The following is a 144,179-nucleotide window of genomic DNA, read 5'->3' on the forward strand; positions in this document are numbered from 1 at the left end:
CAAGATGACTACAGCTGCTGGGATTTTAAGGCACATACTATATAGGACTTGAGTGCTAGCTATCTGGGCAGATGTTCCTCAACTTCATCCTGTCACACAGTACGCGTGCATTACTGATAGCTGGATGGATATTTATGTGCATACCTACAACCACGCAACTGGAGCACTGCACTTGATTTTTCACAAAACACCAAATTTGTCAAGGAACCTAGGAGACACAGACAGTGCCAGTATCTTGCTATAAACAGCAGTTGAGGAGGGAAAAAGAAATTTCAGTCATGAATGAGAACTCCCAGTAGCAGCTTCATTTTCTATCTGATGACAGTAAGTTTCTTAAGAGTAGCCCTGTATGGGGAAGGCACAAGAGAAAGATCAGATGGGGCAGAAACCGTCAGACCTGAAAGCAGAGAAACAGATGTCATGGAAACTGGAGATGTCTGGAAAGCATGTGATTTATTAATGATGTTAACTAAAGCCAGGTCTGAAGGAAGGTTTAGGTGGACAATCCCTGGCATGTTATGGATTATGTTGTAGTTCACACCAATGTTAAAACTGTGACTTAGTAAGCCTTGCTTGGTGGTTACCTGGCTTTGGAGGCACCTGTCTGGTGGGCTCTGACAGTTTCAGGTCTGTCCACGCCCACTTCCTTCCTGCCTTCCACTCCAGCCATGATCCAGCATCCATCTCTCCCAGAGTGGTAGTTTGGGTGGATATCCCCTGAGCATCCTCACTACCATATCCCACCGGTGCAGTAGCAAGGAATCAGAACGGTACTGAACAAAACAGAGATGCAAATGAAATATTAAGAGCCTGCTCTTGACTTCAGTTACTATAAGCAGCAGAATGCTATAATGCTACCAGTGACAATGCATTTCTGCTGATGTGTTACCATAATTTTTTCCAATTAAACAAAACCAGCTAATTAAATAAGCAAAAAAGGCAATTAACTCATTTTTCATTATGAACTTCCATTGGCTCTACTGAGTAATATCTTTTGGACAAAAGCCACAAAAGAAAAGGGAAAAAACCCCACATTTGTCTGGGGGCAGCACTTCTATGTTCCATCCCTGTTTTTGCTTCCTTTTTCCTTCTCTGAACAGCAAAAATTAAGGATTTTCTTTTTCTTTAAATAACCTTTCTTGCTATTGGGACAACTCTCTTTTAAGGACTTTTTTTTTGCTCAGAGGGAATGTTGACCGCACTTACAAACACCCACTTCCTAGGGTTTATAACAGTAACAGCCACATAACCTGAACTCTAGTTTCAGCAACATGCAGCAAATGCTGGCCTACCAGCTCTTTCAAAAATGCTTTGGAGGTATGGGCAATGCCACTGTGGTTTTATTTTGTATTCTCACAAAGTCATATCTTTGAAAACCTCCTGTCTTTCTCCTTTCTTCTTTGAAAGTAGAACTCTGTGCTTCTCCAGCTCCAAAATTCATAGTGAGATAATTTGGATGGAGCAGTAAACATCAAAGCAGGAAAATGCCATCCTCTTTATAACTCGGGAATTTTAAGTGGGTGCAAACTGTGATCATGGAGAGAATTTCCAAGAACTACAGTGAAGACCAGATTTCACCATATGTGTTATTCTGCTCAAAACATCCACTTTAACTCCAGGGAAGATTGCAAAAAAGCCTAATGACTTTTCAGCTGTTAGACTGCCATTCCTAGTGTAACTTACTGTCATCTGGTTAATTAGCTCAGTATTTTGGAAGAAGATATGGTGTAACAAGGTAAAAATAATTTCCACTTCAAAAGTATGTACTGTAGTTAAAAAAAAAGTCCAAAAAGATCAGCCTCCAAAAGTAGCATTGACTTCCAAATATATCCTGTACTAACATGCCATCAGCACTGAGCCAGGGAATGACACTGGTGTTTGATCTTCACTGGCCTCACTAGTGACTGCAGATACGTCAGCATTTCCAGCCATGCAGGTTTGGGATTGATACTGTGTACTTAAGCTCTTGCATATTTTTTCGTGTCACCTTTCCTATTTTGCACCATGACCCCCCCCACACACACTTTGCCTGGAACAGGATGTATACATTCAGCATAGTACCAGCTGAGCAGATCCCAAGGGCCTGATGCTGAACTTGTTCATGTGGTCATAAATTAGGAGCAACTACATTGTTGGTCGTGACATCAAAACACACAAGCCTGAACTCGGGTTCTTCATACCTATTGCATGGTTTCTAAGTAGATGGCCAGGAGGGTAAACACAAAATGATCCACCCCCACCTTCTGAAGAAAAAAAAAAAAAAAAAAAGAGAGGCATCAACAAAACAAAACTCTAACACATGGAAACACATCAAAAATGTGTAGTGATGGGGGGAAGGGAGGGAATCCTTGCTGAACACAGAACAATCTTGTGCCAAATGAGTTGTCATGGCGTTACTATAACATTCCCACAAAGAGGAACAGAATTTTCTTTATTGTGAAATCTTCATTGTGAGCCTTGCTGCTCCTGGGAAAAGTCATATGTCAGAATAGAACAGTGTTTCCAAATATGACTAGTCTGAGCAGATAAACAATGAATGTCAACACATTATTCAATGAAGTCTCTATCTGTGGTTAAATCCCTTTCTGAAGGAGTTTATATTCTTGTTCTGGTAGTACTACACATCACCTGTATAGGTGCATGCCTTTGTACAGCAGACCTTATTAAACTCCGGCTAGAGTTAAATTCCTTGTACCTCCCAAGGGGTGGTGGTCATACTCCCAATTCAGTTAATTTACGGCAGGGAGCAGCAAAGTTCAGAGGACCCTGAAAGAGCAAAAGAAGATTCCAGTCCTGTGCCATCTCTCATTACAAACACTGTGACCAAGCTCATCTCATCCTTCAGTAGAGCTGGAAACAAAACGTACTGTTAGAAGAATGTCACAGTCACATAGAATGGTTTAGGTTGGAAGAGACCTTAAAGATCATCCAGTTCCAACCCCCTGCTACAGGCAGAGACACATCCCACTAGATCAGGTTGCTCAAAGCCTCATCCAGCCTGGTTTTGAACACCTCCAAGGATGGGGAATCCACAACTTCTCTGGGCAACCCGTTCCTGCGCCTCACCAACGCTACAGGAAAAAACATCTTACTAATATTAAATCTCTCTCAGCTTTAAACCACTAACCCTCATCTTCTCATTGTACTCCCTGATAAAGAGCCCCTCCCCAACTTTCCTGTAGCTGTCTTTACGTACTGAAAGGTTGCTATAGGATCTCCCCAGAGCATTCTCTTCTCTAGGCTGAACAACCTCAACTCTCTCAGCCTGTTCTTGTATGGGAGATGCTCCAGCCCTCAGATCATCTTCATGGCCCTGCTGTGGACTTACTCTAACAGATCCACGTCCTTCTTGTGCTGAGGACTCCAGAACAAAACACAGTACTCCAAGTGAGTTCTCACAAGAGTAGAGTAGAGTAGAGTAGAGTAGAGTAGAGTAGAGTAGAGTAGAGTAGAGTAGAGTAGAGTAGAGTAGAAGAATGACCTCCCGTGACCTGCTGGTCACACATCTTTTGATACACCCCAGGATCTGGTTTCCTTTCTGGGCTGCAAGCACACACTGTCAGCTCATGTTGAGCTTCTCTTCCACCAATACCCTTAAGTCCTCTTCAGGGCTACTCTCAATCCATTCTTTGTCCAGCCTGTATATGTGCTTGGGATTGCCCCAACCCAGGTGCAGGACCTTGCATCTACCCTTGTTGAAATTCACGAGGTTCACACAGGCCCACCTCTCAAGGCCACTCTGGATGGCACCCCTTACCTCAGGCCTGTCAACTGCACCACACAGCTTGGTGTCACCAACAAACTTGCTGAGGGTGTCCTCAATCCTACTGTCCATGTCTCTGATTAAGATGTTTAACAACGTCCTTGAGAAGTAAAACACCATTGCAACAACTCTGCTTAGGGTTGCTGCATCCAATAGCTCTTTAACGCAACATGCCTGGCAGTCTCAGGGAGCAGATTTTCTACTTCAAGCCACCCTCTCTTTCAGTTATGTATGCTTTGACCACAAAATCCTAGCTACGTTTCTACTCTTTGGATGGATGAACTTTCATTTCTTTGTGGCAGAGCAATGCTACTTTATAAAAAGAATGTATCCTGCCGCTGCCAAGCAGTCTAAAACCTAGGGATCAGAGTAATCTGCAGGTAATGAATTTGGGTCTCCCATTTCCTCGGGTTTTAGTCTCATTTATAAAGGTTGTGGTATTAAAGACAAGAACTCTCTCTTCAAATTAGCATCCAAAGCCTTTCAAAACTCAGATCCTCTCCTCTATTTTCTAATTCTCTTAAATATAGATAACATTTTCCTCTTAATTTCTCTGCAGGTTTTGTATAAGTGCCTCCTTACCATCAGGGCTGAGAAGCCACTCAAAAGATGCAGCATTTCAGAGAATTCCTTTAAAAACTGCAGAAGGGGGAAGAGAGGCAGATTGGCCCTTAATTTCACTATTCCTCAACTCCCCATCCACAAAACAGGGATGTTACAGGGCAGATGAAGACCCCACCACCACTTAGAACATGTATTCTGGACAGCAACTTTCTTTTCTGGTCCTGCAACACAACAGAAGCTTGGATCCAAGACAGCACATTAAATCAAACTGTCCCTTGTGTTAGAGGAGAACTAAAGGGAGTTTGGCCACTGAAAGGGTTTTGTTTTTCATAACACTATTAAATACAAAGAAACCCAGAAGCTTGGCAGCCTATTTGACCATGTAAATCCATGTCTTTCTAAAATACTAGGAAGTTCATTTAAGGTGAAAATTCTCTAAAAAAAACTGGCTTCTGAAATATTGTCTAACTACTACCCCAAATCTTTTTTTTTCATCATTATGCGCTGTAGATGAAGCTAAAAAATGAGGTACACTAGCCTTTGAGAGCAACATAAAATTTTCAGGAGACTGATAACAAGACCAGTGGGATACACAATGTGCTGTAAGCATCCTTTATTGCTCAGGAAGCTCCAGTGACTTCCATGTTGCTGTCACACACAGCAGCCATCCCGGGACTTTATTTACATTTCTCTAATGTATCAGGTAAGCCATAGGCAGTTAAGCAAGTGTGATTAAACGCCTGTGCTAGTTTGGTTTAATAACTTTAATGTGCTTTAGTCTAAAAGGTCCATTCAGCAAGCAAACATTGCATCATACATTTTGGGTGCTCTTTTGTGCAGTATGTTGGCAGAAGCTGTACTGATAGCTAAGAGCAGCTAAATAGCATCAGCAAAGTCACATTCCTTGGAAAGCAACCAGACCCAGGACTAACCATATGGCAGAACGCATCAAGAACCTTCTGCAAAGCAGGCAGATAGGCCATTCAACAACAGGTACAACTTACTTTCTCATCTTTATCTATCTAGCTAATCTATCTATCCATGAGTAAATAGAGGGAGATATTAGGAAGTGTTACCACATTTCCCATGAACCAGTTGTGTAGTAACCATGACAGACAATGCCACCACGCTCTGCAGCAGTTGCCTAGGCTTACAGAACCAGACAAAAGGCAGCGGCAGCCTTGCTTACTTTTATGCTCATTCATTTTTTTGTTTATTGGAAAGGATGCAGCTACAAAGTCGAGGTATTCTTGGCTGTGCTTCCGGGGTTGTAATGTCTCCTATGCGGCTGTTTCAGAAAGACTGCAGTTATCCAGAGCTCTCACTGCTCTGTTTAAGTTTACAACACAGACTCTTCTGTGTGCATACTGCCCAAGTGAACTTCACCAAACAGAGACAGTATACTCAAAAGTAACACAGCACCCTCTGGTCTCAGCATATATGGTACTCTGTTCAGCTGCTGATAGCCTTCACAAAACAGGAACAGCTCACCTGCCCAGGCTATACAAACAATAAGGGGAACAAGTACAGGTGAACAAAGGAAGAAAAATATCCAGTGTCTGGTACAGCACGTGTATCTACCAGAACAATATACTGAATTTCTAGAGGCAGGGGAAGGTATTCCTTCTACGAAATAAAACAGACTACAAGAAAGGGATTTCCTATAATCTTCATCAATCCTTCCCCCTCGTATCTTTCCAATGCTTGCCCTTCCCTAAAATCCTCAGCATCTATCCACTGAGGTATTGGTTGGCCAGCCTTTGGGCACAGAACTACCTACCTACATACTCAGCCCAGCTCCCTTCAAAACTCTACATTTTAAACAAAACTAAGCTTTAAAGATATATATTAGGACCACAATGAACAAATTGATACTGTATGTGTGCTCCCTAAGATTTACTTCTCTTCCTGGAATTAGCATGTAAGTGTTTCAGAAGATACTGTTTTCTTGCAGATAAAAAGAATGAGATTCACCATATTAATGATTCTGCAAGTGTCTTTTGAGAGGAGAATTAACACCTACAGCAGGCAATGTGATTGACTTGAATCGCAGCACCACTACTTTTCAGGAACTTGACAGACACTAATTTTGGAAAGGTGTTTTGCATTGAAGATGCATTCAGAGCACATGGAAGATGGAGTATGTGCTCATGTTACTTAGCAACCTACAGAACAAAACTTTTAAGAGTAGCTAGAAAAATTACCAGCTTAAAATAATGAAGTTTGTTAATGTGCAGGAGAAGCAACTGTTCTTCAAAGCCTTCAAACTAAAATCTACTGCTGTATGCACAGAGAGCAACTACCATATTAGCCAACCAATGGCATACCACTTCCTTAAAATTAAGGGTACTCCTCTCATCTCCTAAAACAATTCAGCATTTTCTTCAATCTACCAGTAGCAGCTGTAAGCTACACAGCAAGAGAAAAATGTCAATATTAAACTGGACCTCAAGATTTTTTATAATTTTGGTTAAGCAATTTTATGAGCAGCCAGCTAGCCATGGACAGGATAGATTCAGAAGTGGTGGGGCTCTCCTATGCCAAGAACCACTTAAGCTCAACATGTCTTTAGTGGAGTTTTGTTTTCTATACATCCACAACCAAGGTTTAGTTTTCCAGTTCACTGTGAAAATCAACCCAAAATGTCACAGTACAAACAGCCACATGGCATACGGGCTCATGAAATTCTGTAGCACTGTGTATAAGCACTCCTATGCTACAGGACTTCTGTTATGACCTTATGTGAAAGGCCCAAAGAGACACAATACAGAGGTCCTAGAGCAGTCCATCTTGCCTATAACACCATTTCGGAAGACAAATTTTCTCTGTTAACTCAGAGGGGTATTCATGCACTAGAAGTGCACAAGCACACCAACATCATTCAAGTCAGACACTAAAATATGCTGTCAAGAGGGTACTTCTGGTAAGGAGTCTCAGGTGCGTCTATGCCTCTGGAAAACTGCTTGCTCACGATGAGGGAAAGAAAAAGTGCCTGCTGGAAGGTTTCCAGGAAGACTGTTGTGAAGCCCTCAGCGCCTTCCTTCTGCTCTGACCTTAGGTAACAGCTTCTCAGGAAATTCCTTTGTGCCAGGTAGAGCTGGGAAGACAGCAACAAGTCCATCAGCTTTTATTGACCAAGCAGCCCCAGAAAGCAGCTGTGCACAAGAAAGAATCTGCTCAGTTATTCAGGACAACAAGGGAAGTCCAAATTAGAGAGGGTTTCCATAGTTTAATTACAAGCCACGTGCCCAAAGGATGGAGCTCTCGTATTAGGAATGCCTATTCACACTTTTGGGCAATTAAAGCAACCCATTCACTATCCTGTTCCACTTAAAGCAGGGCTTTGTTTTTTGGTCCTCTCCCTACCTTAGATTTTAAATTTGTTATTGCAGTTTTAGAAACTTAATGACTCCAGGGTTCTCTTTTTTTTTTTTTGTTTGGTTTAAGAAATTGACCGAATTGATTTGTCACAACTGTGTACTCAAATGGCAGCACATGACGTTAGGTACCATCAAGTTCAGGCTGCATGCATCCTTTCAGTTCTTTGAATCTTGATTTGCAGAGAAAGAACAAACGTAGCCAAGAAAACACAGCTTCAAGTTTGCAGCGGTATTCTTCACAGAACTGAGAAATAGCAGGCAGTGAGGTTTTCCTAGCAGTTATCTAGAGCCAAGATTAATCTGGTATTAAGATTAAATATTCAGGTAAATTCTAAAAGAGACTGGGAGAAATATCAGTGCGGGAAGACATTACATGAACTAAGACACAACAGAAAACAGAAATTATGGAAGTGCTGTGGTCTTCCCAATCTCAGTCCAAACAGATCCAACTGTTACTATTGTCTTAGCTGCCACTATTTGCTTAGTGAATTCCGCAGGGAAAAAAAAAAATCAAATCTGATTGCCAAACTCCAAGGCTCCACCTTTTGGAGAAGGGATATAGCCCAGCAATTCAGCAGTTGTGTTCTCATTATTTACTGCCTTGACCTGGCTTCAAAAATGCTGTGACGAGAAACATCTTTGCCCAGGCAAGGCTCTTGGTCTTGCTTTACCTTCTGAGCACCCTAGTCAGTCCTTGCACTTGTGAACATCACAATGCAGAAGCATAATAAAAATACGGTCAAAGTTACTATTGGAAGTGAAAGTTAAGGAAAATGGAAACTCTGAAAGCCTCACTAAGGTTGAGCACACGGAAAATTGTGTCACGGGTTCCAGTTTCTTCCACTGAAGCTGAAGGAGGACTTCAGGTTGCTGTCAGCAGCAGTTTAATCAGGAGTAGTAATGGTTCCCTCAGCAGGGGAGAGGAAGGGACAGGCACTTGTTTATACCAGTTTCAGTTAAAATCCTTATGGAAGGATCAAAGAACTAGAACATAAACATCACAGTAGGAAAACTATTTTCATATACTTCCATTAGCTACACTAGACACTGAAAACAAAGAAAGAACTTCAGAATAAGGTAAGAGAAGGGTGTGGGCTTTTTTTTAAAATAAGGTGCCTCTATACAAAAGCAAGTACCATGACAGAAAAATAAGAGGAACCAGAAGTACCTGCCCGCAAAGGGGATTTCGACATCCTAGGTTTAACTGAAACACAGTGGGGAAGTGAAACTGAATAGGAGAGGGGCTTGATGCTAAATATTAGGTTGATCTGCTTTTTAATTGCTTTATGGTGCTTACCATACAAACATTTGTAGTGGACATACCTTATTCTCACATGAATATTTAAAAGCTGCGTTGAACGACTATAAACACAGGAACAGAGCAATGTTATAAAAAAACTTCTGATATCTTAACACTGTTGAAGGTAAACGAACCACAGAAACATTGCAGAAAGTAATATATAATTTTTATGCCTACTGTGCATATGCTGGTCAAGACTTAGGAGGTTATATGGAATGAAAAATCAGTAATGGCACTAAGAAAGTGCCAGTTCATTTAAGAAAGACTCTGCTATATCTAAGTCTTTACCAGTTTTGCAAAGTCAGAGACCTAGATAACAACAGACTGGCATTGAGGAGAACAACATATAAAGCAAAGGACAAACACTTGGTTCAACCTTAACAAACAGCTTTCAAAGCTATACAGACAATCCACAGTTATTCCAATAAGGAGTGATTATTTCCACCAACTATTGGCTGTAAGCAACTGTCTGTATATTTTTATTTAGTGTAGAAATATGTAAGTGGACGCATATTTCTTCAGCACAGTCAGGCTGTTTAAGTATTGACAGGCTGTCTACGCTAGACATTGTAATGAACAGCTTTGTACTCCCCAAGCCCTACAAGACTTGGTGCAAACCTAGTTTGATACTGTAAACAGGAAAAGACACAGTTCTTTGCATGAGAAAAGTTTTATTTGTTTTAACAAAAGCACAGCTTTCAACAGCAGCACTCACTTAGGAACATTTCTGCCTCCTGAAGTATTGCCCTTCCAGAGGAAGGGTTCTGAGCATCTGCTGATCTAAAACCACTCATGTATACTCCAACAGACAAGCAAGCTTATCCAAATGACTCCCCTCCACCCTTGAGTGGCCATCACAACTGATATCCACGGTGAAAGTGCAAGAGGCATGGAGCTTACCAACGAAGGGTTAAAAGTAGACTGTATAAGCTTCCCCATTTACTACTGTGACTGAAGTCCAGGTCTGAAAGGACAGCAGTCTCCTACTACTCCAGACCTCATCTTCTCAAATTGAAACTGCCTGTTATGTCACTGCATGGCTGGATATGGTGCACAAGTGAAGCGCGCTACTTTCAGTGCCACTCATGAAACAAGAGATCCAGCTGGTACCAGCACTCAAGACATTATCTTATTCCTCCGCAATTATTTCTAGGCACTTTCTTTGTTATAATCTATGTTATGTGTGCCACACGTGTTTTTAAAAAAGTCAGACCTCTAAATAGCTCCCTGCTACTCCTTTCTCCAAAGACAATTCCCTAACTGTACAGATAGTTCTCCATTTGAAGTTAAAATAAGGAAAACAAACGAGAAACAAAGTACCCTTACCAAGGCAAACTAATGGTTACACTACACAGGCAGCAGACATTAGCTTCTGCCGAAGAGCTATCCATGTTGAGATGTCTGAACACTTCAATCCCTTGAAAAAACTTCAAATCTACCCTGGCTCCAAGCTCTTGTTAACACCAGCTAGATCCCTTGTGTGAGAACAGAGCGGGATGCAGCAATCAGACATCAACTGCATTGTCTTCCTCAGATATACAAGGGAGGTAACTTGAGGGGGGGCGGAAAAAAAGCGTAGATAACCCTCCACTTTGTATTTCCAGGCAGCTGGAAACCCAGCAGACAATGTAGCTGTTGCTTAACAAACACAGAAATCTACATTGTATGCCAGGTTCATGCCCCAAACCTGGACAGTCTTCCCATACAACCAATTCAAAAAAAACCCATCTGTGCACATCACAGTTCACAGTACGTTTCCTCCCCTAATATGTTGTAGTCATGCGATCAGCCAGGGTGCCAATTACAATACCTATCCTTTGCAGGAGAGGTTAAAGATTCTTCATTGAAAAGAGTGAAGTCCAACTTGTCTTCCTGGCTCAAGTTTGCAAATATTCTCATCAGTTTGGACTACTACAAGCCCCAGGACTAGGCTATAGAAAAGACTCCTTCCAATACACAATATCCAGGTATTGAATCCGATTCCCACTGTGAAGTAGATCCAACAGATATCCAACAGTTTTTTGGGGCCACACCTCAGACGTTAACTTGTTAGCACTGTGAACTTGCTCTGCACCCAGAAGAAGAGATAAAAATCCAATCAAAAGTCTAGATAGAAGATATGAGATGTCATCAGAGACCCAGTAGCCAGATGTAGCTGCTGATTTTAAAGACAGAATCTACACTGACTACTGAGCGATTGATGGGCAACTACAGGTTCCAGGTTCACAGATTCGCAGCATTAATCCGACACGACCTGCAGAAACAATTAGAAAAAAAGAAATTAGCATGTGAAGCAGTTCTGTATATAAGCCTTCTTAAGGAAACATTCTTCTATAGTTGGTATTACAGAGATTTCTTGTAAACAGAAAAGTGTGCTGGAAGAACAGAGTTGCCTTAGGTATGCAGTCATTAGCTTTTATAATTAGGAAGCACTCTGTGTTCCTGTATATTTGTTCTAAAATAACTTGTTTCATCCCCATGTATTAGTAAAAACCTGTTCCCAAAAGCAAATAACAGAAAACGCTCACAAATGTGAAGCAGAATAGCAGAATCAAAGTCACCTTAAGTTTCTCTTTAATCCTCAAACAACACTGTACAAGAAGCCGTGAATTATTAAAAAATAGGCTGGTTCTTATGCTGTCAGAAAGGGCATTCAAGTAAATAAAAATAAACTTAAAACACAGAGGTCATCCCAAAAATGGGGAATGTATCCCATGATGCAGTAAAAAAAACCCAAGTACAACTCCTACATAATTTAGCAGAGGAGGGGAGCTGTTTAGATTTAACTCCTATTAGAAATCAGTTCAGTGTTTTGAGTCTTCACATAAAACTCCCATTCATGGCAATTCTAAATCCCTTCATCTCCAGTGTCAATTGAGCGAATCCCAGTTCCTCACTACCAGCTCAGGAACTGCTATGGTGTAGTGAAGCACATCTGAAAAAAATCCCATTGGATACATGCTTAGCTTGGCCCTCCAAAGGTGACCAAAATATACTCTAGGTAACTCCTTGAAGCCTTTGAGCAAGCATTAACATTCTACATTGCAATAAATACATCAGTATCAGTAAAGGCAAAATATGGCCATAAGCTAGAACTGCTCTCTAAGCACTTCCAAGTATTTGTTTAAATAACATAAAGCCTTTATTTGCAAACTGGCAAGACTTCCAACTTTAGCGATAGAGTATTTTAACACTGGCACTGGCCTGACAAGTGTTTTTTTAAACACAGAACTGCAGCTGACTAAGAGCATTTTTATATATTGTTTTAACATTTAATTTTTTAGAGCAGTTTTACTACTAATGTTAAACTAGATTATAGCAATATTATCAGTGATTAAAGACTGGTCTATTGGAAAGGAAATAACCGGAACTGCTTGCTATCAAATACTCTGGAAAAGAATGGTTGCTGTTACACCCCCATTGTAACAGAAACGCAAGAAGTGCATGCATGCCTTGCTGAACTTCTCCACAATAAAGTTTCACAAACAGCATTTATTAAGCATGAATCAACATTATTTAATCCCTATACAGTACCTATGCTAACCTCTGGAGCTTGCACAACCGGCAGAAGTTTGCCAGGAACAAGTACATAATGCTGAAGCCCAAGAGCAGCAGCACAGAAGCTGGGAAACAAATACTGGTATTTCTCTGCTGCAGAACTCGCCTCAGTCAATTTGGACAATTCATTTACTGCAGCCTGTCTACTTCTCTCTCCTTTAGTCAGCAAAACTTTTACACTTCCCCGGCTTCAATCCTCCTAAAGACAACCAACATAACACCCTACTGTATTGCTACCATGCTCCAGCCTAAGACTAGCCATCCCCAACCCTCAGAGCAAGCAACACTCCCAGCTTCCCTCTCAGTCAGAGCCTAGGAGCATGCAAGAAGCGAGGGTCATCCTATCCATAAAATGACAACAGTCTGTGGGACAACTCTCCAAAGGGAGAGTTCAGGATTCCCTGCAGAGAGTCATCCAAAAGAGCATTGTAGAGTTGTCCTAGACCCCCATCCTACCTATCCCACACAGAGACAAAGCTCTTCCACTGCAAGCACTTCAGACTTGTGGCCACGCAGGAAAGCTAGAGGATATATCTCCCCTCTAATCCTCAGTCAAGCAGGCTCCAGAATAAGCTGCAGGAAACACAGTCACTGCATCTTCAACTGCTTGGTGTTATTTTTAAATTAGAAAAAAAATTCAATACAAACACTTTTAATTGATTACACTATCAACCATTCAGTCACTTCTGAATTTAGTCAGGCCCCTGGCAACTGTAACAGATGTGAAGGGAGGAGAGGAGCAGAGCCTTGAATACCGACACTACCCTCCCCCTCAGGCAGGCCATACTGAGGGGCAGCTGGCAAGTGGCATTTCTTAACTACCATGGACCACTGAAGCAGCAGGCGTGGATGTGCACCAAAGGCCAACCCCCAAGGACAAAGGGTTCACCATTTCAAGTTCAGGGCTCTTGCAGGAAAGGAAATGAAAATCGTTTGTGAACACCTCAGAGACGCAAGAGCTCTTTGCATGTACATAACACGAAGTCTCAAGTTGTACCATAAAAGTCTTGGCCGGATCCAGTCAAGCAGTGCGTAGGTTTGACAACTGGGCAGACAGGAGTTTTGCTGCTTCATGAAAGCAAGAAATAAGTTAGAGAATAACCTATTGCCTGTCATCTATAAGACAGGTAAAGCTTTTGACACTGATAAACTGTACTAAGAGGAACACTTATTGCCAAAAATGCATAAGGGACCCTGAGCCCATCACTAGGATCAAGTAAAAATCAGAAAGAAAACCCTACTGCATGAGCATTGCCCATCAAATAAAGGCAGGTGACTAGAATACTTCTGAATCACTTCCTAACAGACTCCCATCTTTGCTTGCTGAATCAAGATACATTTATTGACTGAATGACCTTTAAGTAGACCAATCAAAGCAAGAAAGGTAACTGATACATACACCACCATACTTTTTCCAGTTTGAAGATAGCAAATAACTCAATTTTTAAACTAAAGGCCTAGATGATCAATTGACAGGAAAGAACAAGCAGGTGCTCAACAGCCCGCTTTGCTGTGGGAAGGAGTCACATCATTGGCTAATATGTTACAAGGATAGGGATGGCACTGATAAGCATTAAAATCTGTAACAAAAAGGGAAAAGAACTATTCTGTATAGAGATCAAGGAAGGTGGGGAAGGGAGAAGGGAAATACCAATTACTTGGGTTTGAACAATATTTCTTCCCATGAAGTTACAGAGTTTGGTGAATTTCTTTGTTCTGAAGAGCACTGCCACAGGTGTCAAGTGAAACGAACACAAAGAAATACTGCCATTTTACTAGTTTGCTTAGAATTCACATTGTGATATTTGTAATTGGGACAGGGGGATACCTTCAATAGAGAAGTCACTACCTGGATGCTGGCTACAGTAACTTCCCAAACAGAAAGCAAGCCAGCCTCTCTGCAAGTTCAGAGCTGGCAGTCTCACTGAGATTTAATAAAGTCATCACCGGTGACAGCCAAAGCACTTATATTTCAATGCACTGGCACTGCAATTGAAGAAATATTTCTCCATGCTTAACGCACAACACAATGGAATTTCAGTATTTATCAAGCATGCCAAGAACTTCTAATTACCTAATATGAACTTAGGCAAAGAGCCATTAAGTCTTAAGTTCTGAATTCAGTAAAACAGATCAGTGCATTGTTTCAACCAAGTAGGCATATACTTTATAAAGGAAATGCGTAAACTGCGAGTTCAACTATGCACTGCAATACATACTACTAAATGAAATGGGAAAATTAATGAAAGCAGTGACAGTTTAGTTTTGTTGTTGGTGGTGGGTTTTTTTTTTTTCCTTTCCAGAAAGCCCACAGTAAGGATATAGAAGGTGAAACCAATATTAAATACAGGTGTCTAATTAAAACACATTCTTACCCACAGAAATTCCTCTGCAGTTACATAGTTATGCCAGAGCCAGGATATCTCTGCAGCAAAGCATGTTTTCAGTGATCTCCCACATACCTCAGACCCTGTGACTGTAGTGGTCAAACCCATTCAGACCAGCTGATGGTCACTTGACTCTCTGCACTATTTATACATTGCTCCATTAAGTGAAGCTTCTGACTGGGCTGAATAGACTTATGAGAATCCTGCCCAAGACATTTTTTAAATTGCTTTGCCAGACAGCACTAGTATGAGCAAGCCTAGAGAGGTATAGAGTTGGCACAGCCTTCTGAAACAACTTCCTAAAGGCAAACCCACTTGCATTCTCAGAGGCCAACTAACTAGTTTGTTTTTAAAACCTAATTGGTGATAAATGCAAACACACTTACCTTTAACCAGGATCCATTTTTGAGTTGACTTCACATAGTCTTTGAAGGATTTGATACAAATAGATAAGAAACTGGCTTAGTTGTGAAATCCCATAAAGGATGATGTAAATAACTATTTATTCTAGCACGCAAAAAAACCCTAGAGATCAACTCAGTAAGTTACACAGGTGTGCTGGTTTTGGCTAGGATACAGTTAATTTTCTTCATAGTAGCCAGTATGGGACTGTTTTGGTTTTGTGCTGAGAAAAAAAGCATTGGTAACACAGGAATGTTTTAGTTACTGCTGAGCAGTGCTTACACAGAGTCAAGGCCTTTGCTGCTTCTCACACTGCCCCACCAGTGAGCAGGCTGGGGGTGCACAAGAAGCTGGGAGAAGACACAGCCAGGGCAGCTGACCTCAACTGATCAAAGGGATATTCCATGCCATACAATATCATGCTTAGCATACAAACTAGGAAGAAAGCTGACCAGAGGGCCACTGCTTGGGGACAGGCTGGACATCAGTCAGTTGGTGGTGAGGAATTGGTTTTCATTTGCATCACTTGTCTGTCTTGGGTTTTATTTCTCTCTCTGTTATCTCCCCTTTCATTACAACTTATTACTTTTATTATAATTTTATTTCAATTATTAAAATATTATCTCAACCTACAAGTTCTCACTTTTATTTTTCCTGATTCTCTCCTCCATCCTACCAGGGAAAAGCAAGCAAGTGGCTGTGACTAAGGTTAAACTGCAACAATAGGCATAAATAAAATATGATACGGAGTTAAGCAAACTGTTCACTGAAATTTATGGAATAATGGATAGCCGACAGCTTTGAAGACTGGCACAAAACTTCCATGGAAGAGCATAAACGTGAGTTAAGATTCCTAAGCTAGAGGCTCCTGTGTGCCAAAGTAATGAACTGCCTTTCTATAACACCTGCATCAGGACCACACTAACAATAGCTGCCAACTGAATGCTACCTGCTTGCAAAACAGCATGTTGTTAACTGTCCACTAAATGGTAATGTAAGAAACTGAATTAACTTAACAAATCACAATTTTATGACCAGTAAGGTAATTTTATATAAAGATGGCAAACAGTGTCAGTGAATTTTCTGTTCAGGTCCACAGTTTTAAACACCTCGCCAAGGGATTCCAGCTCAATTCTTTACAGAACACATGGAAGGTAGCTTTCTGCACATTAATGGCATGACAGAAACACCTACAGCTAGGTCTGCTTGCATGGACACAAACACTGTGTTCTTAAGTGTAAGATAGGGTCACAGTGCAGGACATTGCCAAAGCAGAAAAGAGGTAGGAAGACAAAATGAAAAAACCCACACTCTCTCCTCTCTTTAATCCAGGCACAAAGTGTCAGTCAGTCAGCAGCCCCCGTGCCTGTGTGATAGGTTTTGCCAGACTTACTGTGCACAGGTATTCCAGGCGTACATCAGGGTTAGTGCACATATGGAAGAGGCCCACCCAGCCATTTAAGAGATAAACAGCTGGTGCTCATAGCATATCAACGTTGTTGTTGTGGAGATGCTAAGCAAGATTCAACAAGCAAAGAATTATTGCATCAGATCTTTGGCTAGCTTAATTTTCTTTCTCTAAACAACATGCATGCACCTTGCAACAGTACACTCTTAGTATTCTGAATACTAACCATCTGACTAGCTATCCTACTGAAACACAAGTAGAAGCTAAATGGGTTAAGCACAAAATACCCGTTTTTAGTGTATTTTTAGGGCAGATATGGCTCGGCTGAAATTAAGACTAAACACTACTAAATTCCATTGCTGGCTGAATTTACTCAAGTCTCTCTCAATACCCCAGACAGCACGTAATCTTGGATGTGCAGGCCCTGAAAGCCCCAATATGTCTCTACTATGCAACTGAATTCAAGCTACCATGTAGTTCAAGTTTGCACAGTATCCAGTCTGTGTGGAAAACCGGGGCCCTCATCTTTAGAAACAGTAATTTACTCACGCTGCATACCCATGCGCAAAGAATATCAGGGAAAGAAAATACCAGTGTGCAATGGCAATCTATCAAGTAACTGAAAGCATGCTAGGGACAGGAGAAGTTTGATCCAGAAGCTGGATAACAAGCCAAGTGGCAACAATTCCTAAGACAATTCCCAGCACTAGAGTGATCCTTCTGTACAGTCCTCAAGGACCTAGTTTAAAGATAATTACTGTTCCAAGTGCAGTTACTACTTACTTCAGAGGAGAAAAGTGTTCATGTGTTACTTGTGCAGTATAAGGCACTTGATTATTCAATTACAGAGATGATACTACAAAGCCACCTGGCCTTGTATTACACTCTAATATGCAATAGCAGGGTGGTGAATATAAATTTATTTACTGTCCTGTACCATATTGTCTCCTAAATGCCCTCCTGTGAAACAAATTCAGCTGGGGGACATACCCCCTCCCCTCTCCCCCCCCCCACCCCCCCCTTTTAATCAAATGCAATATGGTATTTACTACAGTTATGTGGTGAACTTAGTTTCTGACTGCCTTACTATTTCATAGGGAATTCTGCCCCCTGCAAGTGGACCTGGGTAAGCTAGGTATCCAGCTAGGTAAGAAGATACACTACCTACCTAGAAATGAGTTTTAGACTAATTAGCTGTAAGCCTACAAGACAGGGAATCTGGACTCCAGGCATGGTTTGGGAGTGGTTTTGCCTTATGACTTGGAAGGACTCACTTTCTCCCTGTGAGACATGCAGTAAGATGACAGCCACCTTCCTTTCCTAGTAAAGGCTAGGATCATTCCAACAAAAAGGAGAACAAGTCCACCCAAATGTCACACCTGCTACCTTATACAACAGAAAGTTCTACTCTGGAAACCAAGTCACACAATATTAGGGAAGTCCAAGAGTTACATTAACCACATGAAAATTAAGAGCCTACAGGATGTATGTTTTTGCTGAAGTAAAATACTGTTAAGGTGGACATCTGAAAAAAATTAGTAGGAAACATAAAAGCCCTCAGAAGCATGGAAATCCAAACATAACTCCCAGATTACAGTAGCGACACAGTTAAGATCTTCAGAAAATCTGAAATTAAACCAGAATTTGTACTCTAGATAATAATTTGGAGTATACTTAGAAGACTATGCACCTCAGGACAACAAAAAACAAGAACCACGATTCTTTAAGTGTTAAGAAGTCTTTACAAGAGACATCTGAAAGCCAGGGACACATTTTATCTAGCCTGAAGATTATCCCATGACAACAGCATGCTACTATGCCAGAGAGACCTAAATGTGTATGTTTATCCCACAGCTCACATGACTTTCCTTCCTTAAGGCCATAAATGCTGACTAGAACTACACGCAGCAGAAGAGCACAGGTATAACATACTAAGAAGCTTCCTAAAATAGATGTCTATTCTACAGAACCAGGGCTAATATTTACTACTATTACATCTGCATGAAGTAATACACACCAGCAAGTCACACACAGGTTACAACACCAATTCACATAGCTCTGGATAGGCAATATTCTATATTTAACTTGGGAAAGCAGAAATAGTGATGTGCAAGGGACAAACTGGCATCAAAGCTGATAAATGCTTTTAAAGATATTAAATTTCTTGCTCCGAATTGGTACTTCTAAGCATATTGTGGGAGTCACAGACCTAGCTTCATAAGTTAGCAAGCAGGAGAGTTTTAAAATACAGAGGGTCCATAGGAAAATTAGACTGTGTCTTACTGAAACAACTATTTAATTGAAGATCCCTTGCCCTCTCCCTCCACACACTTGCATTGGAGTGACAAGGTTAGGTAAGCATGGGCAAACAAGTGCATTGCCAGGGAGAAAGATGGCTGCTAGTACTACTTTACCTTCTTCAATAAGACTATTAACATTTGAGTGACATGTGCAAGCGAAAGCCAGACCACCCTCTCATGCTTGACATCATACAGATTATTAAAAAGTAGGCAAAACAAATGGCTGCATCCATCAGTGCAAAAGTTGTCTGTGCATACTGACGACTAACCAGGAAGCTTTCAGAAAAAATCACAATAAAGTAAAAAGGCATAGAAGTCTGGGGTAAGCCTCAGGGATGCAAGAGATGCTGACAATACTACTACTATTGCTGCTGCTAAATTAAAGGCTACTTGTAACATACAAAGATTACTTTGGCTTAGTTCAGCAACCCAGTACTAGAAGAGGGAGACAAATGGTATACTGAAGAAAAACCATAAAGCCACAAACTTAATAGGTCAAAAAGTATATGACCACATTCTACTATGAGGATTTAACTTTTACTTTATCCCTTTCTCAAAAAGGGAAATACGGAACCCAGAAGAGAAGTATGAACTTCTGGAAATATTTTGTGCAAGTGATAACTACCATGAAACAGAACAGAGGAGGCCCCAGATGGAGGAGCATCTTCTCCCACAGTAGATACAATCTCCAGGTTCTTTTACCTGCTCATACTCTTGCCAAGATTATCTTCTAGTTTTTCCATAACATGAAGTGGTTTTAGACCCTCTCCAAGACAGACCAAAATCAGCCAAGTACTACTATTGTGTAAAATGTAACTGAAAAGAACCAAGTAGCAGCTCACTTCGGTACCAATTCACTGGGATGAAAAACCCCCAGAATATTCTGAGATTCAAAAATATATCCATGACAGACAAACAAGAAGTAGTACTGTCCTTCACTCAGGTGAAGAAGGCAAAATTATTCAGGGCAGGCAGAGGCTATGGTGACAAGAATTCACAATACTTAGAAAAGAACAAGGGCTAGTATACCAGTGGTTTTGAAAAAGGACTCTTTAAGGGAAATTCTGAATAGTATGGAATAGTCCTATTTTATCTTGTACAGACTGCTAATAGGTTCAGGTTACTACAAACCAGTAGACTACACCAATCACAAGGTGGTCTCAATTTGTTTGCAAAATAAAGCAGTATCTGCTACAAAAACTTTGAGATTAACACTACTATTACTACAGTGTGGAGTGGTGGACTGTGATTAAACTCATTCTGCAATTTAAGCAGCTCTTCTTGGAGAATTATGAACACTGCATTGCAACAGCAGATCTTAATTGGAGCTTCTTGTGAGAACTCCTGACCTGGTCCAAATACGCACTACTTTAAGGGCGCGTACAGTGACCATGACATACACAGGAAGGATTTCTGTGTATGTAAGGTCTCCAACTGCAAAACTTACGCAGAAGTAATTATTCCTAGCTCCTAATATATACTTAAAACCAACTCAAAACAGACTGCGATTACAGGCTACATTATAGAAACACAGGCTATAACTCATCTATTTCATCCAGGCTGATTTACTGCAATGCATCCACTCATTAGTCATCATTACATCCAGCTGCTTAATAGAACATCTTATCTGAAATGTAAATATAGTCTATTACTATTTCCAAGAATACTATTGCACAGCATGAGCAAGTGCTAGGTATTTCTCTGGAAGTTTTACGAGTTCTGTGGGATTATTTCCTTTCTTATTCCAAGTATTAAGGTATTCAAGTAGTTGCGTTATCTACAGTACATTAGAGTAAACAAGAAAGACTTTCAAATCATTTTGAACCAAGCCTACTCCAACTCAATAATTTTCTATTCAAAAGGGTTTTTTACTAACAAAGATACAGCACGGAAAAGTGATAGCAGAGTTCACTCTAAAAGTAGAGCTTTAAAGACCAAGGAGACATCAAGGATGACCGACCAAACCAAAGCCCTATTGTACATCTAAACACTACAAATATTTCAAAAACACAAAACTGAAAACCAACTTAAGAACAAGTATGAAACAGCAAGCAGAGAATACAGACCAACCATTTCACATGCACATTTGTGTCAGTATTGTGAATGAAGATTGCACTTCAGAAAAAGATGGTTTAACAAGTGAGGTGGTCTCAGCCGCAAGACATACTGACAAGTCAGTACACATTATTTGCTTTAAAAAAAAAACAAAAAAACAGTAGCAATGTCTGCAAGAAGCACAGAAAACAAGTGGTAGGGAGTTCTATATTCATTCACAGTAGTTTATCTAAAAGCAGGGCTACCTGAAAAAGGAAAATTACATTCACTGCAAAAGAAACTGCACAACACTCAGGAATGTGTCAGATCTATTAGTGCAATTAAATTTAATCTTTGAAGCAAAACCTTTAAAACTAGATTTCTATTACAGGTCAAGATGACATTAAGAAAACTTAAACACAGACAAATTAAATTCAGATCTCTCCCTGTATACTCTCATTCCTATTATCAGATGAAGAAGAAAAGGGAAAGACACCTTTGTATTATAATAGCAGTTTAAAATTTTAACAATTATTAAAGGGTATTTTAATAACAGTAGGTAGATTTTTCTCAATAAACTATTCGGTAAAGTCTATATATGCCTGTTATTTTGTAATGCACAGCAGTAACACAGGAACTACTGTCAAATAGCTAGTCTCATTAATCCTTACTCTCTTCTAAAGGTGAGGGGGGGTGCCCAAAATGAACATCCACATGAACACTTCTGATATACAGCAAGGATGACATGCATTCTTGACTTTTCATTCCATGTCTGCTAATGGCATGATCAGCTCCAGACTAGGTCTTACTTCTTACGTCTTCCCTGGCAAGAGACTCAACTACTGCTGTGAATCTGTGAAATAAAGCACAAAATTCCTTTTTCCTGTCAAAAACTGTAAGAAAACCTGAACACATCACTAATAACGCAGAGTCACTGATTTACAACCTTTAGAGTCACAGACAACACAGCTTTTCTACTCTAATTGTTTTCTACCTGTACAGCACAGTTACCACTGTATATAACACACGTCGGCCTCCAGTAAAGAGACCTGGAAGTTATATTTTCCAACACAGGTTCAAAACATTCCACCCCCCACCCCCCCATCAGCTGTGCAGTAATATTTTCTTCTAAATGAAGCGTATGTTGCCACTTGGAGACTTACTTTACCACACCACTGTAGTAGCTTTCTAAAGGCTCTCAGGGGAAACATCTCCCTTTTGTTGGCAGAATGCCTCAAGCAGCATCACCGGTAACGGATGGGGAAATCCAGTGCACTATATGAATACAAACATCAGCACAAGATAACAATTAGATGGCAGGCTTGCACATATCAATAACTAGAGGAAGTGTATTAAAACGGTCATTTTGGAGATAACGCCATTCAGGGCCTAGATTCCAGCCAGTGAGTTTGCATAACATGTACATCACAAGCACTATATGTAAAAAAAATTCACTGCATAAGTCGGGAAGACTATGGCAATGTGGTTTAAAAATAAACCACTGTAAACAGGCAAAGCTTCAGAATAGAAGAAACATTTTCAGTGAACGTAATCCATCTGACATCTCGAAAAGAGCTCCCCTTTTAATAACTGATGCCTTCAAGAGGACTTACTCAGCCAAAGGTATTTATTAAATCCTAGGAAGTGCAGTACAGGTTGTGTTTTTTACCACATCTTGTCATAATACCTGGGAAATGACACTACAGGTTTTAGGTGGATTTAACCATTTTCAGTATTACCTAAGCATGCTAAACAATTAAGTGTGGCCTAAAGTTTGTCAGAAGCTGTTTCTAACTACTTGTCTAGCTGACATACCACCAGTGGAACTGCAAGTCAACCAAACACATATGCATCACTGGAAACTCTCCTGAAAAATAAATGAGTGCTTAATCTCAAGGGCAAGAAGTCTAAACTGTGAGGGAAGACAGACTGGAGCAAACAAGTATTCCTATCCAGTACAGCTTGAGTTCTGTTAGTGGCAGGACAGAGGAGTTCAAAGTTCACTTTCACAGTTGATGTGGGTTTCCTTTAAGATGCCTGGAAAATGACTATGTTGACCACATCCACATTCTGAAATACTTTTTTGAGAACTCCTAACGAAGCTTCAGTCAAAAGAACAGGAACTGACTCATTTGTGCAGCACCCATCCACTGCACAGTCACTCTCAGATGTGTGCCCAAAAAGCACATGGGCAGGGGTAGAGCAGTCAAGACACTCACTGCACTTGAAAGACTTCAGTGAGGGATTCTGCATTGACATGCCAGCCTTCTCACATGCCAGGTGCGCTCACAACACATCTTTACCACAATAGGCTGCCACTCACTGTCAGTGCCAGCTCTCCTATTTCTTTTTCTGAACATGAATTTATGCATCGAGTTGAGGACTGTAAGCAGAGCTCAAAACCATGAGCTCTCTGCATTTTACTATTTGTAACTCAAACTGGCCATGAACAAATATATAAAGACAAATGAGCTAGCATGCTATTACCACCTGTGTGTGTAGAGTGCAAAATAAAAATAAGTGTACCATTTTAAATGGACTTGACTGTACATACCGTGTGTGAATTAACCTCATTCCTAGCTATGTTTTACTGCAAGATAAAATAGTTCTGAAAGTAGAACGATTTGCTGGGTCCTTCAAGTTTCGATATTTCCAATTCACTTGGCAATCTTTAGTGCATGGGAAAACACTATGCAACGAAGGAGGCTCTGTACAGGACATGTATATTACCAAGTATCACCTTGCCGCTGTTAGCTATGTATAGACTTGTAGAAAACAGGCAACCCATTTAAAAGTCAGCTTTCTACAAAATAGGTGTGCCACTAAGCCATTGTTTAAACCCACCGAAACTGCACTGAATCACTTCCCTGAATAGCATCACAATGAAGTGGGTGTGTTGTTTTTAAATCAAGGTGTCTGCTAAGCAAGTTTTTAACAATTTGATTATTTGCACATCCCAAAAGCATAAGATGATTGTCCTGCATTCCATAAAAATTGCACTTAGGAGCACAAGATGCCAAAGAAGCAACTCTACACCAAACAAATTAGGGAAGGTAAGTAAGTGCTGGATTCCAGGAAGATGACACCTTTGGTCTGACTGAAGTACTTCACTGTTTATATCTAACCGGGCTTTTGAATGCAATCCATTAAAAACGTACATTAACCTGACATCCCAGGAATAGCTTTCTCAATGGTTTTGGCTCTCCAGGCTGTCATGAAGATGCAGCTTTATCTACAATGTAGAAGTGTGTCGTGTCCTCCTCCCACCCCCAAAGGAATATTTGACTAAGCTTCCCTGCCCATATCTAGGCACTTTTTAATTGCTGTATACTTATGTGGTATTGAATTGCATACTGCTCCTCCACCACAGAATTACACACTCTTAACCTCAGCCAAGAAGTTAGAAAGTTCCAGTAGGCCAATTTATCAGGTATCAAAAGTACACTGAAAGTACCCAAACCAAACCGGTCATAATCTCTGAAGTTACACTTTACCAAGAGGCATTCTGGCTAGAATACACATCTCTTCAGGCAGAAACTCGTGGGGAAAATACAGCACTTTGCTTGTCAATGCAGTTTTTTTTTAACTCCCTACCAGATCAGATAACCTAGCAGACATGTTCTGTGCCTTAACATCAGAGCAAGACATGCCATATCACAGTTAAGAGGCAATTAAAGGTTTCTTATTCAAATATAATGCCACCTTCAGTAGCCGTTTTCCACTACATTATTCACATATCATTCAGAGAATTTTTGCTGTATAACAGTGCTATAAAAATACATGATTTCCAAGAAAGAGGCATCTAGACAGGTAACAGTCATAAGAGGTTTCTTCTGTAGCTTAAGAAACAAGTGATACATTTCAGTTTTTATTACATAAAGGTATCACCCACAGTAGCCTTGCTGCTATTATCATGTACCTACTAGAAGATACCGCTTTTCACATTCAGAAGTGAACCATTCCTTCCTATCATCCTGCCTAGTGAAAATAGCCAAACAGAACCAGGAAGGGCAATTGCAACTTAGAGCATCATCCTGACATCAGTGTACTTTCCCTGACATTACTTATGGACTTCAAATAGAGTCCCAAAGGTTCATTCTTCCCACAGCCATAAACCAGTTGCAAGAAAGCACTTCAGTTTACTGACTGTGAAAGAAAATTTTTTGCTTTTCCAGCTGCTGTCCTACTTATTTATGATATACCTGTTTGATATGCCTCAATTAACAGTTTCTATGCAATTCCAGAGAGGCAAGTGGTAGCCCAGTTAAAGCAGTGCTACTATTAAGAGCTTCACTCACACTGCACCTGTTTGACCAAGGACAGCATTTTAATGTCCTATACATGAAGACTGAGAGCTTGGGTATCAAATAATTTCAACATCTCAAGACATCCAAGCATTACAGAGCAAAGCTAGATATCTGGTGCTGACAACAGTGGAGAAGACAGGACAACTAATGGCATTCAAGTGAGCAATTCCCTTAAAAGCAAAGGGAGAGAAAAAAAAAAAAAGACAGACAACTTCCACCAAAAGATTGCCTATACTAGCCAGCAGCCCAGCTGCAGAGTGGAAACAAACCAGTCACTCGACCCCCAGTTTCTCACCCCAGACACAGGACACATCCTCTTGTCTACTTGCACTAACAGTGACTCACAAGTGTTAGCGATGCTGCACTGCAGCATAGTTTAGCTGGCACCTACCAACCAAAGCTTAAAAACCTTGAAAGGATGCTCAGAAACCAGAAGAAAAATTCCCATAAGCAAGGATCAAGATACTTCCCTGATAAAGCAGTTTAATACTTTCAGAGACTATACTGCAGTTTTTCATCTCCGAGAGCATCGGCATTTCTAACACGTCTCTCTCCTTGCCCTCTACTCAAGCTCTCCGTATCACAACTGCAAATACTATTATGCAACTTACATGAACACTATGTTTCCTATAGTTTCCGGAAGAAAGAATAAACATTGGATTTCATTCTCATTCCACAGCTGCTTGTGGGGAGGGAGGCCTCCCATCCACCCCTTCCTCCCCTGAGGAATTTCAGTGGAGGGGTAGAGCTCTCCCAGCCACGGCTCCAGCTCAGCTGCAGCAGCCCATGCGGCAGCTTGCGTACTTCAGCTGCCACCCACCAAGCCCCACCAGGAACTCTGCCTGCATGTCATTTCACATAACAAAATACCTGCCCACTTGGGGAGCTGGCATCCTGAAGGCTGGTTTTGCTAACGTTAGAGATAAACTGGAAGTGCTAATTACTGATAATATCAATTTTTTTTCATTTATTAGGGACTACATAGCGTGCAGACTCCATTTTTGAGACTCAGTAGTAACCACAGTGCAAACTGATTATTACTAGCACCATAGGCAAAGCATAAACAGTATCCAGCTGAACTATTACTCTAATTTACTTTGAGAAGTCAGAGCTTTATCAAGCATCTAAAGAAATACCCTCACATTTTTGAACAGACATATTGAACTGATTTAGAAAGAATTATGCACTGACAAGTGATTAGTGGTACTACAAGCGTAGCTATTAATTATGCATATTTGCATGTTACACCCCTCACGAATTCATTAAGAAGCTTAGCTAACTGCATAGCTTTGAAGAGTGAAGTATTTGTTGATGCTGCATGAGGATGTCCCCTCATGCAGAGGCTGTCATGTTACCAGCCAGTGAACTTGGAGACAACTTCAACTTGCATGATTTACCTGAAAGTTTAATCTTTGCATGTGTTAACTAACATAAGGAAACAGTTACGCTTCTAATTTCTTTAGATGCCCCCTGAAATGATCAGGATGGCCAAGTACTCCACCTCATCCTACCCTTGATTTTTTCCACGCCTTTTTTCACCAATTTCCTAGCATACTAACTTCCTCTCTTTGTGCTTGCAGATGGATACTGACAAATCTCCCTTTTTATACAAAGCCAGAAATGTTATCATATGTTCATGAATTCACACATTTGTCTCCCTTTCAAAGCATTTGAATCCCATTCTGTAAAGCACACTTAAGAATGCTGAGCCCTCCTTATCACAATATCATAGCTTTTAACTAAGTCTGAAATTTACAGAAAGATTGTATCCAAACATTATGTAAGTCTGTTGTTATAAAATATTTTCAATAGCATTATTCAGGGTTTTGTTTAACTTGTGTGTGCCACCCCCCCAAATACAAATTAAAAAGACAAAGCAAACCAGGCCCCTCAAAACCACAACTACTCAAAGTATTTTCAGTGAAGATACAGGCAACATTTACTAATAAAAAACATTTCATGCTTATTGCCCAACCACATACTTGTTAAGCAAGGGCAGCAAAAGATTAATAAAATACAAATATTTAATTATTCACAAGTCATCCAGACCTGTAACATTTTCCTGAAGGTGTGAACAGCTGGCTTCAAAATTTAGACCAGATGCTGCTCTTAAAATGAGCACTGACTTAAACACGCAGTTCCACCATAACCAAGACAGCTACAAAATTGTACTGCACTATGCACCTATTTATACTAGATAATTCCAGTCATGAAAAGCGAAAGATGTGGTTCAAGACTGTTATGAAACAGGTCGGTCATCACATAAGAACTACAGAGCATAACTTTTCAGTAGCATACACCAATGGGTTAAGAGGGAACCCAAAATTCTACAGAAAGATACACATGCATTGGCATAGTTATTGCAAAGATGCAGTTTAGAATATCAGAAGGCCAATAAAAATATTTTCAAGCTGTTGACTTTAAGTTTACATTATGTGGAGGATAACTCTGATCCACAGATTCACTGACAGAGCTGCATCACTATCTAGTACTAAAAGCAAGCATGTACTGTTGTAACAAACAAACATTCATGCATTCAGAACTAAGGGGTCTTTTTTCCTCTCTCAAAGACCTTTAGAGATACCAAGAAATTATTAAGATGGATGCATGCACTAGAGTTTGGCACAGCTGGATGTCATACAATAATATTTTAAATTGTATACACACAACGCTACAGTAAACCATGGCTTCTGAGCATGATCAGTAAAATAACAGCAAAAACCTGTAACAGAACTACTCTGGCCTATAAAATTTCTTTTCTTGAGTGAACATTAGAACAGGTCAGCCATGAAGCACCTTAACAGAGAAATAAAGCACATTTTAAGAGTAATTAAGAATCTGAACAGGGGTATGCAAAAAGTAGGCAAGTATTTCCACTTCAGAAAAATACTGCCTGCTCAGTGTTTCTAGACAATAATTCTGTCAGATCATCAGTTTCCCTGGTTCAATACCCCCATCTTATAATACATAGCATGAGCTCTGCCAATATAGTGTACTTTTAAAAAGAACAGCTACAACTTCTTCCCTAAGTGTAGATGCATGTTATCCAGCTGTTGTGTACTATGGTTAAAGATGAAAATTTCACCTTTAAAACAAAATCAGACTCTCTAGAAACACAATAATTTCTGTGAGACTATAAACAGCACTCTCCATGGGCCACACTCAGTCCCACTTCTCCTAAGCTATATTTGCGTAACAAGATGATCTGATACTTTGAGACAGTGGGGGGATAACAGTGCACAAGCCTATCAGCTTGAAAAGGAGATATAAACTGTTGTTCTTGCGCAAACAGTTGCAGTTCAAACTCATCACCAGGAGCAGGCAGGTTAGGCAGTACCTTTATGGTTCAGAAGGCAAGCTCTCCTGCATGGAATTCTCAATATGCCCATGTCAGATACCTTTCAGAACAGGTCAGAAATACAGCCACCAGGATTTTCTTAAAAACAGTTAGCCCAACCCTTTGGGGGCAGGACAATGACCCAGAGAACCTGTTACGTGCCATATAGGTTTTTCTTTATTTTCACACCTTCTATTTGTAAGGCATCACTCTCATCATCAGCTTCAAACCCATGCTGCAACTCCAAGTTTTCTTGAGTCAATTCATTCTTAAACCTTGCTTCATGCATCTGAGCCATAAAAGCAGATTTTCTGTCCTGTGACTGTTGAACTTCTAAGATACTACTATTTGTACCAGTAAATCACTTGATTTAAATCTTTACTGCTCATCAGCCCTTATGAGCAATACAAGATATTCACAGAAATGAGATGATGATGATGTTTTGGCACTATGAACTGAAGCCATTATGACTACATTTATCATGTGTGTAGGAGACAGAACCATTTAGATATACACTCCACCTCAGTATGCCCACCTGGTAACCTAGGTTTAAACTTTTTTTTTGGTGATGAGGATTTTCAGTAATATATTTAAAGCAATATTAACAGCCTGTCACAAGCCTATACACGTGCCACGTCTCTTACACATTTATTTTGAAAGGTGTTTCTTCTTTCTCACAAATGCCAAGAAAACAAGTAACATTATTTCAACTTTTCAGCTCTTGCTGTGATAAGTAACTTGTAAGAACAAATCAAATCACAGATAATAGTCTGATCACCCTCCTGGGAAAACTACTTCAGTCACATTACACTGCATTCCTAACAGGTACAGGAGAACTATCTGCAGTACTAAAGCTACAGATGGGTGAACAAAATGTTTCTGCATTTATATAGAATAGCTTCCACGTAAAAAAATCCAGTTTTCAAACCTCAGCAAAGGAAGAATAAGGGAAGGGGGGAAAATCTTACTGCTTGAAGAATTGCAGTCCAGTGAAGTAAAAACCAAGGGGCAACTCCTTCCCTTTACTACATAATAAATGTAACGTATCTCCAGAGATTAGAAACAATTATCCTTGCCTATTAAAAGCCTTCCCCAACTTAAGGCTATCTAGAGGTGTAACAGCTAACCCTAAAAACAATTCCAGTGGGATGGGGGAGTAATGTTCTAAGAGGCAGTGAACTATAGCTCTACCAAAAGCAAGTCCCCCGCTACCACATTTTATCAGAAAAAAAAATAAAAATCTATTCAGACATTGAAATGACCCACGTAATCTAACTAGTTCAAGATGCTACAAGGTGGGGGGGGGGCACACCATACATCGGATATTTCCATAGATCATGGCAGATATTTGAGTGATTTCTGATCTCCCTCACTTGAAAACCAATTTGGTTGGAAAGTTATCCATATCCAGGAGGTGGGCGTGTGTATATGTGAAAATGGAGAGAAATACGTCATGCACCAGCACATTGTCTAAGAATATCGAAATTAATAAGGAGCCCAGAATTTGCTGCTATGTGACAATTCTGAGTAACACTGATCAGCGCTGTTGTATCACACATGTAAGCATCACCACATGTATGTGCTGCCTTGCTATCCACACAAGCAAAATATTTTAGAGAATCTATCCACTACTGAAAATCTACTAAACAACTGATTAAGCCAAGGACAGAAATGAACCATTCACATAACCCTTTCAGCAACTAAGATACCAGTTGACACAGACTACAACTGTCAGTATTAACAAAAAGCTAGTTTTATGCATTTCTCATCTCTGCCCTTCTCTACATCAGTCAAGCAGCACCACTTCCAATAATTAATAAAAACAGTCATTACAATACATAGCAAGATTTACTTGTGGCAATTCTAACTTCAGATTTTTCCCCACTCCCAGCATTTTGTAACTCTGTCTTCTTTTTAAGACATATAGCTTTGTTAAATATGCTCACAGAAAACAGCCAGCAAAAACACACTAACAGAATGAGCATAAAATGTGGTTTTGCGTGAGATCATATACTACAAAACGTAAGTTTTTTTTTCATGAATAAACTGGAACAGTCAACAGTATGACACAAACCAAAATACAAGTAACAGACATGATCTAAACAGAATTAGACTGGAACATGTTTATTTAATTACCCAAAATTTCAGCTTATGCTTAAATCTGTCAGCCTTCACCTCATACAAGTACTTCAAAACAGGTGAGTGAAACACAGTGGGAGGTGCCTGATCATTTTATTAATAGGCAACAAATCAACTTCAGTCACATTTTTTCATGCTTTGGCTACTTATGCAGAGTAGTATGTGCTTTTTATTTTTGGGAGAGTAGGGGGAAGGGTGAGGGGGGACCTCTGGCAAGAATGCTAACCTTACGAATTCTTCCTCTGGAATTTTAATTGGTAAATCTATAAGTAAAAACCTACCCAGCTGCAGGGAGCTGCTCCCCAGCACTGCCACAATGGCAGAACCTCACAGCCGTTTTCTCAAGCCTAAAACCGGAGCACTTTACTCAGGTGGTGTCTGGCCACAGCTGAGCTAAGGAGACTACTGTGATGGCAAAAGCTGGGTTGGTTACTCTCCTCCCAATTTGCAAAGGCATAGTGCCTCTAGAAGGCATGCTTATCTCAAAACCTATTCTTTTTATTGCTTCTCTTATTAGATATTTCCTACTCGTTTTCACAATAAATTTAGCTACACAACAACCTTGAGTTCTATTTTTAAATACACCATTGTTCAAAGAGCTTCCGAAAATTGTATTAGGAAATAGAGAAAGGCCTTTAAACAATTAAGACAAGCTTCATAACAAATGTAATCTCAACTCTAGCTAATTGCTTTTTTCCCTTTTTGGAAAAATCTCCATACAGGGAGTTGAGACGCACTAAAGCAGGAGATTTAAAAATAAGAAACCAAATATATAATGCATCAGAATCAATCGAGATGAGCATACTCCGGATGACACCTTTTAACCTGTAACCAAACTGCTTTTCTAAATGCATCTTGAAATTAACAACTCAAACAGAAAGTAAAAATATAGCCCACAGTTAGCAGAAGATTTAAAACAGAAGCTACAATTTCCACACGATATAGCCACTCTTTATTGGCAAAAAATCTACAACATATTACAGGCGCTACTGTTTCCCACATGACTTGCGGGCAGTTTTCAACAATTCAATGTACCATATTCAGATACAATTGGAAGAAACGTTTTTATACGCACTCACAATGTAACTTGGTTTCTTTAGAGTTTCTAGAACCATGCTATGATCAGGAACCGAGTAAAACCCAACAGTGAATATCACTATACTTTTACCTCAAACAGAGTGGTGTCTCTGAACTATATGACATTGACTTTTTTTGTCTAATTACTTCAGAGGAAATTAAGTAACAGGCACGTGGGAAGCTCTATCGAGTTTTAACATGCAGAAATCAGGCGATTTTGCCGCGAACGTGCCTAGCTGGTGATTTAAAGTCACTTCGGTCTCCACCACTGAAAAACAATAGCCAAGCAAAGCCCGCACCCAGCCCGCCGCCCCACCTCCCCCTCCCGGCACTCCTCACCACTCACACCTGAGCACCACCGCTCTTACACCTTCCAGGGAAGGAGAAGGCAGCTCACCGCAGCAAGGAAGTGGCAGCCACACGTGCTGCAGTTACCTTTTATCCAGACAGCGTTCCGAGAAACGCCTGAACTTCCCCCTACGAGACGAGGGAGCAGAGCAGGGAGACCCCAAAACTTCTTCCCCCTCCGCAACGAAGGGGACAAATCTGGGAGACTCCAAGATTTTGCCCTCCAAGACAAGTAGGGCAGAGCTGGGAGACCCTGAAACTTTCCCTTCCACAACAAGGGGAGCAGAGCAGAGAGAACTCCAAACTTCTTCCCCCTCCACGACGAGGAAGACAGAGCTAGGAGACCTCAAGACTTTTTCCTCCCCCACGCCGAGGGGAGCAGAGCTGGGAAACCCCAAGACTTTCCCCTCCACAACAAGCGGGTCAGAGCTGGGAGAGCCAAAAATTTCTTCCCCCTCCTCGACGAGGGGGGAAGAGCAGGGAGATCTCAAATCTTTCCCCTTTACTCCGAGGGGGGCAGAGCAGGGAGACCCCCAAAACTTCTTCCCTTCCTCAACAAGGGGGGCAGAACTGTGAGACCCCAAAACTTTTTCTCCCTCCACAAAGCAGGCAGAGCAGAGAGACGCCAAAACCTGCGCCTCCTCAACGACAAGAGGCAGAGCCAAGAAACCCCAAACCTTTCCCCTCCACAACACGGCGGGTAAAGCAGAGGGACCCGAAAACTTCCCCCTCCGCAACAAGGTGGGCAGAACTAGGAATCCCCGAAACTTCTTCCCCCTCCACAACAAGGCAGGCAGAGCAAGGTGACCCCCAAACTTCTTCCCCCTCCTCGACAAGGCGGTCAGAGCAGGGACCCCCTGCGCCCTCCAGGTGGGCTGCACGCAGCCCCGTCCACGCACCCCACCGCCCCCCTTCAATGTGCGAAGCCGCCTCACTCACCCGAGCGGCGCTTCCTGATGACAGGCGGCTCCCGCGCGCCTCGCCGGGGGATAGATAGAGTGATAGATGGATAGAGGGAGGGAGGGGTGGGCGGTCTCGGTCCCCGCCGCTCGGTACAGACCGTATGCGACCCGCGCGGCACAGGGCTGAGCGGCCGCGGCCGCCGCTCGGCGCTCTTATAGCGCCCCGCCAGCGCCGGGCGGCCAATGGGCGGGCGGCGGCCACGTGACGGGGCAGTGCCAATTGCCGCCGAGAATTTTTCTGAATTAGCGGGGTTACACAAAGGACACTCATTGAGGGGGGAAAAGGCAGGAGCGGGAACGCCCAGCCCGGAGCCTGCTGGTGATTTAAAGCAGGAAACTCCCTCGCCTCACGCAGACACGGCCGCATTCAGCACCGGCCAGCATCTCCGCGGGAGGAATGTCTGGCGCACATGGCCCTTAATCCTCGCCCCCGAGGTTGGGTTTACACAGCCAGCTCCCCGCTTCTCTTCCCCCCGCCAAGGCACTGGGCGAAAAGGAGGGGAAAAGCAGAGAGGGGGGGAAAAAAAAAACCCTCACAAACGTCACCTCGCTCTGTTCGTTACATATATATATATATATATATTCAAGCGTAGGGGTGGGAATGGCTTGCACAGCGAAAGGTGGTGAGGACAGACAGCGCTGGAGAACGTCTGCGTGCAGTGGGATCACTGCAAATCCTTAAAAAAGGGGAATTACTGAAAGGCGCTGAACAATTAGCAATCACCAGCTCTCCATGCCAGGAAAGGCAATAAAAACGTGCCCATGCTAACGCTTTCCGTTTTCTTTTTGAGGAATTGTTGTGAGAAGAGATGAATGGTCTATAAAAAGCAGAATCTCACTTATAAGGAATAGTGAAACCCTCACCTGCCCACAAACCCTCAAGGAACACAGGCCAACACATTTAGCAACTGCCTGAGACGCGCCATGCTTCACCTCCATTTTCCTAACCTGAAGAAACACATGTGGCCACCAACACGGGCGCAGCAAACACCATCTGAGGCACAACCGGAACAACGGCGAGGCTGCCTGCCACTGACAAGCCTTGCCAATCCCAATTTATGGGCAGGAAACATATGCCAGGACAAACCAGTTGAGATGACTCAAATCGCCTCTCCCCCACCCTCCTGTTCCACAGAACAACAGTCCTCTTTAGCAACAGGGAGTAGGACCTCTTGGAGGAATGACTCAAGGCAGCTCTCGGGGGTAGGGGGGGAAAAAATACCCAACAGACCAGAAAACACTCAATCTCCACCTCCCCTCCTTTTTGCAGTCTATTAATTAAACACAAAACAACTGTCTTGAGGTAATAAACACAATAAAGACAAAGAAATCTAGTTTTACCGCAAGATAAGTTTACTGAGGTCAAACCTAAGGGAAAACTAATCTAACCACATTTTCAAACTCTTTGGAATATTCCATGGCCAAATGAAACCATAAAATGACAAAAACATCCTATCCTAGAATAGCATGAGGATCAGAAAAAAATGTTACGTTTAATTAAAGGCAGATGACCTAATAAAAATTTCACACTCTCACTGTGTGCATATAAAACTCTACCAGTTTTTCATCTGTTGCATTTTTTTTCCAAGAAAATGATCATACGTTTTAACCTTTAGATGGTATTTTTTCTCTTTGTTTAAAGTGACTTGATTAGAATAAAGATATCAGAATACTTCAAAATTTTAGTCTTTAACCTGTCATGAGGGTTAAGCCAAGAAGTGATTTTAAGTAACAAACTTATTAGCTGACGGAGAGTTACATGTTCAATCTTCTTGAGGGACAGTGAATAAATCTCTCTCAAAATTGCCATGGGTTTTCTATTAACATAAAAAAATGGGAGACGAACTGCCAGCTCTTACTGAAATGTAATGATAGGTAACAGAATTGAAGAAAAGACCTAGGAAAATAGGCGTGGCTGAAGGAATTAGGGTCTGGAAAGCAAACCAGGCAACACTTCTGATGATTTTTTTTAACGTGATTGTATCTCTATCTTGATAAAAAGCTGTAGCTTCTCCTCAGCTCCTGAAATTGGAAGGTTGTTCCAGAAGTCGCTTCCCGAAGTTTGGACCTTTTTTTCAAAATTTCCATCTTAAACTTTTTAGGGGCCAGCTGTTGGCACAAACATCAAATGGTCAGCATTGTCCTCTCTTTGCTAAAACAGTGCTTTTCCTTTTTCTGTGCTGTACTACAAAATGCCCCCATTCTTCCATTCTGCAGCTTGTCAGTAGACAGCAGTCCTATCTGCTTTCAACTCTGATGAGCTACTTAAGCCTAATGATTTTATCACGCTTCATCCTCGAGTTCTTCCCAAAGCATTTATTATGAGGTTCTTCATGAAAATAATTTAGATTAAAACAATCACATTATTTCACTGTTCTTTTTGAATGGAAACCGTGACTCAGATGAGCCAAACACAAAATATTCCACTAAAGTATTCTATGTATAGCATTTGTGTGAATTCGTGAAGCCAGCCAAATAACATAAGTACTCCATAATGGAAAAGCTGATTAACCATTATAAATACCTCAGAAGTACATTTTAAGGTAAATCCTCATAATATCCCTGTGAAATGGTAGACTTTAGTCTCCTTAAGAAAATGAGAAAACAGAGGCCAGGAACACTTAAAATGACTTGACCAACATCACAGAAGTTTCCATCAGGAACTGAGTTGCACATAAGGAACTCTTGGCTCTCCTTCCCACGCCGTACCTCCTGGAGCACACTGTGCATCTCATTCCAACCTAGTGCTCAGATGGATGATCTGCAATCACCTTCCACATGGCTAAAACATAACATCTAAAAATGGCAGCAACTAGTGTCTAATGGGAAGATATGTAATTGCACTGTTGACCTCACTGTTGAGGAAGATTTTTTGGGTAAAGTCAGTATATTTTACGGTGACAACATTTTAGCCTTCATTAGAGAGATCAGGATCAGATGCTGAGACTTTTGCCCTGCTGCAGAAAAGGAATACCCAAAGATGCATCACTAAATTGCTGGCACTGATAGTCTAATTTCAGCAACTTGGCTACACAAGCATGACTGACGTTCAGCTGGATTCTGTCTGTTGTACTTTTTGGGAGAGGCGTACTTCATTTTAATACACAAACTCATTAAGACCAGGAAGGGGGAGAACAAGGAATGTGAGAGGCAATGCACTCTTATCTTCATCCTACTCCACACACTCTCACAGATAAAAGCACCCGCTTATTCTCCAGCGTATTTCTCTAGTGATTGTTTCCTAGGTAGACCCGTTTTTCGTTATTATTCCAGCATACTCATAAATTCTCCTCCCCCCTAGGGAAGTTTCCCTATTTTTCCCTGCTGACTTTCTCACCTTTGCATCTTGGTCCAAATGCAAACTGTGAGTTGCCCAATGTGTTTTTTACATGCTCATCATTGCTATTGGACACAGGGGCCATCCAGTTGATGACAAAGGCAAGAGAGCCTGATCTAACTGAGGAATACCAGGAAGGGAGTGAGCTCCCCAGTAAACTGACACCACTTTTACTGCTAACTACACTGAAGACAAAGGGATTGAGTGCACCCTCAGTAAGTTTGCAGATGGCACCAAGTTGGACAGGAGCGCTGATCCACTTGAGAGAAGGAAGGCACTACACAGGGATCTGGACAGGCTGTATCGATAGGCTGAGGCCAGCTGTATGGGGTTCAACAAGGCTAAGTGCTGGGTCCTACACTTGGGCCACAACAACCCTGTGCAATGCTACACGCTTTGGGACAAATGGCTGGAAAGCTGCCTGGCAGAAAAGGACCTGGGGGTGTTGGTCAACAGTGGCTAAATATGAGCTGGCAGTGTGCCCAGGTGGCCAAGAAGACAAATAGCATTCTGGCTTGTATCAGAAATAGTGTGGCCAGCAGGAGTAGGGAAGTGATCATCCCCCTGCACTCAGTGCTGGCGAGACTGAACCTCAAATACTGTGCTCAGTTTTGGGCCCCTCAATATAAGAAAGACATTGAGCTGCTGGAACGTGTCCAAAAAAAGAGTAAAGAAGCTGTTGAAAGCTCTAGGGAATGATTCTTATGAGGAACAGCTGAAGGATCTGAGTCTGTTTAGTCTGGAGAAAAGGAGGCTGAGAGGAGATCTCCTCGCTTTCTACCACTGCCTGGAGGTTTCAGTGAGGCAGGTGTTGGTCTCTTCTCCCAAGTAACAAGCGATAGGATGAGAATAAATGGCCTCAAGTTGCACCGGGGAAGGTTTAGGCTAGGTTTTAGGAAATACTACTTCACTGAAAGGGTTGTAAAGCACTGGACCAGGCTGCCCAGGGAAGCAGCTGATTCACCATCCCTGGAGGCATTTAAGAGAGGTGGAGATGTGGCACTTCGGGACATGGTTTAGTGGTAGACCTAGTACTGTTAGATTTACAGTTAGACATGACGATCTTAAAGGTTTTTTCCAACCTAAACAATTCTGTGATTCTGTGAAGAGTCCAGTCCACAGGAAAGCACCCAGCATCATTGGGACATGTGAACTAGGCACATAGTCACAGACCATAGACATGAGTGTATATATCCACAGTTACCTATACAGAAGCAAAAGATGCTAAGGAGAGAAGGAAGAAATTATTTTCTCTCTTCTCCCCCACAGATCCCCTTTCTTTTCCATTCCTTTCCTTTCCTTGGGATACCTCATGCCTTTATTGGAAAAGCAAAGCTTGTAAGCACAGAGCTAATGAAGCATGCATCATTTAACTAGAAAGCCAGTAAGTCAATATTTTCTAGGTAAACAAGTCATCTAGCCCGCCCCCCCATTTTTTGTTTTAACTCCCCTTTGATATCTAACCTAAAGGTATCACCTATTTGTCTATTTTACTAAGAGTAGAAGGGCTGTGTTAGTGTGCTTGGCTAAAAATACACTTTCCCACCAACTTATGCAAGTTATGGTACCTATTGTGACTGATTTGTAGCATCAGTGTGCAGTATTATGTACATAAATACACATGTCGGCTTTTGGAGGCACTGAGCTGCTTCTAATTTCCACTGGGATTGTTGGACTGCTTCATCTCTACATACCAGATCTCCGTAAACATCTCTTTTTCATGTATAAAACATCTCCTTTGAATGCTTCCAGTGTCTGATCACAGAACTTAAGCTGTGTTTAGCCTTCAGCTCTTAGGTAGCACAGCTTCTCAGATACAATGGCAAGCAGAACTGTAACAGTTTTACTTCCAGTGGTAGATGAAGACAGAAGATTGCCATCATCCATATAAAGAGGTATCTGATATAAGCTGTAGGAAACAGGACACACTTGAGCAATTTTAGCGTCACTTGCTGTAGCTTTGCTAAACTGCTAAAAACAAGCACGTTTCAAGACCAATGCAGTACTGGTTGCCTGTTAAAGTAACATGAAAAACAGAGTAGTGCTGCTGCCTCCACACCAGTTGTGAAAAGGAAGTCTTATTAGACTCATATCAACATAAGTAATACAGCAGCTTGAAGGAGGATTTCATTTGCTCTGTTTTTAAAGAGCTACTCAACTTTTTCAGACTACAGTGACATAAATATACAGTGGGTGAGGGTGGGGGTGGTTTGGGTGGGAGAAGGGGAGGATGGAGGAGGACTGGGTTTCATGCCAAGAGCTGAATCATAACCATGTGAGTAATTTTGCATTTTTTTTCTTAAGGGTATGAATCAAATTAAATTTGTTTTGCTGTGGGTGAAGGAAGAGAGAATATAATAGCATGAATCACAGCTATCATCAAATATGTGACACAGACTAAAAATTAATTACAATTACTGCCTTCTTCTAAAAAGTTTCTGCCATAAGATGCAGTAATTTTGTTAATCAATATAACCATTAAAAAATTCTCAGGAATTAAAACCTTTCAATTACTTTCCTCTTCCTTTGAATATTTTTCCTATTGTAACAGGAAAATATTAGCATCTTTAAACAAAATCTTGCTTAATCTGTTAGATGCCCTTTTGCTCCAAAGGGCAAAAGGCAAAAGAACTGCTGCTAGTAATGAAAAGTAGGTATTAGATCACATGTAATTTCATCAGTTTGGGCCAGCTTGAGGATGAAAATCCACGGAGTACATGCTTTACCACTTCAGCACAGACACTTTACTAGGCATTCTAATAAAGACAACTTATTTAATGAAAAATGCAAACAGAAGAACACTCAATAGCCTTTAGTTGTCTTTTCCCATAAAAGTGAGATAAAACCTTGGAAAAGTGTGTGTTATGACACTGGATTTTTTCCTTTTTAGAATAGACATTTAAGTACACAATACTGGGAAAACTATAAGGGGCTCGGAACATAAAACCTCTTTCTAAAGAGGCCAACATAGATACTTGGAAACAAAGCCACACATTCTTAGTGATTAACTAGATAGACAACCAAGGACATATGTTTTTCTTGCACTACTAAGAAACCACCGATTTTGATAACTAAAAAAGGTAGAGAGTCTTTGTCTCCAAGTTCCTGGTATGGAAAAAACAGTATCTAATTCATTGTCTGAAAAACACAATAAAACTACAGCAAGACATCATTTGGAATCAATTCCTTCCCCTAAACAACTCCAGATCTTTCCCATAGTAACTCTCTTGCACGTGCCCAGCAAGAATCTGTGTAGAAAGAACTGGTATACAGCATGTTCGGGAAGTCAGCTGAACCACGAGCCTTAAAAATACGATACCCACACAGACAGAAAAGTTCTGTGGAGACCTCTGCAGCTGCTGTGACTTTCCAGTAGCGTATGTAGGGGAAGGAAGACAATGGAACATCTCTTGGGTTACCTGAGCCAAGCCCCAAGACGAATAACACTTGTGTGCATTTGTTTTACAATCCCCATTCAAACTGGCACATGAACAGGAAACCAACACCCACTCCGGAGAGAGCTCTGACTCTCACTCTGCTCTTATACCAGCTGAAAGTCACAAGCTCTGGGCAGAAGCAGTGGCTGGCGTACCTGCCTGATGCCAGCTGAAACCACCCAACTGACGTTGATGCCAAAGCACAAGCCAGCTTCGTTCCTGTTAACATCTCCTGGTGGTCTTCAAGAACAGTCAATCTATCATTTAAAAACCAAAACTAAATGTACGCATGAGAGACCTGTCAATCAGTCTTGGTGGTTAAAAAGTTTCCTAGCCAACAGCACATGAGAATTCCCTCAGCTGTCCTGCTGGAAGGCTCCCTTTGACCATCTCAAACATTAAGTTTGGTGGCCCGACAACTTCCTTGCTACCTTGTGGATGCTATTCCTCCCTTTTTTCGGAATTGCTCAGTACGCGCTCTCATCCAAGCCTCTGTCAATTGCCACATAGTATGAAAGCCCACCAACTTATCAGTGCTTGGTGAGAGGCATATTCAAACATGTCTCACACAGAATATCACAGCCTTAAAAACATCTCACAGTTTTGCCTCACATGCAGGACACATGCAAGACGGAATGAAATAACTCCAAAGACTGCTTTTCAATAAACCGCCCAGGACTGAAGAATTATTAGACAACAGCATCCATGGGAATTGCTCTGTAAAACAGAGCAACAGAAACTCTCCAACAAACCTTGAAATGCCCTCAAAACAGAACAATAGAAATTCTCCTGCAAGGTGATCAGTGCTACGCTGTAGCCACCAGTATTTTGAGACTGCTCACTGGTGTGGTGGTATAATAAGCATATGAGAAATTTTTCCTTTATGTTCACAGTCTTGAGACAGGTCAATTCTCTCTCACTTTCCTCAAGACAAAATGAACTGATTTCATTTAGCTCCCCTAATTGAAGCTTTTACTTGCAATGAAGAATAAACTCCAATTAGAAATAGTATGCAGGTTGCCAGAAGTTAGCCAGAGAAAATGCTGAATATCTCTTGTTGAAGGATAAACCAGGATCTTTACCTCTTTGGCGGTCTTCTGCATTTATAGCACAACAGTATAGATTACCACAGGTAGTGAGTTTTTTTATATTTCTGGTTAAATTATTTCTCAACTATTGTGCATAAACCAAACTTCTCAAATGCTCCTCCTCATTTTGGCATACAATGGCAGAGTTTAGCAGCTCTGCTAACTGTCCTCTAGATGATACACACCACTTGGTAAAGTTAATTCCCAGCTTTCCATAGCAAATAGCTGCCATTTCCTGCAGGTGTGAAGATAGAGCACATCAGAAAGGAAAAGAACACTTTTCTTTGGCAAAAAATCATGCTATATCAATATAGCTCAGAGCAGTAGCATTCCTAGCCACTAAGCAGAAAGCTCTCACAACAAGACCCCAGATACTATTCATGTTTTGAATAATACTGTTATTACATATAATGTAATTTGTATATGTTAGTTATGAGACTTTAAACCAGTAAGTATCTTTGCTATCTTCTCTTCTCAACTGTCTCAGTGTCAAAAGGGAACCTGCTGTCAAGCTGCTTTGGCTACAAAAACAGATTAAGGGTAGAGAGTAATTTTTATCAGAGTAGAGGAAAAAAATATGCACTTAGCAAAATCATCAGGGAGTTACCTAAACACCACAGATCTTGGTAGAAAAACTCTTGTAAATTCAATGGTTTTAAATTAGTACACATATTATGAATACTTATTTACTTCAATGGCCTCAGTGTTTTGCTTTCAAAAAAGTCACACATCCTGTACATTTCTAAAATTCTGAAACAGTTCAAGAAAAACTGACGGGAAATTCCATCTGAAAATGCCGACACTTGCAAATACAATTTGAAGCATGAGACTGGAGCATGATCAAAATCAAAACACAAATAGTTCTTCAGGAGTTCCTCATATTTTGTTTCTCCCATCCTATGAAGGAAAACTACAGGAAGGTTGGGAAGGAGGGGTGTGAATGACTGTAAGGAAATTGCAGTTGTAGTCAACATAATACATCCCTAAAATCATAATAAAATGTAGAGCTTTTCTCCTTCAAAACTCATAGGCACAGCACAGCTTTGGGTACACAGTACTGCTTGCCCTCCAGTGCTATTTTTTCTCCTGCCCTGTTACCTCTAAAATTCAGTCTATGATCTTTTGGTGATTTAGGAACTGAGGAACATGTGAGTATTTAAATTAGCCCAAGATTCACGAAGCCTGTTATTTGAAAAGTGTTTTAAGGCATGTTCCAGGAGAGGTCTTATAATGGAAGAGAGGCAATTCTAACCTTGCATTTTATACACAGCTAGAAGGAGGTGTTTGATTTGCATGGATTAATGAAGCCACTGCAGGCTGATTCATATGCACATGATGGCTTCTGCACCCCAGAATTACATCCAGAGGAGGGTCATGATACTAATAAAAACAAAATTAATTTCACACCTCTTAAATTACAAGGCAAGTCTTATCAATGTTAAACTGTAAGCTTCTTGGGGCTGAGACAGTCTTGTCTGTCTCTCTTGTAGAACATTAATCATGTTGTGGGTGCTTATGGCTAATAAGATGCATGTAAATCTATTCTGATGTGGTTTTTTGCCACTTCAGACTAGAGAAGAGTCACACACACAGCTGTACTCTTACCTCTCTGCCTAATGATACACTAATGTGCCTCATTTTAAAAACAAGTCCTGATAGGAACAGAAAGACTTTGTTTTTGTTTATGCCACCTAGACGGAGTCTGTGGCTATACATTGCAAATAGTTGGCAAAACCTAAACCGCAAAAATGCAGCAGCACTGTGAGTAATAAAGATAATGTTTGTATTTTGTTTATGAAGAGCTCTAACCAACACACTAAAGCAAGCGTACTGAAACCAAACAATACTCAGATCTCTAGAAAAACTTTAGAGGATCCAAGTCATGTAATTTAATTGCTTTGTTCTTCAACAATCTAAACATCGCTTAAAATTTACAAGCAGTAATTCCATGTAAGTTCTCTAAGCTGAAAGATGGGAGGTAGCCAGTTGCCTTTTTCTATCCCAACTACTGAAGTTCAAACAAATCAAGCTCTATCACTGAGGGAAAAATAAGAAACACCTTACAAAACTCTCTTGCAGCAAAGGTTGAGAAATGCTGTATTGCTCGGCCAAACTGGAATTCTTCCATAACTAGAATCACATGAAATGTACAGATATCTCATAGTTACTTTATTGGGATGAACAATCTCCGTAAGACTTTGACAACACACCATTGCTTTTGTGTGGACTGCATCGATAAGAAATGTATTTTATACTTCTCATAAAAAAATTAGAATGCAAAAGATTTTCACACTGAAAAAAAAAAAGTAATTAAAAAGGGGAGAGAAGCTTATGTAAGACTTCTTCCTAGAAGATAAATTTCCAATTTGTCTCAACATTGTACACTAGATCAAAATGTTATTATTGACAAGCATGTTGTTTTTATTTAGGTCAATTAACATAAATTTCCTTTCAGATTTACACAGCATTCTCACTTGCCAAGAGCTGGTGAGAAAGAGCTTCACATCACGTCAAAAGAGCAGGTTTTCCTATCTTTCTCTTCATCTGTCCTCTACTTACTGTAGCAGGTCATTCTGGAGCCCCTTTGGGAACAATGGCGTATTCAAGTTTCAGGGACCAGCAGTTTGACCGCCTGCACCGGGCTTGTCTGACAGGGAATTCAGAAGGGAATCCCCTTTCCTGCACGCTGAATTTGCAGGATTATAGGTCCCCCAAAGTAATACATCAGTTCACTCATCCAACAGCATATTTTGGATTGTGAGCAGATTGCATTAGAGAGTAACTGCAGGGTAGCAAAGTGTCATTTGCTGTGACCAATTAACTAATAACAGTCGTATCCTGCTAAGCACAGCTGCATTTTCACCATCCAGTGCTCCTACTGACTCTGTCAAGGCTGAATTCCTTGACCATACACAATCAGAGTCATTTTGAGAGTGTCCCAACTGAAAGACAGATGGAAAGTCAAGGATCCAACTGGTTCTTCCTCACAGGGTGCACCAGAGGCAGTCTGGACAGCTGCTTATCACAGATTGTCCCTGAAAAATGTTGACCAAAACTGCTAACGCATCCCTTACAAGGCAGTGAATCCTAGTTTATAATACCACTCCCTGTAACCCCTACGTGTCACATGAGGCAGCATAATCATCCCTGCAAGACTAAATACAGGGAGCTTACCTCAGAACTCCTAACCAGACTTCGCTTAGAAAAGAGAGATGTTTAGACTTAATCCAAACCCAGCCAACCTCCTCCAGCACAAAGCTGACATGCTTAGTTTCCCTGATCCATGGTCCTTCACTTCTGCAAGCAGCCCAGACCCCTCCGCAGATACTGCCAATCAATAATCAAGACCAGGGTTACCACGTGACCCAGACCTGCCCAGCAATCAGGCACAACACTGACCTGCTGTTATCTACCTGAATAGCCAGCTGTGCTGCCATCTCCCATTTTATACATTGACTGCTATGACACATGGCCATAGCTAAAAATCTGCTGGGGTAGAACCTCTTTACTAGCAAAACAAATTACCACAAATGATGTCCACACACATGCAGAAAAGGTCAACAGAAATCTTCAGTTCCAAACAAAAAGCACTCCAGCAATACTAAGTCTTTCGTTCTTAGCTAGCTATCTTGTCCTAAGGAAAAATCTTCTGGAGATGTGGCTAGGAAGGGCTTGGAGAAAGAGCAGAGACTGCCTTATTCTTATGCCATCTGCTCCGCAAATGCCACTGTATGGAAGGCTGGGTTGGCTAGCTCCTTGCTCACGGGGTTTCTCAAGGAAAGCCTTGGCAAATATGGCACTAGAAGATAAACATCCCTTGTCCCACAGAGAGAAGCAGTTGTGAAACACTCCTGTGGAAATCCTCTCAATCTGTAAATTGAGAGAAAGGACCAGCAGAGGATGTACGTGCATGGAGAAAGTGTGAATGGTACAGAAGCAGCAAAAAAGAAAAAAAGAAAGCTCCAGGAGTAATTAACAAGTTTGCAAGGACAACTTCCTTTCTTCCATATCCCTAACTTTTCCTTTCCCTTATGCATCCACCTCTTTTAAAAGGGAGCTGTGCCACAACTGTTATTGTAATTAAATTGACAAACCTACGTAACTCCTTAAGCCACTAGGAACTTCGTACAATCTTTGAAGCATCTGTCTGGCTGGTACTCCCAAAAGCACCACCTTGGTAACTTTTCATCAAAGCTCTTTAAGCTCCTTGTTTGCTCAACTGCCTAAGGATCTCATTCACAGACCTCCACTGGGAAAATGCATGCAAACAGTTACTAAACCCTTCAAAAGCAGACTAAGAGCAACCAGCGTATCTTTCCCTCATGTTAAGGACATCATCAGTTCTGTTATTAAACGCTCCCTGCCCCCAGTGCCCAAATCGCTCTCTTTCACAAGGGAAAGACTTCAGTTAAATCCCTCCCAAAGCCAGCTCCAGGCATCACTGCACATGCAGTATCAACACTCGGTCCTCAGCCACACCAGTGGCCATGAAGGACATGCTGGCTATAGATTCAAAATATACACATGAAGAGAGGGAGACCAAAAGTTCTGCTTCCACCATCCCAGCCTACAGCAGTCCTCCCATGGCACAGATGCAGTGAAATTTGGCAAGAGTACACACACCCCATGCCCAGGAATCTTTTGATTTCCTGCAAGCTCTCACTATTCTGCACTTAGGTCCAGGACAGCTAACAGCTTAAACGCCTCCACAAATAAATGTTCTGAGAAGCTGGTTAGATTAAAAATATACTATAACAAACTTATTTTAAAATATGTCTTCTCAGTCAAGTCTGAAAGACAAGTGGTGCTGCTACATTAAAGTATTCCCATTCAGACAGCAGCCTGAAAAAACCTGATCTACTGCTATTTTGCGATCTTGAGTCTAGAGCCAACGCCGATCACTCTTGCCTCTCCAACACTGAATGAACTGCACGATACTGTTTTCAGAAAAATAATACTTCATTTTTAGATATTTCTATTAGTCTTATTCAAAGTATGAGTGATTAGGTTATCTTCTCATCTTAATAAATGATGTAAAACTTCTGGACATATGGTAGCATTTGTATACTTCCAGGCAAGCAGTGATAACTTTCAAATGTTACTTCCCCTCCTCCTCCACTACATGAAACAAATATACTGCACCCCATTTAAATCTTAGTGACAAACACATTCAAGATAGACTAATTTTAGTTAATGTTTCCAAATGTCAGATGTACATGTTAAATAATTATATTAAAAAATAAAGAGCTGATGAATTCCCATTCTCAACATATTAAAAAAGTGCCTATATTTTTCCAATAAGGATTAAACAATTTTAGGAGACAATGCTTGTGTTTTAATAAGCAAGGAATAAATAGATGCCAGCTCAACTTATAAGGACATATGACAAGTATAATAACTCAACAGCTACAAGATTAGAGGATTGCTGCTTCACTTTTGCTAGTTTAAGATCCACAGCAGCACTCAATTTTTGAATAAGGTAATGGTTACAACATGGCTGGAGACTAAGAGTAAGATTTTTCAGAAGCAGAAAGCTAACAAATCTCAAAATGAAGATATGGTATCACACATATCAAGGTACTTAATTAGGAGAAGAAGCTATCTCTGAAGACTTTGCCTGTTGTTTTTCTTGGAAAAACAAAGCTGCATTCCCCCAGCAGCTTTTTGCATTTACTAGATTCTTTCCTGTTTTTTAGAAACATGTTATGTCCTCCCCAAAAGTACATAGCAGAGTTGTACTGGAATAGTTCAGGCGTCCTCTCCGATTGAATGTTATACTGTCATCTATTATTAGTCAAGGCTGGTCATAATGTGCATTAACATTTATAAAGTTGGAATCTATTCAGCCTATCCACCCAGTAGCTGACTAACTGGACATTATTACTTCAAGAATAAGCCTAATAACAAGGGAAAACAAAATAACCTGAGTACTGTAACCCACTCTATGCCTGTATTTTCTTAAAACCAAGCACTACTAGTACTGAATAAATTGACAAGTGTTTCATCTATAACAGCTTCTAAGCATTTCACAGAACAAAAAGAGTACAGAGCAGGCAATTAATATTATTTGGCATTTTCATAACTGAAGGGAAAACTTTAAATAGGCAAATGTTTTCTACTAGTTAGAGGCAAATCCTTGTTATTCCTTTAAATTAAAAAAAAAAAAAAACAAACCACAAACCAAACCAACAACCCACACTCTATGTGTTTCAGGGGGAAACAGGCACCAGCAACAACAAGCTGTTCACTGATTTTGAGCCAAACACTTGCAAAAATACTGAACGCAAGATAGATTCAGAGCTGCTGCAAGACAGAAGAGCTAGGAAAATCAAAAGAGAAAGAAACCCATCTTTCTCCACCTTAGCTGAGACTAAAGAGAACATTTCTTACCCTCGTACGTTAAGGCTTTACTTCCATAAAGTACTTTTACATAAATTAGTGTGAAGTTAACTGGAAATCAAAAGCATCTGACAAAGGAAGCGTTCTGCTCCCGTGGGGGAGCTGGAGGGTGGTGGGTTAATGCAGAGAACCTTTAGATTTTGCCCAGAATTAATTCCTATTTTCGCAGTGAGGCAAGCTATAAATCTTGAGCTCGGCTGTGAGATGACTCGAGCAGCGCTTGGCACCAGCCCCTGAAGAGCATCGTGGGCTGTATCTTTAAAAGGTGTCAGAGGAAAAACAGATGAAATGCCGCAATCTCCACCCACCGCCGTGTCACAGCCGCTGCCCACGCACCCCCCACACGCTCAGCATCCTGCAATCCGCCCTCGCCCACCACCTTAACGCGATGGAAACTGGGACTGGAAACCAGGGCTGTCCCCACGCCTGTCGTCCCACTGCCGGGGCACTCCGTGGAAGTTCCCTTCCCGTGGGCTTGGGTGTATGGCAAGCGCCTGCCTTAAAGCCTTTTGCAGAAAGGAGCAAACCCAAAGAAACCCCCCAAACACACAACAGCCACCATCCCCCAACCAGTAAATTCCCACGTTAACTTGCTGGGCTAAACTTTTTCCAGGCGGATAGGTTTTTTCAGAGGGGATTTCCCCCTTATTCTCAGGAAACGTTTACATCAGTATCTACAAAGCATTTTTCAGAGACCATGAGATGTTCTGAAAAGAGCTTTGTCTTCAATTTAGGACAATATTCAGCTTTACCACATAAAGTGCTTCGCGCATCAGGCAACAATTTGCAAGGCACCTACCCACAGTGCAAAATGTTCAGGGAAAAAGCACTAACTTTGTGGCTCGTTGTCCTTCAAAGGAAGAGGAATTTAGTGAGAAGGTGCACAGGTTGGGCTATGAGGAAGGCTCTTTTGATTACATCTGCAGTGTTCTCATAACAGCACTCAACCAAGAATTCATTATTCATCCTATAGGAGAGCTTTTAAAGTTAGAGAATCACTGAAAAGAAGTTCTTCAAAATTCTTTGGACAAATACACAGGCCTTTATTTTTTTTCCTATGAAGTGGTCCATAAGAGATCCCATGTAGTTATTGCTCAGAACTAACCATACTATCTGAGTACATATATGGATTTGCCTAGAGAAGTCATGGATTCTCAAGGCCAGAAGGATACTGAGGTCCTGGAGCGTGTCCAGAGACGAGCAACAAATTAGTGAAGGGGCTGGAGAACAAGTCTTATGAGGAGCAGCTGAGGGAACTGGGGATGTTTAGCCTGGAGAAGAGAATGCTGAGGGGAGACCTTATTGCTCTCTACAACTGCCTGAAAGGAGGTTGTAGAAAGGTGGGTGCTGGTCTCTTCTCCCAAGTGACAGGTGCTAGGACAAGGGGGAATGGCCTCAAGCTCTGCTAGGGGAGGTTCAGATTAGACATTAGGAAAAAAATTTTCACCAAAAGCGTCACCAGGCACTGGCACAGGCTGCCCAGGGAGGTGGTTGAATCACCATCCCTAGAGGTATTTAAAAAACAGGTAGATGAGGTACTTAAAGATATGGCTTAATGGCAGATAGGTACGGTTGGAGTCATTGATCTCAGAGGTCTTTTCCCACCTGTTGATTCTATGACTTCAAGCAACCTGATCTCATGGAAGGTGTCCCTGCCCATGCAGGGGCATTGAAACTAGATGATCATTAAGGTTCCTTCTCATCCAAACCATTCCAGGAAAATACAGTTAAACCCACGATTGCCTATATTTGCAATATTTATCATAACACCTCAGATTTGGCCTGTAATCACAAGCAAACTTCCTGTAGATTTATAGAAAGAAGACGACTGTATACCCCACTCCGAAAAGCAGCCATTCCTACCCGGTATCTCCTAAGCAGTGGGCAGTCTTATTAGGAAACGAGCAATGATTTGTATCATAGATGAACTGTAGAAGCTAGAGGATTAAAACTTTTCCATCAGGTAACGCACAGTCAAATATTTAATAATTACGTAAATGAGCAGAAAACATTTGGGAAAGTGGGTCTTGACCTATTACTATGACAGAAGAGAAGATGTGCAATAAAAACAGGCCCCTATTTTTAAGTAAAAAAAATCCTTAGGAAAACAACATCTTGAGCAGTGGCACTACACAGTACAATCTATATTAACTTGTCATAATATGTTGCTTCTGTTGGCATGAATTTTGATTGACTAACAAATTAAATGTGAGCTTCAGAATACAGAGTAATACCAAAGAGCTTGGAATACAGCCCTTGGGAAAGCACCCCTAACAAGAATTTTCTGATTCCTCTTGTTAAGATGTAAACGATTACCAACCTCAGTCACAGGTAACCATTTTGGGGCTTACCCACATCTTCTCTTATAAATGACAAACCACAACACTATTTTTAAAAAAGCACACACACAAATAAATTCCTCAGAAAAGGTGATCCACTGTAAATCTAGCTATAATCTGAATTAATAAAAAAGTCCACCCCAATTTATGAAGATCCAGTTTGCTTCATTTAAATGGCAGCATTTTTTCCTTCATTTCAGGCTTTCCTGTGAACAAGTACTGAGCCCTGATTTTGCTGAAGAATTTTGCATATCATTAGCATCACTTACTAACTCTTTTCATACTTCCTCGTCCTTAATAGTTTTATAATATGGGACATATACGATGCTTTTTATGGCACCTTCTGTGTTGAGGCTCAGAGCACAATCTGCTATCACTGGTCAAAGTGGTACATGTGGTGGCAGGGGGGGGAAAACGGCAAGCTGCCAGTGACAAGTCCCATGCAAGCAGCTCCCTATATCTAGCTCTTGCATAGAGTATCCACTTGATTCTTAGCATGCTCCAAAAGTACAGAGGCATTTTAATATCAAACATAGTTTTTTGGTTATTCCTTTTCCATGGATATTCAGTCCACCTTTATGCTTTAGAGCATGTGCTGCAGTGACAGCTTTCAACTGAAATGTAACCATGTTGTGGCAGGACTTTCACTTCTGAATAATCATTTGTCAGAAACGGTGATTAAGTGTCAGAGCTCGTGACTATTTTAGAAGCCTGTTGCTTCTATCGATGCATTAAGAGAATTTTTTTTTTCCTTCTCAGCTGTTAAAATGGAAGGGGAAAACTGATTTGGAAAATAGCTCACATATATTGATGTTAAATACTAACATCAAACACCTGATTTAGGGTGCTTTTATGTATTTCTAAAATTCTGTTACAGTTCAAAAGACTATGGGAAGTTTACAAACAACATTTCCCATATTAAAAATTATTCCATCCGTATCCTTTTGCAACGAGACTAAATTTGATTTGCTAACAGTCAGTCACATTTCAGTCAGTAGAGACTTCCTAAGAGCCTTCTTTCATTGTTTTGGGATAACATCAGTTTTCATCAAGGTGGATTCTTTTTCAGTATGTCACACAATTAATTGCACGCAATTATTCTTCACTTGCAGTATATTATATCATGTAACGTGCACTAATACAGACGACACGCATAAGACATTGAGGAAAAGTGAGAAACTAGAAGAATGTTGAATTTGCTAGAGAAGACACCAGCGCTGGCGGTCAGAGACTGAGCTCCGTGTGGGGTGGGAAGATGTGGGGTGGGAGGGGATGCAGGGCAGGGAAGGATGAGGGGAGGGATGCGGGGAAGGGAGGGATATGGGGAGGAGAGGGAGGCAGGGAGGGATGTGGGGTGGGGAAGGATGCGATGCGGGGGAGGATGCGGTGCGGTACCCCCCGCCCTCCGCCGGGTGGCGACCTCCTCAGCTCCGCCGCAAGCCCCGGCGAGCGTTGCTGCAGCCTCAGGGCCATCACTAAACGCCAATAATTGCACTACTGATTTTACTGTAATGACGAGTTGAAGCAGTAAGCCTTCGGACTAGATTAAAATTAAAACAGAACCAATAAACTGTCAAATAGCACGTCTTTAAGAGGATCTTAAAGACACAAGGATTTTGCCTGCTGACAGTAAAATTTCACGAGGTTATTTGGATTTTAGTATGCAACTGAAGTCTTAAAGAGATTCATGTGAATAATACCAAAAAGGTCTATGCTCCTTAGTTCCTCAGAAGTGGAAAATTCTATTTCAGATTTCTGATGTCTGTGCATGTAAGTCTGCTCATAACTAGGAAAGAGCGGAAAGGAGAATAAAACGCTGTCCGACTGAAATAGAAATGGGATATAACACTTAAGTAACGACTGTTTTGGTGTCAAATTAAATCCTGAAATACACATATAGACATCTTACTACAATGAGTAACAGCGGGGTCTGCCCGTTATCTTACAATAAAAAACAGCAAACAAATCTGCAATCTTCACTCTTCAAACTTAATTAAAACAAACATAAGAAAATGTATAGTAAAACATTTTGTTATAATAAATATTTCATTCAGGTATTGTTTTTTGAGATTTTTCTTGATGATTCTTAAATACATTTTATTTATGAAGGTGTCTCTATTTAAAGGTGTTAAGAGCTCATGTTCTCGCAAGTTTACTCAGTACCGCTGTTAAACTCTTAATTCTTGCTCTACTACTCTAAGGAGAATTAAATAATGCAGATGTTGTCCTTTGTAACGCCATATACGTAGAATCAGTTCCTCATTTGCAGGCAAGTTATTTATTTGTTTCCTGCTTAGCTGGAAGGCAACCATGATCATTAGGCATCGCCAGGGTTAAATAAACATGACCTAAAGTGATCACAAGTTAGAAGTTATTAGAAAGAGATATTTTTACATCAATAAGTAGAAATCTAGGAATTGCACCTGAAATAGTTCAAACCAACCCCTCTCTTCAGATGCAAACATATTAAAAACACAAATGAAGAGTCAGAGATGTGCCTAAAATTAAAACATTTCCTGTCTTTGAGACATATTTGAACTAGACATGTTACCTTGCTAGAAGTTCAAAGATTCTAATGCTCACAGACCATCACTAAAGAAAACCATTAATTAAAAAAAAAGAAAAAAGTCTACAATGACTACCCAGTTTTAATTGGATGGAAAAAAAAAATAAGGAAAAGAAATCAGTACTCCCTGAAATAGTTTTACATTTACCCATTCCAGTTTTACACGCCCAATCCCCTCTCACACCACAGTAGTTCCCACATGTAAGAATAAGAACTGTCTCGCTGACACACGTCCACCAACAGCATTTCTACAGCGTGCAGCCCAGTACAAGCCCACCTGCCAGGAATTCCCCTAAGGACAACTGCACGAAACTTAAGAAGATTTGCATCCATTCATAAAAGATCACTTTACTGAAGAATGAAGCCAATGTGGATCAACTTAGAGGAGCCTGGGGTATTTTCAGACTCGATACTTAATTTCTCCAGAGTCCCAAGCCCATGTAACTCCCAATTCTCAGACAGGAAAGCGCACTGGAGAGCAAGTGCCTCGTTGTTGGCCCTTGTAGCAAGCAGACCAGTCTCTTCAGGGCAATCTTTGCTGACCAGTCATTAGGCCAGACACTGTTTCACTTCAGTAATCTTTCCTCACCTCATGAAACTTCTCCTCCCTTCCCATAAAAAGGAAAAAATACATCTTGAAATCCTTAAGTAGAGAATATCACCAAAGACTACTATTTGAAACCTAAGAGCTCTCTCTGTGCCATGATCTAGTACAAAAGCCAGTTTCACAGCTCTTATCCCTTTTTGTAAACACAGTGACAACTACCAACCTCTTTGATGCTTCCTATGCTTCTTGCAATTATCCTCCCAATCTGTCACTCAAAGCTGGGTGTTTCCTCAGGCTTTCTGTGGTAAAGGTCCACTGAGGTCAACAGAAACAGTCCTTCACCTATGTCACTACCGCATTCCAGGGTCTCCTTCCCAGAGACTAAGCTTCAGTTGATCTGAGTGTCTAAGCACCGGCTGTTGTTACAAGACAATACCAACATCCCACAGCCAGCTTGTCACAAGTAGTCTTTTTTAACAATGAGAAAAGAAGAATGTCACAAAATTAAAAGTAATTCGAAAGTCACGCATATTTATCCTTCTTGTGCACAGCACCAGCATCTTATGAAGCACTGCATATACTGATAGGAAAAAGCATGTCTCAAATAGTCTTTATTTAAATACTGCAAAATAGTAGACAAGAATAAAGTTAACAGTAAAATACGGAAATTTGTATGACAGCTTTTCAAAATAAAATCTTCTTCCACCCTAGATCACATGGAGGTTTCCAGAGCTACAGGTGGAAGCTAGGAACACTTGTTTGTCTTTTTCATCTTAAAAATTCTTGAATGCATCTTTCAGTAGGAAGTCACTCAAAATTTCAGAGAGTATCTGAGATCTTTCAGTAAAGAGAAGCAATGGTAAGGAAGAACACACTACATAGTTACATTTCAAGAGAAGGGATTGTGGCACAATAGCCAGGCATACAACCAGCTGAAAACCACTTCTGTCACGCTCACTCAATATTTTTAAGTTTTCACTTGAAGTAGTGCACTTATTACTGGTTTTCTTTTTTGATGTCTACGTCATTATACAAAAGGAATTAAGGAGTCAGAGTGCTTTGAAGCACTCTCAGCACGTGAGAAGGCTCTTTCACCAGGTTCTTAGATGTAAGCAATGAAAGAAAAGATGCATGAAAGTGAGAGGTCTCAAACAATCCTCTTCCCCAGTCATCTGTTTAGCCTCTGCTATGCATATTTGGGGTTCTGGTCAGCAGAGCTGTAACTGCTTCAGCTTTTGCACATCTCTGGGTTTTTCTAAAGACATATTTAACTACCAACACATACAAAAGCATCTACCCAGGGCTGAATGGAGTTTTTATTGTGAACTGTAGTACTAGTCCTTTAACTTTTTATGACTCATAGTTTAAGTATTTGGGAATTCCCCTCTAAATCTGAGTTTGACACACTTGCATTATGGAAAGTTATTTTATTCAAAAAGTAACAAGATGCAACATTCATGCAATACCCAGGACTATATTTAGCAACATACAATTGGTCTTTTTTCAATAAAGTTTCTAATTAATGACAGATTTATTTATTTATTTAAAGTGAGAACAAGCCTGAAGAGCAAAAGTAGCAGCATTAAAAGAGACAATCACAGTGTTACACACCCAAGCAAGTCAGGAATATCTTTTTAAAACTATTCAAACAATGTTAGGGCTGTTTAGCTCTCCTGCTGGATCCCCCCATTACATATAAGAGTGTACAGCCTCTCTCTTACCTGTGTGCTGGAGTCCCTTCTTGGTGGGCTCACTAGTCATCAGCAATCACCTGACCGAAGCCTGGAAAGAAAATTAAAATAAAATCAGCTGACAACCCTTGCTTGCTGCTTGCTGGCTTCCAGCTTAAATACTCCTCTCCACAGGACTTTGTCATGTGAGGTAGGACAGAACCAGCTGTCACTGCTTCAGAAAAAGGGAAACTGGCCCCTCTGTTTCCACCTCCTTCCTTCCTCCTCTTTCACTCTTTCCTATCTGTCCCTGCCTCCAACCTCCTCCCTTTTTCATTCTTTCACTTTGCTCATTCACTGCCCGCCTGGCCGGGGTCTCCCAGGGGAAGCCACATTCCACAGCGTACAAGCATTTCCCCTGCATCTCGAGGTTTCTCAACAAGCTGCCTACACACTTCTACTAAAAAAAAAAAAAAAGGGGGGGGGGCAGGAGGAAATCAGAGAGAAACAGAAAAGGCACCACATTCCACAACCCTCAGTCAGCCCTGGCAGACTACGAGGCATTTTCAGTCACACAGCACAAAATGCATTAGTCAGAGCTGAAAGACCACACACTTTGTACCACTACCATGCTAACAGAGAACGGTCTGAGCAGAGCTACAGGAAAAAGGAAAGGAGGGGCTCCTTTCGGTGCTTCCATTTTATGTGGGGTAGCCACCTAAATACACGAAAAATTCGCAGGAAAAGGCCCAAAGTTGACATTCCCAGCAGGAACAATATGAATGTGGGCAGCGGGGAAAGCTCTACACTCACAGAGCGTGACCTTTGCCGAAAGGACTCCCCCTCCAGCAGAATGTGTTGTTCCAAAGACTGCAAGACATTATCTAAATCAGAACTTCTATCTCCCCGATGGTTTGTTCGTAGGAAATACAAGCCTAGAAAAAGTGAAAGTAATACTGAATGATTCAGATTCCCCAAAACCACATATACTTTCAATTCAAACTTTTCTCTTCTTCAACGCTCCTTATAGCTCTGCAACTACATCCATCCTATAGTTTTCTCTACTTACGCAGTTTAAACCCTCTGTGTACACAGAGAATATGATCAGAAAGGAATGAGAAGAGAGTTCAGCACAAAAAACCCTCCGTCCTAATCCAAATGACCTAATCGCTCATCTATCTGCTCAATGCTTCCGTCCCCCATGCATACTTATCTATTGCTTGAAGGCATTTTAGGAGCACATATATGGCTTAGGAGAAAACACTTCTTTTTAAATCACATCGGAGAGTGTGCACTGCACTGGAGCACATGCTTCTGTCCACTGACACCAGTACCACGGAATCTTCAGCCTTGAATTCCCCACTCAGCATGGGGACCATCCCTAACACACCCTGCAAGGCTAAGGGGCTTAACTCAGTGTCAGTAAAGGGTAGGGAGGCAGGGGGAAGCCGGGGGTAGAACCCTGAACCGTTTGCACTGGGATTTCTTCTTAGGAAAGTCCATGATTTAATGAAAGACTGATACTAGATACCACAAAGAAACTTTTATTTCTGTATACACATGACTCAGATAAATTTTCTGTGTGGGTTATGTGGTAATGTTATGCTTCATCTTAAAAAAATCGTTTCAAAGAGACCTTTAAACATTAGTTTTAAGAAAAGCTTGATGTGTTTAGGTACAATGAATGTTTTTTAACTTTCTTTTACCGCACCATGCTATACACAGCAAAAACACTGGTGTCTGTTACAGATATAATTTGTATCCAGTACTAAACACATTAACCTATAGAATATTTATTTTAAATTATTTCACTAAATAGTTCCCGGAAAATTAAACTAACTGGATCCTTCAGCAAAACAGGCCCTCTTAGTTATAATATTGTTATTTTTCCCCTTCTCTCATTTCTTCAGTATGAAAATACATTTATTCAATGTTATTGACATAGATGCAGTAGCTTATAGCACAAATGGAAGCTGATACTGTGCAATATTTCAGCAGAGGAAGGCTATCCAAAACTGCCTCAGAGACGGAACACTGTCGCCATTATAACAAAAGCATTAAAATGAATAATTCATGAGCAGAGGGAGTACCCTATCATAAAAAGGCACTAACTATTTCACAAATTGTCCAAAAGCTACCCCTTTTACTGCTCAGTTCCTCTATCTTCTTTATTACTCTTCATCTTTCTAAAATGACATAGAGTAATAATTAGCAGAAACATGCAGACCAGTTCTAGGAGATTCTCCCTAGGAGGAAGAACTGAAAGCTGAAAAGCAAGCCAGAGTCAAAAAACAAAAAGTGTTTATGTTTGATGACAGGTATATTAAAAGGCTAATGCAGCAAGACTTCAAAATTCAAGAGGCTTTTCCGAATTGCACTTTCAGATCTTGAAAAAGGAAGAACATAGCAACATGTCCTTTGCCTTTATCTGGTAATTTCCTTTTCAGGACCCCAAAGCATTGTGACAAAGCTCAGGAATTAAAAGGCCTCATTAATAAGTACTTTCAGAACTTTTCTCATGTTTATATGTGCAGAACATAAGGCCGCAAGAGTAAATAATTTTCTCCAACCAGTTTGGAGACTGAGGCAAGAAGAGAGCTTCATACCCTGGTTACCAATCCTGTGCCCAACAAAAAAACTACCTTCCTTTCTTTATACTAAGCATCACAAGGTTCAATAGTCCTGCAAGTTTCAACCTAACAAAATGAAGTGCGGTGCATAGGTATTTTCTGCAGGAATGGTGACACAATGCGATCCACTAACCCATCTTTACATCAGAATAATTTACAAACAAAATGAGACTTTTTCTTTTATTCAAAACAAATGAGTTTTGAATAACATTTTTAAGGAAATTCAAGTTAGAATAGCAAAGTACATTTCTTCATGTTTCACTCCCTCAAGAAAAAAACATCCTGTGCCTGGAAAGAGTTTTATTTATAACATACATTTTCAAACTTTACAACACATTAAGGTCTGATATACTCACATCAATAAAGTTCTCAGATTTCACTTGAAGCAACATCTCATTCTTAAAACAGCATAATTCAAGAAACTGTATCTCTAAGCAATTCTGCCAAAGGGACAGCGTTCTGTAATATTGAGAAAAAAACACCCTAAATATCTTTTATACACGTGGGTCTCTTTTAGATGTCCTACTGTCCTGCACTATTGGGATGAACTCAAACGCAATTCTTATTTTAGGGCTCTCGCTGCAACAAGTTCTCTGATTATGTGGTAGTGAGCCTATTAATACTGAAATACAAAAACATGTCCCCAAGGTAGAACGTTACGGGTGGAATTGTAACATCAGGTATAATTTTGCAAGACCAGACACTGTTACTGGTCAACTTACTGATGCTCCTGGGCTTTTTATTTTTAAATTAGTCAGCTTGTTTGCAGAGCCTTGGCAGTCACTTTTCTGACTGTTGCTTTCAAATTTCTAATTCTCTAAAGGACGTTTTTTTATTCCAATAGCATCTATCTGAGAAAGATGCTCTTCTGATCTAGTGGTATTAGATGTAAGACTTCAGTTCTGCCAAAAAATTGCCCCTCAGTCAACTCAGAGCTGCTCCCAAAGCAGGTCCTTACAGGAATAACAAAACGCTCTTTAGCAACTAGAACAATCTGTACAGTTAACAGATTTTTAGTTTGCAGTCCCCAAGGAACTGAACAATAAGACAAATATATCCTCCACACACACTTAGCTGTTAGATATAATTAATATAGCCCAATTCACAGCAAGCAGGTTTACTGTAACTAATAGACTATTTCAGCACAAGTGACCATTAATGGTTTGATAACTTGTAGCAGGAATAAAGAGGAGGAAAATCCACGAAATACGATGACATGGAGTTAATTTAGAAAAAAAAAATTGCACCCAAAAAGAAAAACAGTAAAAGAAAGAAGAAATGTTACAAACATTCAAAGTTTACCTTCTTAAAAATAGCTATCTTGAATCAATATATAGAAAAAGTTCTCTATTTCTGTAAACCAGCATGAGTATGTCCACCAAACTAGTAATCTCCACCAGGGCATCCAGACTTCTGAGTCACTACATAAACATGGGTGTTCCAGAGAACAAATAGCATCAATTATTTCTGAGAAAACAGTGTCAGAAGAGAAAGATTACTGCTACTTCTGCCAGGAGGTAGGTAAAAATTTAAAGGGAGCAAAAAGGCATAATATCTATAAGCAGTACAAAATTTCCAAGTGCAAGGAACTTAAGCGTCATTTTGCTACTTAGACAAGCAAGGAAAACTGGATGGGAAGAAAGAGGAGTAGCACTGTACCAAAGGAGACTTAGGTATGCTAATAACAATGAGATAGGTACATTGTTCAGTATGCATGACTGTCTCGAAACTACATTATGGTCCTTAGCAAGAATGAATGGAACTATACATAAATACACAGCAAAGTAATGGTAAGGCAACAAGCAAGTGCAAAAGAAAAAAAAAATAAAGAAATCAGAGGGAAAATTCCTGTCCAACTACCCAAAAATAATCCATCCGATCACAGTATGCCAAAAGTCTGGTCAGACAATGAATACAAATTTATATCTTGGAGCTTTGATATGTTTAGAGAGTTTGATACTTGTTTTGCCTCCAATAACAGCTGTTTTCTAAGAGTCTATAAATTCAGTAGACTACCACTGAGAGTGTTGTTCTGTGACACTAGCTGTTGTTTACTTGTATCAGCGTGCATCATAGCCATGCAGACTGTGTGATGCAGCACAAATGTGGAAACTATTCACAGACCTTTCAATACTACAGAGAAACGGTAGAACTGTGGCTTCTAGAAAAAATAATAACTTTTAAACATTAATATAAATTAATTTTGTAAATTAAAAATTACTTTTGGAAAACATTTTGAGGGCTACATAAACATACGCAGCTACAACAATAGCGAAGTGGAGGAAAATGGTGATTTCCACCTTATTTATTGTTAAAATAATGCAGTAGAGGAGGCACCTCACCACAACTACAAGATCACAGAATGGGTGAGGTTGGACGGGACCTCTGGATGTCATCTGGTCCAACTTCCCTACACAATCAGGACCACATAGGGTGCACTGCCCAGAATCAGTTCCAGGCAGCTTTTGCATATTTGCAAAAATGGAGACTTCCAACCTCTTTGGGCAATCTGTGCCACTGTTCAGTCACCCTTACAGTGAAAAAACAATTCCTGATGTTCAGGTGGAGCCTCTTGTGTTTCACTTCATGTCCATGGCTCTCGTCCTGTCACTGGACACCACTGAAAAGAGCCTGGTTCCATCCTCTTCAGAAGGGTTCCACCCCTTCAGCTATTTGAATGCATTGACAAGATCCCCCCCACGAGCCTGTCCTTCCCCAGGCTGAACACCTCCAGCTCTTAGCCTTTGTCACAGGAGAGATGCCTTTGTCCCTTCATCATCTCAGTGGCCCTTCACTTTAATCTCTCCACTATCTTCATGGCTCCCTTGTACTGGGGAGCCCAGATCTGGATGCAGCTCTCCAGGTGTGGTGGCCTCACCATTGCTGTGTAGAGGGGAAGGATCACCTCCTAATGCAGCCCAGCATACTGTTAGCCTTTTTCAAGACAAGGGCACATTGCTGGCTCATGTTCCACTTGGTGTCCACCAGGATCTTTGGGCCTTTTCTGCCAAGCTGCTTTCCAGCTGGGAAGCTCCCATCATGTACTGGTACATGGGGTTGCTCCTCCCCAGGTGCAGGACTTAACACTTGCCCATGCAGGTCTTTCAGAAGCACAGGTCTTTCAAGAAGTTATGAAAAGTTGCATGCCTTAATCAACACGCACTGCTTTCAGTAACGTCATTCCTTCTCATTTTCAACTACAGGCTGGACTTTATGAAGGAGGTTTTACTTTCCTGCTTTCCTTGACAAGGAATCCCTCAGGCTCACTATACTCTCCTTCTCTCTCTCAAATACCAAAGTTATTCCCTGAAGTAGAGGAAGTAAGATTTTAGTGACAGTTCATTGTTGATACCTTGACATTTTCTGTCTCTTACTTCCATGTTTTTTCAGCATTTTGGGAGAGTGTGCTCAGAATAGAGAGCTCAGAGGAAAAAAATATGTAAAACATTTACATAATTAAAAGTTATGAAGTTGTTCAGATGTTTGTTTGCAGGATGTTCTCGTGGTACTTTTAAACACAATGGAACCAATAAGAGCATTCAAACTTTGAGTTTGACTGATGAATTAGAAGCATCTCAGTGCAATCTCTGAAGTGTCAAACTGCCATAAGAAACTAAGGACAGTAGAAAAAGTTTTACTTTGAGTCTCATTATCAGACAATCTACTGCCAAATGGGCTAGCTAGTTACAAAAAAAACCCCTCCAGAACCACAAACTTGACTAATAAAAAACCAGTAACAAATTCTTTTCAGATTTTATGGGTGCGATTCAGTTTCTTCAGCCCAGGGCTCCGGTGCCATGTTTCCCCTGGCCTCTTGCAGCCAGTCCTCCAAACTCCAAAGGGCTCAAGATCCACACCAGACCTGCACATCCCATGCAAAGGCCTAGAACACACTGCAGTACCTCAAGAAGCACCAGACAATGACATGGAAGCAACCAAAACCCCCCCTAAGCACACAAATGACAACATGACTCTTGCACATGCACACAGGCCAAGACGTGCAAGTAAAGTGACACTCAGTCCTCTGTGCTGTTAATCAACAACAAAACAGTCCAGAGAAGAGAGAAGTTAAGCGTGATAGGGAAGAATTAGTTGACTGAAGCTTTGTGCTCCCATTTGCAACTAACTTCCTCCTTTCCTCCTTACTGCAATAATACCACCCTTCATAGAAGACAACAAAATCTCCTTATTCACACAAGCATATACATTGCCTGTCCCAAAGCAAGAACAATTATGTTCAGCAATAAACTAGAAACTACTTCCAATGGAATGGAAGGAACAAGGGCAAATCTAGACCATCTTACCACCACAAAAAAAGGGAAACAAACTTGGAAACCTAGCATTTTTTCTTATAGCAAAACGTCCACAAAGAACCTTTCAGATAAGATACTGGCAACACAAGCAAATCAGCCAAAACATAACAGGGTCCTGCAGCTGTGTTTCATACCACCAATTAACTTTCATTGCAACTGTCACACAAAAATAATTACATTGCCGGTGGTTGGATTTTCCTCACATTTTTTCCAGTGTCCTCCATATTTTCAATTTCTGTTTTATACTCTAAAACATTTACAGACTTGTGACCTTTTCAATTTAAGAAAAGAGGGGAAGCTATCTTCAAATATTTTTTCTCTACCATCAATACGCAAATGAAAAATACAAAAATACAACACAAAACCAATGAAGAGAAGCTCCAAACCAACATGTCTAAGCAAAAGATGAACTTGATCGCTTGGCTTAGAGAGACATAAGAATACTGGAGCTCTGAACTGACTTCTCAAGGGCTAGCAACAATGCAAGTACATTGGCATATTTTCTGCTTCCTCAGAAAGGCCAATAAAAGGACGCAGTATCAATGATTACTCTTATTTCTTCTGTATCATAGCATGCTGTAGTCAAGCTTTCGGTGTTGTGATCTTCTGTTTGCATACAATACTAATTTTGTGATCGTGGCATGAATGGATATCCTTAAAGCCTCCTTTCGGGGCTCAATGCCTATTATACGACATGTCTGTGAATGATCTAATTCTGCTGCATAAAAGCACACAAACAGCAGGACAAATATAGCTTTTTTCATACCTGGACTGTTGCTATGCAAGTGAATATTCATTCCATGTATACAAAACAGGAAGAATATTTTTTCTTGTATTTGTCTGTAGGATCACCTTTTCAATATTTTTCAGCATACTCGTACCCTGTTATGAAACCCCAAGCAATGATTTTACACTCAAAATGAAAAGTCCTGCAATGATTCCCAGTAGAAGAGAAGGTGTAAGATTTCAGGGGCTCCTTACACACTGTTCTTGTTCAATGTTATCTCACCAGCATAACTCAGGACAGCAAAACTTAATAGCATAAGTACAGATTGAGGACCAGCAATCAAGCACCCTAATCTCTGGACTTGCTAGACCAAGCTGTCTTATAGCTATTCAATGCTATAATTAATAAGCAGTGACATTCTGCAAGAGAACTACACTTCCATTTTTATACAGCAAGTAAAAGCAAGTAAATCAAAGAATATTACATAGTATAAGAAAAGTTGTCTCTTTTTATAATAAAGAGAGGATAAATTCTCTGGTCTTTGAGAAACTATTACTTTTTTCCTCTTTATAAAGTTTCAACAGCATATTTCAAAAACTTCCTCTACAAATGTGAGGCATTAATTAAAATTCAAATAGCTGCTAACAGTTTTCATATCTAGAAGCCAAACATTTTCAGTAGTATGTTACTAGTTAAATCAAATCATAGAATGCTTTGAACCCCCCCCGCCATGAGCAAGGACAACTCCCACTAGATCAGGCTGCTCAAGTCCACATCCAACCTGGCCTTGAACACTTCCAGGGATGGGGCATCCACAACTTCCCTGGGCAAGCAGTGCCAGGGCCTCACCACCCTCAACATGAAGAATTTCTTCCTAATGTCTAGTCTAAATCTTCACCTCTCCAATTTAAAGCCATTCCCCCTTGTCCTACCACTCCATGCCCCTGTAAAAAGTCCCTGCCCAGCTTTCTCGTAGCCCCCTTCAGGTACTGGAAAGTCACTATAAGGTCTCCCCAGAGCCTTCTCTACTCCAGGCTGAACAACCCCAACTCTCTCACCCTGTCCTCGTATATCCTGTTTTAATTAAGAATCACGGGAAAACAAAAGAAGGGGGGGCACACCCTGACAAACACGTAAGGAAGAGTGTAGAAGAACACGACAGAAGGAGCACAAGTTTTCAGTCCTACCAAATGTGAAGTTTGCTTATGCTAGTCTTCTATTCCATCTAACAATAGGATTGAAACCCATGATTTTTACAGAGATTATGTCAAGTACTTTCTAAATCTGTCTTTCAGGTTGTTAGCCAGATGGAGGTAGACGTAGACTGGGCCTCTGACCAGCTTCTAAGAACTCTGTTTAATAGGTTATATCAGATAAACTTTATCACTGAATTAGTATTCCCAGTTACTTAATGTTTTTATGGAATCATTAACAAGGTAAAATACCATACAGGTCTGCAAAACACAAGTACTTCTAAAAATGTATCATGTACAAAAAGCTATCTCGAACAGTGTAAGGTTGAGCACTCAAAAGGCAGATGGGGCCAGACTGAAGGACACATAGGGAATCTTATATCCATCTTCCTTTATGTATGTACACACCATAATAACAATCTTCAGTTGCTCTTCAAATCCTAGGGTTATTTTTCTTGTACAGGTCCACCCCATTCAGTGCACAAGATCACTAGCAGTTTGTTGGATGAGCAAAATGGTATTCTCAACCTATTCTGCCATTCACCACATGGCTTTAGGCCTTCCTGCTATATCTTACTCAAGTCCTGCTTTGAGAGAGCACAGATTTTTTCAGGGACTTATTAACTTATCATACAACACAGTAGGTATACTGTGAAAATGACTTCCATAATATTTATCAGTACTATCTTCCTAGGGAAAAAAGGAACAAGAATTATCTTTATCTCACATCAGAGGAACTGAGGTGTAAAGAGAGCAAGGCTTAAAGTACTACTGACTGTGGTAATCCAATTTAAGCTATAGCAAAGAAAATATGAAGTGGTGCCAGGTGACCTAATAGGCTCAGCTGTAAACTGCAATGGTTCAGCATCTGTGTCAAAACCATCTCAGTCATCCCCACAGTAAGACACACTGATGGCTCTTGGCTATGGGACAACTGTCTGAGGAAGTTGTCTACAGCCAGGAATCGGAGACCTTCAAAACGCACCTGCCACTGATATCACTGAATGAAAAGACTGCTCAGCACTGCCAACTATTAAGCACAGTCAGACGCTCTGGAAACAGTGTAAATGAGTCGAGAAAGCAGCTTTTCAACAGTGGTAAAGGACTCTGTGGAGAACATCTCTCAGACCTCCATGATACAGGCAGGAAGAAAGTCCCAGGGTAGCACTTAGTTGCCCAACGCTAAAATCATTCTTTCTTTGTAAACTTCTCTCATTCGCCACACATCTTTCAGGGTCTAGAGCTATCAAATTAGATGCATGCATCCCCATGCAAATCCCCATGGCAGTGAGTGGAGGAAGATTCTTGGAATAAGCATTATGTGAATGGGTTCTTAGATCCTCTATTATGATCAGAATTAGTGAGCTAAAATAGTATTGCCAAAACTAATTCCAACTTTGGTTAACTTCTAGCACCTGATTTTACTATCTTACTATTCAATGTATTTTTATTCAGTATATTTTTAAAGCCCTAGGAACATACTGTAAAACAAATATACTCATAGGAAAGTGGCCTGACCACAGCGTGGAATGGTTGGATCCACGCTAGAGACCTCTCTCATTTGTACTAATGGAGGGAGTAACTACAGCAGTAAGATGCTCTCTTCCATGTAAGCTATTATTTTGGCAGCGGATTAGCTACAAATGACATCTGATAAGTAAGAAGAGATAGTCGGCCATGCTCAGAAATTATTGGCTCTTCACAGCAGAGAGCAGTGTACTTGAGTTGCACGCAACTTTTCAATCGTTTCCTCAGACTTGATGTCTTCGCTTTTATACCCTTTGTTTTTTTCCTTATAAGAGCTGTTGTTCATTCACTCTTAAACTCCCAAGCACTGGCCCTCATCATTATTACGCTCTTCTGCTCTCCCCAGTTCCTCAGTTCATCCCGGTCTCAAGTCTATCAGGTTTCCAAAGCCCAGTTACTATATCCTTCTTTGGACTTCTTGCCTAAATTTCATATTTTCCTGTCCAAGTGGCCAACATCCATCTCCCCAGGTGATCTCAGTTCCTTCGCTTCTCCCCCATGTCCGGTCATTGTCCTAGACTTCTCTTTTCAGGGCCCTTCTCTCAGTGTTCTTACATACGTGAATTCCAGCCCCAGTATTCTTGGTCTCCATTATTAGGACTATTCTTTCTCCAATTTGTACTTCACAGTCTACCTTATGTCTCTACTGCATAAAAGTCATGATTTCTCCATAAAAGCTGTAAGATTATCTTAAAGAGGTTCTTGGATCTCAGTTATAAATAAACAGCCCAGTTTTGCCCTAATAGGTACAGCAGGTTATTTCCATGTTTAGGTATATTTGTCAAAAGCAAAGTTTGCTTTGGGCAGTACCTCATTTCTAAGTTTCAAATGCCTATCTCACAGTACAGGCAAACCAGAAATAAAACTATGGAAAATAGCCACAAATAGCTGAACATATTTCATCTGACAATTTAAATTCTCTCCCTTCTTATTTTCAATTAAACATGCCCAAGGCAGATACGTGATATGGACAATTTATGTGGTGTGAAGGAGTCACGTTCTAAAGAAGAGCCAAATCTTGTGAGTCTCCTTCCATCCTTCAGCACTATCAATTCTGCTCCATGCCCTCCAGCACAGACAAAGAACGAGGCTGGGACATTAGCCAGGAACACATGTAGACCTTCTATACAGTTAAGCAGCTCAGGAGTGGTCTTGTACATCTGGTTCCATCAACCAGACTCATGTGGACTGCAACAATAGGCCTTGAAGTGCAGTTGAACAATGCAGCTTTCAGAGGCATGACTTAGAGAGAGACAGATAAACGAACACACTAGCCACTACAAATAGTGCCATGTCTTACAGTTTCCATTTTCCTGGTCCTAGAGCACAGATTTGTCCTGTCCCTCCCACAGAGAGCATTTCTGAACAGTTGGTGTCGCAGGGTGAGCCGGGAACAGTCCAGCCCACACTGTCTAGATGCTTCACACCATACCTCTTGACAAACATGGTAGTGAAGATAGAATCTTCCCAAATATCAAAAATAGAAGACCACTGTACAGCTCAGTTTCCAATCCCAGATTTTCAGGAGCAAACCAACAGAGGTGATTACAACTAAATCCTATAGGATGTCTATAAGTGAAACATCTAGGATGCTTCCTAGAAGAGTTTTACTGTACCACTTAAAGCAGGTTTATTGTTTATTACAATTCTCACTTTATTTTGCAATCATTTTGTATTGCACTTATTTTTGCAAAATGCAGTTATTCTACAGTTTTTAGTGTACTGAATATCCGACCTAAAAGTTCACATGAATTAAATTATTTGGGTATAATTACACTTTTATTCTTTTAAAAGGAACTCTTAATCCACTTGACAAAATAAAAATCTTTTTGTTTTAAAAAAACAAAGAGATGGAACCAAAATATGCAAGATATTCTACTGGCATTCCACTTATAAAAAATAAAAGCTAACTATATTTTTCTAACAAAGCTTTCACAAATTATTTCTACTTTAATTAAATCCATCTTTGCTGGAAACTAACAAAATACCATTATTGGCACAAGACAGTTATTATCTTTCAATCTTATTGCTCTTTGTATAATACACTGTTACCTAAGTTTCAGCAATTCTTGCTGCCTTATCCACCTCTCCTTTAAAGAAAATACTCTGTAACCATAGCAATACTTTCCCACCCTGGTATTATTTCCCCACTTACTTGTTCTAGACTCTTGCACATAGCAACCACAGCAATCCTTCCTACAAACTGTCAACTTCTTCTTGGCACCTCTTAGCAAGATTATCATTATCTGTAAACTATCAATTATGCAGCTTTATATTTGGAAAACAGTATTAATACATACATACTCACAGATGTCAATATTCTAGATGCTATCTTCTAGTTTTACAGTTTTCTACAGAGTAATGCATCAGTCTCTCCTTAGATAAAAAGCAATAAGCAGCTTTGTAACATCTATTATTCACTGAACTCAAAGAAAACATCAGGTTCATGCTTCAAACCTACCCCATTTTTAACTGAAGTCATGTGGAACACCAGCTATACTTTCTATGCTTGACCAGTTGGACTTCAGGTTCACAAACACAGCACCAATTCTGCAAGGCCCAAGATATATGCTTTAATTTTGACATCAAAGCAGTCACGTAGTTCACAGAAGTCAAAGTACACACCGAAGGATTTGATGACTATGCTACAGAGGGTTGATCTTAGTCATGCGCATAAATTTGTCAACACTATACACGTAAGCAGCCATACTAGCGTGACTCCTATGTAGTAATTTGTAGAAGAACATGCATTGGGAGTGCAGTGAGTCCAAGTCAAACGCCCCTAGATTCCTTTATATTATTTCACTAGTCTTCATCATGTAATGCCATTAAGTTTCTTAAATCTGGGTTATTAATCAAGAAGAGCGTTGACAGTCACTTTACTGTGGAATCTATAACTGAAATGTCTTCTTTTGTCAAATAAAGTAAAAGCACAACAGAATAAGATCCTAAAAAAAAAACCAACAACAAAAAACTTAAAACTAGCAGAGGTCGATTTTTATTGAACACTTTATTAATAGCCTTTTAACTTGCTGCATAATAACCAACAAAAGCACAAGTATGGTTTGAGATTCATCTGAATTTGGCTACTAATTGAATTAGTTTTCGTAAGCTGAAGAGCAGAGTACAGTCAGTGAATCATGGTGAAGGAGCACAAAGTACATTTAGGGGCAAGAGCTATTCAATGTGACAGTGTGTTACTGTGCAACCCCTCTCCACACATTCTCTTCATACTAGAGTCAATAGGGCTTTTGCCATTGACTTCTATCATAATTTTATGCCTGCTCTTTATTTGTTCATATGAATCACCCAGTGATATTCCTTTAGTATTCTCTCTGTAGGGTTAGTTCCACAAGAGAAATTAGATACACAGAATAACTACATCTGTATATTACCTACTGAGAAAGACATTAGCATTGAAGAAAAAACATTTTGTCTCAGTCACAATAATAGAAACAACCAGAGGAAGATGGATAGGTATCATACATATGTATATGTCTGTGTGTATACACACCCCATATATATATATACACACACACATCCCATATATTTCTCTCTGTATATACACACATGCACATATGTTTTATATGGGATATATCTCAAAGACATATTCAAATGGCCTAAAATACATTTGTGAGTGCTGGCAAAAATAAAAGATTATTCACTAAGTCAATATCAGGTAGCTAGCTTTTTTTTTTTTGTTTTAGCCCAAAACACTACAAAAGAAAACAATGGTGAAAAAAGATTTTTATAGAGTGATTATTCCAGGAAGGAAAGGAAAGACTACAGATTACCCTTCTGTGCCTACTGTTTCAAATGTTGCTGTGTTAAAGTCTTACGAGGAGCGGCTGAGGGAACTGGGGTTGTTTAGCCTGGAGGAGGCTGAGGGGAGACCTCATTGCTCTCTACAACTAATTGAAAGGAGGCTGTAGAGAGGTGGGTGCTGACCTCTTCTCCCAAGTGACAGGGGACAGGACAAGGGGAATGGCCTCCAGCTGTGGCAGGGGAGGTTCAGACTGGATTTCAGGAAAAAATTTTTCACAGAAAGGGTCATGTGGCACTGGCAGAGGCTGCCCAGGGAGGTGGTGGAGTCATCATCCCTGGAGGTGTTTAAAAGATGGGTAGACAAGGTGCTCAGGGACATGGCTTAGTGGCAGATAGGAATGGCTGGACTCCATAACCCAAGAGGTCTCTTCCAAACTGGTGATTCTATGATTCTAGAGCATGTTCTAATTTATGGATGCATTACCTACCTGTACACATGCAATTCCTCTACAACTATGAGCCAGCTGGTGCTACACACTAGAGATTATACGTTCCTGATTAAAAAAATAAACTTTACATAATTGTGGGGTCTTAATGTGTACAGAAAATAAAACAAGAGTCTAGATTTGGAAAACAAAAGGAAATAAAGTGATATAATTACTTTTATGGTAACATCTACAAAAAAGATAACAGGAAGTTATATTTTGTTATTTTGGTACTTTGCCCAGCAGACACATTTATGAATAATAATTCCATAAAATTTACTTAGGCTTTTTTTTACTAAAAACAAAAAAAAGGGTGAAAATTTTTACGTAGTGTTTCCTATGATTTAGCTATGACCACTAAAGGATTAGCAGAAATAAAAAAAAGAAATGGTAATTTTGTCCCCAGAGAGCCTCAAAGTTAAGACTGTTATAACCAGCAGCATAGAAAGTGCCCTATCGCTGTATACAATACTACTTTGTACTTTATCAGCTGTTACGCACAATTTGTGAGAGGATTTCCAGACAGAATCCTTCTGCTGGGGATCATAAATTATAAGTGAAAAAGGAGACAATTTCATTTTCTTTTTTTCTTAAATGAAAGTTGTAATAGATTTATTAAATTTTAATTAAAATCATGTTTTTAACATTTTGATCAAATGCATCATGCAAACCAAATATTACTTGCTTTGTTTAGTTTTATGAGAATACAGTGGGAAATGCTGTTCACTCCTATGAAGGATTTTCAGAACATGTCCACTTCGGCCTGTTAATAAAAAAACGCAATTACATTTTATTCCTAAAATAACAAAATATACTCTTTCTTGCTATAATAGGTCTTTTGTCTTGAATGTACACATTTTGGCAAAGTTCTCATATCTGTAAAAACACTATTTTCTAGAAGTCACCATCCTCATTTAGAAAAGTGTGGCATTTTCTTGAGTACTCTTTTGATTTCCAGAGATTTAAAAGGAAATGAGCTGCTGAGATTGATTCTCAATTTTTAAATTATAATTCAATCCACAAGGCTAAGAGACTTAAAATATATTATTATTTTAAACTAAAAACACTTGGCCAAGGTGCTCTTGCCCCAGCCACAAAAAATAACTTAGAAAATTTTTGCAGGAATTAAAAAAGGGAAGTCAATACTTTTCCACTAGAAAGTCAAGTGAAAACAACATATCTTATTTTTTTTCCCATTTATGGTAGCTCAGGTTAACACAAGTTTAGCGAGGCTTCAAAAATTGTTAGTATTTTAGCTACATCTTGTGCCTCTTCTATATATAGATCATTAATTACAGTCTTCACTCCTTGCAAGAAGTCTCCCTTTCTTGTTCCTCATTCATGTGTATTAGAGACCTTTAATTTTTATCCCTCCTTCAAGAGGGTAACTGCCCACAGGGCTGTCTTTTGGAATTTGTGAGTCTTATCTTGAATCTTTCTGTGATTTTAAAACTAGCATATAACGTCTTACTTTTAATTGTAAAGGCCTCATTACAGGCACCTTTCAGACATAATTTAAATGCTTCCCCATAAATGATGAATAAGTATTGTTTTAATGATAGTCTACTTAAAGAATGCCTTCTTTCCAGATTTCTGAAGTCTCAGAACACTTTTTTCAGAAAATCTGCTGTAACTGGACAGGGATAGCAAGTGGTCTGACAACCATTGGAAAAAATAAAGAAGTGCTAAAGGAGTGAAGAGTGAGCTCTGTGACAGATAGCAGGTCTTTGGGGAATTAGTGAATATTCTTTGCTTATAAATCCACTACTTAAAAATAATAAAATTCCTTTGTATCCCAAACCAAACCCGCAAATAAACCAGCTTTGAAACTTGCAACCCCAAATCTCAGCAGAAAGAAGATACAGCCCTGTTTGGGACATACACATTAACCATTGTGGATGCAGTGTTCCTATTACAATTCATTATCACACTGTATCCAAGTTTATCAATCCTGGCCTCCATTCAAATATGCAGTTAGATGCCTTACTAAGTGCTTTGCTAAACTGAGCCTTTAATGCTATTTAAAACTAACGTAGTATAGAAAAAAAGCTATAGATTAACTGACACAACCTATCGCCTTTTTTTGTTTCAATCACTTCTATTGAAGCACACCGCTCTCTGGTGAATATAAAAATTGGGAGAGAGAAATTCCGTAAGTTGTGTTAGACCTGAAATTGCAAATTCAAGCACTAGACCATTCCAGACCTCAGCCTGTTTGGTTCTTCTCAGTCTCACATAATCTATTCAATAATTAAGTCTCACTTTCTATTACTTCTTAATAGGGGTTGTGTCTTTCATTGAACTCCTCACAGCGAATCCTCTAAAACTAGCTTTGAATGACCATATGGCTCCTGCAGTTGATTTGGAAATCCAGAAAACAAGACACGTAACAGCCTTTGAGCAGCTGGCCACAAAATGACAGCTTCATGCAGGAACTCTGTAGTACACGCAGCAGTGCCAGAATTCAGCACAACCTCATACCATCTGATGTCTTAGCCATGAGAACCTCGTCTGTCCTTGTCCACTGCCCTATGTCATTCACACTTTCCCACTCTTGTGACAAGAAGAAATTTAGAGATGAGACGTTCCCAAAGTATAACACATGCACCATTAGTGGGAAGCTGGCTACTTTAGAACGATAAACAAAGGCAGCCTGTGCAGCCCAGCACCTCCTTTGAAGCACACGGGAAGCTTGTATGAAGATAGAAACTGCTGCTACACTGCTAGCTCACTGCAAAGATACAAAACCTCCCTGCACCTCTCCAGATTTTCAAGGGAAGGCACTAAACACATATGAACTCCAGAGGTTATTGTTGTCATGAATGCTGCTGCCCAGAGGAGCAGAGCTCCAGATCAAGGCAGCTGACAGGAACCCCTGGGAGGAGGAGGTTGCTTAGCACAGCCAAGTGTCTGCTACAGCACTGCGCAAACAAACCACCTCAGGAACCTCTGATCGTCTCATCCACTACGTAGCCCTGATTCATCCCATAAACTTAATTTCATAACAGGTGTGACTCTTTTGGAAAAAAAACCCCAATACTTACCATTTATTAGAAGATTTTGCACTAACACATATATCTAAGGAAACAGAATTAAAGTAACACGTGCAACCTGAATTTCAGCATTTCTCAGTTCTGGCTGCTTGGCTTTGCAAGTCTTTTAAAGTGTATTCCGTATGTGTACAGTTTCCTCAACTTTAGAGCAAAAAAATATAATCAAGCCAGGCAAACTCCTTTCCGTGGCAACCTATTGACAACTGCACATCTGAGAGACAGAGTTAGAGCTTAAACACTCAGCTTTGTGGCTTCAGTCAATCAAGAAGCCAACGAGCGTGTGGATATCATCTTTCGTAGTGCTTCAGACTAGAGGAGGAAGAAGAACCCAGGAATCTTGTGTTCCAGGCAGCGTACTGGAAATCAGCAGGATCCAACAGCTAATGACCTTCCTTGGCTGTCCCTCCTTGGCTGTCCCCCTTCCTTGGCTGACCCAAGAAGTCCTTTCCAAACTGGTGATTCTACGATCCTAAGAGAATCAGAACTGCAGCCAACCCTCACACACTCATTCTCCTCTGCTGTAGGGTGCTTGGGAGACTGCCAAGGTCATGAACAACCATGAGAGGGTCTACCTTACCCATGCATCCTGTCTTCCAGTTGAATTCAATGGGACATGCTGGTGCATTTAAGATTAGACATGCTAATACACAGTAGTATGCAAAATACACTCATATATCCAGTCTTTCTTTAATATCACATTTTCTATCTTTAAAGAGGCTTAGTTCCCTATATGCTTACCCTATTTTCTGCCCCTTTCTGACAATTAGAAGACACTTTCACAAGTCAAGTAACTCCATGTTACCCACAATAGAGGTTGAGGTTTTTTGAGACAGACAAAAGAAATAACTTCTTCCAAGTGGTGCACAGTGCAGTTCTGGAGTCAAGGCAATTAGGTCTACAGCTGACAAAAGAAAATGACTTCACATCCCAATTGAAGAGAGCTCATGGAACAAAATGTAATGCAAAAACGACACAGCTGAAAACAAAACAAAGACATGCCATTTTTCATAACAATGCAGATGTTAAGATATTGAAAATATTTTTAGCATGTACTAGGGAACACAGAAAAGAAAAATCCTATTGGGAATAGCAGCTAGATCTACACTGTTCCCCTGTTTTTCATGATGTATACAATAGTGTGATTCCCTCTCTTCTATGAATTTAAACACTTGGCTCCGAAACAAACTTTTAATTCTTCCAGAAAAACGTTCACCATTTTTAAATATTTAAAAACTGCCTACAGAATTTTACCCAAAGCAACCCATTCATCTCTTCATCTGTTTTTCTACTTTCAGAGGCCTGAATAATCTGTAGACAGAGCTCATCTCCATCACAACAATGTCTGAGCTTTCCCTCTTCATTTTTAGTTTCGATGTCTAGCCTAAGCAACTTGATATTTACAAGGGACAGATAAAAAGTCCCAGTATTACCACTATGACTTGATTCTCTAGTTTCCAACATTTCTTCATCGAGAGCTGGTGTTCACGGCCACCTAACAAACTGGACTAGCTAAGTAGCACAGACAGACAATGCCTCCAGCCTCTCAAAAGCCTGCTCCGCATTCACAAAGATATGTGATGGCACAGCATTGCCAAACACCATGACGCTATGCCTCCTGCCCCACTCCTGTGCACATCTTGTGAGATCCCAACAGTGTCACCGGCACATTTGGGCTCTGTACATCTCCATAGCACAAATTCACATAAGCACAGTACAGTTTGTGCAATCTTGGATGCTCCCTCAAAGCATCAGACCTCCTAAACATACGTTACACAACACAATCTGTATCCTCATCTGCCCTTTGGAATGGGAAGAAAACTGCCTGGAATGGACAATTGCTGCTTAGATAATTTACACTGCCTAGAAGCAGCCTCAGTTATCCCCAGCAACAACTCGTGCATAGATAAGGAAAGGACTCACACAGGCTAAATTATGCTGGTGGCAGTGTGTTTCCTGAGGAGCAATACATAGAGCAAAAACAGAGGGGCTGCAGGGAAAACAGTGCCAGTAAGAGGCTGCTATCTCCAAAGGCACGGTCTGCATTGAAGAATCCTCGGGAAAGAGGATTACATGAACAGTCCCATCAAGTCATGTACTGACTTCAGCAGCTAAGCAGCTCTAGTCTAGTTTACATTGGATAGGCACACAGAATATGTTTTTTGTATGAAAACAAGTCTTCAGGCTGAAACTGTAGTCCTTTTTCTGGAAGCATAACTTGTTATGGAATCACCATACACTAGGAGCAGTTACTGGCTGTCAAAGCCAATCACTACTGCAACATGTAAGAGGCTGAAAAAAGGGGAGGTTAAGCGGACAAAAAGTGCATGTGTGGGGGAAGCTGTGATGATCCTGAACTGTCAGTCATCTTAAATAGATCAACAGTTCCAACAATATTCATGCAAAACCCAACATTTCATATCACACTGCAAGAGAAGAAATGCTGTTTGCATCTCTTCCAAGATCTGTCAGGGAGCTTTGCTAGGACTTCTAGGACCTTGCCCAGTTAAGTCTCCTGTACCTAGGTACCTACCATTGCTATCACCCACAGAGTCAGGAGAACACACTTACACAAGAGAAGGAGCATTGGAATGCCTGGTTTAGTCTGCCTGTTTTTAGTTATAAACAAAAAATAGTTATATATGAAAGATCGGTTAGGATCAACCAGGAGGTGCAGGACCTGCAGAAGAGATGAACGTCTGCTTTCCTTGGAGAAGACATTACATTTTCAAAGCCATTTCAATAAACCAGAACTTTATACAAGAGTTATTTGACTCATAAGCAGCTCTGAACAGGTTTTGAAAGGCTCCAGAAAGTAGTTCTAAAAATACAGAGCATAACCTTGGTTTAGTACAAGGTGCCAGACACCAAGAAGTTACTTCATAAGACAGCATCCCAAAACATAGCTTACCTATTCAGATATGAACAAAAGGCTGAAATGTTAAAACACTCAATTGAACTCTCATCCTCCCGCAATCAGGAGGCTGACTGCAGTAAGTCATCACGCTTGTAAAGTAAAATTTTTCTAGTTTTATCCCTACATAATAGGCAAGTGCAGGTTGACTTATTTGCAAAGTGTATGCTTACTCAAATTTGACATTACATGTAGACAACTCATTTTTTAATAATTACAAAACGCAAGGAGTTAGAGAACATGCATTAGGACTATTTTCTTACTAGAGTCAAGTGTAAAGGAGCACTACAGACTCAGATACCCAACATAAGCAGACTTACCTCCAGACAGACCTGGTTTTCCCCAAATTCCCAGCTGCATAGGCAAATAACACACAGTGAAGGCAAACTAATGCAAATGCAAGGTCATACTCCTCTAAGAGCACAGAAAGGTGGTGCACATCTGAAACTCGGAACCATGACCTGGATAGCAGATACTTTCATGGAGGTGTTGGATGGCTGAAGGAATCGCTTTACATGTGCCTTGCAGGCAATGTTATGGTAAGAAAGAATTAGGACAATCCCTACACACCTAACAGAAATAAGCTTCCTGATCTAGCTTTAACTAAGTGTGGCAAGATCAATACCAGAATATATAGACATCAGAACCATACGCAGAAGGTGCTAAAAAAAAGTGGAGAAGAAACAGAAGGAGCCCCAAGTGATATAACAGATAAAAACAAAGTATCTTCAAGTGAGACTTAAGGATTTAATTCTGTTTAAATTATCAGTGAGGATAATTTGTTTGAACAGAGTACAAAGCCAAGTGGTGGATTCTGTCATCCCCTTAAGTTTTTGCAAGATATTGAACACAGGAGAATAACTGCTGAGCACTCAGTGCTGTGTCCTTTGGCATCCAGGAGGTTTTAAATAGTGTGAGGATCTTTCTGGCCTTGAAGACAAGATTCAAAGGGCTGTGCTAAAGCTGAAGGTTGAAATCTGAAGAAAATATTTAACATTTTAAACAAATAATGTATTTCCTAGTTAAAGAGAAACACTTTTAAAGACTAAGTGTTAAGAGTGGGAAATCACAAGCATTTCCATATGCCAGGTTAGCATGACAGAAATTTTAAGAAATAGTTTAATTTCTATGACATACTTTGTGCTCATTCTGTAATTGGGGAAAATTCATGTGAATGTCAGCCTTGCCTCCTACCAATTATGAGCAAAATATTGCCTTTTAGTTCCCATCAGTGACACAGGAGTACTGGCATTTCTATTTTAAATTTGTCTGTGAGGACAAAGTGAACACATTAGTAAAAGGTTGTGGTTACTTAGGTAAACTCCCCATGGTAAGTTTAGTTATTTCCTGATCTCACAACTTAGTAAGATAGGAAAGTCTTCTGCCAGTCTCTACCTTCTCAACTTATGGCAACTCATTTCAAACCAAGAGGAGACACAAAAAGCTATCCTTTTGCAATAAAGTAATTAATCACTGTCTGTTAACATTCTTTCCTACTTTTGTGTCACTTTTTTAAGGAATTCCCCACATTCTTCTTCCAAACTTAGATTTTAGGTATAGTATTAAGCAAATTACTAACATCAAACAAAGAATTCATTTCTACGCCTCGCAAGGCTATGGTTCTCTCCACATCTTCACACATTTCCATCACCCTCAAGCCTCTCCCAGTATGTGCAGAAAAATTAACATAGAAAATGAATACATAGAAAAGAAAATCGAAATATGTGTCAAAATGCAGGGGAAAAAAAAAATCTGTAAAAGAACAGCAAGGTCAAGAAGTGCAATATTAAACCCACACACGTTAAAAACTGAGAAATGCAATTAAGTTAATCAGCCTATCATGCAGGTTTCTACCTGATCAATGGGTTCATGTAGAACAATAGGTTTCTACATGAATTACATGAGATACAAATAAATATTACAAACATGAGTTTGGAATTTAGCTTTAAAATACACATGTATATAAATTTGAAGTAAATTCTCTGAATGAGTTTAGACAGACTAATAGCTGATATGATGGGAAAAAGAAAATAACATTAAGAGAAAGCAAAAAGGCACACAGCAAAGGATCCATCTGTTGTCCAATGCCTTTTGTATTCTACAAAATGCTATTTTAGAGCAGAGATGCTATTTTCTTCTGAAAGTCCCCCAATCTATGCATCATGAAGCACCACGTATATCCTTAGTAGTAAACAATAATTAATGATTGAATAGTAGCCTGGAAGCAGACCTCATGCAACCACACAGAGGTAAGGAGAAAGGCCTCTAAGGTCTCAAATGTAGCTTGGCATCTTTAGAAGGTGCAGCTTTTTCCAGAAGAACAAACATGAGGACATACTATAAAAAACTACATTTCTTGAGTTAAAAGTAATTCATTAGTGACATGCTTGCAACAGCACGACATAATATTTTTGCTACGCATCAGCTTCAAGAGTCTGTTCAATTCATGAAAGATAGAAATACAGTTTTCTACACAGCAAAACAGGATAGATTATGTAGAACTGTGATGAAAATTGGCTATGTTGAGAAGCCAATGACACCAGCCACCAAATATATGCACCAAATTATATGCGAGGCACCCTGAGAAAACCCCTGCTAAACTGTTTAGATTCTCTAATTTCCAACAGTCACTAAAAATAGAAACACAACTCAAAACGCTGAAACGTTTGTATGGTGTATTTTTTAATCAACTATACACTGTTTGAGTCAATATAAACCCCTAGGCCCTGCAACCTAACAAAAAGGCGTAATTCTCAATTGCTCATCTTACTTCTCCTCTCCTGATACATCCCGCTGTCATGGGACGGGGGATCCAGTTCACCAGTGGCCATCTAATTCAGCCTTGCTGCAGCTACAGGAGTCAGAAAGGAGCCTCTGCCCTTCCCTTACAGTACTGCAGAAACAGCAGAAGGGATAGTTCAGCTGGCACCATCTACAGAAGCTGTGGCTTTCCCTGGAGGGCAATTCAGGAAAAAACACCTAACTTGGAAACTCAGAATTGGCCTAGAAACCCCAATTGTTTTCTATTAGCCAAGGAAGAAACAAGAGTCAGTATTTCCACTATACTAAAGATAGTCTTTGTGAATACCCCAACAAAGTCATCGAAGCTGATGCCCTTCAACTAATACTCCAGCAGAAAATAACACTGCCTAAAAGAGGGGAAAGAAGTCTAGCCTGACATAGTGGGAGCATCAAATGGATTTAAGAGTGAGAGGCAAAGGATGATAATAGCGGACATTTCAGTAAAAGCAGCTTGAGAAAGATTAACATTCAGCGTCAAAACAACAACAACAACAAAATACAGTAAACTGACTCTGCCTTGGAAGAGAAGAAAAGTGCTAGATTTTCAAGGCATCATGCAGGTCAAATGTCTTTATCAGTAAAGGTGGTGGATAACTTAAGTGACTCTAAATGGTAACGGTGTAACCAGCTTCTTAAAATAAGAGAGAGAAGCTTCCTCATAAGGGTCTTGGAGTAATATAGGCCGGTGATGGAAAGTATAAATAACGTTTGAGACAACTACAGCAGGCAAAGACATCTATGAACTTTGATAATAAGACAGCAGCATTTCTTTCATCACATAACCGAGAAAACATGTAACCACCACTGAAGGAAAGCTCTGCACTATTTAATAAATATTTGGACTAAGAGATAAAACTTTTTATCAGTTCTGATATCCCTTTATACAAAATAAAAAAATCTGAGGACTGAAGATCCATAGCCTATTCCCCAAGTCAAGAGTGGACAGTTAGATGGACTTATTTGGACAGAGTATGACGCCTGAATAATAATAGAGAAAATAACCTCAGCAAGCAGGCAGCAAGCACAATTCAGATGAAGGAAAGGAGTCTTGTAACAAGACTCATTTGATAAAATTATTATTAAATGGCCCTCTTTAATGCTATCTGTTATTCAGTCATTAGGTCTTCTGCCTGGGCTACTTTTTCCCCTTTAATCCAAAGGCCTTTTAATAAATTTTTGTCACAACCTCAAATGTAACTAAATCTAAAGAACTTGATGGACATGATATCTAGGCACATGTTTCACTTTCCCACTGCACTACTTAACCTGGACTGCTAGCATCAAAATTCTTGCCAAGTACCACTGCCCACCAAGTTACTTAGTACTTGTGCTTTTGATAAAGGCTACACATTTTTCTTTCTAAAATTTCATTTTTTTACACCATATCACATGCCAAAAGCCTAACAGCTACGTATGATTTAATTCTAACTCCCTAAGAATTTTCCAATTTCCCGGCTTTCTATCATCCATAAGTTCCATCATCTCTTCACTATGTTACAAGGCTAATCAATAAATCAGAAGTAAAACAAACGGAAATTCCTGCAGGACAAAACTTTCTTGTAACTTGAATCATCAAAATGAAATCAAAACTCAAATTATTGAGCTAGGCACAGTTTACAAACTCAGCTCAGCAAAGTATTTAAATAAGTAGTCCATCTGGCTTCAAATTCTTATAAGCTTTCTAAGTTTTGCTGAATCAAAGGATCTATAGCAGACTTCTTGGAATAACTGCTACCTTCTGAAGGTTTCAAAAACTCATTATGAGTACTGCTATCACTCAGCCCCAACAAATGCAAAGCAATCCCTTTTTAGGTTGAAATTTTCCAGGTCTGCCTACACACACACTAAAAAAAAATAAATAAAAAAGAAAGAGATTTTTTTTTTTAATGTAGAAAAACTAGAAGATCCTCAAGTTCTTTAGTCTTCGGCTTCTTCCAACAATCATGTTCCCTGTAACATTTTAGACTAAACCAAGCGTACAACACTTTGAGCTACGTATGCTACAGACTTAACAGAAACCATGCAACAGAGCACCCCCGTTCAAAACCATCTTTACCATGCTCAACAGCAGCTTACATCTTTCAAGGTTCCTAACTCAATATGCAAATATCTACATTGGTAAGCACTTAAGATAATTTGGTTTAAGAAGGTGCCAGTACTAGTTTGGTCTCTCTAATTGACAATACAGATGTTTATCTAGTGAGGTAAAATGTGTTAAAACTGCACAACCTTCAGAAGGCATTTTTCATCAGACAACCAATGCAACATATTACCGCTTAGGATAGTGCAAACAAGCAAAATAACCTTTTTAAACTGCATAAAATTACCATATTTCAGTCAATGGAGATACCACTGTTATGTCTCTATCTCCAACATACTGTTAAATAGTCATTCCAATTCAAAAATCACTTGTGCATGGAATAAAGGAAAGAGGGAGATGATGTTTACAATTTTCAGGAATCACTGATATAGGTCAAAACAAATTAAAAAACCAACCAAACTAACATTTGTGCAAGCCGGTGACAATTAAGGTAAAACCGCAGAGAAGCAAAGAAAAAGCAGAGAAGAAGGCCAACAAAAAAGAAGGAGTATCAAAAAGGAGAAAAAGCAATCTGCAACTGTTTCAATCTGTTAAACTAGAGGACTTGTAATTCTGCATTCTCAGGAATCAGCAGGATGCAAGGCTGCAGAAGGTAACGTCAGAAGTACGTCTGTCCCTGGCCAGCGGGCTCAGCAGAGACCTGTTTCTTTTGTTTTAGTCTCTGAACCTTTTATCAAAGGTTTCATAGGAGTTTACAACTTTATTTGTGAGCAACACAGACTTCATGTAACTGAAATCTGAGTCAAGGACAGCACGTGACTTTCATTTTGACTTCAGAATTATTAATATAATAGAGTACACAACTACCTCAATTATCAGGAACACCAAGAGCCATAGAGATAAAAACTAGCAAGTACAATCAACTGTTTGTAAGGCATTACAGAATAACTACAGAGCCAGCAACCCTCCCCAAAATAAAAACAGAAATACACCAAGTCTAGTTGATATTGAAAAGGAAAAAAACAGTACATACATAGAAGTTTCATAATACTGAAATATACAACCTATCTTCCCAGAGGATTTTGCATTAGAAAAGTATAACCAAAATAGTTTCCAAAGAACTGCTGCCTTCAAATTAAAAGAAAAAATACACAGCAGTGTTTGCTTTCCCAGGTGACTGCTTGAGAATTGTGTCTGGCTGGTGCATTCTCTTAGCTGTTTAAGATGATGTATTATGGTTTAAAGTATGGTTTTAAAGGGATGTGAAAAAAAAAAACTAACCTTATGAGTACATTACTAGTGAAGTTCTGTTTTGTGGTATCTGGTACCAAATTACTTTTAGGAAAAAAAAAAATTACAACTTAAGGTCATTTGCACAGACCAAAAGCTCCTTTAATGTCATACTGCCAATAGTTCAGTTCACTGTTTGCTACTTAATGTAGTTACATAAAGAGGAAACAAGATTGTCCTTGCACTTTTTTCATTGGTATCATATGTCATTACAGGACATTAAAATGAAAAAAAATTACTTTTAGATTCATGTTTTGCTTTTGTTGAACAAATAGGAAAATTCTAAGAAGCTTTCAAGGAGGGGACCAGAACAACTGAGCTAATGAGAAAACTGATTCTTCTCCCACTCTTGAGAAAGAAGAATGTGTTGGGAGTGTTTGGTGGGGTACATAATTAACCTTTTCTTTCAAACAGGCTCTATTTTTACATTATATGGAGTTTTCATTAGATTTTGTAATCTATTTTTGTATGACTTATCTTTTTTATTTCAGAAAAAAATCTTCTATTTCTCTTTTTTTTTCCCCCCCCTTAAAGAGAAGCATATTTTACCCTCATTTTCAATAAAGCACTTAGCTTTGTCAGACAAAACCAGTAAAACTTTTGGGGACAATCTGAACTTTTAAAGGTACAGAACAGTCACTTCTTCATGAAACCTTTAAATATGGGTTTAGCTAGTATTGTCTTGCTATGTATTTTTATCCTAGCACCACTGCAGGGGGGAGTGACCTACCTAAAACATCTAGAGAAATCAGGTCTGATGCTAACATATAAAATGGGTATATTCAAAGGTCAATTTTCTCTCAGGGAGGGCAGTCATCTCTATCTCCCTTGTCAGTCTATAACTAGTCCAGAGAGAGAAAGCCTCTTGTAAAGAGTAATTCAGAGCAGAAACCAGCTTGAGGTGCTCCATATTACCAACTGGAGATGCCAGTTTATTGTTACTAACCACAGGAACTCCAAAATACTAATTTTTCCTGTGTTAGAAAAATTATATCATATATATCCCAACATCCAGTCCTGTAACTCTTTCTAGGGTGTAGTGCTATGTTTGTGCTGGTTGTGTCCCTCACAGCTGGTGGTATTCACACAAGCTCGTAAACCTTATCACTGGGACACTCTTAATTTCCTTTGTTACCTGGTTTGGATGACTATATAACTTAGAACCTAGGTGTAATCTCACCATATTTATAGGAAAAGAGATTTCATCTTCTATGTTCATGACTCAAAACCATTTTCATTTATTATACAGGTATGAATTTCATTATATGGATAAGCCTGTCCCAAACTTTTCCAGTTTATTTTTGCATTTAGGTTTTTAATTCAGTCCATCTGAGGATAAAATGCAATGAATAACAAACGCTCAACTTGCTTTCAGCAAGTACAGAACTAAAGCTGAATACTGACACCTCAGAACAAAGAATCTCAGCTCCCTCGTATTGGCACTAAATTTCACATATCAACATCATATAATAAGGACTGCTACAGTCTTCAAAGAAAACTGATTTTTTTTTCTTCAGGAATTTATTAGGCCCAAGGAAAAAAAAAAGTCTTTCTCAACACATTTTCTTCAACAATAATCCTGTTATGCACCTGGAGTGGCATATGGTCAGCATTTTCTTTAGGGGAACGCAATTTGTCTTCATTTTAAATACTAATAGCCATATTCAGTCAGACCAAACATACATATATCCCCCACACTGCTTCTTTAGCAAAGGCTGAGATTGGAGATCTAGCAAACAGCAGTAGGAGAGCGAAAGTTTGCAGGGATGCACCTCAGGTTCCCTCCTCAGCCTTCAGGAGGGGACAACACAACTCGGCCTTGTCTTCTTTTAAGTGAGAGGTAATACTTCTGCACTGAAAGGCACAGCCAGTTAAATTTTTAGTAAGTACAGTGGCTCACAGATAAACTATGCACCAGGAAAAAAATACAACCTCTTACTTGCTCTGAATCCGTCACTCGATAATTGTATTTGATTCCTCTGGGTCTTGTACTACAAGAGACAGTTAATGAGCATTCCTGGTTCATTTTTTCCATTACAATCCTATATAGATTTTTATCATTTTCATCTTTAGCTATTTCTTTGGCAGGTTGAAGATTTTTAATCTATTTAATTGCACTTTATCATCACTGCCACCCCTTTCTAGTTCTATTATCTCTTCTCCTCCTTTCTACCCCCACCCCCTTTAAACATGGGGATCAGAACTGCACTTCAGAGGTCAAGAGAAAAGCACAGGCAGTTTACAGACCAGCAAAGCAGACTCCTATTCTGTTGGCTGTTCTTCCCGAATCTTTTTTTTTAACCAGTCCTGAACATTTAACCAATGCTTGAATTTACTATGGTAAGCTCCCTACAACATTGCTTTCTTTGCTGTTAATAGTTCACAGTCTCAGTAACAGCAGGATTTTTCTCCCCTACATGCATTACTTCATAGTATCAGCAGTAAGCTTCATCCCCAGTTACTTAGTATTACAAGATCCCTCTTTGGCTCTTCACAATTAAGTTTTCCTTTTTGCTGCCCTCAGTAAATCAGAATCACTCTGCACTCACATTTCCAGATCACCAATGCATACGCCAACTACCATTAAATCTTGCACAGATCTATGTGCAACTCAACCAGTGACCTCTATCCCCTCTGTGAAAACAGGTCATGTATTCCTACCCCATTTTGCAACTAACCAGCAGTCTAGGGGAGAACTTTCCTCTTATGTCAGAGGAGTTTCATTTTGCTCAGCACCTTCGGTAAGTAGCTCTCAAAACACTTTCTGAAACTCAAGCATACTGCATCAGCTAGATCACGCTTACTCACAACTTCATCAGTGCCTTCAAAGAACTGTACCAGACCCACGAGACTGTTTTGACTCTTTCCTGGTATAATCATATTTGTCCATGAATCCATTATTCTTCACTGTATTTACCAGCAAATTGCCTGGTAGGAATGCCAGTCATACGTTCTTCCCTATACGCTTTTCTGGAAGCCTTTTTAAAAACTGGCATCATCTTTGGCACCCTCAACTTCACTGCTACCACAGCAGTACTGTGCTGTTAAACATCGCTATTACCAGTTCAGCAATTTTACACCATGGTATCTTCTAGAGGGCTTGGGTGCACCTAGAGTTGGCAATTTGCTGTAGCTCATTTTTATCATTTTGTTTTAAACTAAATTGTCCCAGCAACACTTTGATTTGGAACAGCTGCCTCAACAGGACCTCATACTTCTCTCCCCCCAGAGAAGAGATTTTGTTTGGGTATCTGAGCTCCCGCACAGTGGATCTCACTCTTTCAGCTGCAGTGCAATCTTCCTTAAGCCTTTTTAGATCATAGTTACCTATCGGCCCAATGGCCTTCCTGTTTCTGATGTTTTTGCGAGAGTACTTATGACAAGCTTCTACAAATCACATATCAGGCTTTAACTTGTTTACTGTGTATTTTATATCTAATTTGCCTGATTTTTCACTTTTTTTTTTTTTTGACAAAAGCTTTTGCAGGATATCTTTGTTCAATACAGCCTGCGCAACTATGCTAATTCATTTAGGGATCTGAACAGGCTGGACTGCTGGGCCGAGACCAATGGGATGAGGTTTAACAAGGCCAAATGCCGGGTCCTGCACTTGGGGCACAACAACCCTATGCAGTGCTACAGACTGGGGGAAGAGTGGCTGGAGAGCTGCACGGAAGAGAAGGACCTGGGGGTGCTGGTTGACAGCCGACTGAACATGAGCCAGCAGTGTGCCCAGGTGGCCAAGAAGGCCAACGGCATCTTGGCTTGTATCAGAAATGGGGTCACCAGCAGGTCCAGGGAGGTGATTCTCCCTCTGTACTCAGCACTGGTGAGACTGCACCTTGAATACTGTGTTCAGCTCTGGACCCTTCACCACAAGAAGAATGTTGAGGCTCTGGAGCGTGTCCAGAGAAGAGCAACAAAGCTGGTGAGGGGGCTGGAGAACAAGTCTTACGAGGAGCGGCTGAGAGAGCTGGGGTTGTTTAGCCTGGAGAAGAGGAGGCTGAGGGGAGACCTTATTACTCTCTACAACTACCTGAAAGGAGGTTGTGGAGAGGAGGGAGCTGGCCTCTTCTCCCAAGTGACAGGGGACAGGACAAGAGGGAATGGCCTCCAGCTCCGCCAGGGGAGGTTCAGGTTGGATATCAGAAAAAAATTCTTCACAGTAAGAGTCATTGGGCACTGGAACAGGCTGCCCAGGGAGGTGGTCGAGTCGCCTTCCCTGGAGGTGTTTAAGGAACGGGTGGATGAAGTGCTTAGGGACATGGTTGAGGGAGTGTTAGGAATGGTTGGACTCGATGATCCAATGGGTCCTTTCCAACCTTGTGATTCTGTGATTTTTTTAAAATCTTTTTTAAAGGGTCAAAGAAGCAGTTGTTAGGGGATATGCATTTGTTCCAAATCTCTGCATGCTGGCTACAAGCATTTTACTCCTTTGAGTGTTCTTGATAGGCTTTCTACAGAAACCCTGATGAGCGCCCTGCTAACTGCCTTCTCTATGTAGACCTATACCATCAATAACTTACTTTAAAACTAAGCATTCAGTCCCTCCATCTTATCTTCTAGAATTTGTGTAGAAACACTCCTATTTTGTCTGACTGCCTGTTCTTCTGTGCTTCTGTTTAAATCAGACCTAATTTATTCAGGCAGTCCTTGACCATTTTCTACATGACTTTCATTAACTTCTCCCCTATGTACAGCAATGTTAAAAACTTCAACCCCAGAGGCTGTGTTATCTTGACCTGCGTGCCCTTTCTGCTTGTCCTCATGTATGGTATTGGGATTACAGTGCAGACTGATGCTGCAAAGGTCTTTATACTTAACCTCCTACCTAGCAACTCAGATGTTGCTTCCAGCACTATTTTGATAGTCTATGTCACCAGCACTTCTCCACCAGCATCTCTAGAACTAAAAGATAGCCTAGACTCCTTTCAATGTAAGCCACCTTGGCAAGTAGTTAGAAGGTTATTACATGTTCCCTTCCAGCACCATAAACGCAGTTAGTTGCACTCCACTTAACTAAGTGTGACTCCAACATGGCAGGAGATGTCCTTCTGTAACCTAGAATCAAAACCACGCAATGGCATTCATAGAGCAAAAGGATATTTGGCCATTATATGAGAGGAAGATCTCGCCTACAGGACATAATTTCACAATATCTCTCCTTTACAGGTTTGATGTCCTCCTACATCAGGGCTTACATCTCACAGAAGCCCAGTGGCAGCCTGCCCAAAGACAGCATGTAGCAGGGACTACATGCCTGGTGGTTTACTTTAGACATTTGCTAATTGCGGATACCTTCCTAAAATATGCTTAGTATGTTGTGCCTTTCACAAGAGTCCACTTCAGATATGGTAATCTACAATGGGAAAATCAACATGTCGTAACTATCCCTTTGATTTAACAGCTATATTAATACTGTTGAAATTAAGAAAATGCTAGTTGCTTAACTGGAGGTTTGGCATCAACATCTAGCCTAAGAAGCCAAAGTGTCTAAGCTAAACAGCCATATACGCACTCCTTGTGTTTTAGGCTTATTCTCAGGGTATTCCAACTGAAATATTCACTTTTTGCGCAGCAGAGACTTTGATTCAGGCCATCCTGATCCTCCCGATAGACAATTATTCATTTTCTAAAAATCTGCCTTTGATACTGGATTGGTCAGTACCCATTATTTCACAAAACAGATAGATATAATAAAATAATTTTTGTCTTCCATTCAGCATCATTAATCCATGGGCTTAGTACATTCCCCAGGTTCTTACAAACCACTTTCAAGACAATCCTATAAAAGTACTAAGAAGTGAGAAAGTTCATTTTTTCTTGTATAAAACCCTGGTATCATTAACAGATGCTTCCAATACCTGCCAGGCAATCATGCTTTATAATCTAACAGATTACAGTTAACTTCATGATGGTGTGAAATGACTGACTGAGCAAGTCCTTAAGCACAGTTTTCTTAAGACAACAAAACACATAACCAACCACAACTTTCAGTTCTAAGCAAAAGCCAAGACAGTTTTCTAAGATGCAGCATCTGTTGCACTGTTAATGGGAGTTGTACTTACAAATACATCCTGCATCAAATCAAATAGCATTCTACAGAACTAAGATTTGCTGATTCAAAATAAGACCTTATACATTTAGACTCCAAATTTACATTTCTTACTACGAATTCTACTTTCATTTACAGCAAGTCTGCTGCATTTTATTAGTTATAGCGCACACAACTCTCAACACAAAAGAAGTCTTGAAGATTTCTCACATACAGTCACTGCTGTATTTATAGACAAGACGATTAAACATTTGTATTTTATTGTAAAGAACAAATTGTACTATATAGTAAATTTAATACTAAGTGATTCATATAACAGGCTTGGTTTTTCAGTTGATAGAAAATGGTTTTCCTTCCCTTTCCACCTTCAAATCTAATTTAAAGTAACCCAGTGTAGTGCAAATACATTAGATACTCAGTAATCTCCAGTAATGGCGGGGAAGCTCATCACAAATTGCTGAACGTTATGAATCATCTTGTGAACACATAGCTGCTATACACAGCAAAAGGCACTTTAACATGTAGTTTCATTCACTTATGTCAATACTTCATAATTAGCAGAGAGAAGTGTCTGTAAATTGAACTCTTGTGCACACCGCTTAGTTACCAGTTTTCTTTTATTTTCTATCTTGAACACTTGATGTAATGGAAGACCCCATAACAATTTTGTGCCAGTGACAAATGACATTTTCATCTTCTGTTCTAAATGTGTTAGCACGAACTAATCAACTCTGTCTTCAACAAATCCATAAGCATATGCTGACCTGTGCTATGTAAACTGTTCCATTTGCTTTATCATGGCTATCAATAAAGTTTTTAAAGTATACATAACTGTTTTGCTCAATAAGAGATAATAAAAACCGCAAGACTGTATAGAAATTAGCGCTGATGCTTAAAGAAAAATCTTCCCAGCTACACCTGAGTGGGTGCCCACTCAGAAGAAACAGGTGACAAGCAATAACACAATGGCCAAGCAAAGTTGGGTTAGAAGAGCTCTGCCTTGCAGAACAGCCCTGAAGACCTAGATTTATTCACTTTTTTCAAAAAAAAAAACCCCAAATACAAGAACTTTGATAGCTCTTCAGGGTAATCTATCCACAGCACACTGTGTTTTGAAAGCATTATGACAGTACCCACAACACCACTCAGAGATACAGCGTCTCTACGGAGAGCATATAGCTTCAGGGCTTGGGTGCCCAAAGCTACACCTGAAGTATGGTTTCCTGGTTGTTTTTTTAAACAGTGGGTAAAAACAAAAACATTTTGATTTGGATTCCAGAATCTCAAGATGCCACGCTACTATAATTTAAGTTTATTGGTGACAGCTGGTTGGTTTTACCTAATGGGATGTACCCTCTTTGCCCATTCTACCACAGAAATAAATCATTCTGTCTGCAACTTACTTTGCAACTGGGGTTAATTAAAACTGTGCTCAAGGCCAGTTACTGCAGGGTAGCCAACACAAGCGCTCTGGTCATCTGTGGACATTTGCGGTATAACTCATTATCTCAGAAGCAATTTAAAGGCTTAGACAAAGTGCCTTCTTAGACTGGAACAGCCAAATGTAAAAGTATAAATATGCAAACACACAGAGCGATAGTTACTTTGACACTTCTTACCAGGATAACTGCCCACTCATCAGTTCTAAGAAATCCTCAAGCTCCAGCTCCAAATTTACTCCATCCTCCATGGCTTCCCAGGAATCCTGGAACACAGACCCATGGACTAATTTCTACATGCTGTGCACACTGATGTAAACATACAGGAAAAGCTTTGCTTCCCTCTAACATTGCTCATTAATGAGAAAAATTACTAGGGTAATCCAGCATTTCCCTCTGCTTTGAAACATGAGAGCTAATCATGAGCTCTTATGTACTGCTTATTTTTACTTTTTGTTGTAAAACTTCCTTTTTAAAAAATCTCAGAAGATTTAACCCTTAACAACACACGTACATCACCACTGGAGAGTTATATGAAATTGCAACTTCTTAACTCATCTGTGTTATTCTCCTCATGCTTTCAATTCTTCAGTGCTCATAAAAACAGTACTGATAAGACATGCAAATCTTTCCATAGCGTCTAAAAGTTTCTCCACTTCAAGCATAGTGAGGCCTGTAAGAGCTGATAGGTTTATCAATACGAAATCAATTTATTTAAAGTAAAAAAAATACTCAAGGTAGTTCTCCAATTCTTTACAGTTAAAATAAACCATGAAAAAAAGTGGGGAAGTCCCACCTCTCTTTCCATACTGCCTTCAAAATATTTTTGCTCCTTTTAGTAATTAAGTATAGATTTTTCCACGACATTTTGATTAGGCTCTTACTGTGAATACATGAAGTCATAATTGGTACAAAAATACCTATTGAGCCAGGAACATCAGAATTCAGTAAATACTGGGAGAATCATAGGCAGTTGCATGAATTACTTCACATACCTGTGGTTCTCCAGGTTCCCGTGCTTAGTCATGAGTACACTCTTCATTTTCTTGCACACAGAATAGAATTTCTGCCAATTTTTATTCTTGGCTTCTACACTGCCACCTGTAGTCATACAAGAGAAATTAGCCATATTTTATACTGCAAATTCTATTACCACAATGTTTCGGCTCACTGGTTTTTCTATACTACCATTCTATAACATTCTCCTTCATAAAAGGCATGTTAAGACACTCAAAAGGAGTTACTTTTAGTTTTCTCTTTAATAAATTCCAGAAAGGAAGAACACAACCCAATCCCAACTTAATTTAAGCTGAGAGAAAATCTAAAACTCCCAAAGACAGACGTGGGCTTTAAAAATTCCAGTGTTATCCTTGTTGCTCAGTGGGCACAGCGTAACCTTGACAGAGCAAGGGAACATCTGAAGTGGAAATTAAAAAAAAAATAAAATAATAAAAAAGCTGTGCTCCGTTACTTCCTACACACCGAAAAAATTTGATTTGTTCTTTTGTCTGAAAAATGAAGATAGTTTTACAGAAATGTAATGCCCACGTTCGGCTTAGTTACCTTATATAGGTTGTAAAGGAATATCAAGAAAATAAAAAAAAAAAAAAGCTAGTATTTGGAAGAACATCTCATAAACCTGAAAGCGATCCTGAACTTTTTATTCCATGAAAACGGCTCGATTTATTCCAAGCTTCCCGCACTTTAAGCGATGCTCCACAGATTCTGCCGACCTAATCATTTACATCGAATTAAGACTCAAACCCACAGTACCCAGAGCCCGCACGTCAATCCTTTCCCGAAAACGTGATGAAAGAGAAAACCCAAACCTTCCTGGGAAAAAAAAAACAAAAGCGAAGCTTTCAGGTGTTCCGAACAGGGGGTTTCACCGAAGTTTCGTAGAACAAGCTTTGGGGGAACGCTAGTTTTGGCATGCACATGCACTCTCCCTTCTCCCAGGTACAAATGGCTCACCCCACCCCTGGAAGCAGGTGCCCCAATGCTCCCCGCGACGCCTTTATGCGGGGGGACACGAACTCATCCCAGCGCGGCGCATCCCCGGCACCCGCGCCCCTGCGCTGACCCCACGCCGCAGCAGCCCAGACCAGAAGCCTTCCAGCTGGAATAGAAACCGAAATTAAACGCGGTTTTCCAAGAACGAGCGGCTATTTAAAAACAAACAAAAAAAAACCCCCAAACTAGTAACGTAATGGATGGTAACTAGAGACCCTCCCCGGCGCAGGTGATGCCGCGCGCGTCCCGAGGCGCAGGGACTCACCACCTCCCATCCCGGCTGCGCTAAACGGGAGCCCCCCCCGCACCCCACCCCCTCCCATCCCCGCCGGGACCGGCGCCGCAGGGGCCGCTGCCCACCCACCTGCGCTGCCGGGCTCCTCGCCTCGCCGGCCGGTGCCGCAGGATGAGGCGGCGGCAGCTCCTCCTCGCAGCGCGGCTCCCTCCCTCCCGCCGCCGCTGGTCCCGAGTGCCGCCGCACCGCCCGCCCGGCATTCCTGCGGGAGGCAGCTGCTCACTCGGCACGGCCGCCGGCTCCTTGCGCAGCCCCTCGCTCCTTTGCGGCCCCCCAACTCCTTTGCACAGCCCCTTGCACCGTCGTCTCCCCCTCCCCCTATCTTTGCACAGCCTCTTACACAGCCTCCCCGCTCCTTTGCGGCCCCCCGACTCCTCTGCACAGCTCCCCCCTCCTTTGCACAGCCCCTTGCACCGTTCCCCCCTCTCCTTTGCACAGCCTCTTACACAGCCTCCCCCGTCTCCTTTGCGGCCACCCAACTCCTGCACAGCCTCTTGCACAGCCCCCCTCTCTCCTTTGCACAGAGCCCCTCTGCTTTGCACAAACGCCCTCCTTTGCAGAGCCTTTTGCACAGCCCCCCCCTTTCCTTTGCACAGAGCCTCTCCTTTGCACAACCCTCTTGCAGAGCTCCCCATCTCCCAGGCACGTTCCCGCCGGTGCCACAGCACGGCAGACCCGCACCTCCCGACCCCTTCCTTCCTTATGGCGGGGCCGGGGCTCCCTTCGCCGCCGCCGCTCGGCTGCCCTCCCGCCCACCTGCCCGCGCCCCGCCCGCCCCGCTGCGGCCCCGCGGGCACCGGGAGCGGCGCCGCCTCCCGCCGAGCCGCGGGGGAAGGGAGGCGGTGGCCCACGCGCGTTCGCAGCCCCCGCGAGCCGGAGGTGCCCACCTGCCTCCCGGCGGGGAGCTCCGGGGGTTTCCTTGCGCTCACGCCAAAATAAACGCGTAGTTTTAGCCCGCTGCGAATGATTCACGTGTCCGGGAACATGCTGGAAGCCCCGTTCTTGGTGGCTTAATGAGAGCTGATGTGACCGAGCTGGAGGTGGTCGGCTCTTCATCGCAGATTCATCGTCGCAGGATGGTTTGGGTTGGAAGGGACCTTAATGGTCGGTCAGTTCCAACCCCCCTGCCGTGGGCAGGGACACCTTCTGCTAGATCGGGTTGCTCAAAGCCCTAAAGATGTGTTTTGCAACGCTGGCAAATTTTGCAAAAGCAGCAGGTAAATGCATAAAAGTATTCGGAATATGTCCGTGTTGTAACTAAAACTGCAGCGAAACTTCAGGCTGCCTGCGCTGTCCTCGCTCCCATGCTCATGGAAGAACCCATCCATCCTTTACCAACAGTTCTCTCATTCTCTGGCTGATGTATTTGCATTTCAGAAATGAGCAATGTGTTTAAATTACTATGTTTGTATATTTTTTTTTGTTCAAATGGGTTTCGCTGTGATATTGACGTTGGAAGAATGTGCCTGCATGATCCAGTCGTCCAACCGAGTTAAAAGAGGTTTGGGAGGAGTTGAGTGCATTGATGCAGATCAGTTGTACCGGCTGATGCTGTTTTGTATAATAAAAATCTGCTACAGTCATTCTTTTCACAGCAATAGATTCCACTTTGGATACGACAGTCCTTACCTTTCTCAAATGTTTTATTCCAGTTCTATATTTCGGAACCCAACCTTTCCAAGGGAAGCCAGAAATCCGTGTGGTCGTATTACGAACTAGAGTATCATGCTATAGTCTATTGATATTAAGACACAAACTACAAGAGTAAGATTACTTGCCTTTGTCTAGTTTTCTGCAGAATTAAAGCTATTTTCAGTTCCTCCTATGTTTCATAAGCAAAACACCAGACTACCTGAATATTTAATGAGTAGTAAACCAGAAATCTGTACATAGTATGAGTAGCAAGTATAACGTACATTTTTTTTAATAGCAACATAGGCAGGTACTTATCTTGAAAGAAGTTTAAACAATTTAGTTTCACAAAAATAATAAACATTAATTATATATAGACACATCTGCAATCTATTTATTAATAACATAAAAGTTCAAATAACATAATAACATAAAAAGTTCAAAATCAAACAAAGCTTTCAAAGTATAAATAAACTTGTGCAGATGAGGATAAAAATTGATATGGGCATTTAGAAAAAATCGTCTTGGGTCTACTCCAACCAAGAAAACAGTCTTGGTCTTTGGTCTTTCATTCCAAAACTTAAGAACCTAGTGGCACACTGGTGCAATAATTCAGAAGACAACAAGAACATTGAAAATTTGGGTGTCATAACTCTGCTTACAGAGGCAATTGTTAAGCATATAGCACAAGATTTTACATCCACTAAGTAATAATGAATATTTTATCTCTAGATTAAATGTTTATTCTCTTTCTCTGTGAACTTACAATAAGTGAAACATAAAAAAAAATCAATGGGTTTTCCAGTTTTGCCCCCTCTGATTAATTTTTATTAAATGTAGCCAGCAGATACCACAAATTACTGACCAGTAAGTATCACTCTGCAATTCCATAGTTGCCTACAATGAGGTCTGCCAGTGACTTCAAGGACTGATTCGTCTGTGTCTGTTCAAACAATACATCGGCCATGAAGAAGACACTGACATGCCTCCAGTCTAGAAGAATTCAGTCATTTTCCACTAAATCCTCCGTAAATGTATTGTTTTGTCTGCAGGTGTCTTTCCTATAACTGTTACAAGTGTATTACTTTCTAGAAGAAAGTTCTTGCCTTTTTCACTGAAGCATGTCCACTGCACAGGCTGTTCCTCTTACAAAAAGAAGTCATCGCTCTTTTCAGGTCTTACATGAAGCTGCTCTTAAATCTAGCTCATCAGGGGAGAAATGCACTCTTTATTCTGAGTTTCAGCCCAAGAAAACAGGCATTTGGTCAGCCTACAAAGAATGTTTATTGAACACTATCGAATTTGCCTTGAGTTTGTGAGATGCAGAAAATTAGATCAGTCATGCACAGACTCCCTTTCTTTAACCCTCTCTCCTCTTTCCCACCCACCTACCAAACAGATCTGCCTTCTTCTATTCAGCAATTCAGATTTGGAAGAATAAATTCCATTGTTATAATGATTCAGAGACAAACTGAAAGCCAAGGGAAATATTGTTCTCCCAAATATGACAGGAAAGCTTACAGGATGGAAACACCCAGAAGATAAAACCCACTTCTTTTATAATATGCCTCAAAAAGCTTTACTTGTCACTTTCCCCTTGCTCCCAGAATATATACAGCAACTGCTGGGTTGCTGCAGTACTGAACATTTCCAGTTTTCCAGATGATGAGCTGTGACTCAGTACTCCTACTGATACACCTTAATGCATCAACCATTTACTTTATGTGACGGTAAGTCATCTCTCACTTTCCTACCACCAGAATTTATTAAACACCATCTTGTGTCTGTGAGTCTAATCTACCACACCATGTTCTACCTCACCCATCTGAGACCAGATCAGGTAAAAGCTTTTCTACTCTACTATTTTTTCTAGACCGGCTCCTTATTCCAGTAGCTTCCCAAGTGTGCTTATAACTCTGAAAACATGAGGTGTGCAGATCACCCCCGTAAATGCTACTTTCCCCACTGTCCAGTCTGGATCACGCTTCTGTGTATTGGCTGAACGAGTCCAAATCGTTAAAGCAGAGCTCTTTCACTTTGTGTCAAGGTAGTTTTTAGAAACTACTTCTGGGGAAAGTACTTTTTTTGTCTCTACATGCAAAGTTTGTTTGAAGAGTCAGTGAGGTGATCAAGTGAATTTTGATGCATTTATAATCAAAAGAATTACTTAAGTCTATGCTATGGAAACCAGAACTTGTCATAATAAAGCCAACAGCTGATTGAGGAAGAATAGCAGTGTGAGCTCTGATGTTTGCAGATGAATATGCTCAATGAAAGACAAAGTTAGGATAGCATATGATGGTTCTGAGTAGTAGTATGGAGTTAAAACATTTTCGTAAGTACCTTTACCAAGAAAATGTTTTCTTGTAGGAAAGCCATTTTATTTATTGCCCATAGTAGCTTCCAAAAATGTCATATAAAACATTTAAGAAGCAAGAATATTATGCTAATGCGAAATTGGTGTTAAATAGCCCTTATGAACTATGCACTGCAAAATGTATTGCAAGCAGCTGCAAAGTTAGCTTAATTTCAGGCACTCCTCTTTCTTCAGTTTTCAGTGTGTGGTGAAAATCAACACAGTGCAGTGAGGGTACTTTAATAACATGATCCTCTGTGAAAACTCCACAATGTTCCCAAATGGACATCAGAGACAAGAAAAAAGGGCAGCGCTATGGCAGTCAAGAGTAAAAATGCTGCTCTGACTAGAACTATTAATTTAGTATTAACATCTGCTCAGAGACATTCATTTGTCAGTATGTGCTGAATTTCACCCCAGAGAAATGCAGAATTGGAGAAGAGATTAAGTTCCTTGACATGGGATTCAGAAAAGCAAAGGAAATGAGGTAGCACTGGGAAGGAGTGGTTCACGGCGGTCCTGGGAGAAGTGTGACCAGACCACTGCAAGGGTAAGAAAATGTTATAGTCCTGCATCCTATCTTTAAGCAAATGGCGCTATGAATGCTGTGTCTCCAGCCAGGGCTAGAAAACCCAGAAGGCAGCGGTTGATCAGCGCACCAAGAACAAGTTCTCTCTTGAAGAATCTGCTGTATCTGAAATCACTGGGAATGAATATCTGTGGCTTATAACAACCACCAATATCCTCACATTACATCTTTCCTCCCGAGTTAAATTATCATCCTTCTATTAATAGGACCCTCAGAAGCCTTTTTCTTCTTCTTTGGAAAAGACTATCTGAGAGTTATGTTCAGTCATAAAATGTAAAAAAAAAAAAACCCGGACAACATTTGTTTTAGCGAAATTGGTTGTTTCAATTTGGTGTCCTACAATCTTACCAAACTCCTTGCTTCAGAGATACAATCTCTCCAATTATCAGTTCAGGAAAAAGAGAGAGATTTTCCTCCATATCGGTTTCTTCATTGCCAACTATTTCTGATCTCTTCACAATGAATAAGATCATGCTAGCAATCATCCATCTCAAGCAAAGTAAGGCTAGAGTGTCAATTCCATGGAAACACAAACATTTAGTAAAACACTTCTGTTTCACCTCCTGTCCTTTGAAAAGGTTTCCTTTGCAGTTTGTGTAAAAGGCTTATCATCAGTGCAGCTTGTAAATTAAACACATTTAGCAGAATCAATATTATTTCTTAGAATGGTCTCCACCACTGGTCTGCTCAAGCCCCTACCATGCTCTCCTCCCAGTGGATTTCACTAGATCTGAAGTAGCTCTTTTTTTGCATAGAAAAATATACAGGTTTTGCCGGAACCATATGTAGCAAGCAGTCAAAAAGAAACACAATTTACATATAGAGTCCAACACAGGTTTTCAAAGAATTGTATTTTTCATTTAAAACAGAAGAGCTCAGTTTTGGCAAACTGAGAAATCATTAGATTTTTTTTTTCTTTTAAATCTACTTGGAAACTGATAGTGGCTAAATATGGATTTACAAATTAGATCGCCATGATCACACGAGACCCTTGGAAAATTACCAATTATTTTTCTGCATCAACAGTTGAAGTCATATTGTTTACAAGGGCTTGTAGTAATAGGATGAGGGGCAATGGATTTAAACTGGAGAGGGGCAGATTTAGACTAGACATAAAGAATTTCTTCACCATGAGAGCAGTGAGGCACTGGCACAGGTTGCCCAGGGAAGCTGTGGATGCCCAGTCCCTGGAGGTGTTCAAGGCCAGGTTGGATGGGGCCTTGGGCAGCCTGGTCTGGTGGGAGGTGTCCCTGCCCATGGCAGGGCGGGTGGAACTGGATGATCTTTAAAGTCTCTTCCAACCCAAACTATTCTATGATTCTATATCACTGCATTTCTTAACATGTTTCCTAATGCAACTATTTCCCTGGACCAGACCTGGTTAGAAAAAACATTGCTTATTAAAAGCAGTGGCAATAAAACCAGCATGTATTTCTAAAAACTGATGTGTAAATTAATATAATTTCTTAATTGGTTAACCAGATAGCTGCAGTGCTAATGAGTCACTGCAATTCCCTATTAACTTATCTTTTTAACTGGTTACACTTCTTTAGCAACTCCATAGCCAAATGGAAGAAATTACAGGGCCCCTCTTTCCACTCTCTGTAGTCATTACATCTCGTAACACTTCGTGGAGTGATTGTCTTCCAATAGCTTGGATCTTTTTATAAGCCTTTAGAATACTTCCTCAAAATTTAATTCTAATGACTGTGCCTCTATACATTTATAAAGTGAGTACTTTATAATAGCAATGGATAGGATAATCACATAGTTAACTGCCTAAGAAGAACTGTAAAACATCTTGGAGGGGAAGCTCTAGAAAAATCCAAATTTTTTATATGCGAGTGCCAAGATTAATTATGGGTCAGTTTGATATACATAAAACTCTAGCTCCTTCTTTGGTAATGCCCTGAACTTGCAGATTGTGAGTTAACTCCAGAGCAGTAATATCACTTGTTATATGAGTACCAAACACTTATCACCATTCAATAGACATCTTCCAAGATATGAGTATCTGCGGCTTCTAAATGATAAGAATAAATATCAAGTCCTGAGCCAATACATCCTGAAAGAACTCTAACAGCTGGGGTGGCATCTCAAATAATAAAATACAGCCTCCTCACTGGCAATTGTTTCAGTCAGAGGGAGCAGTTTTGACAAATATATGATGTTTTGATTAAAAAAAAGGCACTGATATGTATTTTTATGGTTTCATACTGGATAATTTGACACTGTTTGAGGCAACACACTATATATATGAATTGTTTTTTTCCTCTCCCACATTCCATCTCATTTGCTGGTTTTCAAATTTTAATTTAGCCCATTCAAGTGGGAAACATCAGCAACGAAATTCAGACTGTTACTTGGGTCACAACTTCCCCGGAGCCTGCTGAGTGTTTGTGTCAGTGCTTTTGGTTTATGATCCTCTTTAGACTTCCTCTTTCTTATTTGCTGTCAGAACGGGGCAAAGAGAGAGGTGGTATCTCCTATTTTGCTTCCGATCAGGTCAAGACAGGGTTGCATTTCATTACCTTGCTTACTTGTGAGGGCTGCATCCATGATGAAAATCAACATAGCAATGCAAAAACATGTACTAATGCTACGTAAACAGAAGTTAGGCTTCAGATTTAAGAGTGGCCCTTTCTTAATCATGGATTTTTTTTTTCTTTACTTCTTCATGATGGAAGGTTATATCTTCTATATGTTAATATAGAGGATATTCCTCATGTGAAGTGGGTAATTTCAATGCTAGATCTAGTACAGACTTGAAATTATTTCAGCACCTACATTTAATCATGGACTCATATTCTCCAATTACTTCACAAGTGCGCAAAAATATCAAGATGAATAAAATTCCCTACGCATGGTTCAATATCCTTTTCCAACATTTCCACATGCTGAGTTTTCATTTGTTATTAGTAATGACTGATTTTTAAACAAGCTGCAGTTGGAGATGGAACATTTTATTGCCAATTATAAGATGAATGAATGTCTCCTAAACAGGTTGGTGAAGTTACAAGGCATTGGCTGGTAACCACTTTATCAAATAAGAAAAATCAGTCCACACAAAAACATGAAACAGAAGCCAGGATGAGGAACAACTTGCGATTGCTCTTAGAAATTGCAAGCCTTAAAAGTAAAGTCTTCAGGCTGTGTTCCTCTCCCGAGATTAATTTTCCTAAAGGTTAAATCAATACCATCAAGGGCAAAAAATGAAAGCTGGACAAAGAATGCCATCACTATTTCTGTTCCTTAGAGCTGCTATGGATCATATATTTATTGTTTCAACCAGTGTAGGAAAAGTAAGGTTGTGAATGGCATAGGAATGTCTAGTGATCTGTTCTGTTCCCTTGACACAATAGAATGCCATTCCCCAATGGCCCTGAGATATTACTGCAATGAACTTTACTAATAACAGATAATAATGCACAAAGATGACCTATCAGGTTATATATATAGGAACATAAAACCATATGTCAGAAAGAGGACACATCACAACTGTTCCTTTTTGATTTTAAACCGAATGGGATAGCTTAGGGTCTGATTCCGCGAGTCTGTCACCATGCAGGTCCATTGCCTGACTAGAATATGTTGAAAATGAGGCATTTCCTTGTAAGAATTTCCAGAGGAGCCCAAAGAAATAAAGTTTTCTGTGATCAAATCTCTTGATTTTCCCAGAGTCACAGAATGGTTGAGGTTAGAAGGGACTTCTGGAGGTCGTCTTGACAACCACCCTGCTCAAGCAGGGCCACTTGCTGCCCAGGACCATCTCCAGGCAGCTTCTGAATATCTCCAAGGATGGAGAATCTACAACATCTCTGGGCAACCTATGCCAGTGTTCAGTCATCCTCTCAGTGAAAAAAGTGCTTCCTGGTGTTCTGATGGAACATCCTGTGCTTCAGTTTGGGCCCATTCCCTCTCGTCCTGCCACTAGGCACCATCAAAAAGAGCGTGGCTCTGTCATCTTCTGTTCAGTTGTTTATATAGTTATGAGACCCTCCATATGCCTTCTCATCTCCAGTCTAAGCAGTCCTAGCTCTCTCAATCTTTGCTCACAGGAGAGATGCTCCAGTCCGTTAAACACCTCTGTAGCCCTTTGACAGACTCTCTTCAGTATATCAATGTCTTTTGTACTGCAAAGCCCAGAACTGGACACAGCACTCCAGGCATGGCCTCACCAGGGCTGAGTAGAGGGGAAGGATCACCTCCCTCCACTTGCTGGTGATTGACAAATGGTGATTTTGCATCAACATTTTCTATTCCACCTGTTAAAGTTAGTTTGGAGAGGTCTTGGTATGTCATGCTCCTGGGGAAATGTTCAAAAGTGAGATATCAGCAATGAAGACGGCTGAGCAGTGTTTGGGCAGCGGACGTCAGAGACCCGACTTTGTGGAACCTCTAGAAGAAATGAGGGGGACACGCTGTTACTAGCAGCTCCATCATAGCCATCTGGGTGCTGGTGACTGCAGGAGCTGACAGTCTGCCGCATATCCTGAGCGTGACTGTACTAAAGTTCTCAAACAATCCATACTGTGTGCATTTAGGGAATTGATATTTTGCTTCTAAAATGGTTTGAATATTTTTCTTTTTCAATTTTAACATTCTTTTTTAATTATTTATCAGGAAAGCCAAGGGAGATAACGTTATTGCCTAAATGTCTCCTTCCTATGGTATGTTTTTAAAAAATTACTTGGACAGGTGGAAAGAATGTTTGAGATGTATGTATATATATATACATATATATACTTAATACATAAGAGGATTATAAAAAAGCACTAACAACTTCAGCACAGGGAATTTTCAGGGAAATTAATGACTAGTCAAGGTTAATGGCCCTCAGCTTCACACTGGCCCATCAACTCTCCCAGTCAGTCATTAATTCCCAGGAAATGCCCTGTGCCTTGATTGTTATTGCTTTAATACATTAAATTCAAGTTAAAGACTTGACTTAATGTTTAGCCACTATAGGGTAAAAAACAAGGAAGTGTACCCACTGGACATATTTACTGTCAAATATATTTTTGTTTACCTTATTTTCTATAGGTATTTAAGTAGAGGAATTGAATACTCATTTACCGATTCGCTTTGTCCTCACTCATAATAGTACACAAAAAATCCCCTATACGTCTTTGTCATTTACTTCATATTTCATTAAAAATATCTTATCTGAATTCACATATGACTGAATGTGCAAAACATGGACATGGCTATATTCAATAAGATGAAGAAATTAAAAATTGATCAGAATGAGTTTTGTTGTATCTAAATAGCATTATACTGGTTTTATTATCACAGAAAAAAGACACTATGATTATTTACAAGCTCCAGCAGAAAGTGAAAAATCAATGACTATTTTGGCCCCAAACCAATTGAAAGGTGGAAATCTGATGATGCCAGTTGTTCTTGTGAAATTTCTGCCACCCTGACCTCCCTCGCAGAGAAAAATGCTTTTAACAGCATTTTTTTTTCTGCCACGTTCTGATAAACCTGAGTGAGATTTGGAGAAAAATAATCCACCTGGATTTAGAATGAATGGTCTATAAGCATGGTTTCATCTTTCCATTGTTCCCTACAGGTGAGAAATAAAGGAAAAAAAATAGGCAAGTTCTAATTAGAGTTTGAAATATTCAATAAGTATTTTTACTATCTCCAGCAATGTTGAAAATGTCTTCATTTTTTTTCCTTGAGGTATTTTATATGTTACTTGATTAATTTTTGGATACGCTTGGCCACATTTTTAAACACAGCCTGTTTACTTTCCTTCAAGACACAAAGAAAACAGATAAAGACAAGCCTGATTTTCTTCAACGTTTTACTTAAACTGGTGGTGTTTGTATTTCATTCAATGGCCAAACAATCTACTCTTTACATCACAGAAAATAGTTGCACATGGGCTGAGAAATGTGTTTCTGAAACATATGTTAGTATTTCATAGACAAACCTAGTGTTTTGTTCCACTTCATTAAAGCCAAGAGAGTTATGACAGGGATAAATCTGACTTAACTGTAATGTGACTGTATGCTAAAGTGAGATTTGATTTGATGTGTACATAAAAGCACATCAGAATCACTACTAGATTTCTGCATTAAGTTTTCAGGGGTCTGGCAAATGTCGCACAGCTACTGTCATGCATCGTTCAAGACAGTATAAGCTCAAAAGTCCTTGGGATGTGAGATGATGCTAAGAAGTCAGGGCAAAACATGAGACAAAAGCTGTTTGTAAAGGCACTCAGACAACTTAGTCTGTGTTTTGACTGATACACTCCTGATGACTGACTTTGTATAAGTCACATAAACTATCCCTGCATCAATTTTGCTGGACTATAAAATGAGAAAAATACTTGTGAGGTAAAAAGAGAGGGAAAAAAAAAAAAAAAGGTTATTGTCACTCTGAATATGATTCACCACTGTGGCCAATTCAACTCTTGTAGTGTAATTCTGTGCTATAAAAAATTCTCCATTCTCTGTGATCAGGGGCTGTGACAAGTTGTGCACTGGGGTGATGCAGGTATTGGAAGCACAGTGCATAGACATCCATGCTGTTCCTCTGTAGCTGGCTTTGAGGCTAGCTAGAAACCACATGGTTTATGCAGAGCTGCTGGACATCTCCTCACCCAGGAATGGGCAATCTGGTTTACTCACCTTGCATAATAGATAGCTGGCTGCAATGATAACATGGCAAAATCTCCCAAACGGCCCAGTCCTCTGCTGTTAAACTGTATATAAAATGTAGTCAGCCTATGTACATGCCATCTCCGCAGGAGGGGAACTAGGGAAAAAGTCATAGAGAAGAAGAAGAAGGGGAAAAGTGGCAAGCATCCTGAATGAGGATGATTTGCAGCCACACTGAGCCCTCCTGCATAGGTTTACTTGGAGGCTTGGGCAAATTTCAGTGTGTTAGTCCACCATATGGCTTTTCTATGGATGGTACCTTCATGGCCTGGAAGAGCACTTGAACTGTGTATGAACCAAGTGGCAACTTCAGACGTGATGCATAAATGTGAGTCACTTTATAAAAATCTGCAATTTTGCACCTGCTTTCCTGACTGAATAATCTCATCATACAGGACAAAACTGCTCTAAGTTCTCCATTCCTGAAACCAGTGTTCCTTCCCTTTTCCTGATGAACCCTTTGAGATGTGTTTGTTATCTGGACTTATCCATTACTTGTATCAGCTGTGCCTCAAAAGCTATCAACTCCACTTTGGATGTGCCACCTTCCCCTTTCTCAGCGGGCTGTTCCCCCACCTTTGGTACCATCTTTATCACCATGCTTTTGCTCTGCCAGAGGACATGATCATGGGCATGCATCACGCTGTCATAGAACAGAGGAAAGCCAGTGGCTTTTGCTAGATCGTGAGCCCCAGGCTGTCCTGCAGTACCCAGGTAAGCACCCTGCAGGAGATGCACGTTCCTCACTGCATGTCTGTTGCAGCCTTGCTCCACTCAGCTGATGCACCAGGTCAGAACCAGCAGCTGACACTCAAAAGGGCTCTGAAGCAGGACAGGGTCATAAAATCATAGAACCATAGAATCGTTAGGGTTGGAAGGGGCCTTAAAGATCATCCAGTTCCAACCCCCTGCCACAGACAGGGACATCCCACTAGGTCAGGCTGCCCAAGGCCCCATCCAGCCTGGCCTTGAACACCTCCAGAGATGGGCCTTGGTGTTGCAGACATGCAACGAGGCAATAGAAGCAAATAAGGTTTGGGAATAGAGGGTAAGGGAGAGGCATGGAAGAGAAAGTTTCTTCTGAGAGTGGAGTAGATGTTGATGACAGGGAGATGTCATCTCAGCTCTCGGCACCTGAAATTTTTTGAATTGGTTTGTAGTCAGAAAAATTGGAACTGTACTGGGAACTAAACCTCCATTTCCATCCTATTTCAGATTCTGTCTTTTGTGGTGATGGAAGAAACCTTCCAGATATTAGCTGAACAGAAGCCTGCCATGGAGAATTATGCCAAACTCTTCAGACAGCCTGAAGCGAGGGCTCTCTGCATGGTTGTAAGCTGATCCCGTTCATCTCAGTAGGATGTTCAGGCTGAAGGCTAATGATGGTAATTGAAATGTCGAGATCAGCTATTTAATTGCATAGCAAACAAATATGATTCATCTCCATAGCTTTTTTACATTTATAAAAAGAAAGTAATCTACTATGGTAGGTAGATGCAGTGTCAACCAATTGCTAGAATTGTTACAGATCTTCACCTCTAAAGTGTGTCTGAATCAAGACATTACTTAATTTATATTAAAAAAATCCTCAGTTTTCCTGTAGGTACGACAAATGTAAACATTCCATAGCTGCTAAATTTGCTTGCTATCCTCCCATCCAGCTGCAAAAGCATTCACATGTAATATTTTTAAACAATTGGTTATTATTTATTAAAATTTTATATAAGGAATTTTAATGATTTATCCCATAATACTTCACAATAATTTCTACAATATATTGAACTTTTCCTCAGTACCAATAATCGAATCAGACCAGAAGTAGAAAAACAGGAGGCAGTCTGTGGTAGGTTGCATTGAATCTAATACAAGCAAATAACAAGAATAGGCAAGAGCCACAGCTACTCTCTGAAGGCATTGGGTTGCATAGGGAGGAATGAAAAAAAGCCTTATGTGAGAGCCTGTCTCCTGATTCTCCAGTTTCTCTTCACATCAGCCACCACTAACATGTTGCAGTGTTTTGTAAACAATACTACTGTGTCTAATGAAAGTGTAGTCCTGGCTGATCCGAAGTGGGGAGATGATTATGCCTCAGGAGCCACAGAGCTCCACGGCCATCTGATCTTCTAGCTTTGGGAGAGCAACCCTGAGCCAGAAGGATGAAATGATGACACGTCTCAGAGATGTGCTGAAGGGCCATGTGCCAGCAGCAGATCACTGCCCTTGCCTGAGGGTCCATTTCAGCCTGGGGAAGTCCATGGTCTTCAGGAGATGCCTGTTGCAAGCACAGCTCTGGCACAGTGAGAAACTGCAGCTTACCTCCCGTTTTGAAACCAAGCTGCTATGATGTCTCCAGGAATTTCCCCTTCAGCATCTCACCAGAGATGGTAATCTTAGGTCCCACTGACCCTGATAACCGTTATGGTAGCTGACGAGCTACAGGTAGGACTGGCTCTCCTTCTTCCTTGTAGCTCAGGAAGGAGATTGCTGCCATGTTAGTCATGCTTGCAACCATTTTATTAATACGGTTTTTAAAAAAAACTACCACAACCCACCCATCCCCAATCAGAAACACACCGTCAGACACTTTTCATGCCATCCCTTTCATTTCATCCATTCCAAGTTTTCCAAAAGATAAAAAGCTGTTAACACTGCTGGCCCAGTCATATTTTCCTCTTGTCAGCTAGTATTATTTACTTAGGACACATAGTGCTCTTTTTTTTTCCTTTGTTTCAAGAAAACTTCACTAAATGCAGCCTGAAATTGCAGATAACTTACTGTGAAGCTATAGTAAACATTTCAAAAGAGCATTCTGACATCAAAATTATTTTAGCCAATTACATTCTCTGTCTCTCCTATCATCACCACTGCTTTTTAAGCAAGCTGCTTGTTAACATTTTATAAGTAGCTCACAGGGGCCTTGAAGTGGTTTAATGTGCTCTTTGCCTTCTGAGGACTCTACCTGCAAGTTTTGTTTGCATACATTTCTCTTTGGGCATGGTCATGCAACAGCAGCGTACTGTACATCTTGCCCAGTTGCCTAATGCACATAGTTTTGAATTGTTTTTCAGTTGGTGTCCTGCAGCTCATTACTGAGTGCCCACCTTTTTTTAACATTGACAGTCAACCAGCATCCAGGGAAGGACTTTCTGAGGATGCCAGCAAAGCATAGTTGAAATCTACTTTGACAGATTATCTTGAACAGAGTTTGTCTTCTAGGATCCATTAAATGGAAAAAAAAAAAATATGATGTGTGCTCTTTCTAGGGGGCTAATTGTCTATTAGTTTATTTGGCCTTCTGAGTTGCTTCTCTTTACTACAGTTCTGCCTGAAACTTCTACCTACTGTTCTGCACCTCCAAAAATCCAAGGCTGATAGCAAAGCTTAGCACACAGTGCCTGTACATGGGGAGTCCCCTTCCCTGGTGAAATTCAGATCCATCCACAACCATTTTCCATACGTTCACATTTACACAAAGGCAGCCTTCATGCTCCCAACTCCAATAGATCTTCCATGTTGTCCCTTCACACAGTCTAGCTCCTCTTTAGTCAAATTCTCCCCAGACTCACATCCATTGTGCATTGTAGATGCAGTCCCTTGACGTAATGAACTCTCTCGCAGCTGTAGAAATTATTGTTGAATTGTCAGTTCTGTTTAAAATGTCAGGAGTAACTGTTACCCAGCTGGTCATCTGAGCAGGAAGAACTACCTAGTGGGCTCATTTGCTGCTGCCTGGTGCGTGGGAGACATGAGAGATTTCTGCAGGGCAGCCAGGCAGCAACATGACTTAGTAGGTTGAGAATGAAAAACTCTGGTTGCTTCCTTTCCTGATTAAATGCCACCTCTGCCCTATAAATATATGAATGAGAAAATATGAATTTGAGGCTAATTATAATTTTCCATTAATATGTTAAGTCCACATTTTGTACAGAAAAAAATAAGTTAGCACTTTAATACTAGAAATAATTTGTTGACCCAAAAAGTGGCTGAGACTTTCCAGCTTCAGGATCTGTGCTTTTTTAAAATAAATATTCCAGTTTCACAATACTTGCAACACAGTCTAATCAATGCTAGCACGCAACTTCACATGTGGATCACTGGTGCTGAAATGGCTTTCACTGGGATTTTTGATCCAGTTCTATTCAAAGTCCATACAATGCATAGAGAACCAGAATTTTGAAACCAAATGTTTTTGAAACTCTGATAGCACAGATTGCTGGTTTGGATCCATACTTGGTCTAGCTTGAAATGGATTGACTAATGCTGTTGAAGGTATTATGGGCTTTCGGCTTGAATAAGTACTACAAATCTTATACATTTTCACTCGCTGCCAACCTTACTATAGCATTTCCTCTCCTAGAAAATGGATCGTGGTTTTGAGACATTCGTCTCAATTAGTTTGCGTGCCAGTTTAAACATTTTCCCCTGTTTAAGGTACTTATGTATCATTTAAAAATAAATTTACAGAAAATAAGCCCTATAAAAGTGTTTGCAATCAATTTAAATAATTAGCTATAGATAATATATTAGATTGCTAGTATCTGCAGACGATATCAATTTATCATTTGTTGATCATGGTTCAAAACATAGGTAAAATCCCAAGAAATTACCGACATAAAACTCCTGCAATTCTATACCTGCGTATTACTATTATTGTAAATAATAATAACAGTGATAACAACAATAATAATAATGTTGAAATTAATTTATAATTTATAGAATACTAATTCTATGTAATGTGGTAATTATTTTATATTTAATATAATAATTAATTTATATTAATTATTAAGAATAATTCTATGCCTGGGTTCCTAGCTTCTCTTCTGGAGAAAGAAGATTAAATTCTGTCTCCATTGCAGCCAGCTGCAAAACACCTGTAAACCTCAATATGGCCAGAATTTCACCCAGGAGTTTCACTCCATGCTACCTGTGAAGCTTCTGCACTAGGATGCATAGCACGTCCCCAGCTGGATTTCCAATTGCTGCAGTGCCAGAGCTCTGTGGGATCCCGGCAGGAGGACTCTCAGGGTAAGAAGGGCCAAGCATAGCTTAAAGTAATTTTAGTTTTCTAACCAGTAAATGGATGTAAGTCACAGAGGCTGCTACAATGATACCTCTTACAACCTCTCTCTTCTTGCCTTTTCTTTAACAAGCTAGACCTCAGTAAGGATTTTTTCTCTTTTCTTTTATTAAAAAGGTGTCTTCTATCTACTTACTCAATTATAAAAATAAGGTACAAATACTTGCATATTCCCCAGCATTTAATCAGCTACATCATATGCTTAGGTCTTTTACTGCTCATTAAGGAAAAAAAAAGGAGATGGATTAATTTGTGTTATTTTTTTTTACTACAATGAAATGAAAGTAAAATATATCTGTATCAAATAATACAATACTGTTATGTAAATATATCTATTTATGTGTATATATGTGTGTGTGTATTTTTTATATATATGTATAAACAATCACATGTGATTTGGATTTGCATGGCCAAGCATTAAATTGTAGACTGTCATTCTTGAGATACAGCTATTTTTTTGACCTTTTTTAGCTCGGGATGATACAGCCTTCACACGCCTGTTGAACTGAAGGAATGTAGCAGCAATGTCAAGTCTGTGTCATGCATGCATCATGGGACTTAGAAAGTCGTTGTATCCACAAGAATAGCTCACTATATGCTCTACAGTGAAAAAAAATTTCTAAATGTGACTTTAGTGAAGCAATGATTTTAAAAATCTTTGTGTGTCCAAAATTAACTTCTTTTGATGTCAGTCCAGCCAAGTACAGTCTCATGATCATATGCCTCTCACAGTTAACTTCCTCTTTGATGGAGTCATGAAACCCAGCTGAAAATCAGATATTCTGTGGTTTAAGAACTTGTTGAAAATTTGGACAGTGTATTGTCAGAGCTGTGTTTCAAATAAAGGATTTTTGAATTCTGAGAAAGCGTCAGTTCCTGTGTTCCTCCACTCATACTTTCTCTAGGGACAGCAAAGTCCTTTTCAGGAGCATCACTGAAGTAGGGAGAGAGCCGGGCTGTAGCATGGGGGCAGCACACAGGTGTAGATGCATTGAGCCAGACCAGCCATGCCCTGTATTGTGATCACCTTTTCACTCTCCTTCTGTCCACCAAGACTGCAAGTGAAACTTATTTACATGTATTGGAATTAGCTGTACCATGTGATTAGTTAAGCTCTTTTTTAAGTCACGTGGGCTGGTCCCCTCTCCACCACAAGTGTTATAAATAACTTGCTTCCTGGCTGTCTTGTTGACAAACTGAACTCCTTCCACCACCTCTGCCACCCCCACTGACTCCCTTCACAAACGCATGCTACTTCTCCCAGAAGTCCAAATTTTATTTCCTAAGCATTGGGGGATCAGACAAGATGGAGGAAAAAGGAATAATATGTTGACATAGCTAAAAAAATGTCAAACCCAAGTCTTTTCTTGTTGCATGCTGGGACACACAGGAACTAAGCATCAACCTGTTTTGAAAGTAACACGAAATATTAGCATGGAGATGCTCTGCAAAGATAAGAAACTTTGAAGTCTGAGAATTGTGTGTACTCTTTAGGTGACACTGAAGTGGACTGGAATCCACCCAGGTGTTGCAAAGAAGTAGAGATTTCCAGCCTGCCTCTATTTAGCTGTGTCAGTGATGCTCATTTAATCTCCTGTTCCAAGGCTTCATGCTTTTACTTAAAGGCCAACTAATGACTGGCCTTGCGAAAATTCCTGTTCGGTGCCAATAATTCAATCAGCAGCATATTAGACAGTAAAATATCGTCCAATTTAAATGCAAAAGCCTTACTTTATACAACATACGCAAACATAAAATATCTTCTAGCAAGTACTTCATGTCCAGTGCTCTGTGCACAGGGCTGAAGGGTTCTCTTTTTGTGTCAGTCATTAAGATCCAGAAACAATTAAGAAGTTTCAAGTGACCCACTGTAAGCATGTAGCAAGTTAAGTGAACAAACTTAGTGGTGAGAGGTATCTCTGTCTCTTGTTCAGGAGTCTCCCAAATGCTGACTTGTTTTTTACCTATACGAAGCATCTGATGTCACTTTTCTGTGTGGGTGGAAAATGCTGTACAAAGGTTAAACAAGTTCTTTCATCCTTACTCATGAAAGTAAGCTTGTATTGCGTTTCCAGTAACTAAGTGCATTACTGTAACAGGTTGGGGATTTACTTCATGCATACATACGTACCTCTGGTGACTAACTGGCCATGTGTTCTCTCTCTTCCTCTAAATCTTACTCGAATTATTGCTTATACTGAATGCTCTTTTGGCCTGAGTTTATAAAAATATGCAGCCAAAATTTCCAGCTATCTGTAGGTAGGCTTCATAGCGCAGGGCCACCTGCTCTGCATGCTGCAAAAAGGAGCTTTTTAGAAATTAAAATATAAAGATTTACATCTCATGAAACAGCCTATTTCTTCAGCCAGGTGCTTAAACAGAGAGCCATCGCTGAGTACAGCGTAGGAGCATACATTTGCATCTGAGCATAGGAAAAATCCAGCTGGCAATAGCTTAATACTATGCAACCAATTATGAGTTTGATGGAGGCCTATAAAAAGCTAGAATCAGTGGAGTTATCTCAGTGGAAATAATGCATTAGAACTACCCAAAACCCTTGAATAAAGTTGATTTTCCAGAAAGGCTATGCAACACATGTGGCAGACCGGAATGCCAGAGGAACCCTCCTCGTGGCTGAGCTAGGAAAACCATGAACAGGTTGCAGTCAGATGTGTGGCTGAAGGTTGAAGAATTTTACGCAAGTCGTTTTTTGTTAGCGTAGTTCCCATACCACAGGAAGGTAGGTGTATCAGCACAGAGATCTTCATAGCTACCTAACAGAGGCTGAGCAAACCAGGAGGGCTGGCAGCCTCCCACACTACCTACTGCTGCCAGCTCTACCTGAACTAACAAGTTCAAAGGCAGCTCATGTGCCCCTGCATGAGCTCCGGTAACAGGTCTGCGCTAACAACTGCAGCGCAGTATAGAGGCGTAAAATGAAGAGTAAGAATGAACAAACTAAATGGCCTCACAGAGACTGAGGCAGGGTGTCTCATGTCTTCTAGCAGGGCTGTTGATGGGAATGAACCCAAGTAAGGGCTATGTGCTTACAGGGGAGCATCTGCAGAACACACACAAGAGCACTTGCCAAAACTGAGGGAAAACAAGGTGAGGACCCTAGCTAGGCCATGTGAGTGGCAGCCCAGTGCATACCGATAAATACAAACTAAGACCGCTAGTAGAAGTGATTGGAAAGTCTCAGACACTTTATTGACTTATCAACTGTGACACTCTGGAAAACGGTTGGATCACTCCTGATGACAGCTCTGCAGGAAGGCTTCTGTCGAGTATGTCAACTGTGACAAAAAAAAAAAAAGAATGCAAATGGTGTATTATGAAGTGTAAGAAACAGGGTGGAAAATACATTATGAACAGCATAATGTGATATGTAAATGAATAATACACTGCCAACTAGGATGCTGTGTTCAGTTTTGGCCAGTACTTTTATAGGAGGTAATACAGTAACAGAGGGGATTCAGATAAAAAATAATTAAAATAAGTAGAGGAATGAAGAATTTTCTATATGAAAAGATAAAATGGATTATGTGCATTTAATTTAAGGACTAAATAAGAAGGAATGTATCAGAGGTTGCAATATGATGACCCTGGTACAGATGAAATATCCTGTGCTCCTGTTCAACATTTCTCTCATTCAAAAAGTAGAAATATTTTATGATAAAAATCCATAAGGAGTGATAAAAGACTGCAATTTTTTCACACAGCACATACAAAATTATTCTCTGGAACTCTTTGTTCTATCAGGACTAAAATGGACTGAGAACTTACAAAGAAAATTAGAATATGCAAATTCATTAGGTTCAAGAAATATTTTTCAAGAAGTTGTATATACCACCTTTAGATTAAATAGATCTTGGTCTGATACAATATGCCAATTCCAACATACATTCAGGAAAGGGAAAAGGATGTATGAGGGAAAGTGCCATGAAAATAGCTTTCCTATAACTAATGGCATTACTACTTCAGATAAGATCTCTCATGCCCTGTAGATATTAGATGCAAGAGTCACAAGTTGTTCATGAAGGTAAGATTCATCCTTTTCCGACAGCAAAATTTCTGTCCTTGTCCTTGCATTGCTATGAGCCAGTGAACTCTGCATGTTTGCATACAGAGATCCCACTGCCAATGCAGACCCGAATCATGATGACCCCATATGTCAGGCCAGAATAACACTGAGGAGAAAATGCATGTTTGGTGTGGATAGGAAAAAAAACATTTCTGTAACAAATGATTTAAAAGAAAAACATACTGAGAGCTATTTGTAGCTGTTCAGAAAAAACTGAGCAAGTCCCAGTAGAGACAGACTGGCAGGCAGAGAGTGGAGGAAACACTGCAGAGCTAATTAATTTATTACATAAATCTATGGTTTATCAAGTGATTATCACTCCATGTAAGTGCTGTGAGCAAAAAAAAAAAAGGAGCATCAGAACTTTCAGGAGCATCAACCAGCTTCCTTTTGGGAGTGTAGGACTACTGTAGTATTGAACCTCCAGGAAAAAGTGACTCATAACATGCGGCATGTATTGGTCAGATTTTTCCAAAACCAGATGTCCTTTTTTCCCCTACCTTAAAAAGAGAACAAAACAAAACAAACTCCCCAAAATCCCGAAGTCCACAAACAGTACAATAAGAGAGAGGAAAAAAAATATTTAAAACCCCTGGTCTTCCTAATCCAGTTTCTCCTATATGCATTTCCCAGAAACTGTCAACATCCCACAGGAATCTACCCATGTTACACATCACAGCACAATGCTCCCGACAAAAGCATCTCAACCCATGATGTTTCAGGCAGCCTTTCAAATCGCCTTCGGTGTATCTAGGTTCACCAGTTCTGTAATTAGGTGTTAGGTTTAAACAATCAAGGAATTTATGCAGGGAGATACTTCTTTGGCTATTCAGCATGACTTATGCCTGCATGGCCTAGTTGGAATGAACAAAGATTTGTCCCATGAAGAAAATGAGACTTTCCATATCTCTAGTAGACTCCAGTTCAGTGAAGCACTTAAATGTATCTTGAGGTTCATCCTTATTTAGAACAGCGTTTAAACTAGCCTAGATAGCTCAGAGGTCCCTTCTGTCCCATGGAACTAAAGCATGCATGTAACTGCTTTCCTATGTAGGCTTGAATTTATGAACAACATCAATATATTAATAATATTATTAACAATCAATAATATTATTAACAAATAATAATATTGAAAACAATCATCATAACAATATCTGCTCTTCTTGGTTTTACATCATGACGCCACATTTCAGAAGTGAACTATGATAAAATATAAGCATAAGTTCTTGTCATAAACAAAGCAGGAAAGATAACATTGTAAATAACATTGATCCTTGCCAATAAAGTTTTCTTTGGTACACGTCAGAGTTGCAGGTTTAAAATAACAATTCAAACCACATCTTTGATGTGTGATTAACTCTCAGCAAGTGAGTGTTCCTACTGATCTAAAGAACTGAAGGCTCATCATATATTTCATTTTAGTCTCCAATATCAAAGGTTGGGACAAAAAAAGGTGGAAAAATATTGTGGGAGACCAGGAGGTAAAAGATAAAAATATGACAAAATGTAAGACAAAACTGTTGGGTCACATCAGCATCCACTTCTACAGAGGACTGAATAGCATGTTTTCAGATGTTTTGCTGTTAATTACACTGGTGTGTGTTGAGAGAAATGATGTTAATGACTCTTCTCATATTCCCAAATATTTGGCCAGAATGTGAATAACAAATTTGGCAATCAGGTCTTGAAATTTCAGCACCTATCATATCTAGCTTAACTCACTAATCTAAACATGTATCTGCCCCTGTTTTCAACACACATACCTTAATTGCCACAAAAATTGATTTACATTTTTATCTGTTAGGTGTATTAGATGACTTCCTACATCCCCTTCCAACTTTCAGATGAACTTCAGATACACTTCTAAGCCAGACAACACGTTGTAGCTCTGTGGCTTCCAATGCACTATTAGGACTTGTACTCCGATATTCCCTTTATTTATCTTCCTTTATACATCAGTTAACAATTTCGAGAAATGTATAAAGCCTTTAGTATGCAGACCTCAGTAATATTCAAGGACACCTGCTATAACTGTAGGTGACTATCAAACCACGCTGCAATAAAGAACAATAGCTTGTGCTTACTGTAGTGGCATGTTTTTCAAAAAAGAGAGCATGTTTTTATTACTGGACAGTTTTCCGAAGTAACTTCACTTTTGCGTTTGCGTGCGAAACAACCAAAATCTTTCCACTTACTATATATATGTGTGTGTTTATAAAGACAAATATATGCATCATAAAATATGTAGAGGTGTCTTTATTATGTTCTTTTGACAGGAAATATTCAAAATTGCAAAAGAGCAAATTTAGTGGTCGAAAGGCTCACATATCTCAACTGGTATACGGTGCATTTTTCTGTTTGCTATTCTCTGTGACCTTATGAAAACCACAATATTTTAGGAAATGTTCTGATCTTTCTAGTCTGTAATTACAAAGCAGCATTTAATAAAGAGGATTTTCAGGCGTATTACCAGTTTCTTATTCCATAGAAGTGCAGAGGAGGACAAAAGTCACTCTTATCTGCCTTAGTTATGCAAAATTGGTATTATATGTTCATATATCTAATAACTTTCTGGGTTTTATTTGTATGTTACTATTGAGCTAAACCACATTGAAAGACAAATCACAGAAGTAAGAATATTTTAATGTCTGAGTCATTGCTGAAAGGACAGAGTGGAAACATATGGATGGTCTACCAGACAATCCTAAACCCCTAAGCCTTAAGATCTGCCTGAGTGAAGCACCAGACCTCAGCGTTCATGATAAGTAATTGAAACGTGAAACGTGGATTTTTATACAACTACCTCTAAAAAATCGAGTTTGCAACCCCTCCAAATATGAACAGTTAGTTTTGAAAAAAAAATCATCATTTTTTAATTGCTTAAAGTACTTTTGCAGAATCTTGAAATGAGAAAGGTTGCAATGGACCCTTGCCAAGAAGGCAATCTTGAGAGGAGGGTTTGGGGTGAATATCTATATCTTGTAGCTCTGAAACACAGTGTTTCGGGTTCCTCTACACTATTCCTCTGACTTTGCCAACTCAGTCTTTACACTCTTGCAAGCCGCTGAGCAGAAATGCAGGGGTTCTCTTCCCCTTGGCCAGAGTTCTCTTCCTTTTCTCTTCTGTGAAAGTCAGCCCAGCTCATTTGCACCATTCAGCCTTGCTTTAAAACATTTTTTTAAAAAGCTGCATTCATTCACTTTGCAGGTTTTCTTCCTTATATGAGGAAAAGAGGAATAAAACCAAAGAACTCAGCCATGCTTGAAGGAGAGGCACCATTTCATTTACTTACACATGCAGTTTTTTTCTTGTGTCAGGGCATTGCTTGAGGATGTGGCACAGAGGGGGAAGGGGGTAAGGTGGATGAGCTCCAGCATAGTTCATACCCAGGTTATGCTCTAGAAGAGATGCAGCAACACCTGATAAACAGATGTTTATGCTCAGCCCGCAGCTTTCCCATAGCATGACCACAGCTCACAGAAATCAGGAGGGAAGGGGACAGATTTGGCAAAAGGAAGTACAAGGTTCTCCACCTGGCTTTGTTTGTTTGCATTTTGTAAAACGCATGGCAACATAAAAAGCCAACATAAATTATAATTATGCATCACATGTGCAATTATTAGGAAGAGCTCTCCTAGTGTCAGTCCTAATTATGGCACTAGTAATCTCAGATTCTTTTTGAACACAGTATGAAGGACTGCACAAAATCTGCCTATGAAAACAAGCAATGACCATAGAGGTGTAAAATGAGATAATTACAGTCTGAAACAGAAGAAAAAATGTTAATACTCAATTCCTTCAATGTTAATTAAAACTTTAATCTGATGGCCATGACTTAAGCATCTACTTACGAACAGAAGCCATTTTATTCCTTGTTAGTTCTAATTTACATTTGGAAAAGTCTGCATAGTCTTGAAGCAAAACATGCTTAGGATTTAAATTCTCTTTGGTGCGATACCAGTTCCATTAGGACCGATCAGCTCTTTGCCTGCATTCAAAACAGGCACAGAGGCAACCAAGTTCAGGTTCAAGAGTCTCTTGAAAGGCTCTTCAAGCCCACGTGCCTTTCTCTGTCACTGTGGTGTGAGAGCAGTAGACTCTTCAAGCTCTCCCGTGCTATTGCTGCATACCTGCCATTGAAAAATGCCAGTGGGAAAGAGAAAAGCAAAGCTGTTTCCATTTTTTAAATGGAGAAACGTATATTGTCAACAAAGTCCTCCACAGAAAGCAAAGAAAGGAAGGTCATCACCAGGGTAGCCATGTAGATGAAGCTCTCATCTGCAGCAAGTATTGAGTCCCTCTTTGGTTACCGCTGACAATGAAACTCCGAGCCTTAATTTTTTTGCTTTCTCCTGAGAAGGTGTGTTTGGAGGGTTCTCCAGGAAGGCTGGAGACCTCTGAGCACACCAGGGTGGGACCAGCCTGTTCCAACTGTGGGTGAGCCAGCAGCCAGCGCCAGGGGCTCTGCACCAGCTCCTACCCTGCCCTGCTTTCATAAAAGTAATACAACCAGGGCTGTGTGACAGCAATGGGAGGGGAAAGAGCAATTATAAGAAGCAACATCCAAATGATCACATCTTGATATGCTTATTTACATTTCTTTTCATAAATTCCACCAGACATGTTTCTAATCCCTAAGATTCTGAAATATGCAGAAGAACAGTCTTTTTCCCCAGACCGGGATACGTTCAGTAGCCACTAGTCATTACCTGGAAACCCCTTCAAAATCAAGTCTTTATTATAACTTTTCAGGAAAAATAGTAGATAAATTTAGACCAGGTTCCCTCCAGTTTTTGCTAGTGGAAATAGAAGTGTGCATCATGAGGGACAAGTGATTTGTTGTTGATAATGTAACAGAGGGCTCCTCAGAAAAATATTCTCCATCAGTCTGTAATAAGCTCCATGTACTTCATGTCTGTGTTTGTGCACTTTCCTAAAGTGGGCAGGTGAGAGAATGGGCAATTTGGGTTTTTTTCCCCCTTTTAAATGAGAACACTTCTAAAATTAATTCATCCTGAAAAGAAGGCAATACATTCTCCTTTAATCCCATTAACTCTGTGGGAAAGCAAACGGCTCCACAAAACATGAGCAGCAATCAAAGGGCAAACAATCTATAGTCAATCAAAATAAACATAACAGGTGATACAAAGCTGCTTTCACTTACGGTAAATGAGTTTATATAGATATCTACATGGGTAAATAGACTTCTCAAAAGTTTCTCCTAGAGAAAACTCATAGAACTTGGAAATGCCGAATAGATATCTTTATGTCCCACTGTGCAGTTGCTCATAAACTTCATATACATTTACTGTAAAAGTAACATTGCCACTGATTATTACTGACTGAATGCAAACCAAATATTTCTTTGAAACAATCACATAAGGAATACATTTTTAGTATTTTAAATATCTAGAAGTAACTGATCATAGATGTAATTAAATAAAGCTATATGTTACTGCATTATTTGAATGTCCTGCTATCATTCAAGGTGTACTTTTCTCACAATATGCTTATCCCAGCCACTCTGGTCCGTTTTTTGCAAGTTCTTTACCTGCATTGTTCCAGATTAGCAATAGCTCTGTATATTGATGTTTCTGTTCAAATAAACACACTTAGAAATGAGGTTCCTTGGCATTTCCAGAATTTCAGAGTGGTTTCAAGTGCACTTCCTAATGCCTTTTGCACTTGAGAAAACCTCTTGTGCATTTTTAAGGAAGAAATATGAATTCTCACAACATGAAACATATGTCTTGTGAAGAACATAAATTTGGCAACTTGTGGCATAATATCCACTCAGAATGTGGTACTGTTACAGAGAAGATCACATGCTTGTTTCTCCTGAATAGAACATTATTCTGTGAGTAAGTCACTGTGAATCAAAGGGTCTCCTAAACCAATAAAGTATTGTACAACAAGCTGCTAGAGTGCATTGAAGATAATTTCTTAATCCAGCTAATAGAGACCCCCATCCAAGGGGATGCAATACTGGACTTGTTGGTCACTAATACGAGTGAGCTTATCAGTGACGTTAGGATTGGAGGCAGCCTGGGCTGCAGTGATCACGCACTGGTGGAGTTCAAGGTCCTGACGGATATGGGGCAAGTGAGGAGTATAGTAAGAACCCTAAATTTCAGAAAAGCAGACTTCCAGCTCTTCAAGGAGTTACTCAGTAGGACCCTCTGAGACATGGTCCTCGGTGACAAGGGAGAGGAACAGAGCTGGCAAATATCTAAGAATGCTTTCCATGAAGCACTCAGTCCCCATATGTAGGAAATCAGTCAGGGAAGGGAAGAGACCAGCATGACTGAGTCAAGACCTGCTGGTCAAACTCAAGGCCAAGAGGGAACAATACTGGCAGTGCAAGCAGGGACAGGGAACCTGGGAAGTGTATAGGGACGCTGCCTGGTTGTGTATGGATGGGGTTAGGAAGGCCAAGGCGCAGCTGGAGCTGAACTTGGCAAGAGAAGTGAAGACCAACAAGAAGGACTTCTACAGGTACATCAATCAGAAGAGGAAGGTCAAAGAGAACTTACCTCCACTGATGGTTGGAAATGGTGACCTCCTATCAACAGTCAAGGAGAAGGCTGAGGTACTTAACACCTACTTAACTCAGTCTTCCCTAACAACTCGCTCTCCTCACCCCTCCTGAGTCATGGGACAGTCATGGGGGGTGGGGAGAGGAGGGGTGTAAAGCCCCTCCCATTGTAGAGGAGGATCAGGTTGTGACCACCTGAGGATCCTGAACATATGAGTCTATGAGACTTGATTAGATGCATCGCAGAGTCCTGAGGGAATTGGCCGATGTGGTTGCCAAGCCACTCTCCACTATATTTGAAAAGTCATGACAATCAGGAGAAGTCCCTGGTGACTGGAGAAGGGTAACATTGTGCCCATTTTTAAAAAGAGTAGAAAAGATGACCCTGGGAACTACTGACCTTTCAGCCTCACCTCTGTGCCTGGGAAGATTATGGAACAGATCCTCCTAGAAGCTATGCTATAGCACATGGAGGACAGGGAGGTGATTAATGGCAGCCAGCGTGGCTTCACCAGGGGTAAGTCCTATATAACCAATTTAGTGGCTTTCTATGATGGGGTAGCCACAGCAGTGGACACAGGAAACCGACGGATGTGATCTACCTGAACTTCTGTAAAGCCTTTGACATGGTCCCCCACAACACCATCCTCTCTAAATTGAAGAGATATGGATTCGATGGGTAGACTGTACAGTGCATAAGAGACTGGTTGGAAGGTTGTATTTTGAGAGTAGTGGTCAATGGCTCGAAGTCCAGATGGAGATCCGTGACAAGTGGTGTCCCTCGGGGGTCCATACTGGGACCAGTGCCATTTAATAGCTTCATCAATGATATTGACAGCAAGATCGAGTGCACCCTCAGCAAGTTTGCAGATGACACCGAGCTGAGTGGTGTAGTTGCCACACTGGAAGGACAGGGTGTCATCCAGAGGGACCTGGACAGGCTGGAGAAGTGGGCCTGTGAGAACCTGATGAGGTTCAACAAGGCCAAGTGCAAGGTCCCACACCGGGGTCAGGGCAATCCCTGATTTCAGTACAGGGTGGGGGATGATGTGATTGAGAGCAGCCCTGCAGAGAAGGACTTGGTGCTGCTGGTTGATGAGAAGCTCGACATGAGCCGGCAGTGTGTGCTCGCAGCCCAGAAGGCTAACCACATCCCGGGCTGCCTCAAAAGAAGCGTGGCCAGCAGGGCGAGGGAAGTGATTTTGCCCCTCTATTCCTCTCTTGTGAGACCTCATCTGGCATATTGGTTCCAGTTCTGGAATCCTGAACATAGGAAGGATATGGGACTGTTGGAATGAGTCCAGGAGAAGGTTACAAAGATGATCAGACAGTTGGAGCACCTCCTATACAAGGACAGGCTGAGAGAATTGAAGTCGTTCAGCCCGGAGAAGAGAAGGCTCTGAGGAGATCTTATAGCAACCTTCCAGTACCTGAAGGGGGCCTACAGGAAAGCTGGAGAGGGACTGTTGAAAAAGGCTTGTAGTGATAGGACAAGGGGCAATGGTTATAAACTGGAGAGGGGCAGATTTAGACTAGACATAAGGAAGAATTTCTTCACCATGAGAGTGGTGAGGCACTGGCACAGGTTGCCCAGGGAAGTGGTGGCTGCCCCATCCCTGGGGGTGTTCAAGGCCAGGTTGGATGGGGCCTTGGGCAGCCTGATCTAGTGGGATGTCCCTGTCCATGACTAGGGGGTTGGAACCAGATGATCTTTAAGGTCTCTTCCAACCCAAACTATTCTATGATTCTGTGATTCTATGATTGTATGCTCCATAATAACAGAATAGAGTTCGAAGAGCTGCAAGCATTAAATAACATGGTAAAATGAAGACAATCAAATAAGTAAGGTATACGTTTAATTCTACAGTATTTAAGAAACTTTCAGCCTGGTTTAATTACTTGTGAGAGATATTTTAATGCTGCTTTGCAAGAGGTCTTTATCTTACTGAAAATTAGAATTTCAATCCATTTCTGTTGTTGCCCCTCAGGCCGGATCATTGCTGTAGAACTTTGTTGATCAAGGAGTAGAATGATTGTCTTTCTATTATTTTGGTTTTAGTAGGTTTTGCTTTGATTTGCTCATTTATTAGCTATTTTTATGCCTGTGAGAGTGTATGACAGAACTGAAGGGATGCATACTTAGTGATATTCAGCACAGCTCTGTCATCTGGTTTTTATACCAACATAGAATTGGTATTAATACAGTGATAAATCAGGCCTGTAGCAGTTAATGCTTTGTATCCCAAGAAGGCATAGTTGCTCACTGTATTTTCTAGGTACTTGTAGTTACTGTCATAGTTTCTTTCATAGTGGTTTTTTGTTTTTTAATTAACCTTACTATCTGTTTTATCAGCCCTTTAAATCTTGTGAAAGGGTGGGAGATATCCAGTGTACAGAAGCCTGAATTTGCTTGTTTTGGAGAATATTCATCAGACTGGGGGATTTGGTTTTGCAGATTGCCTGTCAGGGGTATCTCACAACTGTGGCTTACTAAACCCAAACATCACATTTGTTCATCATACCGAAGGAAAAAAAAAACCCTGAACTGATATGTGTAGCATACGAAGCAAGTTTTTATAAATGAGATACAGAAAGACAGTTCTGACTTCTGGGATGCATGTGTGTACATATAGAAAGGATACTTCCCATCATGTCAGGTTTTGACGACTGTCATAGCTGTGCATCTGACTTTTTCAGCACTATTCCGACATCTAGGCAGCCTTCACTGTTAAAATGCAGTTTTGTGATAGTTGTCACATACATTCTGTCTTCAGCTGGCTTCATATGTTTTAAAATCAATCCATGGCTCTTGCCATAAGAAGACTTATGAGGGGAATGATGTGGAGAAGTATGTGGGAAGAGAGGTACTGTTAATGCTTCAAGAGGGGACTCTCAAGGATGCAATCTCACAGCTAGAGCTCACGATTTCCTCTGGATATCTCAGAGGAACTTCAAAATTTTCTCAAGCACATCTGCGTCCTCTCTGCTGTGGTCCCATGGTCCTGTCCTGCCTGCTTACTTCCACCAGGGTGGGTGGGCTCCTGCCTGCCTATGCAGAAAGTAGCAAAATTCATTTCTGCCAATGTAGCTGAAAACAAGGACTGCAAGGAAGTGTTGGGCTTTCTGCAAAGTCAGCTCATGCAGACGGCTCACTGCCCATGCAGCCGAGCCCCAGAGCTGCTACAAGGGCAGGACAGGAGTGTGGGCTGGGGGTAAGGGAGCAGGCAGAGAAGAAGCACCGCCAGCTCAGGTTGGGTCAACCTGCCACTGAGCTTCATCATCTGGTTATGACTTCACATTTCACTGAGTGCTCCCAAGGAAGAGAGGGGAGGTCCTGCTCCTCATCCTCTCTCCTAATCCAGCCGCATGTTCCCACGTCATTCCCCTTGGGATGACTCTAGCAATCAGATAGCCTTGGGACAAATCAATTCAGAGAATTGACCAAGTGGAAATCTGGCACTGCATGTAAATAGATATGCAAAGAAAAGAACAGTTTACTGCTAGATATTTCAACCTGTCAACTAGGCCAACTTGCCCTAAGGCCACACAATTGCCAAAGCCAATATTAGGAGGGAGGAGGGTGGAGGGTATCTGCAACAGAGGAAAGAGGGCAGAGGAAAGGGAGCAGGACCTTCTTTTTCAGTAGAAGGTAGGTGCTGGCTTGGCTCTTAATGTGACAGATGTGGTTAGGCTGGAGAGGGGCTTAACAAGGGGCAAAATTTATCAAGGCAGATTTTAGCTTCTGGAGGTTCATCCAACAGGGTTGCTCCTCTGTGCAGCGGAGGGAGATGGACTTCACTGGGTGAGTGACTGAGGAGGATGCCCTTATCTCAGCTGTGGTCACGGAGGGAGCCCAGAGACATTACTTCCTCTAGGGATAAGGTAGACTTTGTGAAACAGTCTCAGCCTGTCTCATCATAAATTCCTGCTGTTTTCCAGCATGAGGACTGAATACTGGTAAGATGAGCTTTATCCCACTGACCAGGGGGCTTGCCTGGCTGACTGCCCTGCTGGCAGCCCCTGCAAAGTCGTCTGTGAGCTCAGGAGTCTGTGGACCACAGGTCAGCCCAAAAAATTACATGGTCAGTTCCCTTCATCCAGGCAGGGTAGCAGAAATGAAGAGAGAGCTACAATGTTTCTGCGCTATTGCTGCTATCAAATTAAAGATAAATAATTAACAAAATTTTTCTTTTTTTTAGAGTGTATTGAAAAATAAATAATATCTGTATTAAAATAAAATAATCCATGCTTTTTTTGCTATGCATCATGATGTTTGCCTTGCACTTTTCTGATGTCAATTTGTATGACTTATTATGACAAATTACTAGCTCTAGTAACTGCAGACACATATCTTTGGCAGGAAAACATACTACATATTTTAAAGCTGTTTAGTGTAAAACATGTATATTTTCAGTCCAATGCAAGGTAGAGGGAAAGCCCCCAATGTGTTTCTGGATGGATACAGTCTTGTAGAGAAAATAAAAAAAATCAAATCTCTGGGCCTCTCATACTAAAAATGAAATTTAAAATGACCTTTTTTTTAAAAAAAAAAACCACAAATTTTTTAAATATTCTCGAAAGACATTGTTACATTTTGCTATCACAGAATTTCATTAGGAGTCACTGAGTTCTGTTCAATTCTAGTTTTTCACATTACCAGCTTCTTGTCCTCTGGTTTGCACTGAGCTGTATTTGCAGGGTCAGTTACCGCCTTCTCCTGTTATTGAATTTCCTCTTCCAGAAAGATTCCTCTTGAAACAATCTCGCCTGTTATAAACATTCTGAAATATTTTCAGTGCCTATCAATTAAACTAAGGATTTCAGGATTGCTTTGCACGAGCAGTATGTCAATAGGTTCAATCGTCTATATTTAATAAAGTGCTCAAAATTTTGTGTGTATGTGTGCATAGGAGCAAATAAGCAGTATCTCCTAAACTGCTGATATTTGGAGAATGAAAAATGAGGTATGTTTATTTGTTCTCTATGAAATTCTTAGGTTTCAACAGTCCTACCTCAGAGGGAACCAACCAAAAAACAGGAAAGAACACATTTCTCTACACAGGCAAGATAACAGAATTTGGAGCTTTTGAAAATCCTTAGACACTGAAACAAAATGTTTTATTCCTTCAAGATTTATTATCCAACATTAGTATTAAGACAGACCAAGAAGTCATATGAAACTTGCAGGACACAGTATCATCTTATTTACTTTTTTTTCAATGTTGACTCAATGCCATGAACACACAAGTCCTGTGCTTTGTTTCTAGTTCTGCTGGACAGTTCAAGTCATTTCATGTCCTTGTGCCTTCCTGATCTCCGTTTTAGAGGATATTGGGATGCAGTAGTGAAGCTATTAAAGTGTTTAATTATCTCTTCTTGAGCACCATTGTTCTTGCCTTAGGACAGCACAGAAGAGAAATGACAAATACACACTATTGTCCAGCTTTCTGTGGCCCTGCTTAGGAGGAAGGTTTTGTTAGTTAAAAGATGTTGCTTACTGACACCCCAGACACTAAGAATGAAATTCTAGTTTCTTTAAAGACTGTGGGGTTTGCAATCATCCTTGATGAAATTGGGTTTCATTTGTCTTTGGTAGGGTTCTGCACACCACCTCATTTCAAACCTTGCTTACAATTTATTTCGCTTAAAAAAGTACTTTTAAGGAAAAAAAAAATCTCCTCTGGATGACTTATACACATGAAAAAAGCTATGAGGATCAGCCCTTTTATCGAGAAAGCTGAAGAATGGCAATGTGCCTTAAAACTTACAATGGAAATAAAACAACCAGATTGTGGACATTATTATAACTTTAAAATATGCATCTTTGTTCTATGCCAGAGTTTCCTTTAAGGTATCAGATTTTTTAATTGTTGCTCAAGAAGAGCAAGTAGCTTATTGCTGTTTTTCCCTGCTTCTGTTTTTCCCAAGCGGCAGCAATCAAATCAACAAGAAAAGTCATGTGTACAAGGTAGAGTAGATATCTCTTAACATGCATGCTGATTTTACAGTGAAGTAGAAGGAACACAGCCTTAACCGCTCACTGAAAAACACTCTTAAACTTGCATTTATTTACATAGCATCTACGGTATTTAGCTGACTGAAGAGAATCGATTAGCAAGAAGGCTGTTAAACAGCAGTCCTATAGCAGGCACTGCACTGAGGATTAGAGGTTTATTTCACTAATTGGTGCCCTCCTGTAGTCTTTATGAGTCAATTCTAAATAATAAAGGAGCACTCCAAACTGTGTTTAGAATAAAAGCAGAGTGATGTTTTTCACTGCAGAGAAATCCCATTGTTAAGCTCTTTTAGAAATTAGTTTAGGATTTTCCAACGAAATTATTCTTCTCCGGTGAATTCTTGCTTGCAGTGCTGTAGCCTTACGGTACTGCTTCAGCAAACCCCAGAGAGCGTGACGTGCTGAAAGCCAGACCTGTAGCTGTCATGGTAGCCATGATGTTGCCTTAGTTGTTCACCACAACTGCTTGGGATGTAGAAGCCACACACCTTTGTAAGAGCAGAGCCCTCGTGAGCTGGCTGGTTAGCAGCATTGCACACAAGGCAGGCAGGCATGACTTCCACCCCACAGAGACAACAGCAGAGAGGCTTGCTATAGTGTCCTCTCTGCAGAACTACAGCATGTACACTTACAGGTTTGAACGATGCTATTGGAGCATGATGGCGGCTGCGAGGTGGACACTGGGAAACTCCAGCCATCAGATGGTGTCCTCTGATGACACCATCAGAGGAGAAGACATCTCTTGCAGACGAACGTACATTTCAGCAAGTTCCTCCTTACCTTCTGAAGGACGTTTTATTATGAATAGGAAGAAATAAGGTTCTCATCTCTGTGTGTTTAGTAGTAATCTGAAGCAAGACACACATGCTGAACCCTGAAAAGCAGTGTCGGTATTAACATGATGGACAAAAAGGGCTACCTGGCTCCAGTTGGCTCCTGGAGGTTGCCAGGGCAAAGAGAGCACCACTAGAGGGCTCACAAGGTACTTAAAGGGTTATTACATGTGGTGTGTGAAAAATATCCTTATTTTACTTTCTATTCCTCCATTTGTACATGCAGATCTGAACCTACTAAAGCATGCCTTTACTTTAAAGTCAGCTTCATGGACCCTCACAAGCTCATCTCCATATGGGCAATACCACCACCCTCTGACTTCTCTTGTGTAAACAGATCTCTCATGTAAAACAATTTTGGCTTGATCCTGCTGATGATTATGTAGCAGCCACTAACCAGAGGCAGCCATTCAGCAAAACAGTGACTGCCATTATCAGCGCTTCCAGAGGAGTGAACGAGTTCAGTGCATCAGGTGTAGAAATATTGGTGTATTGTGTGTGTCAGTACTTCAGAAAGAAAAGAAAAAACCCAACAACCTTCTTTCTCTTCCTCTTCCCCTGTAGAAACCAAGCAAAAAAAAAAGAGCTTTAGTAGAGCTAACTGAAAAGAAGACAGGCACAATTCTAATATTTGTATCTTCCCCGGTTAGAGGGTTCATGTAAATTCTAGGAACAACAGACTCTCAAGCACCTGAAGTTTTTCATGTATCATCCACGGAGTCAGGGAGGCTGACCATCCCTACCATAAGATATGAAAGCTATTTGTGGCAACTAGTAAATAATGTTAACTAGCCCTAAAACATGCTTCCTGTTAAGGATCAAGATTTATCTTTGTCAATGGGGGAGAATACAAAACTAGTATAGCGGGTTTTCTTTTTCCCCTCTTACCACTCATTAGCCCTGAGGACCTTGTTACAACATTTGGTGTTGAGAGTAGAAATGTTCTAATATATAGCTCCAAACTAAAAAATGTGAAGGCAATAATCACAAGAGTATTTCAACGCTAACTAAAATGAATTTCCTTCTTTTTTCTACTCATTCTTTTCCCTTTCCTCTCTGAAAGAGTCTGCCAAGGGAATTATTATGATTACTCTGCATGTTTTGCAGATGGTTGGCTGCTGCACAGCATTCTCCAGAGAGGTCAGCATCCTATAGCATCCAGCTTGGATGCTGCCCTCCACACCAGCTGAGCTATGGAAGTTCTTAGTCAGCAAAGCTTTTGCTGACATGCCTAATTAAAGACTCTGGGACCTCCTCAAAGCTCATATTGAAGCACTTTCCTAAACTGGGACTTCAGTTTGCTCTCCAATTAAAACCAATGGAAGTATTCCACTTTCCAGGAATTGAAGTTGAAGGGGACTTTCAATATTCTTTCTACATACCTATATATGTACACACATATAGAGAGAAGGTGTAACTTTGATGCATTCAGAAGCCATGTTCAAGGATGGTCTCAGGAGTTTCAGCCTAACCTCGAAACGTTTCTTCTCAGAGATACTAGAGACCTGGATATTGGCTATATCATGCTAACAGTTTGAGGAGAGGAAGCTTTCCTGCTTTTGCCTTTGTTACATGACATGCAGTCCACAGACCCCATAGTCCCAGGCTCGTGGGAGCGAGGAGTCTAGGTGTTTATTTAATCTGTAGCCTTTTGGTAAATAATTGATAAATCCACCTTCCTGGTACCCTCTGTGGTGAAGGGGGAGAGAAAAAGGGGCAATATTGACAATGCTGTAACATCCACTTGTAGGGTCTCTTGATGTCCGTATATATACCGACAACGTAGACAGACTGTATTTAGACCCTGACCAGGTTTGAACTGGTTAAGGATCAGTATAGGAACAACAACTGCTCCAAAGGCTCTGTTTGTTGGAAGATTAGGATGCTCACCTCTGCTCCTCCTTTTAAAGAATGAAGATGATGCAACAAATCCAGATATTCAGCCTCAAAGAAAGGCAAGAGGTTAGTTGCTGCAGGTTGCCATGGCTGATAGGAAGACTGTGGATGTGGGTCAGAAACAAACACTGCTGATTGTACTAAGACTTTGCTCCTGCTCAGGCAGGAGTGCTAGGATGGCATCAACTCCAGCTGTCCAGTGCTTGGGGGAGGGCTTCAGGTCTTTTTCTCTGTGGGAAGACAGACAGTGCTCTGCCATTCAAGGTTCACAGAAGAGCAGAGTATCACTCCATGCTCCCCAACATGCATACTGAAAGAAAACTATTGAAAAATCTGTTTTCATTACAGCAGTATTGCCCTTCAAGACAGGAACATGTTTCCCTGACACATCCTTTTCACAGGAACAAATGCATGGAGGTGAATACATTGACTAAACAGGCGGAAGATTTGCAAAGTTGCCTTAAGTAAAACCTGGATTTATTACCTGAACTGCAGCCACACAGGCATTCTCTGCAGATACAGCATTTTACAAGTCTGAATTTCAGATTTACTGTTTAAAATTATTTTGAAACCAATGACTTACAACATATATATATATACACTCATCTACATCAACAAGGATTTTATTAATCTTAGATTTCTAAAATGCAAATTACCTATTTATGCTAGAAATTTATATTTTATTTTGAGGTGATTTTTTTTTCATTTTGAACAATTTTCACAAAGATGCATACCACTGCTGAAGTATGATGAGGTTATCATAAAGCAACAAAAGCAAAGAAATTGTAGGCTAAGATTGATGATACATTCCTAACTAATGCTGCTGTGCCTAATTATTACAGGACTGTCAACCAGCTTGTGATAATTACATACTGCAAACAGAGCTCCGGGGGTGGGGAGGGAGAAATCATTGTGTTGAGTTCATATTACTTTCACCGAACTTTACTGGTGTGTTTGATTCCTATCTCCTTTTTAAGTTTTGAGCTCATAGAGCCTGCAAACTCAAGTACAAGCCTCATGATGCATCAGGAAGAACAAGGTTGAGCTTCACTCTAGACATTTGTCTAGCGCACAGTGACAATCTTGTTTCGTTTATTAACGTAAAATCATGCTGTTCTTGCTTCTTTTCACGAACCACTCCTAGAGAGCCTCATTATTTCCAGAAGAAACACCAGACAGTTTCTGTTTGTAGATGGCATATAAGAAAAAGAGAGGGCTTTGAAGAGCACAGGGGAAGGGCAATGTTACGCACAGTAACTACATGTTTCTGTTGGTCTTTTTTTTGCTGTTTCCTAGAGTTCGAAAGCAGAGGCTTCTTTCCATTCTCTTACTAGATATGAGTATAGTTGCAATCCCAGAGCAGCAGTATCTAGAGAAGAGTTTAATCATTTTTACTCTCTCATTTTACACTCATATATCCTTAACCCAATTTAGGTGATCAAAGCACTCTGGGACAGCAATTTTCATTTGCTCAGTATGTACAGTCCCTGGCACTACAGGATCCCACCCCAATGAAAAACACTAAGTGCTTCTCTTATACAAATGCTAAATAATTGATCACAAATCCCTAAATCATACAATGCAATGTAATTTATTCTCTATGATTTTGTTATGCTATTATTTATATCAGCATATGGTATTGATGCAAGAAATTTGTAATGAAGTCCCAGAGATACTTTGATTTAATGTGGTTACAGGGACTATCATTGTAAGTGGCAACAAATAGCTCTAATGGATTTTCTAGTACCTTGTTTTCATCATCCATAATAGATTCTCATCTGCGCTGGTCGGAACTGTAGGACGCCCGTGTCTTCTGAACCCAGACTTTAACAGATCTATATTTTATGGCCATACAGTAAAAGTAATTGAGGGTTTTATAATGTCTGTGTACTGCTCCAACTGAAAGCAATCCATTTAGAGACTTCCGGAAAGCTGAGGTGTTTTGGTTACAAATGCATAAGCTGAGATGGGCTCTGGTCACACAGCTGGCTGGTTACCAGCTTCTTTTTAATGAAGGCACACTCTAGAGATCTAACTTTCTTTTCCTTTTCCCATGCTAAATTGGAACACAAGGAGTTTAAGCTGAAAAGATCCTACCCCTGTGTTTTATTACTTCAGAGAAACCAGAGGAAGCTTAGAGGCTAGTCCAGAAGATGCTGAAAGCTGGAACTGCCAAAGCAGCATGTTAGTGTGGCCTTTCTCCTTCTTCCCAAATCAGACCCTTCAGCTGCAGCTCATAGTTGACAAAAACCAAGCATCGATTTTGACTCACTGTCTGACCTCAAATTAGCTTTCAAAAGCTGTGCAACAGTTTTTGACAATCTCACTGCAGAAAAGCAGGAACTAAGGCAATTGGAGAAAAACAAAATCACTTGTGTGTGTGTGTATGTGTGTGTCTGTTGAATGATTGTAGTAGTTATACGGTTACCTAAAATTCAAGGGTTCTGCCAAACATTCATACCTACACAACCTTCTGCAAGGCTGCTTCCCTCCCCCATGGCAACAGACATTCTTGCCTGCAGCAAGAATCTGGCCCAAGGAGCAGGAAAAGGTAACAGAGGAATTGGGCTTTTTAAAGGCACAAATGCCCCCTAAATGCCAAGTCTGGCATTTGTGGCTCTCGAGACCAAGAATAACTCAGTCTGAATGTTAACAGTGTCTTTTTATTGTATGTGATTAATCAAGTAATCCTGTTATTATCAGAATAATTAATCTTGCTTGACGCTCCAGGTGAAAAATCCAATACACTGGACTCTTCAGACGTGGTAATGCTTTGTAATATTTTGTTATCTTTTCAATATATAATTAATAAGGAGAGTAGGGAATCCAGAAGAATCAGTCAGCATTAAAATAAGGAGAAAACAGAAAGTTATCTGGAGTTGAGTCTCAGCTATTTCAATGACAGTATCAATTGACAGGAAAGACCCCAGCTGGGAGATGGACAACATCCAGTTGCAGCTAGCAATGACACAGATGCCACTGGCTAAATTATCTGAAATAATTTTTGTCATAACACAGATTATATGGTCTTAGTGATGAGTATACTTTTAGAATGTTATTGTTTTCACAGTAAAGTCCTTGTCTGGACTGTTCCAGATGTATGAACTGGAGGGAAAAGGATAGCCAATCTAGATCCTTGGCATCATCAGGCTCCTGAAAGCAGCCATTCAACATGAAAACCTACATGTGGCTAAGCAGAAAAAAGAAACAAAAGTATGCTTAACTCTCATAGGTAGGCAGTTAGAGAATCCCTGTGCTAATCATGTCAATTATATTTTCAGAATAGCACCCCAAAATTATAGACTTTCCTTGACCCAAACGATGGATATTCTTCCTTTAACTCTAGAAAACCATGTGAATCAAATAGTTATTTACAAACACTGTATTTCTTGGAACAAAAGTAATAACTTGTCCTCCCAATACACACATGTTGTCTTCTTAGGTCCTTTTTGCCCCCAGTTTAAATACTCATTCTGTAGCTGCACAGCTGACCATACAAAATGTGTTGCATGCTTGTTTCAGCTCTTTACTTGGAAAATAAGCTGTGATGTTCTGCTTGGAGCTCCTACATGGGCCAGCGAGGGCTGCCTGTCTGCTGCAACTTTCACTTGGTCTGGAAACCACCAATCTGCTATGGCTTGGAAACTGTCCTCAGCAGGGCAAACAGCAGCTCATACTTTGTTTGTAGCAAATCTTTTATTCCTATTTTCAAAAAACAACTGTGGTACTTCAGGAATGGCTGCTAAACTGCATCTTCGTTTTGCAACATCCCCAGCTGAATATACCATAAAGCAGTTCTGTGTTGCTTCACATGGCTCATATGGGACTTTGGTGATTAACACCTACATGTCACTGAATCAATTAGTGAAAAAGCATGTGAACTCATCCTGATGAGGAGCAGTATTCTGTTTCTTCAGGTTTTGCAGCCAGAACACAGAGGGAACAAACCAAAATACAGCTCCAGAAAGCAAGCAGACAATATGTGTGTTTGTGAGCACCTGGTCGCACTCAGTCTTCTGAGGCACACAGTCAAGATTGGAAGAAGTGTGATGCCTTGGCTAATCAGGCCTTGCTCATTAGGTCATGCCATAAACCACAAAAGAAGAGTGAAAGAACTGGCACAAACCAATGTGGGGATCTGGAAGTGGGGAGTGGGACCACAGGGCCATTAGGGCAGCTGTGTGTTTCCCTGACCGAGTCACAGAGCTGCAGACACACGGCAGCAAAGCTTCCCTATTCATATCTAGCCTTACTTCCAGGTTGTGCAGATCCCAACACCAGAGAAGAAAGAAATGTGTTTGGCATTTTATACGGGAGCAGAAAATACGCAAAAAAAAAAAAAAAAAAAAGAGTTTCATGCTATTCTAAAGGACTTGCAAGGTTGGTTTTTCACCTTTTAAAGCTCCATTTAAAAATGCTATTACTGCAAAGCAGCATGATTTGTTTCCAGTGGAGCCTGTCACTGTGATAGCCATCCACCAGACACTGGAGTAGGGCAGTCCTGGCCAAATTTCTGTGTGCCTCAATTGTGCACACAGACAGGTCTCTTAGATTCCCAGGAGCTACATGAGGGACTGTGGGGACAAGAATTTGGCCATTTTTTTTTTCAGAGAAAAAAACAGTCTATGAGACAGATACTGAGATGTGGTCACTTGGCATGGCCTTACAGGCTTCAGCTGAACAGCTTTATGCAGCAGCAGGATGTGGTCCCTTGAACATCTAAAGAGAGGTGGAAGGAGGACAGTAAAGAAGAAAGCTATAATCGCAGGGAAAAACCTGTTTACTGGGAAGTTCTGTGTGTTCTCAGATCAATGTGAAAGGGTGTTATACTATACAGAGATGTAAAAATTACATTCTCAAGCACCTCCCTTTGCCAGCAAACCAAAACACTAATACCCCAGTTATTTGTCTCTCATGATGGTGATCTGTCGGGTTTTACCCTGTTTCGGGTACCACTGACGTTAGCAGCTACTACAACTGTCTCTCATACAAAACCCCAAAACAGATACTACCAGTCAAAAAAGTGCTTGGTTCACTCTACAGAAAGCAGACTTTCTTCGGAGGTCTTTGTGAGCTTGTGGATGTTCTTAGGTGTCGTGCAACATGTCGTGCAACCAATCAGGTCATTTTCTTTTGCTTTTCTGTTTCTTCTATTCCCTCCACCCCAGTTATTTTTGTAATGTCCATTTTACATCCTCTTCTCTTTCTGGGAACTATTCAGATTGTATGTTTTGGATTAAATGCCCAGTGGCCATTTAATGATATCATGACCCTTACAGCTTGAAAAAGGCACTCCCACTTCCCCTTCCTAACCATGATAGCTGCAGCTTTTCTTGTGTTGGCTCCTGAACCTCGTGTGGCTCCTGAGAAAGTTAGCTCAGGTCAGCAACCTGTCAGGAAAGTGAACCAGCAAAAGCAAGTAGGTGGAAAACAGGCTGCTGGTCATGGTGGCCACTTGTGCCCAGAGAGATGCCTGGGGTGGCTGTGGGCTTTGATCTGCCCCTCTGCTGCTGTGCCCTTACCCCTCATCCCTCAGGTGGCAAACCCTTGCTTGCCAACACCCCATAAGACTAACTTAAATTGGAAAAGGACTGCTAAAAAGAGTTGATTGAGGATTTCATGCCTCCTCATGGACCCTGCTACGGCTTCTCCCAACGGCTCAACCCCAGCTGCTGTTAGCAAGCCCTTTCACTGAGAGGTTTTCTATATATAGATTACTCCATGGCCCTGCCATTCCCTGTGAGATTTTAGACTACCTTTTATTTTTTAATTCTACCTTGGTTTGTTAATATTTTCTTGTGAGCTGTTTTATCTAAATGCAACTTCAATGCCTATTTTGCCTAATCACACCTTTCCTGTTCACACTTAAACTTTTTAACAAGGATTTGGGTAAAGGAGAGATCCAGGAGAGGAGGGGAGTTGCTATTTTACTTTGCTCTTTCCACCATCTTAACTCCTTTTCTTTTTCTTGGCTCTAAGAAAGGATACAAAATTTCTCAGTCTCAATGAAATATCATTTTCTACCTATACGGTTTCTGTACTATGTGATACAGGCCTGCAAAATATGTTTCCTATATATCTCAATCTGAAGATTAAAAATCATAATGCTTTGTTTTCCAAATCCTACATCGCCTCAATTTCCAGTGGTCTCACAATGTCGATACTAATAGCTACAAAAAATAAAATTAGAGTCAGTACCCTTACATCAGGTATATCTTTCTGTAGCAAGGCAGAAATGGGTATCTTTTTAATAGCTTTTTTTTTTTCCTCAGTGCTGATTTGGGCATTAAAACTTTTTACCTTGCTGGAGTTTGGCTAAGGAAACCAGTGACAACAGGAACTATACAATCACTCCTGGACATCTGTCACCTTCTTGCAGAGTGATAACCAAATAAGTCAAATATGAGTGGATTCGAAGACCGCGGTAGCTAATGGAGACCTGTCAGCTGACAGCAATATTCAGATCCTTCACTATTTCCTTTCAAGCTAAGGCAAAAAGAATAAATTCCACAATCTAGATAGCAGGTCATAAATCATTAGGTGAATGGTAGCATCCTGAAAAGGGTTCTCGCGATCTTTGTGGCACTCAGCTGCCAATGCTCACATCAACTCATCTTCTACCCGACAATGTAATTTTCCCTCAGCCACCATACATTTCTCATCATAGATGGCCCTTAGGTCTTAACGGAGCTCTCATGAAAATATGCAAAACAGGAGTGCTGCTGCCATTTCAAAGATTCACCAAACTCAAATACATTTTGCACTTGGCAGGGGTTAGATACTTAGTTGTTATGATTAGAGATCACCAGATTTTTCCTAGAGAAAAACTTCATGAACAGTGACGGATGAACCAAACCCTCAGATAACATATGTTTGGTGAACACTGGAAAACCGGTGAACTGAAAACACGTTTCAGATGGACTCTGACTGGACTTTTGGCACGTCTCCAGGGCCACCTGTGTTCACAGGATTCAAGGTACATTTCCAGCGCTTTCAAAATGTGCTGCCTGGAGATGGTCATCCATGGAGCCAAACTGAAGGTCATGGATGTCTTGATCTAACTGAGCTCAATTCTGCAGCAGAGACCATTTTTTCAGTTGGTTCACAACTTCAAAACTTTTGTTTCTGTTTGACTCATAATTCTGGTGTAAAGTTTAAGGGTTTTTTTTAAGGAGTTTTTTGCAAACTAGAAATCTTGTGTGTCCAGCTGTGGCAATCACAGAACAACATAACCACTGATGGCTACAATATTATTTTTCTATACTCATTTTGTTGTCTCTAGCTGGTATTTCTCATTGTAGTGTTCAATTTTTAACAGGACTACCCTTCAGCTTATTTGTATACAGGGCTAACCACAATAGGGCCCTGTTTCATAATAGTGTTGAGGTAATGCCCAACGCTCTCAGCACGAAATAATAATAAATGACACAACATAACTGTGCTGACTCACACCTTTTTAAAGCCCAGCTCTTTTTGAGGGACACAAGAGCACAGATAAAAACAGCTACAGGTGGCAAAGAGCCCCTTTGGAAAACAGCTCCTGGTAACTCATTCAAGTCAGTGTTCATAAAGAACAACAACACAGATGTTAGATAAATGGGATGCTTATAACTGCACACAGAAAAGCTAAATATTTCAGCAATGAACCCACTAGCCTTTACTACATGAGTGGTACAGGACCTGCTGTTCCAGTAATGCTCTGTTGGGTCACATAAAGCCTGTGGAGAAAACGCAGAGAGGTCTGTCATCCATTCGTTCCTCCATCTGTTTGAGGGCAGGTGGGAAACTGCCCCAATCAGTTCTCAGACTCACGGATGCTCTAATGCTGCAGACAGTGTCAGTGTAAGACAACTGTTACATGACTAACATGTTCACAAACCTCAGTTTGCAATGAATGCCTTGTATCGTCACTCATTAACAATTAAAATAGAAGATCTATTTTTTACAGCTGTTTCAGTCATCCCTGCTTCTGTGATATAGGTTCCCAAAAAAATGAAATCAGAAATCATCAACAGTGTTTCTGGATCATCTCCTCAACCTATGACTATGTCCAGCACAACCCTTTTTACCAGGAATTTTAAACCCGTGGCTCCATGCAAGACAGTATAGAGCGTATTCTGAAAAATATATGGTGTATGTTAAAATCACATAAGTAAGGACACATTACCACATAACACAAAGACAACACAAGCCTGTAACTAGTGCTAATAAAATCCTAATTTTCTTAGGATTTTATTTTGAGTAGGGTTTCTTTTTCCCCTGCACTAGGTAGCCCTCCTAATTTGTTATGAGTTTAAAACAAAAACAACCTAGGAATGAAGGAATTAGATTAAGTCCTTCCATTTAGTTAATTTCCATGATCTAATACTCCCCTTGTGTTCCAACATAGTTCTTTTCTCTGCTGACATTGTCAGGACTGAGGAAATGTCTTAGAAGGCCATTTCGATTCAAGGGCAAGGCAAACCAGAGACCACTTAGTTCCCCAGACAAAGCATAATCGGTTCAGTGTGCTTGGAGGTGAGTCAGAAACTGCAAAGAGAATACTTATGAATCTAACTCCCTTTGCATGTAGTTGATCAATAATATTCTCGCATAAGTTCAAAACAGTTCAGAACACGGTGTCTCACCAACCAGTACTGTAATGTTTTAGTGTAGTTACTGTGGATCTCATTTCTGCCAATGTCTTGAAGCAGCAAATAATACTTGCCTAGGGCACGCTTTCCCAGCCATTTATTCTGTTATCCAGCCAGAAGCAACAATAATAATTTAAGATCAAGTAGGCACTGATATGTTGCTATTGGTGAGTATCTACTGTATGGCCAACAATGATGAAAATCCTTCCATGCTGGATACCAAAGAAAATATGCCCATTGCTATAACATCTGAGGAAATTTAGCATAAAATTAGTAACAATAGGAAAGACACCAGTGGACTTCCTCTGCTTTCAACCTGCAAATAAAAATATTACCACAAAGGCAGTAGACACTAAAAAGAAATTGATTATCTATCAAGTGGGCTGACCTTGCACGAAGGAGAGAAAAGAGGCAAATGTTTTAATGATATGGCAGTTAGAGTTTTGTAGCAGAAAGGCAAAAAAAGGTTGATTTTGTCGAACTGACTCCTGGTATGTGTTCCTGCTGGGTTTTGTGTTGATCTGTGCTTTATTTTTGCCAAAAATGTTAAGGTGCGAGATGTACAATTTTGTTTCATACATACGTTATTAAGGAAGTAAAGCAAACCTTTCCATCAATCCAGTGGGTAATGTCTGACCTTTCTCCCTTAGACTTGTGTATGTCTACTTCTCCTGCACTTCTCGAAACCTGTGAACTGTTTCATCCCCAGGAAATACGACAAACCTTAAATTGCAGAATTGAAAAGTCTTATTGAGCATTTGGGAAATATTCTGAACAATATCACCCATCTCCTGCGGCAAAATGTTGCAGCAGAGGCAGATGCTGTACTGGTGGAAATGACTGGCAGAGGGATATTGCAAAATACATGTGACTGGAACCCAATATGACTATATCTGTGACTGGGAGAGATGAACAGAGGAACACACTGACACAAGCACTACAAATGTGCTGGATATGCTGGCATTGCTGAATACTGAGTACCAGCATGAACAGGGCATGTGCAGCAAGGGCAAAAATGAACATATCTTCTGAAAAAATTAAACTATGTTATATTTTCAGTGTGTTTGGGTAACTGCTAGACATGAGTAAAGAGCAACACTATGCTTGTGCTCAAAACCAGTATAAGTTTTTGTTTCTGAGATTCTTCCTCGCAGAGATCTCTAAAGAAAAACAACATCTATATGGTGAATGATGGACTGAGCAGAGCAGCTTTGCCCAGTAGCTGAGAACAAGGAAAAGACAGACAATCATCGCTTAAATGGGAACTAGCCAGGACACAGCAACAATGCTCAGCTGGTAGCTGGATTTGCATACCCTTTTAAGAAGGTAACTTATTACACTATGATTCATCTAGATAGCAAACGTTGTAAACAAACTCTAGACCTTGCCTACTCTTGCTTCCTTGGTCCTGTGTTTCCCATCTCAGCAGTTTGGCTCCACCAGTTGGAGCAGCACTGTCAGACCAAGCATGGATAAGGCCCCTAGGTTGATGACGTCTTCACCAAGCTACTACTACTCACTGTGAACAGAGCAAAGCACTGACATTGCATGGACACCCTCCAGAAGCTGCTCCTGTGAACCAGGTGGTGCTGCACAAGGTGCTGCAGGTGCATCCGGAAGGAGCTCTGAGAAATGTCCCTGCCACCCTGCCTTCTCCCTTGCTCTCACATGAAGCAGGAAAGAGAGGCTTGAGCTGCATGACGGTGGTTCAGGCTTCCTCCTATGCCATCCCAGAGGGGGTGGTCTGCAAAACCCATGCACAAACTCTACGCACTCTCTTAGTCTCCAAAGTGGAGCCATGCCAGATTTGCCCACGAGAAAGAATGCAAACTTTCTTGCCCGGGTCCTCTAGGGCACATGCAGCCCAGGCCCCCAGCAGAAGACAAAACTGAACTCTGCCTCTGCAGCAGCACGGAGACATTGCTCTTTGTGTCAACGTAGTCTGAGTCACATGAATTTTGTCTGTGATTTCTTCCAGATTATCCTCTGATCTCTAGCCCATAGCCAAACTGAAACATAACGGTTACAGGTGAGAGAAAGAAAAGTACTTTTGTTCTCCCTTTGCATCCCTCCTTCTTTCCACCTACCAGCTTTCTCCGTCACCTGAATCAATCCAAAGTTACAGAAGTAGAATCACAAGTTAAAGAGCAAAAAATAGGGAATATGGAAAAAGCCTGTCATAAAATGAGGTTACTCATTTCATCATGAGGAAACAAGGTGATTATGCACACTTTGCACAGAGTAATAGAAACAATAGGATTACTCACACAATCTCAAACTCTAATGAGTTGCATCAGTTACACTCCCACTGCAACCTGGAGAAAGGAGAGTAATATCTGCTTCTTTAGCCTAATAAGGACTTTGTGAGAGCGTCGCAGTTAACATGTCCTGCTTATGGTATGCCACAAGCCTCCTAGGGACTACAGTCCAGGGATGTGCATCCCAACCCAATGGAGAGAGAACAGAGATAAAGCTGATTTTCCAGGCACCTCCAACTCCAGTGTCATCCTTAATATAATGGATTCACTACAAGAAGGTAGATACAATATCAGAAGAGAAAGCTCACGGGTAGTTATACTGAAACTTTGAAGAATAGTCCTTATATTTTATTTTAAATAATTGGTGACACACCACAAAGCCATTCAGATATAAACAGAGGAACAGGACAGATCTCCTCAAATGTACTTCTAAAACCAGACTCTTGAAAAGAGAGTGCTGGATTGACTTTGTGTGTTTGTGACTGTAAATGGCAACAATCAAAGGAAACACGCCATCTGAAATTATACATTTGTCAGATTTTCTAAGACCTATTTTTCTAAACAGATTATGTACTGCCTGGCAGGTTTCCCTCCTAGATGGACCTTTTTGTATGTGAAATTTAGAAAATAGCTGGGAAAATCCCAGGCACAATTAATCTCATTCTACCGTGGAAGTTTCAAACAGGTGAACCATCCTCTCCTTGCCCAGTGCGTGCGCAGGGACCCCAGGGATCCGCACTGCAGGTGAGAACCCTGTCATGGGAAAGTCCAAGGTTTCAAAATCAGTAATCCTTTATTTTGTGTGAGATAGAAGTAGTTTAAAATCAATGGTTTATTTCAGACTTACAAAAATGCTTCACTGCAGCTTCATATCATTTGGGCTTTTCTATTCCAATGAAAAAAAAGAGATATTTGTAAAATACAAGCACAAAATAAAACATAAAGTGCACATGACGTACCTTAACAATGTCGAAATAAAACAACACTTTTCTTGAAGTTGTTGGTGAAATCATTGTGTTCTGTCAAATTTATCAATTTGTGCTGAATCAGCACTTTCTAATTAGACATGTTCATCCAGTTCATTATTTTGCAGACCCTTTTATATCTACTCATTTTCAGCAGAAAAGCTTCCCGAATGCTTTCAGTGGCACCATGGTAACTTCCATATAGCATTTCTACTTAAAATTATCTTTACTTACATTGAAAAAATAATCATGTAGCTGAGTTTTTTACTCCTTGCTATTAGAACACTATAGTCACCATAAGGAAACTGCTTTTTAGCTGCTTGGAGCTCTTCATTATGGATAATCTTAAGCAAAATTATGCAGAAGACTGCTCAGTTTGTGTTTCCCCTCTCTTGAGTGCCTGAGCTCTCCAAATGCATAACTGGAACACAGAGATCAGCCCAAACCTTTTGCAACAACCCATTGATGTTTCTGGTTATTATCATGTCTGGCATTACAATGCACCCTCTTTCAGGAAAAGCAGTGTTTAATTGGCCAAACAAGAAAAACAAATGCTTCCCCAAGGCAAAAATTCCATGAACTGTTTGCATGTTTTCTATGAAGTTAACAAGCACTTCTGTCAGCATTTGGAAGTCTTAGACACTGTTTTTTGAATGGACTGAAGTAAAGAAGAGACAGCTTGAATAGGATTTTATAGTTTCAGCATGCTTAAGGACATTCCAAACTAAATGATTACTTGTTTTATAACATTACACATAAATAAATGAAGTTTTTAAGATAGACTTTTTTCTCAAATCAAAATAAATCTTAAGTTATATCAGTACAGCTAGAATAACAGAAGAATATGGATATCTTCTAAACTTACAAGGAGGAGAGACAGCCCACGTTCTTGAAAACTTCTTTTCAATATACTTGTGTTTAGTATGACCTACCATCCAAGTACATGTGGAAACACTAAGTGCAAATTTATGGACTTCTGAGGCCTAAATGCAGCTGCAGGGATGTAATCTAAAGATGATCCAAATACAGGAAAAGGATTCATTTTTTTCAACACCAACACCGTTTATTCATGTTGACATAGTGTAGGTGAACATAAGACTACCGAGGGGAGGACTAATTTCTTCCCATCTGAATGAAAAACATCAAACCAGCATTTTTGGTGCCTGAAAATAAATTAATGAAAACTTTTTAAAAAATAGAAAATTATGAAAAAGGAAGAAAAAAGAATAAAAAAGTAAGGTCTTCAACTTTCCGTGGTTTTGGGATAGCAAAACCATTGTCAAGCTGGAACTCAGATTCCAAAGCCACTGAATTCTTGACTATGTCTCAGCACTGTCCTTAGGATCAATGACTCAAAGACATACCACTGTCTCACAAGCAAGTTCCCTGTTTTTTTCTTGCTGTTCCCCCTGAGGGGGAGCATTCCAGGAAGGATGTTGTTCTTTACATAGAAACATGATACATGAGCCTGGAAGGAAGAGATACCTGACTGGAACAGGATTTGGTTACCCAAGAGCTGATGTTTTTCCCATCATGTCTGAAATGATCTCTAAGTACTCTGATGTGTGTGATTAACTGAAAACTGAACGCTTAATACACCCAAAGTATAAGGTGTATACGTATGATTTTAATTTGATCAAAACCAGAGAATATCACTCCTAACTCAGGAGTTTACTGTGGAAATTCAGATCATATTCAGACCATATTCAGAAAATGGAATAGCAATCCATTTTTGCCCAATCTATGCAGTGCCGGACAGAGTTAATCCTAATGAACTGAGTTATTTTGAATCCAAATTTGCCCAGAATGTTTGAATTGTTTCAGCTTATCTGTTACATTTAAGGTCCAAGTTTTTAAAAAGCCAAATCCTACCAAGAAGACAGTTACAGCATGAGGTATAATTACATAATCTCCTTGGTGCTTTGGGTCTCTGCAATGCAACCAGGTGTGATTACAGTTTTTAATAGCACAGATCTGCGGTAACCTAGGCCTGAACAGCCCAAAGGTGATCATCTCCAACACACCCAAACACAAGCTTTTCAAATCTTCCTTACAGCCAATATGTCCTATTTGCCTAAACTGTAGGCTGTGAAAAGAACTCTACTTCTTGCTCTATGGATAGATATCTCTTAGAAAATCTGATAAACTAGTCTAAACTTCATTTTGGAGAAGCGTATTTCCTTAGAAGATGATCAATTTTATCAACATTCTTTTAAATTGCCCGGGCTTAAACCTACAGACCTGAAATCTTCATGGTCTTCCTTGACTGCACGGTGAACTTCTCAAATGCACCTGAGTAACTTAGATGTCTCAATAGTGCTCAGTTTTGACAGGAAGCTAGAAAATCTAGTGTTCTCATCTGGGTTTTGGTTTTGAACAAAATCAATGTTTGAGGTCAAGTTTTGCCCTCAACCTTATTCTCATGCAATCAAGTCCATGCTTCTGCATGGATTCACCTTGGAGGAACCAATGATCTTTAGAAATCTGAACAGAATTTGAGGGATGAAAAAGCTATTCACATTGAAGACAAGAAAATATTCCTGCACAGCTCTTATGCAGTGAACTCACAATAAACGTCCCGAATGTAGAAAAACACAACCTTGAATAATTAGGGTTTCTGATTATTGGTCACTAACTAAAAATTTGCAACACTATCAAAATGCCATTTGCATTTCCATGAAAGATTTGGAAAAAATATTACTGTTTCATTTGGATTAAAGCTAAACACAAGATTGCTTTACTTACTACCCCAACTATTCAAAAGAGCAAAGCATTTTTAAAGTATTCACAGAACCCTTGGAGTATTACAGATTTTAGTTCAAAGGATGGTGTATCAGAAAAGTCAATGCCAAAAGTCTTTTGCTTATAATTTTCCTGTTTATAAGAATCAAGCAATCAAAATGAAGAAACTTAATCCTATGCAGTGTGATCAATTATATAACCTGAGCTGGCACAGTTATGCAAACAAATGAATAACAGAAAGCAAAAGCTAATAATTTGAACCAAATGCAGTTAATTAGCGAATAATCAAGCCTGATACCAACAGTACCAATATCAAGAGACTTTTCTGCTTTATTTGTAGTGCATTGTAAATTCTAGGTTTTGATTAGTGATGGGTGTGTCCCACACAATTTGGAGTATTCTCAAATGTGAGCATGTTTGGCTTTAGAGTTTTATGATGTGAAAACAAAATTTGTAAAATTTGTGATCTGGTTCTATCTTGAGTTCAGATCACATCTTCCAGAGGCTGTGTGTGTTCAGATCTACAGATCAAGTTTTCAGCTGTGATTTATATGCAATTAGAAAATAAGTTAGTGAAAAAATGTTCTGTAAACTAGATGCGTGAGGTTTCTGAATAGTTTGCAGGCTTTTAAGGGCAAATACACTTTATTGATAAAACAAATCTTTTCAAAAGCACTTTAAAAGGATAAGAAGAAAAGATTTTTGATGTGTCATGGGCAGAATGTTGAATAAAGATGTTTTAGTGATGATAGTGGTATATATCTTCCATCATATCTATACAGTAGCTATGCTTAGGTAGCAATAAAAATGAAGGATGGATGATTATTGATTACGGGACGAAGCCCAGACTGAATGGTTAGTAATCTGAACTATGTAGACTGCTGGACGCTCATCTGTGGTACAGAGTACAAGCTATGAGTTTAATGGAAGAAGTTATTATAAATATCTATTCTGCTTTATCTCAGGTTGAATAAGTAATGCCGCTATAGTAAACCAGTATTATATCCCAACTGAATATGCTGCTAAGATTCTGCCTACATAAATATTGTGAGTTACTTGAGGTACCTTTCAAGGAATTCTTAGTTCATGAAGTTCCACCTTATTTGCATTCACAATAAAATCTGATGAAACAAGAAAAAATATATATAATTCACTCTCATATCTTATTTTAATAGAAAATAAATGTCATTGAATCTTCATTCCATTTTTTCCCAAATGCTCTCTGTATTGCTTTCCATTCCACCAAGGAGTTTTTACTTTTGCTGCCACCATGTTCAAAGACACTTACTACATGCTTTTGAGAGGTAATTTCCTTAGTTTTATTATATCATCTATTACACAAATCAGTTCCAAGGCATTTCTTCTTTATTTAATTAAAATGTAGATGCATCACTATCAAAGGATTTCTTAGGTCTGTGAGCAAATTCTAACTGGGACTTGTCTATGCTTCTCTAGTTAGTTACACTAACGCCATGAGAGATACATGAAGAAAAACTGGATACTTCTCCAGACATGGAGAAACATTACTGTGTCTCTTAAATAATATCTGGGCTTTTAAAACACAATTTAAACTGCATAGTGGACAAAGTGAAGGCTACAAAAAAATTATTATGAATTTAGGAAAAAAAAAGTTCTGATGTCTTTTCTGCATTCTGAAATGTTTAGGAAAACCTCTCTTCGTGTCTCCCTTTTCACCTGAGCATTGAGTGTATAGAGGAGCTTTCAAAGGCTTAACAAAGGACTTATTTATTAATAATACAGACTTCTTAGGCTTAGGGAGAGAGTTACAGGCATTTGGTCAACTACAACATTATGAGTAAGCACTCAGAAGATAAAAGTGTAAGTGCAGTCTTCATCTAACAATGCTACTGGTTTAAGACTGGGTATTCATCCAAGGCATTTTACTTGCCAAAAGCCAAAATTGTGTCTAAAGGCACATTTCAATCTCATCCAACAGCAACATACAAATAAATAATGTGTCTTTGAGTCATAAAAAGTGAAGCTGAATACCATAACTGGCTGCATATTCCTTCCTCCACTCATGCTTTAATTGTGCAATCAGTAGTAAAATGTTTACATCAATAATTTTGAAGTTGTTAGCGCAAAGAAACACCAGTGGAGGAGGTGCTGCAGGCTGTGCAGTACCAAAGCCACGTTTTCGTAACAGTTTAATCTTGCCTTGAGTGCTTCAATCTACAGATCAGCACTTCTAAAGAGAAAATCCACAGGATTTTCCCACGGCGCTATATCCCTTTCCAACTTTGGACTCAATCTGCCTTTCTTTCTTGACTGTATTCCTTTATAGGGGATGCACTTGCTCAAGTGAAAAACCTCAAGACCTCACAGAGGTACTTCAATCTAGAAATAATTCATACAGAGCAGGACTCTCAGAGCTTTTCCAGCACAGCGTTCTTGCCTTTCCCCATGCCAAAATTGTTGCCAAACACGAAACATTGAAACGGCTAGTAAATAAATGCTGTTTTGTGGGAGAGAAGCAGAGTTTGTATAAACCGCGCTAGGTGAGGATGGGGTGAAGCAAAGGGCTGAGTGGTCAGTCCCCACCCAGCACCATCCCCTGGCAGCACCAGACCCAGCCTGCACTCTGCAGTCTGTGCAAGGGGAGAGGCTGCAGCCTCCACACAGCCTTCACATCAGTCCTGGTTGGAGTGAGCAGCTCTTTTGTTGAGTACGACGTGAGTCAGAC

At 40.3% G+C, this 144,179-nt stretch overlaps 1 long non-coding RNA gene across 3 annotated transcripts; it reads right to left on the bottom strand.

The window, feature by feature from the left end:
* Positions 1-11,127: 11,127 nt before the first annotated feature.
* Positions 11,128-91,473, bottom strand: LOC128853526 (uncharacterized). 3 transcript variants are annotated; one of them, XR_008452125.1, is made up of 7 exons: positions 91,258-91,473; positions 90,520-90,999; positions 89,876-89,981; positions 89,061-89,146; positions 54,701-54,761; positions 22,260-22,371; positions 11,128-11,261 (listed from the first exon to the last, which is right to left on the bottom strand). It is a non-coding gene; the product is annotated as an uncharacterized LOC128853526 (long non-coding RNA). The 3 variants fall into 3 exon arrangements; XR_008452124.1 differs by lacking the exons at positions 11,128-11,261; positions 22,260-22,371; positions 54,701-54,761 and adding an exon at positions 67,507-70,052 and having other exon boundaries at positions 90,520-90,713; XR_008452120.1 differs by lacking the exons at positions 11,128-11,261; positions 22,260-22,371; positions 54,701-54,761 and adding an exon at positions 67,507-70,052.
* Positions 91,474-144,179: the final 52,706 nt, after the last annotated feature.

The sequence above is a fragment of the Cuculus canorus genome, chromosome 1, assembly GCF_017976375.1.
Source record: "Cuculus canorus isolate bCucCan1 chromosome 1, bCucCan1.pri, whole genome shotgun sequence".
NCBI lineage: Eukaryota > Metazoa > Chordata > Aves > Cuculiformes > Cuculidae > Cuculus > Cuculus canorus.